The sequence below is a fragment of the Staurois parvus genome, unplaced genomic scaffold (genome assembly GCF_062004578.1).
Source record: "Staurois parvus isolate SC_StPar_1 unplaced genomic scaffold, SC_StPar_1.0 ptg000153l, whole genome shotgun sequence".
Lineage (NCBI taxonomy): Eukaryota > Metazoa > Chordata > Amphibia > Anura > Ranidae > Staurois > Staurois parvus.
Window position 1 is genome coordinate 1,848,093 of NW_028317949.1, and position 144,179 is coordinate 1,992,271.

Below are 144,179 nucleotides of genomic sequence, written 5' to 3' on the forward strand. Positions count from 1 at the left end.
TGATGGGCATTGGTCATCAGTGCCCTGATGATCAGTGCCGATCACTTCTCTGACAATTGCTGGTTATCGGCAGTACTTTCCTCACGCTGTGACAGTCATTGAAAACAGCAGATCACGGTCCTGGGGGGTCATTGTGGGAGAAGCACAGGGGCACCCTGTTAGTCATTACAGGGGGTGTAGTTCTGTTTTTGTTTATGTTCTTTTTGTTTTTGTGTTTGTGTTTGTTTTTGGTGTTGTATGTGTGGGGGGCAGCTGGGTTTTCCATCAGGGAAGTATAGGTGTTATTAGCACCCAGGGAACACTAAGTCAACAGTGTCTGTCGCGGGGGGGGGGGGGGGTGTCCTTGCGATTGGGTATGTACACCAGGTCTCTGATGCAATGTTTTTATTGTACTTGTGCTTCATGAATAAATATGTCGTTAAGGTTAGCCTTTAAGGTGTGCAGTCTATTTTCTTTTTTCTTGGTTTTTGCTGTAGAAAATGCATGTTGCCTGGCTGTGCAGGACTATAGGTGGCAACAAAACTCAGCAACTCCTAAGGGGGTAGTGCTGAATAGCATACACAATTATAGAAAAGAAGAAAGTATTTCACTGGGACTTCCTTCTTTTCTTCTTTTTTTTTGTATTCGGACTGGTGTATTTTTATGGATACTTATGGGGGTAGATTTACTAAAACTGGAGCACTCAGAATCTGGTGCAACTGTGCATGGTAGCCAATCAGCTTATAAATTCAGCTTGTTCAATTAAGGTTTGACAATAAAACTTGGAAGCTGATTGGTTTCCATGCAGAGCTGCACCAGATTTGCACCATGCAATTTTAGTAAATAACCCCGTGTTATTACTGTTTTTGTGAAGTTTGATTTTATTTATGCAGGTTTTATAATGAGAGAGGGCTGGTGAAATAAATAATAAGGGGGTGGTTTGCTGGAATTCCCCTATTTATTATACAATTATGTACTATTTGTAAGTTCCTATAATTAATTAGTAAATATGTAAGCTTTGACAATATTGAATATGCTGCAATATTATATAATAACAAACACAATGCTCAAAGAAGCAAGGTCTTATTTATTTTACAAAGAAAGTAAAACACTAACAGAGAAATCTAAACTAATATTACAGAGAATATAGGAATAACAGTAAAGATGATACGTTATGTAAGTTAGTCCTCAAAGCTGAGTATTTTTTAGCTGGATTCCAGGTAGGAAATAAATGGTAAAAGAAACAGAGCCTGGCCAAAACTGTGTTTAAACATCCTCTCAAGCACCACCCACACACACACACCCTTGACCCGTCTGGTGTAGTCCTTCGTCCAATGAGCAAACATCCATAACTCATAAGCGGCTGTCCTCCCTATTCATTAGGAAGTGTAGAATTACCCCAGCCATCCTCCTGGAAGTATGTCGTCTCCACCAGGAGGCACTGTTATATATTGCCAACAATGCTCGGACCCAGGTCAATCACATCTGGCTTCTTTCTTCTGGCTAGAAACCATGTAATCTATTCTTTTAATATTTGTGGCACCAGGGATTCTGGGCTGAGGCTCTCTTATCTCCATGCCCCACCACTAGCGGGTATGTGTGAACTCCCAGGACAAGGATTTTGGTATGCAGCATTTTGTTACACACATCCTGTTGTAAATACTTGCTTTTCCTGACACTACAGGATAACATTCAATAGGCCAAATAGTTCTTTGACAACCAGGCAATAAGAATCCATAAATGTCTGTAAAAAAAAACATGTTGCCTTCCAACAGCTGGGCCCCAAATGTTGATAGACCATTCTTGCTCCCTCCAGCCTGCCTTTTTGATGACCTCTTTATCTTCAAAAAATGAAGGCAATATACAAGGTTTTTGTGTCTGTTTCATTAATTTTTTGTGAGCCTAATCCTGTGCAATGGCCCTAACAAAGGTGGAAAGGGGACAGATCAACTTGCCCCTCCTGGTACTCTTTGCTCATCTGCAACCTCATAGCACATTGAAGCAGCTGAGAGTTAAGTTCATTTTCCTCCTGCACATCATGATTAGCAGCGGAAGCTAGCTCCAGCTCACTACTGTCTCTATGATCTTCCCAAAACCACTCAGACTGGGAAAAATCAGCCTCACTCCACCTCCCAGTCTATTCCTCATCCAGTATACTGTATTGATCATATTTAGGTGACACAGGATTTGTATCCTCTATACTACTCTACTTTTACCAGTCTGGGTGTCTTGTGAGTCATCTTTCGGTTTGTATGGGGTATCAGCAACGGGTGGGTGTATTGGGGGCTTCTTCTGGTTCAGTGCTTTCAGGCTTGTTATCTACAACTGGGCCCCCAGCCATAGAGAAAGTTGTGCCACTCTCACTGGCATGTGGACTAATGCTCACTTCCTTCCACAGCTCCAGTCTTTTCTGTGCTTTCCCGTAGCCTATGGACTTTGGCTTGGGTACCTGAATAGCAGGTAAAGCAGGCAGCTGGTGATATTTTTGGGGCAGAGAAGATCTCCTGCCTTCAGGTGTCGCTGTCTCTCAGCATCTTTGTGTAAAGTCCAGTGTTCCAGTCAACTTCCTACATAGATGTGGGCAGATTGTGGGGCAGCAACTCAAACAATAGTCCCCACAGCTGCTCCATGCCTGCATCACTGCAGTCAGCCTCTGGAAACTCCCACACACAACAATAAGTGCTCTATTCAGACACAGGCTCTGCTCGCGCCTGTGTTGGTGAGGAGCTCCATCTTTCTGGACATCCTGTCCACATGCCTCACAGGCACAACACTGTCCATTACTGCCTGGTATCAGAAAGAGGGGACATATGCCATGTTGGTGCTCTCTTCACCCCATGTAGGGTGTACTCGGCTCCTAGAAAGTTCTCCTGGGCAAACCTTCCTCCTTGCAGTAAGCACATACTGCAGTAGTCCTCTCAACAATTCTTGATCGTAGGTTTTCTGAGAGCTCTTTTCTGCGAGGCATGGTTCACATCAGACAGTGCTTCTTGAAACCAGTAAACCCAAAACAGTTGTTTGTTTTTTAAGGGCAGGACAGCTGTTAGCAACACATCCAATATCATCACACTGATTGGAGTCAAGGTTGGCTCACTCCTGGCTCCAATTAGCTCTGGAAGAAGTCATTAAGCTAGGGCCTCACATACTTTTTCCTCCCTGCACTGTGAATGTTTACATGTTATGTGCAATTAAACCATGGCAACATCTAATGTTTGTGTCGTATTATGTTCAGCAGACTGTGTTCTTCTATGTTCTGACTTAGATGACGTTCAGAGCACATTTTATGCCCAATTCTTGCAAAACTCCACATAATCCCAAGGGGTTCACAAACTTTTTCTTGCAACTGTAGACACACTCCTAAACCTTATGGACAGCCTTCCCAGAAGAGCTGAAGCTCTTAGAGCTGCGAAGGGTGGGCCAACTCAATATTGAACCCTATGGACTAAGACTGGCATGCCAATAATGTTCATGTGCATGTAAAGGCAGGCATTCCAATACTTTTGGCAATATAGTGTAAATATATATATATACTGTATATATATATATATATATATATATATATACTGTATATATATATATATATATATATATATATATATAAAATATGTTAGATGGTTCAACCTTCCAGCTTCTACCAAAAACTAAATTTTTATGATGAATAACGTTACATCGTATAGACCAATTAAAATGAGTTTTCTCTGCTCTTATTGCACCCAATAATCATATTTGTGGTAATAGCACTTCACAAGGCTCCTTTTTAAATCTGTAAATTAGCATGTCAGTAATAGATTATCGTGATCTTCCTGGCACATCTTTATAACTTCTTACTGGAACATTTCTTAAAGGTCAGGAAAAGTGCTAAGATTTTTTACATGTATGCAAGATATTCATTATTTTATTTCAGTTGAAATGCAGCAAGCCATAAACAAGAATGTGTCAAGAAGTGTTAAAATTAGACCCACTTTGCTTCAAGCTGTAGTGATTGTTCTTTAGACATATTTGGAAAACACTAACATATCCTTCTAATGTACAATCCCCAAATTACCACAGTGTCAGGAGAGTTGTTTCAGTCTGCATAAATAACAAACATGGTTTCAGGAATCTCACAATGTCAAAACACTATGATATTTGTGAAAATGTAGCTAATGTATTATGCTCAGCCATAGTAGTTTGTCATTGGCCATCTTCTTAAATTCAGCACATACTGATTGTTGAAAAAATTTGGTGTATTCATTAGACATCTGGGTACATAAACTTGGAACTTTGGCTGATTGCAAGATGTCGCTGAAAGAACAGTCAAGAAATGATAAAATACATTACTTTCACATATAATGCCCAAATTCAAATTGAAAGGTTTAGCCTGTAGCCTTTTCAGGGTACAAATGCACGTTGAGCCCCAGCTGTACTTATAGTTTCATTGACTGATGCTTATAGCAGTTTCCTGTGAATTTTACAACCAACAAGAAAGACACTTAAGTAGGTCAGTTTTGCTTTTATTATAGAATACAGTTAGCAATATCACATCCACAAGGCCATCTAGACAGTGAAAGTCCAAGAGCAAATAAGGGCAAAAGACTTTGGAAAGTATGTCTTTATTTGGTAGATATTCAAGTCATCTCATGGCTCTGTTTCTTGATATGAAGTGACATTGTTTTATGTTTTAGTAGACAGGAGTTGAAACTTTACAGAAATTAAGTGAAACAAACTTAAAAATAAAAACATAGTCATATCAATAGTGTTTTTAATCCAAGAGTAAACCAGTCCCTACCCAAAACTGAAATGCTAGTGTGAAACAACAACAATGTATATGTAGCACCTTCCTAGTTCAGCTAGGGGGATCTAGAACCCATGATTAGTCAGGAGCTGGTTAACAGCTCGGGTGTAATAGCCAGAGGGGTCAAATTGTGGTCAGGGCTGAGAGACTCTGCAGGCCAGCCCCTCTGGAATTTCCTCCTGCTCTGAGGCTTTCGGAGGAAGGCCTTGGAGGCAGTAGCTGGATGCACTCTTGAAGGACCACAGCCAATCCCCAGCAGAAGGCTTGGCAAGGGGCTGGGCCTCCATTAAAAGTGTAGGAGTCTGCTCAGTAGCAGGGGGGTGGGTGGTGGAAGAGGTGTAGAGAGTTGGAAGAACATGTGAGGCTGGAGTAAGAAAGGCTGCCAGGAGGTCTAGTCGGATGGGGCCTGCCTGCAAACCTGGAGTTAGAAAACTTGGAACTCACTGGCTCCCTGAGCAAGGACCACCTGTATGGCAGGGAAGGAGCAGCCCAGCTGATAGGACTGGTAGCAGCAGCCAACTCGCAAGCGGTACAGGAGAGGATCTGAGTGAGTACACCTGCACCCCCTGGGTGGATAGGGGAAGGAGCACTTTGGTGGGAAACCAGATTAGCCCCCTACTAGTGACTGTTCATCTCCATTAAATGGACAGGAGCCAGATCCCCTGCTTAAGGAAAGTCTCCAGATTGCTAGGTGAAGAGGAGTTCATCTAGGGTCTGGGGTGGTACAACTAGGAGATGCTGGCTAGCACTCCAACAGAGACTGTGTTGCAGAAGAAGTTTGTGAATAGTTCCAGGAAGTTTTGTCCTCAGTTATCAGTTCCTTGGGCATCCTATACTCCCTTACCCTATCCCAGTTAAATCCCCTCAATAAAATACAAAACAAAAGCTCTAGGACTGATTTCTGACTTGGAACACAAGTTTGTGTGGATAATGCACATTGCCTGGCTTTGCAGGTCTATAGGGGGACCCCTAAGGGAGTAGTGCTACAAATATAACAGCATCCACAAATATGAGTATGAGTTACCCCCCTGGGTTTGATGAAATGCAGGTATGTTGGATGATATTCATCCATTACAATGGTTGTTAGACTGATGGGGAGAGAAGCTGTAGTTGTGCAGATGTTTTGTATTGATTGTCCTCAACTACTAAGTATGCACTATTTCTATCAGGGGATGATTTTCATGGAAAAATCAGGACAAATACTGCATGTTGAGTTTCCAATCACATTACTTTTTCGACCCAAAGACAAAGATAGACAATTTCCAGGAAAAGTACACAGAAGGTGATTTATTAAAACTGTATAGGCTGTTCACTTTACAAGGGAATTTTCCCCATAGCTCCACTGATGAACAACTAGCTGAAAGGTTGTTATGGTACCTCAGGCTGGCTCTGTTGTTGGGGCTGACAATCTAATCATTTAAATACAATGTGTTTGGGTGGTATCTTTTGGCGTCCCTTGTGACACACATATAGATCCGGGATCCATAAATACTTCTCTCTGCCCTGTGGCAAAATTGGTTCATCAGAATGTTGTAGGAGATAACGCTACATGTTACTGTTTTTAAACAATTCATTTCTACTGATGGTGTTCACATATGTTCCTGAAGAAGAAAGTGTGCATTTGAAACATGTTGAGTTTCTTATATGAACCAGTTATGCAACAGCAAGAAACATGCATATGATTATCGGATTTATGTTTTATTGTAACACATGAATATGGTCACTGTTGTGTCCTTTTTACTCTCTTTATAATAAACATTGGTTTTATGGTATTTAAACTGTATATCTAATTTTTTGTTGTTATCATTTTCCCAATATATACCCTCATAAAGTCCCTTTTGCTACAAAATAATTCCCTTGCATAAATAAATTAGGATGTTGGGTAGGAAGCATGGTACTTTCCTTTGATATATTTCATTGTTACAACTTATTGAGTGGAATTGATCAAATCCTTTAGTAAATCAACCCCAACATCTTACATTGAGCATACATCTTTTCTTCTATGATGTTAACAACAAGCACAGCCATTTTAAAGCACTGCAAAGCAGAAAGCTGATGCATGTGGCTGGAGCAAATATGATTTCCACTATGTACATATAGATCCTATATATAGAAAAATATATTTTTAATTTACATACATATTAATATGATTATCAGTGGTCTCCAAATTGCAGTCTGAGGGCCAGTTACCTTTATCTGGCCCTTAGGGCACCATTCCTCCTACTGATAAAAGGCACTATTCCTCCCAATGACACCAATAATGAAGCACCAATCCTTCCACTGATACCAACGATGAGGCACTATTCCTTCCATTGACACCAGGGATGGGGCACTATTCCTTCCATTAACACCATGGATGGGGCACTATTCCATCCATTGACACTAGAGATGGGGCACTATTCCTCCCACTTACACCAATGATGGGACACTATTCCTCCCAGTGATATCAACAATTGGCACTGTTCCTCCCACCAGTATCAATGATGGGGCAATATTCCTTGTTCTACTGACCACTATGTAATTTTCTTACTTCCAGTGACATCCAAGCCTGAGGCATTTTTAATTTCAATGATACTGGGACATTTTCTACTTCCAGGGACCCCTGATCTACATCAAGCTGATCTATTTGACCTGTGTATTCATAAAACATTGAAGATTATACAGTGTTTTTAAAAGGACTTTAGTCTATTCCTACCTAAACCTTTCCATTAGTTAAGTTGCCCTGCTCTATACAGGTGTTTCTGTTTAAATTTAGTTCTACCAGGCTGAAGCCAGCCGGAGATGAACTGATAGTTCTGTTATCTGTTTGTTTACCCTCTAAGCCCTGGTTTTTGCTTGTTTCTGCCCAATGCTGAGGAGTGTCTTTGGCAATAGTGTAACCGGGTTATGAACATTCTTTCTGCTCTGGCTAACCACTAGGAGGGTAATTGCCAGTGGTGCATTTTGGAGGAGGATAAATTATATATTTAAGGTGAACTTCTGGAAACTCTCTTTTTTCCCAGGCTCTACCTGGGAAGAATGTGTGCTGCTGTCCCTGACCTCCTAGGTTTGTTGCCTGGAGAGATCATATGTACTATGCAAGAAGGGGACAAGACCTGTGCCTGGAGGGGGGGCTTGTGCTGCCTTGTGGGAAGTACAGTAGCTTTTCCAGAAGGAGCAGAGCTGTTCTTAGGAATTACCACCTGTGACGGAAGCGTAGGTGGGACAGAACACACACGGAGGATGATAAACACACAAAGTTTTATTGAAATAGGTAAGGCACTCAATCAGGGTAACAAGGGTAGAGTCCAGGTACCCAAACAGGGGGAGGAGAGGGAGGAGTCCAAAAAGGGATAATCCGGCCCACGGTAGGGCGGTTCAGGTAGCGATAATCAGTGGGGCAGTCCAGATAGCTACAATAATCCGGGCACACAATAGGGGCAGTTCAGGCAAGTAATGATCCGGGTACACAATAGGGGAAGTTCAAGCAAACAATAACCCGGGTATTCAATGAGGCAGTCTAGGCAATAATAATCTGGGTACACAACATGGGCAGTTCAAGCAAGCAATAGTCTGGGTATTCAATGGGGGCAGCCCAAGCATGGGACATAGGGGTGCTCAACAGGACAGTCCAGAGAAGAATAATATGGGCATTCAATGGGGCAGTCCAGGCAAGGGTGATATGGGCACATACTAAGGCAGTCTGGGCAAGGACAAGGGGCACACAATAGGGACAGTTCCACACTCCGCCGCATGCAGCTTGTAGGGGCACTCATGCCAGGTAGTTTCCAGGGGCAACCAGCAGACAATGTGCAGGAACACTCATGGTTTCAGGGGCGGCACCAGTCAATAGACAGGGTCCCTCACAGCGGTCAGCTTTCTAGGGACAGCAGTGGTCAGCAGACAGGGACCCTCGCAGCAGTCAGCTTTCCAGGGACAGCAGCGATCAGCAGACAGAGACCCTCACAGCAGTCAACTTTCCAGGGGCAACCAGCAGGCCTACAGGGGTCCTGGCTGTGGGGTCTGGCCTCAGCTCAGACCCCACACAGCGCTTCTCTCAAGAGTAGGGGACCAACAGGGAAGCCGGGTCCTCAGAGGGCTGTGTGTCTTGGTCGCAGCTTCAAGACTACACAGGCAATATAGGACCACAGGTCCCAGCAGTGCACACAGCAAAGCACAGTTCAATGCATCTCCTAGTTAGGGCTCAGCTAGGCGTGACTCTGAGATCCTGACCCAAGCTTTCCCATTCATAAGCAAAAAAACATGGCCCTTTCAATTGATCAAGCCCCAAACTCCTGGTCAGAACTGGTCTGGTCTGGCCTTTCAAGGCCACCAAAGACCATGCTGTCTGCGCTCCCTGCTGAGATCAATCCTATTCCCAACCCCTTGCAGGGCACAGGAACTCCAAATTGTAGACAAAGCAGACAAGCTGACTGTTTGGCCACAAACAAAACAACACAAAAATAAAAGAATATTTCTGCTGTCCGTCACACCACCACTGAGGAATTTTGCTGCAGGAGGCTCTGGTGATGCTGAGATTTGGCTTGGACTTTGCATGGAGTTTGGTGTTGTGCCCGGGAAGTCTATTGTTGCATCTATATTACCATCAAAGATTCAACTTGGAGGTAAAATGATAGCCCACCCAGCCTCCTGGGTGTTCCTAACCACCTTAAGGGAGTAAGGGGGTGCTACACTTGAAAGGAATATCTTTCTGCCTGAGATTACAGTTGGGGTTATGTGAAGCTTGCCACGTGGTTTGTAACATGTTGCATTGCAAAGCAAGCATATGATTTACTTGAGGAAGTGATGCCTTAGAGTTGTTATCTTAAAGTTATTATTTATTTCCTTTTGATTTAAAACTCTTTTACTTCTGTAATTAAAAAAAGTACATTTGTTTTCTCTAATACACTAGAGGACCCAGCTGTTTTAAATGGATATGCAGAACTCCATCTGGACTTGTTCACTCTGTCACTTGTTAGCTAAGTAGCTTGAAATATTTGTCTTAAGAAACAACAGGTATTAGAGTGTATGTAAACCCCAAATCTTATTTTTAGTATACTTGGCATCATGTCTTACTGTATACAGTTTTCTTAAGCACATTATTTTTGTGAATCCATGGTACAGTTTCTTACCTAGAGATCCTGCCAGTAATAGTACTTCCTGTTGCAGTCTGTTGGTAAGCCCACTGCATCACAATTAAAAGCAGTGCTACAATTTGGCCTGTCTACCTGATGACCTGATGGCCAACTGAAGGAGAGCACATGGCAGGCTGATTACAACACTTCTACTTAGTGTAAGGCAATTGCTTAGAGTTGTCAGTTTACAACAGAAAGTGGTGTAAAGCTGGCCATAGATGGGTAGAATTTCCAATGAAAATTGAATGTTCTAAGAAAGTTTAGTTTTTCTAATCATTAGTGGGTCAAGTCGATGTTAATTTTCTACTGCAGTGAGGAATAAATTCAAATGAGCAGGATGGAAATTTTTTTCTTGAACAAACAAATTTCTAACAGTATATGTGGATTTTATTCAGTAAAGTCAATTCATTCCAAAATCAAAACATTAAAAGCAAACAAATTCTTTCAAACAACATTTGAATGTTTTGAGATATTTCGTACTAATTTTCCTAAGACTTTTTCTAAGATTTTTCATTTGAAACCTATCCATCTATGGCCAGCTTTAGTAGCAGGATCTCCAGGTAAGAAACTTTGACACAAATTCACTATTTGCTTAAGAAAACTGTATGCAGTGAGGCATGGTATGAAACATTCTGAAAATGATTCTGCATTTACAGGTACATACATTTTATAATTAATAAAAACATTGATACATGGCATCTGCGTGACTGGTATGAGATTATGACACGGGGAATTATGAAACAGTAGATCTCTTACTTTGTATGATATCTCTGCCCTAATAATTATTGCATTATTAGTACTTCCCAAATAGGGCTGCAAATCACAAGGCGACTTGGAATTCTACCACATATTACCTTGTGCCTTCTGCCAGTAACTATAATGTGGTTCTTCCCTACGGTCCACTTACTGCTCCCTGTAAATTGTGGCCCGAATTTGAACTAGTATGGGAGGGGTCTGAAATATCGTCTTCATCAGCTTATAAAACAGTGGAGTTTACCTTGGGTTGTGAATATGTGCTTGTGCTAGTTTAGCTTTCCAATATGATGTCAAGTGTGGAGAATAAATACGATTCTCTTCTATCCAGACACTTGCAAATCAACTGGATCTGGTACAGATCTAAGCTTGCCAAAATTGTTCGCATAGTTAGTATTCGGGTTGCTGTCATAACTTAATTTATATGGCTGGATGATAGTTAAGCAGTCTTTACACAGCAGTGCCAAATACTCTGAAGAAGTGCAGACAGCTGAACTTCTTTGGGACTTTCCTATTTGCAATGGCCTGCACAGTATTCTTGCTTGACATGGTTTTAGAGTAAACTAAGGTATAATCAATATCCAGAGTGGTATGAGAACATAGAAACATTTCAAAGAGGAACTGTATTATTGCCATCAGTGTTTGAATATATCACAGTGTAATCTAGTAAAATAAGTGTAGCACCCTCATAGATATGTGCTAGGTTCAGGAACGGACTGACCACTTGGAAACTCGGGCATGCCCGAGGGCCTGGGGTCAGTAGGGGGCCCCATGAGATGCCCCTGGTATCTTTTTCATAGGCTTTCTTGAGTTTGAGCAAGGACACAGGGGCCCCATGATCCCATATTGCCCGGGGGCCCCATGAATTGTCAGTCCACCCCTGGCTAGGTTAGCTAAATTTAGTTCTTTAGCTCTCTTGTAACCAGTGGAGCTGCTTGTGATTACTCTGGTCTGCTCTGAGTTTAACAGGCTATCGGTTTGGCTGCTCCCCTCTGCCTTCAGGATGAATCTGGAAAATAGTAGTCAAATCTACAGCATGAATATTTGTGGTCTCAGCCAATCCCTGGGAGAGGGTGCCAGTTGGTGGTTGGGAGGGAGCATAAATAGTTTGATGCCTGGAGCAGAGGGGAGTTCTTTTCCTAGGAGGAGAGTTTCCCAGCCAGAAGGTTTGCTGCCCTTCTAGGCAGCTTAGCGGAATATTTTACTTGCAATCAATGAGGTCCCAGCTGTGCACAGCTGGAGGGCCGATCCTGCTACAAACTCTTTGAAGCTAAAAGGGGGGTTTAATTGGTGATCTGGTCTGGAAGATTCACTGAGGAGATTGTCTGCTAGTGGCTGGAGGGAGGCATCCAAGTACATAGGGACACTGTGAGTACAGACCTAAGTAAGGGATCCTAGTGACTGTTGCTGCTGTTAACCCCTTATGCACTAACAATAAGGCTTACATGGCCTGGAGCATTTCTTATGGTGTCCCAGTGCTGTCCACTCTTTGTCCTATTGCTGAAGGGACTGTTCTAGGAAGTAGCTGCAAAGAGCAGAGTGTTCCCTCAATGCTGTTCACTGTTTGGAGGATCCCACAGCTTCCCTAAGCCCCAACAAGGTTAATCTGCAATAAAAGTTAAGGATGGCAACCTCTAGACTGTTTACTGATCCAGAAGAGTGAATGTTGCTGTTTCCCTAGCCACCGCTACACTTGACGTGTTAATCCAAAGCAATATAAGAATTAGTTCTATCTTGTTACCTAGCATTAAAATGGCCATAGTCATTTCATAATATTTGCCCACAATACAAGTATTAAGTAACACAACAAGAAATATGTAGGCATAATAATAGTGTACAGGGACCTAAAGCTGATCTAAACTGATGAACAACAATGCCATATGTTACAGCTTACCAGTACTTAGATGTGGTGGCTCCTTTCTTCTTTTTTTTTGAGGATTGTATACCTTTTTTTCACCTAGTGGTCCTGCCAGTTACAGAGTGACAACACACACTGTACTGCATTGTCACCATAGCTCAGGACTACAAAACACTGCATCCTCAAATCCATAACTGGGAGAAATTGTTATAGTCCACATAGATAGCTGAGAGCAATGTGACTGACAATAGTGTAGCACAGTCATCCTGCAAATCTGAACATTAACACCCTCATCCTGCTACTGTATATGACCTGTACATTATTATTATTATTATTATTATTATATAGTATTTATATAGCGCTAAAAGGTTTGCTCAGCGCTGTACATTATAGTGGGGGACACAACATGAGATAATACAGTAACAAAACACGAGGGGGTCAAGGGCCCTGCTCTTTCGAGCTTACAATTTAGGATCTGCTTAACTTCCTGCATCATCTGTGTATGTCTGCTTTCCAAAAAGAGATAATCTGGGGGGTTTTCATACAGTCCTAGAATTTTTATTTGATATGTTATATGACGGAAAGTAAGGAAAACAGTTTTTTTCAATGCATTTCATTTTTTTCCTTTTTAGGGCTAGTTCACACCACAATCACTATGTTCAATGTGCATTTCCACATAGATTAAATGCATTTTTAATTCCTCTGTATTGCATTTGTAATGTGTTCCAGTGCATTTTTTTTGTTTATGTGCATTCCAGTGTATTTACACACATCTACATGCATTTATACATGTTCCAGTGCATTTACATGCATTTGCATACTTTCAGTGCAAAAAAATGCATTCTGTACTTTAAAAAAAAAAAAAACTTGAATTGATCACAGTGGTATGAACAAGGGTGATTGGAGGCTATCTATTGTTTTGTGCATGTATGCAGGATTTAAAAACACACACCTGAGCCACATTTGTTCATGACACGTAACATGCAACAGTCTAATGTCAAATTATGTACATTAATTTTTTGTCTTCAAAACAATAAAAATTATTGAAAAAGAAAAAACACACCTGAAAGCATCAACAAGTCCTTATAATAACAAAAGAAAGCTTTATCTGTCTCAAAATATGAAATAAATTTGATTTGATGAAAATGTTGCTTGAGCTAGTAATTGTCTTTCAAACTATTACAGTGCTCACTCGATTGGGGTCAGCTATGGCACGGATCCATTCACCAAACAGCAGTAGTTTTTTCCCCACACACCTGCTTGCTTTAAGAAAGCCCTCTGCTTTTTCCTCAGCAGCCTGCAGATCACCTTTCCTTGCTTTGGTTCATCAGCCAATCAAAGTCCTCTAAGAACAAATCAGACCAGGCCAAAATGGTTGCCACCTGCACTAGAGGCACTCAATAAATTAGCATTGCAAAGTGGTCCCCTGAAAGATGGCTGCTGGACCACTGTATTAATGCATTATTCAGTTTAACCTTGTCCACACTGCAGAAGGATAATACAGCAGCAACAAAAGAAGTTCTGGAGCAGTTATCAGCTAAAGTTCAGGCTACATCAGTATAAATGTGGGTAGGAATGAAAGATACTTTTGTTGTATAGGGGTCTTTAACCACTTACCGTCCACCCTATAGTAGAAATACTGCTACAGGGCAGCACGGGTGTGTGTGTATATACATGATTTTGCATTTCAGGGTAGGGGGCGCGTGCGAGCCACGAGCACGCCCTACCTGCACTGCCGATCACGGCCCCGGGTGTCACTCACTGGGTCCCAGCCATTGATTACCCACCGGCGCACGGTGATTGCCGAGGATCACCGACAGGGAGGAGGCTGCTTTGTTTACCAACAGTCCTCCTCCCTGTCAGCTTGGGCACACTGCACTGGATGGCTGAGCAGAGCCATCCAGAGCAATGTGCTTTACAGTGAAGCACACCCACCCCCCAGTAAAATACTCCCAGCACACAGTTAACCCTTTGATCACCCCTCATTGTTAACCCCTTCCTGCCCAGTGCCATTAGCACAGTGTCAGTGCTTTTTTTCTTTTTTTTTCTTGACACTGTATTGGTGTCACTGGGGATGTCAGTGACACCAAGTCAGTTCCCCCCAGTGTCAGAATGTCCCCCGCAGTCCTGGTATAAGTCGCTGATCGCAGCCATTATTAGAAAAAAAAATTCCAGTACCTATACCGCCATTTGTAAATGCTGTAACCTTCATGTAAACCAATTCATTTACACGTATTGGGATTTTTTTTAGCAAAGACATGTCGCAGAATACATTTTGACCTAAATTTATGATGAAATTTGATTTTTAACATTTTTTTTACTGGATATGTTTAACTGCTTCTGCGCTGCCCTATAGTAGAAATACTGCAACAGGGCGGCACGGGTGCCCAAAATCAAGTATATATACGTGATTCATGCTCCCACGGTTTTTGCACCTCTCCCAGATAGCATCAGATTGCCCGTCAGTACACCAGTCATCACATAACCCCTTGATTGCCAGGAACACGCTCACATACACAATAAACCTCCATTGCTACTATAGTATCTGAACAGATCAATATCTTTGATCAGATCAGCACTATGCCATCGTTCACATTAGTATAGTGTCCCCAAAAATGCAGCGTTAGCGGGATCATGCCTGGCACCTGCCAGCACCTGCATTTAGCCCCTATGCTAACCTATCCCCCTTCTCTCCCAACAAGTGCAGTGTCAGTACGTCACTGTCACTAGATACATTGCACACAAAACTGCAGTGTTCGCAGAATCAGGCCTGATCTCTGTTAGCACTTGCCGGTAAATTTTTTTGTAGCGGTTCAAGCAGTCCCTGACAGCCAGGTGCTTTGTTGCAAGTCCCATAAGTGCAGTACAAGCTGGTGCAGTGGCGAGCACAAGTAGTGTCCGGCAGCCACCAAGAATTTGCAAACAGGCCTGTACAGCCCCTAGTAATGTGTTTTATGCATTTCAATGACAATACACTCTGTCGTCCTCGGGGTGACCCTGAATTTGACTGGCTCCACAAAATTTGGCCCCTCGTAAATCACCTTAACCAAAAAAATTTGCAGATGTCTATACTCCCCAGCAAAACATCTGCGTTGATGAGTCCCTCATTAATTTTTATGGCCGCCTTCTTTTCAAACAATTTCTCCCCAGCAAGCGTGCCAGATATGGGGTCAAGATGTAGAAGTCCTGTGAGAAGGCAATAGGCTATACATATAAGTATCAGATTTACGAGGGAAAAGATAGTCACATGGAGCCCCCCTGGATGCCCAGACTGGGGAGCAGTGGCAAGATAGTTTGGGACTTGGTGTCATCCTTTTTCCATATGGGGTACCACTTATACATGGACAATTTTTATTCAAGAGTGCCAGTATTTAGACATTTGTACAATCTTGGAATTGGCGCTTGTGGCACCGTGTGACCTAATCGCCGGGGTTTCCCCCAACAGATTGTAAATACCCATCTTAGAAAGGGGGAAAAAGCCTGCTTGAGAAATGAGGATGCCATTCAGCTGGAGCACTGACTTGTTTATTCTGACAGTAACAGGGTCTTGCTCTCAGAATATACATAGGTCAGTGTAGCCCTCGAACCCCTCGTGTATCGCATTGTATTGTTACTGTACTGTCTCATGTACTGTCTCCCATTATAATGTACAGTGCTGAGCAAACTTTTGGCACTATATAAATACTGTATAATAATAATAATAATAGGCAGCGCTGTTGATTTTCCATCCACAGTTAAAAAAAGAGCATATATGTCGAAGCATGGGGGCCTGGGGTAACCAGTAGGTGGATGGCCCCTATGCTTCCGCATGTATACTTTAGAATATTTTTTGGCACAGTAGAAGTGGGTGGATGCAGGGCGGTATATTTTAACAGTGGGCATACCACACACTTTTTCTGGCAGAGATTTTTTCTCTGTTTTCCATTCAGCCCACTTAAAAAAAAAGAACATAGCATATACACCCAACAAGGACCAGCAACATACTAGTACATCACTGGACAGGCACCAAAAGAAGTGGGTGGATGCAGGGTGGTATATTCTAACGGTGGGCATACCGCACACTTTTTCTGGCAGAGATTTCTTCCCTTTTTTTCATTCAGCCCACATAAAAAAAGGAACATAGCATATACACCCAACAAGGACCAGCGACATACTGGTACATCACTGGACTTTTAATGGTTATACCAGGATGATGCCTACAGCTGCAGGCATCATCCTGGTATCGCTTTTTTCAGCCGGTGATTGGCTTTCATGTGAAAACAGTCCTAGTAGCTAATTAGCTGCAGGATTGCTTTTACAAGCAGTGGGAGATGATGCTCCTGCTGCCTTCCACGGCCTTCTCGGGCAGTCCCGTGCCATCTGGGGAACGTGAAAATGCAGCCGGTGTTTCTGCCAGCTGACCATAAAACTGATTGTAGACCGGAATGGTGCCAATCATCTCTATAATCTAAGAAATCATAAGCTACGAGCATTTCATCACTTCAGTTTTGCAGGGGAGGTCAGGGTGGGTCTGAACCCTCCCCAGAGGAGAGTTGCCAACCATCCTTGCAGGCTGCAGCCATCGAAATTTGGTCTAGGCAGTGAGAAGAACACAGCAGTGGAAACACATTGTTGGGAACACAGCGACAGTGGGAAGAGGGGGGGCAGAAAGAAAACCATTATGTGCAGCGGGGGAGGCGGTGAGCAGTGCTGGGGCTAGGGGTGAGTGGAAGGGGCAGTGGTGGTTGTGGTGACAAGCAGTGATCTCCTGTATGGCTTTCAATAAAGCAGCTGAAAGCCGCAGGAGGGAGAGCAGGAGACTCGGTTCCAGCTGCTTCATTGGAAGCCATACAGTAGATTGCTGCTTGTCACCACAACCACCGATGCCCCTCCAACACACCCCAGCCACAGAGCTGCTCGCCGCCTCCACCGCTGCACAGAACGGTTTTCTTTCTGTCCCCCCTCCCTACCACCGCCCCTGTGTTCCCATCGCTGTGTTCCCACAGCTGTGTTGTTCTCACTGCCCAGCAGCCCAGCCCCTCTCTCCATCCTCCGCACCAATAGGAGAAGAGGGGAGAGAGGCTGGATCTGCTCTGTCTCCCCCCCTGTGCCCTCCTACACCTCCTCTGAAGCTGCACTGACTAGAGTGTGGGCGGAAACTGAAAACAGCAGCCGACAGCCACAGCTCTGATGCTTCTGAAGGAGTCATGGTGAGTTTGACCTAACCTTCCTTCCATTCTTCCACCCCCCCTCCCTTCCATCCTTCCACCTCCCCCCTCCCTTCCTTCCACCCCCCCTTGCTTCCATCCTCCCACCCCCCTCACTTCCTTCCACCCCCCTTCCTTCCATACTTCCACCCCCCCTCCCTTCTTTCCATCCTTCCACCCCCCTTCCTCCTACAAACCTTTTTTTCTTCCACCTACCCACCCCTACCTTCCTTCCACCCTTCCTTCTACCCACCCATCCCTCCATTCCTTCCACCCCTCACTTCCTTCCTTCCACCCACCCCTTCCTTATTCCCTTCCTTCCACCCACCCCTTCCTTATTCCCTTCCTTCCACCTCCTCCCTTCCTTCCATCCTTCCACCCCCCCTTCCTCCCACCCACCCACCCCTCCCTTCCTTCCACCCACCCTTCCTCCCACCCCTTCGTTCCTCCCTTCCTTTCACCCACCCACCCCTCCCTTCCTTCCATTCATCCAACTCGATCCTTCCACCCACCCCTCCCTTCCTTCCTTCCACACACCCCTCCCTTCCATCCAACTCTTCTTTCCTTCCTTCCATCCACCCCTTCCTTCCTTCCACCCTTCCTTCCTTTCACCCACCCCTCCCTTCCATCCAACTCTTCTTTCCTTCCTTCCATCCACCCCTTTCTTCCTTCCACCCACCCTTCCTTTCACCCACCCACCCCTTCCTTCTTTCCTTCCTTCCTTCCACCCCTTTTGAGTACTATGTACTATGTGGCATAAAAAATTGCAGCACCCACCATTTTATTCACTAGGCTGTCTGCTTTAAAAAATATATAATGTTTGGGGTTTCAAAGTAATTTCCTAGCAACAAATATAGATTTTTTTAATGTGAACAAAAAGTGTCAGAAAAGGCTTGGTCTTCAGGTGGTTAGAAGAGTGAGCGGTGTGGCATAAACTACTAATGCTGGGCATAAAATGCCCCCACCCCCACAACAACCCCTTTTTGGAAAGTAGACATGCCAAACTATTTGCTGAGAGGCATGTTGAGTCAATAGAAGAATTTATTTTTTTACAAGTTTTTGGAAAATTACTAACATTTTTACACAAAATTGTCATTTAAATGATTTATTGCTCACACATGCCATCGGTATATGTGGAATTACTCCCCAAAATACATCCTGCTACTTCTTCTGAGTATGGGGATACCACATGTGAGAGACTTTTTGGCAGTCCAGCCAAGTACAGGACCCCAAAATCCAATAAGCACTTTCAGGCTTCTAAAGGGCTTTATTTCCTCATTACACTTCCTGACTACCTATCACAGTTTCAGAGGCCCTGAAATGCCAGGATAGCACTAAACCCACCCAAATTACCCCTTTTTGGAAAGGAATTTGATAAGAAGCATGGTGAGTATTTTGCAGATCTCGTTTGTTGCCACAGATTTTTGGAAAATGAAGAAAGAAAACAAAAACATATTTTTTCTTTACTTTTTTTATATTTCAAAACCTTGTGAGAAAAAATGAGATCTGTAAAATACTCACCATGCCTCTTTTTAAATTCCTTGGGGTGTCTACTTTCCAAAAAGGGCTCATTTGGAGGGGTTTGGTGCTATCCTGGCATTTCAGGGCCTCCGAAACTGTGAGAGGTAGTGAGGAAGTGAAATGAGCTAGTTACCTTCAGGCTTTCAAAGTGGTCATTGGATTTCAGGCTCCTGTATGTGGCTAGGCTTCCAAAGTCTCACACATGTGGTATCCCCATACTTGGTAGAAGTAGCAGAATGTATTTTGGGGTGTGATTCCACATATACCCATGGCTTGTGTGAGCAATATATCATTTAAATGATAACTTTATGTAAAAAAAAAAGTTTTTGTCATTTTCCAAAAACTTGTGGAAAAAAAAATAAATCTTCCATGGACTCAATATGCCTCTCAGCAGATAGCTTAGGGTGTCTACTTTCCAAAACGGGGTCATTTGGGGGTGTTTGTCCTGCCCTGGTATTTTAGCACCTAAAGAAATGTGATAGGTAGTCAGAAAGTAAAAGCTGTGTAAATTCCCTCATCTATACCATAGTTTGTAGATGCTATAACTTTCACACAAAGCAAACAATATACACTTATTTGGATTTTTTTTACCAATAACATGTAGCAGAATACATTTTGGCCTAAATGTATGACTAACTTTGAGTTTACTATATATGTTTATAGCTGAAAAGTTTGTTTTTTTTTTCAAAATGTTGTCTTTTTTTGTTTATAGCGCAAATAATAAAAAGTGCACAGGTGATAAAATACCACCAAAAGAAAGCTCTATTTGTGTGCAGCATTGCATGACCACGCAATTACCAGCTGAAATAGTGTAGCGCTGAATAGAAAAAAGAGGCCTGGTCAGGAAGGGGGGTAAATCTTCAGGATGGCAAATTGTTAAAGGAGTAATGATAAGAGAACTGCAAAGGGGCCTCCAGGCTGAGTATGTGTGTAAGAATAATGACAGTTTGGCAGTAATGCTCTACAATGAAGAACAAGAAGGAATAATGCTGGACCGTTATGAAGTGCTGGAGCCTTGCTTGTCATAATGGCCTGGGATTCAGCTATTACAGGGGCTGCTGCGGGTATTTACAGTCCTCAAAGTTCTCTCACTTTATATCTTTAGCAATTTAGTTTTTCCCACATTACCATGTTCCTAATTTAAAATATAGCGGAAAGAAAAAAAAAAGAAGCACATTTTACAAGGCATATCCTTTTAAAGACCCTGTAAGTACAGGAAAATAGCTGTTGATCTGCAAGAAATGCACTCAGCTTCTCTTTTTCTGTTGTGGGCTGACAACCCCCCCCCCCAAACCAATAACTTCCTGTTTACTTATCCTAGTGGATTTGGATGATTCTTCGTCAAAGAGAAGATATTTGTTAAATATGCATGGTTTTTGGACTCTCCAACTGTAATCAAACAAAGTGAAAGTCACCTCAGTCTCATAAAAAGCCCTAAAACCTCAACTGGAATCTGAAAATAATTGGAAAATATTCTACAAGTGAATTTTGGGTCCAATCTGCTTTAATCGGAGGCAAAACACATTTTATTTTCACTCATTTCTACCCAACAGTATTTCAGATTATACATTTCGCCATCTTTCAGTGGTCCCCAGTCATCTGTTGATATATTCCTCTAAACTCTTTAAAACAATATATAGTGTGACATAATAGTCTCACATCTGGCTACATTTCAACTCTTCTTGGCAATTGTGGATATAAAATTCTTCTCTGTTTTCTTGGCATTTCTGCTGAATACAGAAACCTGTCATTCAAATCACTTTTGAAACCGTTCAACTATTGGAACACCATGTAAATAAACACTCTATAATGAACAAATGCTCATACTGAACATCAATCATGCCACAGCTTAAAATTGCATTAAAGAACTTTATCTCATTAAATATGCTAACTGATGTACAAAGATGAAATTAGATATTGACAACTTGTATTTCATCCAATGTACTACATCTTTATTTATTTGTGTGATCATTGATATGATTTTTGTCTAATGCCCCTAATGTCTAAGCAATTGCTAGGCTGTAGAAGTTTTCAGAAATTAATTTTAGTTTTTACCATATATGAAACAGTGTTAAAAAAAGGCCATACCTTTGGGAGCTATGCAAGGTTTTGTCAATGGTGTCTGATTTTTGGTTTTAATTATCTTTCCTTTTTCTGGATGTGAAATAAGTTTAGTATATTTTCCTGTAAGCTCTGTATTTTGTCACATTGACTGAACTCAACATATCTGTAGCCATATTTTGGATTATGACTATATGGAGAAGGAGGCATATCTCTTTATATACTTTTCCTCCTCTTCTGTGTTGTTGGAATCCTGGGAGTGATAGTTGGAGGCTGTAACCAAGCATTGACTTAGCTGGCTTTCTTAACTTCAGGTCCCACCTGTCCCAGTGCGACCGGAAGGAGCCATGGAAAGTTTTTATTGAGGTAAGCCCGCTTTGGCACCACAGGAGTCCTTGCAGAAAGATCTGTCTGTGCCAGTGGGGAAAACGAAGTAGCCTAAAGAAGCCTGGCAGTGGAGATGAGATCAATGGGGACCAGAAAATCTGTCAGTCCAGTCCATTTTGCAAGGTTGCTGCTGAGAGATCAGAGTGTTTGCCAGACTTTCTGCTCCTGCCATTCAAGCTACAGGCACACTGGAAACTACCTGAAAAGGGCCCCTTCCATCTCAAAAGCCTATGTTCACATTGGGGAGTTAGTGAGAGGGCTGCTAGCCAATCTTGTATTGTTAGTAGTGGAAAAGTCACTGAGAGCAAGACAATCATAGCACCGAGCTCCCATCCATCCATCTGTTTTTTATCACCTACCACGCCATTACCAACTCAAGGTTGCGGTCATATAACATAATTATTTCTTGCCTTTGGCTCATTCCTATTCAACCTTGTGCTGAACTGAGCTGCACCTATTGTTATCTTACTGCACGCAGGGTTGGATTACTATCTTAAATATACCAATGCTCAGACAACAGAGGGCCCCAATGTAAGCCAGCAGAAGATTAACTTTAAGGTCTGCCCCTAATATTCTTACAGGTTTCCCTTATATCCCTTAATTTTATTGATATTGCTTAAAAATAATAATGCTCACCCAATTGGTTTAGGCCAAGATCCACCATCATTAGTGCACAGCGGCAGTATGGCCCCTATATTGGTAGATCAAGTCTCATTACTGCCCATCGTCCCATTTTGGATGACATTGCTACTGTTTGTGCTGGTCTGCATGCCCCTTATATGTAGCCCTCATGGTTAGCCATCCCTTTTGCTAAACTGTGTCACAATAGTTATCAACGTATGTGTATTTGCTTGGGTTTCAATGTCAGTGGGTAATAATACATTAAGACTACCATTGCTAACTGTTTTTTTGTTTTTTGAATAGCACTATAATTAGAGCATAAGGATTATTTGCTGTGTTTCACTGTGTTTTCTTGCCTTTACACTCAACCTGGGGCATTAGACCCCTAAAGCCAGTTCACTGGGGAAGGGGTGAACACTTATATAAGTAAAAAAATAGCAATAAACACTAAAAAAAAATCACAGGTTCAGCATAATTCACAAGCAAAAAATTTCCAAAGGTATTGGGACGCCTGCCTTTACATGCACATGAACTTTAATAGCATCCCAGTCTTAGTCCGTAGGGTTCAATATTGAGTTGGCCCACCCTTCGCAGCTATAACAGCTTCAACTCTTCTGGGAAGGCTGTCCACAAGGTCTAGGAGTGTGTCTATGGGAATGTTTGACCATTCTTTCACAAGCGCATTTGTGAGGTCAGGCACTGATGTCGGATGAGAAGGCCTGGCTCACTACTCTAATTCATCCCAAAGGTGTTCTATTGGGTTGAGGTCAGGACTCTGTGTAGGCCAGTCAAGTTCCTCCACCCCATACTCATCCATGTCTTTATGGACCTTGCTTTGTGCACTGGTGCACAGTCATGTTGGAACAGAAAGGGGCCATCCCCAAACTGTTCCCACAAAGTTGGGAGCATGAAATTACCCAAAATGTCTTGGTGTGCTGCCATCTTAAGAGTTCCCTTCACTGGAACTAAGTGGCCAAGCTCAACCCCTGAAAAACAACCCCAACACCATAATGCCCCCTCCACCAAACTTTACACTAGGCATAATGCAGTCAGGCAAATACCGTTCTCCTGACAACTGCCAAACCCAATCCATTGGATTGCCAGACAGAGAAGCATGATTCGTCACTCCAGAGAACACATCTCCACTGCTCTAGAGTCTAGTGGCAGCGTGCTATACACCATTGCATCCAACTCTTTGCATGGCACTTGATGATGTAAGGCTTGCATGCAGCTGCTCAGCCATGGAAACCCATACTAAAGGCCACATGAAATTTGGAGGTTTTTAGCTATTGACTCTTCAGACAGTTGGCGACTTCTGTGCACTGTGTTCTCAGCATGTGCTCTGTCATTTTGCATGGCCATGGCTGAGTTGCTGTTGTTCCCAGTTTCTTCCCCTTTGTTTTAATACCACTAACAGTTGACCGTGAAATATTTAGTAGCAAGGAAATTTCATGGATGGACTTATTGTACAGGTGGCAACCTATCACGGAACCACGCTTTAATTAACTGAGCTCCTGAGACTGACCCATTCTTTCACAAATGTTTGTAGAAGCAGTCTGCATGCCTAGGTTCTTGATTTTATACACCTGTGGCCATGGAGGTGATTGGAACACCTAAATCCAATGATTTGGAGGGGTGTCCCAATACTTTTGGCAATATAATGTAGATATTTTACAGACATTTTATATGACTAGCACACTTTCCTGTCTCCTTTTGTGCCTGGGGAGCCACACATGCTATGCACACCCTACCATAGAAGTGAACAGATTTATGCAGAGTTACTCTTGTTAATACCAATGCTTCTTTGCTTCATTTGTTACCTGGGCATGCATGTCTGATGTATTTTCCAAATGGGAAACCTCTGTGGTCAGAAAGGATGTCAGACATGCATGCGAGGATAAACACTGATGCAAAGAGGCATCAACATTTACAAGAGTATAGCTGTACATGGCACATGTGGCTTCCTGGCATGGGAAAGCACTGAGAAATTATGCTAGTCACATAAAAAACCTATAAAAAATCCACCTACCTTGTTCTCTTGCATGTATACTGGGCTGCATATGCCCAGCTCAGGTTACCATGCTGATCAGATCCCTGGGTGCCAAGATGACCGGCTCCTGTGCATATGCAGGAGTGACATCATCCTGCACCAGCCAAAGGCCAACAAGCAGAAGAAAAGGCTGGAGCTAAGGAGGAACAGGGACAGTTAGAAGAAAGGTATGTTTTCTCCATTTAGTTTCACTTTAATATTGCTCACCAGTTAGTTGATGGGTGTAGGTCCTAAAAATCAGTTCCCCTTTATGTGATTTTTATTAGAACAAACCACCATAAATTTTAATTTGGTTGTGCACATAAATATAGGTGGATTTAGTTAAAGTTGACCCCCAGAATAGGCAAATATTCTCTAAATACAAAAACCATGTTTATTCTTACTTGAATTTTGTTGTGCTTTGTATATTTCTTTAAGCTCTGTGCAGTAATCCAGTGTGAAACATTGCCTTTGTGGAGAAGCTTACCGTCAAGATTGGACCCTGCTGCTCTCTCTCTCTCCTTGTGCAAGGCAACTGGTCTTGTCACCGCCCCCTCCTGTAGTTTTCTGTATGCAGTGTCAAGCAGGTGGTCTTTCTAAGTCTCTCCCACAGCTCTTCTCTCTGCACAGGCTATGCACAGCAGCTGACAGTGCTGATGTCACTGTTACTTTTACAAGTTAATATTTTTTTTTTAAGATATTTTGTACACATTAGGTGGATTTATATCCTTTGTGGCCATTGAGGAATATATTTAAATGATAGCTTTTGTGCCTGGAGTTAAGCTTTAAAGTAATCTGGATTATTTTTTTGCTGTTTTGTTTTTAGTCAGTTAACAGCATCAACAAATTAGGCCTGGCCAATGAAAAATATGAGCTCTTTTGTTCATTACTGGTTGTGGCAGGTAATCGACAGAGTATTATGACCTTTTAAATGTGGAAGATGCACAATTTGTACTGGTTTAAGAGCAGGACAATGACTTTAATGGAAACAATTTTCTGTCATGCTGCAGCAAGGCACAAAAAAATTATATTTGTTTTTTAGAAGCTTTGGAAAAGGACCCAGGAATTTGAAAATAGAGAAGGAATGTTGTAAAGACTGCAAGAAAAAGAGGTAGGAGCCTTTTAATCACAGAAGTATTTTATTATTTTGTCATGGGGCATGCATCAATCCAAAAAAATGCATTACTCACAGAGGAACCACAGTAGATTTGTTTACAGAATTTTGAAAAATATACTATATGTTCTATTAGCTAAAAGGGATGCTATTCTACAATTGGCTAAACATTTAAAAAAAATACACTTTACACATTCTGTAAGTAATTCTGAATAGATGTTCAGAAAACAGAACTAATAGATTTTCCATTGTTAAATTTTTAGCAAAAAGAGATCAACAATCCAGATAATGGTCTTGTTATATAGGTCAGAGTAGGTCACAAGATGTATTTTGTTAGGAAAATACGAACAAAAGTAAAAAGTCATGTTGTAAAAATGAACACATTGGTAAACTCGAGATACAATGCAATCATGCTGTCCCATGGGCCACATATAAATTCCAAAATTCCAAGCAGGATTGCTGCATATAAAATGTATTAACTAAATAAAAAAAATTACAAAAAGCTTTCTATCAAGAAGCAAAAAAGTATTACATCAAAAGCATTCCATTTCAACAGTTTCTAGCATGATAACTGCCTTCCTCAGGTAAGGACACATCCGAACAAACAAATAGCAAGCATTTTTATATAAATAACAAATCTGGAACCACTTCCATAATTAGCTCACAATTAAAGCAACATACAGTATTTATAGTACATCCTTTATCCAAAACACAGAGCAGATCAACAAATTGAGCTAACTCCCCAACATTGGGAAGCAACTATTATTAGAAATACAAAACAATTATTAAAATAGCATAAAAGAATTATTTGGATCAAAATACCATTTATAACTATTCAAAACCTACTTAGTGAAAAGTATACCTTACGGCGCTATGGATGGAAGGAAAAGGATCACCCCACTGGAAAGTGAGAAGAGGGGAGCACGAGTCCGAGCAATTCCAGTGTCAGCCAATACAAGTGAAAGGATGGACGCTGCTCAACCAGTCCCAGAAGTCCAATGTTGAGGAATGGCCTCAGCCGCCGTACTTTCCATGCCCTCTGATGCATATCGCCCCGCCCACTGGGTCTTGAGGTAGTGAGGATGTGAGAAGCCAGGAAATATATATGCATCATTGGCATAAAAAACCTACTCACACAGTAAAATTAGAATTTCATAAAAACAAATGTAAATCAAAATCTGAATGAAGTCCTCTAGGGTGCAGTGTATCCAAATGATGAGTTCACTGCACCTCCCACTTTCTCAAAGCCAGCTCCTGATCCTGAAGGTGCCAATAATTTTGTCCAATCCATTTTTGAGTTTTGCATGGAACGTGTGCTTTGACTTTTTGTTTTGGTCTCTTGTACATCACCTTTCAGATTAGAAATTTGCAGATGTATATATGCCCCAACAAAACATCATCATAGATGAGTTCTTATTCATTTTTCTAGCCGCCTTGCATTCATATAGTTTCTCCCAATCAAGAGTACCAGATCTGTGGTCAAAATGTATAAGCTCTGTGAGAGGGCATCAGGCTATACATGTAATTTTCAGATTTGTGAGGGAAAAGATAGTCATGCAGAGCCCCTCCTTTGCCCAAACTACATGGGAAGCAGTGGGAAGATAATTTGGGACTTGATGTCACCCTTTTTCCTTATGGGATACCACTTATTTGTGGACAATTCTTACACAAGCGTGCCACTTTTTAGACATCTTTTCAATCTTGGAATTGGCTCATGTGGCATCAAGCGACCAAATTCCCCAACAGCGTGTAAATATCCGACTTAGAACGGGGGAGAAAGGTAGTTTGAGAAATAATAAATTGCTCACAGTGAAGTGGAAGGAAAAATGGGATGCTTCTATTCACGCAGACATGACAGCCAAATTTAAGAAGCCCCTCTATGTCCATGACTATAACATTATGGGAGGGGTGGACTTCAATGACCAGATGATGAAGCCATGCTTAGTTTCCCATAAAGCAAGATGCTGGTACAAAAAAGTGTATGTATATTTATTTCAATTGGCTCTGTACAATGCTTTTGTGCTCTACAAAGCAACTGGATGAAGTGGATCCTTCCTAAAATTTCAGGAAGAGATCATCACGGCTCTTTTGTATCCAGAAGGTGCTGTAGCCCAAACCCCCAACCCAGATGCAGAGAGAAGCATTTTTCTGATGCCATTCCTGGTACCCCAACCTAAAAGTCACCCCAAAAAAGATGTTGTGTCTGTAGCAGACACAAAATTATACATGACACCCATTGTTTTGCCTTTCTATCATCTAGAACCAGTCTGCCCGTTCTCCTCTGATCTCTGACATCTACAAGGCATTTTTGTTCACAAAACTGCTGCTCACTGCATATTTTCTCCTTCTCAGCCAATTCTCTGTAAACCCTAGAGATCACTGTGCATGAAAATCGCAGTAGATCAGCAGTTTTTGAAATACTCAGACCAGCCCATCTGGCACCAACAGCCATGTTGTGTTCAAAGTCACTTAAATCCCCTTTCTTTCCCATTCTGATGCTTGGATGCTTCAGCAAGTCATCTTCACCTTGTCTAAATGCCTAAATGCATTTTGTGTTACCAACCAATTGAACAGATGTACCTAATAAAGTGGCTGGTGACTGTATATGCCCAAGCATGAGGGCCTGGGGTGGTCAGTGGGCGGATTGCTCCTATGCTTCTGCATATATAGTTTTCATATTTTTTGGCACAGATTTCGATAAAAAAGTTGTTTTTTTGAGTTAATGTTCTGTTGTTACTGTGTTTTATTGTTAACCGTTGTTTGCTTTGCAGGAACTACTGCTTGGGCATATACAGTCACCAGCCACTTTATTAGGTACATCTGTTCAATTGCTTGGTAACACAGAATGCATTTAGGCATTTAGACAAGGTGAAGATGACTTGCTGAAGCATCCAAGCGGTACATTCTAATGGTGGACATACCACACACTTTTTTTCTGACAGAAATTTTCTTCTCTATTTCATTCAACCCACATGCTGCATAAACAAAATAACATAACGTAACGTATATGCCCAACAAGGACCAGCGACGTACTGGTACATCACTGGACTTTGAGCAGTTATACCAGGATGATGCCTGCAACTGCAGGCATCATCTTGGTATCGTTTTATTTTGAGCCAGCGGTCTGTTTTTATGTAAAAGTAATCCTAGCAGCTAATTAGCCACTGGATTGCTTTTACAAACTTCGGGAAGGGACTCCCCACTTTCCCCGCTACCTCCAACGGCTTTCTTGGGTTGTCCCGTCCCATTGAGGAACACGTGAATGAAGCTGGCGTTCCCGTTGGCTGACCAAAGAGCTGGTCAGAGACCGGAATGGCTCCAATCATCTCTATAGTCTAAGAGACTGGAAGCTTCATAGCTTCCATCACTTCGGTTTCAACAGATACGAACAGTACAATTTTTAAATTGAGAAAGCATCTGATCTTGGGATCTTGGTGTGATCAGATGCTTTAAGGGCAGAGGGGACATTGAGGGGTTTATTTACTAAAGCTGGAGAGTGCAAAATCAGACTCACTTCTGCATAGAAACCAATCAGCTTCCAGGTTTCATTGCCAAAGCTTCATTGAACAAGCTGAGGTTAGAAGCTGATTGGTTTCTATGCAGAAGGGAGTCTGATTTTGGACTCTCCAGCTTTAGTAAATAAACCCCTTAGAGTCTAACAGACCCCAGAAAAGAGTACCTGTCACTGCCTATTGCTATCACAGGGGATATTTACATTCCCTGAGATAACCATAAAAGTGATTAAAAAAAAAAAAAGAGACAGTGTAAAAAATAAATAAATAATTAAAAAAAAATATAAGCCCCCCCGTACTCGCGCGCCAAGGCGAATCCAAGTTGGTATGCAAACAGCGATTGCACCATGCATGTGAGGTATCACCACGAACGTCAGATCGAGAGCAGTAATTCTAGCACTAGAACTCCTGTGAAAAACTTAAGTGGTAACCTGTAAAGACTTTTAAAATATCACCTATAGATATTGAAAATGTATGTAGTTTGTCGCTGTTGCACGGGGTGTGCGCGGTTTTAAAACATGTCATGTTTGGTATCTATTTACTCGGCATAACATCTTCTTTTATATTTTACCAAACAATTGGCCAATATATTGTGCTTTTTTGCATTAAGATTAAAAGAAGTGCATTTTTGTCAAAAAAATCTGCGTCTGAAAAATCACTGCGCAGATACTGCATGACATAAAAAAATTGCAATACCCACCATTTTATTCTATAAGGCCTCTGCTTTAAAAAAATCTATAATGTTTGGGGGTTCAAAGTAATTTTCTAGCAAAAATTACAAAAAATGTCAGGAAAGCCTTGGTCTTCAAGTGGTTAGAAGTGTGGGTGCTGTGTGGCATAAGATTCTTATGTTGGGCATAAAATGCCAGGATAGTACAAATCCCCCCCCTCCAAATGACCCTTTTTGGAAAATAGACACCCCAAACTATTTGCTGAGAGGCATGTTGAGTCAATGGAAGATTTGATTTTTTTTTACCACAAATTCTTGGAAACGTCTCCTAAACATGGGGATACCACATGTGAGAGATTTTTTGGCAGTCTAGCCATGTACAGGACTCCAAAAGCCAATAAGTACCTTCAGGCTTTTAAAGGGCTTTATTTCCTCATTACACTTCCTGACTATCTATCACAGTTTTGGAGGACCTGAAATGCCAGAATAGTACAACCCCCCCTTCCCATGACTCCTTTATGGAAAGTAGACACTCCAAGGTGTTTGCTAAGAGACATGTTGAGTCCATGGAAGATTTCATTTTTTACATTAGTTCATTGCTATATAGACTCTAGAGTGAAAGCCATTTCACATAACCTTCTTCAGAAGAAGGCTATACTTGTAACATGAAAAGAAGGTTAAAAAACATAATTGCAGTGAAATAATCTATATTATGTGTAGCGCTCACCCCCGAAGGAGCCGCTGGAATTAACAGGCACTTCTGACCTTACTTCAGTAATGAACCATATACAGTATATATATTGGATCCAGAGCACACCAGTACATCTTGTGGGAAGTTTTATAACCGGTTTAATTAGGCAGGTAAAACTCTGCAAATAGACTGCAAATTAACTTGGAAAATAGCAGTTAAATGCATTGAATACACAAACCTTTTAGGACTGGCACAATAACATCAATAAACACAATATTCATGTATAAATGTATATACCGGCATAGCTATAGATCAGAATTATAGCAGCAATATGTCCCCAGCTAAACTGACATCTCTTTAGGCTCAGTCCCAAATTCACTTGTATATTGTGGGATTGTAACACTGTGTGAGTCTATGTGTTGCACAGGCCTGTGTTAGTGAATCGGTGGAGCGCTCTTAAGGACTGACATGTCACTGGTTAGCAGTTGCTCACCACATCCACGCAGAACAGTCTCCAGGGGTTAAATCCTTGAAGGGATGATGAATGGGGCTCTGTCTCTCTGCTAGTTTTTTTCTGTTGTCAATAGTCGGTGCTGCACAATCTCTGAGGTGCCTCGCCTGGGATGGTCAACGCCTCCTCTGCGATTTCCAACACTCTGACCTCTCTCTGTGGTGGGAGATGTCGTTGCTGTTGGTAATTGCCGTCGCGGGTGACTGGTACCAATCATCACAGTTGCTGCTGACTTCAGCTGCTGTAGATAACCGTTGTCCTTAGCAACCACTGCCGATCTGGAATCAGTGTATTTCAACAGTAGGGGCTGCAGACTAGCTCCCTCTGCAAAGGCACACGTGGCTCCTCCACCCCCTTCCTCCTTGTAAAGCCTCCTGTTCCCTGTAGTCCTGTGCAGTATAAAGTTACATTGTCTGCCTCTGTAATGAAACTGCAACTCCTACAAACACTCCAGTACTGCTGAGAGCTGAGCCAATCAAACCCTTTCTGACAACATGCAGTCTTAAAAGGGAAACAGTTCTTTAAAAGGGAAACAGCGATGGCCCCGCGACATATGCATTAGAATTTTATATGACAATGTAAACCTTTCAAAGACATTATGTAACGTTCCAATGATGCCATACACCAAATATGTACAAGTAGCAGTAAACTTCTTCAAATAATGCTGTAGATCTGAGGCAAGGACCTCTGATATTGTAGAATGTGTATTTACATACCTAGATAAGCAGCTATTTGATGTTGATTCAAATGATGGACATTGCTGATTTTTTTATACACAATCTGGAAGAGTGGCTGTCCTAGTACCCTGAACTGTCACTCATTTCAGTTAAGAACATAATGGCAAAAACCTAACAGTTCCAACATTAATTCAGTGACATGGCTATTAGAAGTCTAACCTATAATTTAACCGTGACTTATTATAAAATGAACCTTGACTAATTTTAGGCTTTTTAAAATAAACAACTTGTGTAAGAGCAGCCACCACTAGGTGTCTACTATTACCTTTTTTTTAAGTCAGAACAGTCTTTTCTGTGCCTCTCTCTGATTTAATTTCACATTGTTACTGAAGTGTGATTTTCCGTGACATGATGACTTTACTCCACCAACTGCCATCCCTCTGTCCAGTGAGAGTGCCTTTACTTTCCACTAAGGTAGTCATTGTGTGGCGTTTGATCTTATGAAGCATTTTTACTTTAAAGGATAAGTTCTCCTTTGGGAACATGTTAAATGTTCCACCCATTTTTAGGGTGGACATATCCTTTAAAACTTTGAACTGGAACACAGGTCCCTAGGGTTTAGGCTAGCTAAATGTCTGCTAACAAGAATATATGCATTGCAGCAAGAAAATGCACTGGAAAAATGAGGTGCACATTTTCCAGAAATACTGAATATGAAGGTATACCAACTTATATACAGCTGTCCTCATAATCAAACACATTTTACTGATCGGGACTATAAGAACACAGTGCCTTTATTATGAGTATGTACAGTATATGGCAGCATGTGCACCATGGCAATGGTGTATTTTGATTTTGTGCTGCCCTAGGCAAGACTAAAATCGGCCACCCACCCACATCTAAATTTATCCCACCCCTTCCTGTTTAAGATCCACCCCTTAATCTGTAAACCCCAGCCCTGCCTATTTAGGCTCCACCTCTTCTTATTAGAGCTCCGCCCACTGACAACGATGGGTGCTATTCCTCCCACTGACATCAATAATGGGGCACTATTCCTCCCACTGACACCAATGATGGGGTACTATTACTTCCACACTGACTCCAGTGATGGGGCACTATTCCTCCCACACTGACACCTATGATGGGGCACTATTCCTCCCACTGACACCAATGATGGGGTACTATTACTTCCACACTGATACCAGTGATGGGGCACTATTCCTCCCACACTGACACCAATGATGGGGCACTATTCCTCCCACACTGACACCAATGATGGGGCACTATTCCTCCCACTGACACCAGTGATGAGGCACTATTCCTCCCACACTGACACCAATGATGAGGCACTATTTCTCCCACACTGACACCAATGATGGGGCACTATTCCTCCCACACTGGCACTAATGATGGGGCACTTCCTCTCACTGACACCAATGATGGGGCACTATTCCTCCCACTGACACCAATCAGAGAGAGAGAGGAGGGAGGGAGAGAGAGGGAGAGGGGAGAGAGAGGGGGGAGAGGGGGGGAGAGAGAGAGAAGAGGGAGAGGGGAGAGAGAGAGGGGAGAGAGAGAGCGGAGGAGAGAAGAGAGGAGGGAGAGAGAGAGAGAGGGAGAGAGAGAGGGGGGGGGAGAGAAGGGGGAGAGAGAAGAGAGGTAAGAGAGAGGGGAGATAGAAGAGAGAGAGAGGAGATAGAAGAGAGAGGAGAAGAGAGAGGGAGGGAGAGAGGAGAGAGAGGGGAGAGAAGAGAGGGAGAGAGAAAGAGAGAGGGAAGGGGAGAGAGGGGAGAGAGAGAGGGGGAGAGAAGGAGGGAGAGAGCGGGAGAAGAGAGAGGGAGGGGGAAGAGAGAGGGGGGAGAGAGGGGAGAGAGAGGGGGGAGAGGGAGAAGGAGAGAGGGGGGGGGAAGAGACAGAGAAGGGGGGGATATGGAGGGAGAGAGAGAGAGAAGGAGAGAGAGAGAGGAGGGAAGAAAGGGAGGGGAAAGGGAGAGAGGGGGGGAGAGAGAGAAGGAGAGGGGGGAAGAGAGAGAGGGGGTGAGAGGGGGGAAGAGAGAGAGAGGGGGGAGAGAGGGAGAGGGAGAGAAAGAGAGAGGGGGGGTGGGGGGAGAGAGAGCGAGAGAGGAGAGAGAGGGGGAGAGAGGAGAGAGAGAGGAGAGGGAGAGAGGAGAGAGAGGGATAGATGGGAGAAATAGGGGAGGGGGAGAGAGAGAGAGGAGAGAGAGAGGGAGAGAGAGGGGAGAGGGGGGAGAGGAGAGAGAGAGGAGAGGGGGGCGAGGAGAGGGGGAGAGAGAGGGGGAGGAGAGAGAGAGAGGGGGGGAGAAGGAGAGAGAGAGAGGAGAGGGAGGAAGAGAGAGAGGAGAGAGAGGAGAGGGGGGTGAGAGAGAGGAGAGAGAGAGAGGAAGAGGAAGAGAGAGAGAAAGAGAGGGAGAGAGAGAGAGAGGGAGAGAGGGAGAGAGGAGAGGGGGAGAGAGGAGATAGAGAGAGGAGAGAGAGAGGGGGGGAGAGAGAGAGAGGGGGGGGAAGAATACACAAGGCTGGCTGGAAGTGTGGGCGGGGCAGACACAGGAGGAGAGGAAGGGAGGAGCAGGGGCAGCTTTCTCTCTCCTCTCCCATCTGTGTGAGGGGGGGGGGAACTGTCAGCACTGGGGACTGCATATGCTGACAGATCCCCTGCAGTGCTGGAGGGGGGGGGGCGCTGTGGGGGAGCATACAGGAGCTGACCGTATGCAGGATATGGATAGGGGAGGTGACTGGCGGCACATAGAGCATAGAGAGAAATGCACGGTCCTCTATGTGCCGCCCGGCCCCCTCTCCAGCCGGCTCCATAGCTGACAGGTTCTCTGTCTCCTCACTGCTGAGCACACACACAAACCCACCCGAGCACGCCCCCCTGGCCAAGCACAGCCCTTTGCAGCGACAGCACTGGTCGCTTCTGCCTGGGGGCGGTTCCGCCCCCCTGAAAAGTGCCGCCCAAGGCAGATGCCTTGTTTGCCTCGCAGCAGATACGCCCCTGCACCATTGTACTCTGAGCATACAACATGCACCTGATACACACAGAGCATAAATTTCACCCACATCCTCTGCCACATTTCCCTCTCCACTCCATTGTTCTGGCAGCATCTATAGATGAATTTTGTTCTGACCAGGGAAATGTGGTACATTTTAGCTCCCAAACCACCGCCACTTTGCATAACTACAGGAAAGAAAGGAAACCTATGCTAGTAATTTAAAGCTTAACTCTAAGCAGATATAAAAGGCACAAATTAGCACAGCTCTGTAATCATAATACATAATTAAATGTATAAATTTAAATGCATGCAGTGTAAGTACCTGAATTTGGCTTGTTATGTGCTTTTTATAGTCTACTGTACAGTCTGTACAAATCTCAGATAGGTGATAGGAGAAGCAGTGAAAGTGGAACTAGGTGCAGTGCAAAGACCATGGCCATGCTGATAGGAGCAGTGATGGAGAGTTGAGCTAATCTGTGCGCAGCTTCTCCTTTCACTGTCCAATCACAGGAAGGGTGGGAGAAGACATGTAAGTGAAAGTGCAGCAGGGAAAGATCAGGTCCTCTTACCTGTTGGACAAGGCAGTACTGTCGGACAGAGCTGCATAATGGATCATTCACACATGTGCATTGCGGAGATATGCATGCATCAACACAACACATGATAATGTAGATGCACTGGTCCATCACAGTGCACACCACAATGCGGGACATGCATTGCAATGCAATGTTGCTCAAAGCGCTAGGATGTGTGTGTTGTGATGCAATGCATTGTGGTTTGAATCAGCCCTGAGTCTCAGAAAAAGATTGATTGATTAATTGATTGATTGATTGATTATCTGATTGGAGTTCAGCTTTAAAGTTCACTTAAAAAAAATAATAAATGACCATTTTTTGCAGGTAACAAAATGTGTATTTGATATTTATTTTTGGAACCTGGAAAGCATTGCACCAGCAATCAGCAGATCCCTGGTGCCATGTAGGACTCTTGCAAACTGTCAATGTATCTGTGTGCCTGTACATCCCTCATGGACAAGTAGATACAGTATGACAGGAAGACTTAATAAACTACCACAGCGCTTAACAGCACCATGGTAGTTCATTGTGAACTACATGCCGACAGCCGCAAAGACTGACAGGACTTGTAGTGCATTCATTCACAGAAGCCTGCACAGCCGCACTGTTTTCAAAAAGTTGCAGCTAGTACAGGTAACTTCTGTCATAGGGGGGGGGGGGGGTCGGGCAGTGGCTGCAGCAGTGGGAACATTTTACATGTTCCACTCAAAAATGGGTGGAACATGTTCTCAAATATACATGCTATCACTGATTTTGATTTTACATTGCAATATTTACATGATCACTAAGGAGTATATATAATCTAACCGCTGCATGTCTAAGTGCTATGTTTCTGATGATAGATTGCTGTATACCAATTGAACTCATTGTAGACGTGTCATGAGAGAACTGATATTAGCCTGGCTAGACTAGTGTTTGCACAAAATCTTTGCCCTTTTCTGCTCTTGTTCTGTAGAATGTCAAGTCAATGAATTGGAAGGGAGTTTTTTCATGCAGACCAGCTTAAGAGATCATCAAAAAAGGTACCAGAAATCTAGTTAAATAGGAATTTATTAAATTGGTTTGACTAGGAAAAGGCAGTTTTTGCCCTGGTTCACACTATGTGGGCTGGTTGTGGGAATCTAATCTGTTCCCACACCCACAACCAGGGGCGGACTGACAACTCATGGGGCCCCCGGGCAATAGGGGATCATGGGGCCCCTGTGTCCTTGCCCAAACTCAAAAAATCCTATAAAAAAGGTACCAGGGGCATCTCATGGGGCCCCCTACTGACTCCGGGCCCTCGGGCGGTGCCCGAGTTTCCAAATGGTCAGTCCGCCCCTGCCCACAACCACCCGCAGCAGAATCGTGCTGCTCTTATGAGAAGCACAGGGATGCCATTCACTCACACAGTGCGATTCAGCCCGTAGCGTGATTGTGGGTGTGGGAACTACAGGGAAACCGCATGGTCTAAAAGACCATGCAGTTTCCCTGTGGCCGCGTTTTTAAAAGGTGCACACATCTTTTTTTTGTGCGGAAAATGAGGTCAAAGAAGCCCATTCAAATGTCAAAGGGCTTAATAGCCCTCTGACACACCTGGTTGAGGGAAAGTCACTGCAAGTACTTATAAGAACATGAGTATATATACCTTTATCTTGTTTGTGATTTAGTACTAGGAAAAAGGCACAAGACTGGTGGTAAATGAACTCAGTATATTGGTATGGGTTAGAATAAATGAACTCACTGCTGCATCCACCTAGATGAGTACAAATGTTCATTTTTTTGAAAACCCATACGTGTCTTTTAACAGCTTCTCCCAAGCATGTGATTGAAAGGGGTAGAGTTCTTCCATGTCACCTTCGAAGTTTTACATTAGAAGCTACATGGTGTTTTAGCTGCTTCCCGACCGCCCTATAGCAGATATACTGCTATAGTGTGGCATAGGTGTACAAAATCACGTATATATACGTGAATGTGCATTTCCGGGTAGGGGGCGTGCACACGCCCTACCCACACCGCCATTCGCTGCTGCGGCGGCTGTCAGTCACTGGGTCCCGACCGGTGATTACTTGCCGGCGCCCGGTGATTGTCAAGCATCTCCAACAGGGAGGAGAACTGTTTGTAAACTAAACAATTCTCCTTCCTGCCAGCTCGTGCACACTGCTTTGGATAGCCGTTCACAGCACAGCCATCCAAAGCAGTGTGCTTACAGTGAAGCACACAGACACAGCACCAAGTAAAACAGCACGCTGTTAACCCTTTGATCGCCCCTCATGTTAACCCCTTTCTGCCCAGTGCCATTAGTACAGTGTCAGTGCTTTTTTTAGGGGATGTCAGTGACATCAAGTTAGTTCCCCCCAGTGTCAGAATGCCGCCTAAGTCCCGCTATAAGTCGCTGATTGCCGCCATTACTAGTAAAAATAAAAATAAAAAAACCCAGTATATCTACCGCCATTTGTAAACGCTATAACTGTCACATAAACCAATTAATTTACACGTATTGGGATTTTTTTTAGCAAGGACATGTAGCAGCTGTAAATTTATGACAAATTTTGATTTTTAAAATTTTTTTACTGGAGTTGTTTCATAGCAAAAAGTCAAAACTATTGTTTTTTCTCAAAATTGTCAGTCTTTTTTTTTTATAGCGCAAAAAGTAAAAAACGCTCAGGTGATCAAACACCACCAAAAGAAAGCTCAATTCTTCGGAAAAAAGGACATACATTTGATTTGGGTGCAGCATTGCATGACCGCGCAATTTTCAGTTAAAGTAACGCAGCGCCATAACACAAAAAATGGTCTGGTCAGGAAGGGGGGTAAATCCTCAGGAGGGCAAGTGGTTAAAATACTGCTGTATTGTATTTTAAAATATTTTTTGCTTTTTTTGTTTGTTTCTGTCCTCCATGGCAGTGCCTAGCTCCCCATGCCTTTTTCAAAATAGCTTGCCTATTAGTCCTGAAAACAGCCAGACTATAGTATGAGCCCATTTTTTGCCCCCATAGACTTTAGTGGAGTTAGATGCTAAGTTGGGGTTTCATGGTCTTCAAGCAGGATTTAATGAACCAGAGTTAATCAAACTGGACAGATTAATCCCTAGTGGAGATCTGTTTCCTATATGCTCATATACAGTAAAATAAAGTATAACTAATGGCAAACGTTTTTTAGTTTTGCATAGGATGGAGATGGATTAGAACACCTGTTAGGTTTTTATTGCTTCCTCTGCCCTCGTTAGGGAAATTCCCCAGAACAGTAGTAGTACTTATTCTGGTGACCTGTGGGGCCTCAATTGAATCCCTTAATTTTCAGGGATTTCTTCTCACTTCTTGCTTTGGTTATGGGACAGAAAGTGAAGGGAAATCTCCCCAATGGGACACAGAAGGCAAAAAAAACTGACAGGGGTTATAATCCTCTCTTACTCTATCCAAAATGAACAAATAGTTGTGCCTATAGTTCTACTTTGTCACCAGCATATTTCAGGGCATCTTTCAACTGAAAAAAAAATTAACACAAGCTATTGTTAAGATGTGTTTGTAAAATATTTAAAAGAAATAAAAACACAAAGGGGGAGATTTAGTAAAACTGGAGAGTACAAAATCTGATGTAGCTGTGCATAGGAACCAATCAACTTCCAGGATTTATTAACAAAGTTTAACTGAACAAGCAGAAGTTAAAAGCTGATTGGCTACCATGCACAGTTGCACCTGATTCAGGGTGCTTCAGTTTTAGTAAATCTCCCCCATTGCGCCTGAGCAGAGAAAGAACTTTTAGTCAGAACTTGTACAAAGTGACAGAGTTGTGTTTACTGAATTCAGTTTTGTCTTTGTTATTTAGTCTTTAAAATATTGTTTGGGTTTTTAAGTATTATTTAAACTGTACAGAAGTGTGACCATTTTTTTAAATAATGGATGTCTGAAGAGGCAATTTTGGAGCCCAGGGCTATGATTTTCTTTAGTTGCCTAGCAACCTGTGCAAATATAGAACTGCAGATGCAAAATCCAGTGACCTTTCTTTTCTGTAGCTTCCATGTAAATTATTGCTTTATCTTTCCAATACTATGGTTTGGGAAGCACCCAGCATATGCTTACATTATATGTCACCATTTTGTGGGCTATAATCCAAAAAATGTGAAGAACTAGCTTTGAATACAGACATATAGGTACTTCGTTCTGTTGTTGTCTGTCTTTTGATAGATATGAACATAAAAGATAGATATGTTTGATAGATACATTAGCTCAGGGACATAGTTCTTCTTTCCAGCCTTATACAAAATCCAACGTAGATGACTAACGCATCTTGTTAACATTATTGGCACTATAATCATTTTTAACATTTAGCTTTAGTTCGTTTTTCCCTTCTGTTGCACTAAGTACAGAGGGAAAGGCTAATTTGAAAATTTCCAGCTGGGGTTGCTTTCTTTGTCTGTCCTAGTTATCCTTCACGTCTGGACATTATTGGAGCAGCACTAGTGTAACACTACCCCCTCAGGAGTTTTTGGGACCCCTTATAGTTCTGCACAGCCAGGCCACATGCATTTTCTTCCACACTTACACATTGGAGACAGTAAACAATCCTCAAGCATGTGTTTTTTTAGTTTTATTAAGGGGTGTTGAACTTGGATATTGTTGAGCGGTGTATGGGATGCCCAAGGAAACTGCAAACATGAGGACAAACTCCTTAGCAACTATGTACAAGTCCATAGACAAATAGGTTTCTTCTCAGAAGAGCTCTCCAGCCCTCCTGGTGTATCACCTCAGACCCCAGATGAATTTTCCTCTTCACCCAGCTGCCTGAGGAAATCCATGGGCAAAGTAGACCCAGAAACTGCCACTTTAGCAAAGCAGCTCCAGCTGAGGAGCTAGTTGGGTTTGCCATCTGACTGCCCTCTCCTCTTATCTGGCCCCGGGGGGTGTAGGATTACTCACTCAGTTCTTTTGGCTTGATGGGTTGGTGGCTGCCTTCTGGCTTTACGCTAGACTGGCTCCTTCCCGGCACAGGTTGTCCTCTCTCAGGGGACAGTGAAACTGAAGGATCCTCCTTTCCAGATCCTGCCTGCAGGTAAGCCCCTCTCCCAGGCCCCCAGCTTGACTGGTGCAATCCACATCCAGGAAAGACACTGAACCCATGTGCTTTCAGATTATAAATACCACTCCCAGCATTCAATGGGAAAACCCTCCCCTGCAGTTGGCCAGGGCTGTACATTCATGCTGTGCTTTTGCCTAGCTACTACCCATGTTCTGGAAGGCTCTCATAGCTTCCTGAAGGCGGGCAAACTCCAAAAGCACCAGAGCAGCATGAGCAGACCTAACTAATCAATCACATCACTCTGTTAAGTAGAATACCACACTGAATTTACCTGACAGCCTCTCTGGTGAGCAGAGAAACACAGCTATGCTTAATCTAACTATACACATCCCAGCACCTAACTAGGAGGATGCTACAAGTACATGACATGCTCATTTCAATTTTAGAGGATACACACGCCCAATACCACAAGGTTTGGAGCCCTTGGATAGATTATAATGCTCAGGGATTATCAACTGCGCTTTGCTTTCCATGTAACCTGCCTCAGTGAAGGTTGCTAAGGCCTAATGGTAGGACCATTTGGGTCCTACCACCTCCTCTTCCCCTTCTTTCTCTCTCTTTTTGCAGGCAAGTGTCTTTACTTAACATCCCCCCTCCCCTGTTTTTTCTTTCCCCTAGTGTTGCCAATGAGAAGCAAAACATCCTGATAACTGAGGTAACATTTTGAGTGTTTTGTAACCCCTGCATTTGCTATTCTGATGACCTTTTTCTAAAGTTGGTAATTGCTGATGCTTTTATTGTTCCATGTACAGAGTTGTTTTTTTGTAAAACCTTTAATAAATCCTTTGTAAAAGAGATGTAAAGGTGCCAAGAAAAACTTTATCCCCTCAATACCAATCGAAAAATGCATTCAAAGTATATGCCAAATGATCCAAATGAAAGTGCACATTTACACCATGTTGCTAAGGTATCCCAGAAAATAATACTATAATCAGCCAGTTATCTTGCATGGACGAGTATTTCCCCTGAGATTGGTTGGGTAGAGGAACCTGTTGAATTCTTTTGGTGTTCATCTTCTGGCCTTCACTCACTATCTTCTAGAAACATCTGCAAGCTACCAGAGGCCTGACCTGTAGAGCCCTCCAGCCTAACCTAAAGTAAACATTGACTCACACCCAGGCTTCTAACAAGCCTATAACTACACTACAAACTATGTACACCAGAGGGCACTTAAGTATTATATAACACCATAACTGCCATTTTATGTAACAAAAACTAGTTTTCATCTTGTTTTAACCCTTTTTTATGTCCCAGTGGTGCTGCTCCCCTGCAGGCTTTTCAGTCTACATATACTTGCTCCAGCTAAGCATGCATACCATTTCCCAGGGCAGATTTCTGATGGCGACAGCAGTGAACCATGTCTCTATAATGTGTGTTTAAATGGACAGCTGTAGTTTCCATCCGAAGCCTGTGTGATAGACTGGAAGCATATTTGGGAGACAGGGACAGAGCTTTGTCCCCTCATAACAGTATGTGCAAGGACAAGGACCTTAAAGGACAAATTTACCTTTGGGAACATGTTACATGTTCCACTCAACTTGTTCTAACTCCTGCAGCCTCTCGCTGATCCCCCATGCACCCACTGTCACAATTTCAAAGAGTGCAGCCAGCCACTTTATTAGGTACACCTATTCAATTGCTTGGTAACACAAACTGATAATCAGCCAATCACATGGTAGCAACTCAATGCATTTAGGCATGTAGACGTGGTGAAGACGACTTGCTGAACTTCAAACCAAGCATCAGAATGGGGAAGAAAGGGGATTTAAGTGACTTTGAACATGGCATGGTTGTTGGTGCCAGATGGGCTGGTATGAGTATTTAAAAAACTGCTGATCTACTGGGATTTTCATGCACAACGATCTCTAGGGTTTACAGAGAATGGGCTGAGAAGGAGAAAATACACAGTGAGCGTCAGTTTTGTGAACAAAAATGCCTTGTTGATGTCAGAGGTCAGAGACAGGTTAGTATTTTTAAAAGCTGATCTACTTGGATGTTCATGCACAATTATCTCTAGGGCTTACAGATATTGGTCCTAAGTAAGAGAAAATATCCAGTGAGCAGCAGTTGTGTGGTTGAAAATGCCTTGTTAATGTCAGAGGTCAGAGGAGAATGGGCAGACTGGTTGGAGATGATAGAAAGGCAATAGTAACTCAAATAACCACTCGCTACAACCAAGGCATGCAGAATACCAACCCTAAATGCACAACACGCCGAACCTTGAATCAGATGGGCTACAGTAGCAGAAGATTACTCCGGGTGTCACTCCTGTCAGCTAAGAACACGAAACAGAAGCTACAATTCGCACAAGCTCACCAAAATTGGACAACTGAAAAAAAAACCTGGAAAAATGTTGCCTGGTCCGATGTGACATTCAGATGGTAGGGTCAGAATTTGGTGTAAACAATATGAAAGCATGGATCCATCCTGCCTTGTATCAACAGTTCAGGCTGGTAGTGGTGGTGTAATGGTGTGGGTGATATTTTATTGGCACACTTTGGGCCCCTTAGTACCAAATGAGTATTGTTAAACGTCTGAGATACTGAAATGTGGGTTTTCACTAGCTGTCAGCCATAATCATCAAAATTAAAAGAAAGAAATGCTTGAAATATATCACTCTGTATGTAATGAATCTATATAACATATGAGTTTCACTTTTTGAATTGAATTACTGAAATAAATTAACTTTTTGATGATATTCTAATTTGTTGAGGAGCACCTGTACATAGGCCCTAGATAGCCCTAGGCAAGTCATTTGCTGTAATGTTGATATCTTTCTCAGGCTTCACATAAGTTATTTGATTCATATGTAGCATAGTATATTCATCTATGAAAAATGTACATATTTCAAGCAGACATTACTATATGATAACTATACTTAATCTATCTATGTTTTGAAATAGTCATAGGTGCCTAGCAATTCACCCATTTAAAGCGGAACTAAGCCCTCCTATCCTTTTAAGCCAAGGAAGCTGCCATCTTAGCCACTGTTTACTACCATGGTGCTTCACCTGTGATGAGTTATGACTAGAGATGAGCGAAGTATTCAAAAATTCGATTCGACTGATTCGGCGAATTCGTAGAAAAATTTCGATTCGAGTCGAATATATTCGCTGTGAATTTAACTTAAAAAAGGGTGTTTCTAGGCTTCAGAGAGACTTAATATTAGTGCTGAACACTGTACCTTTAATTTAAATGCCCTTGGAGTCTGCTGGGGAAGAGAAATAATACTGTCAGGCAGTATGACATGCAGATGAGTGCCGTCGATCTTAGAATCACCGCACACTTCACTCATTTGGCCAGTCACGGGGCCAAAACCAGAGTGTGGAGCCACAGTGTGGCGGTGGAGGCAGCAGCAATGGGAGGCCATACAGCACCCTATGACAAAAATGGAAACCACCAGCAGTGTGAGGAGACCTGAAAGTGGCACATGGCAGAGTGTGGCGATAGAGACAGCAGCAATGGGAGGCCGTACAGGGACCCATGACACACTCTGGACCTGGCAGCAGCATGAGGAGGCGGTACAGGGGCCCATGGCAGATTACGGGCCTGGCAGCAGCATGAGGAGTCGGTACGGGGGCCCATGGCAGATTACAGGCCTGGCAGCAGCAATGGGAGGCCGTACAGGGACCCATGACACAATCTGGACGTGGCAGCAGCATGGGGAGGCGGTACAGGGGCCCATGACAGATTACGGGCCTGGCAGCAGCATTTGGAGTCGGTACGGGGGCCCATGACACACTCTGGACCTGGCAGCAGCATGAGGAGGCGGTACAGGGGCGCATGACAGATTACGAGCCTGGCAGCAGCAACTTGGACAGGAGGACGTTCAGTTTCTGCACCGTCTGGTGCGTGCTCGCAAACTGTTGTCTCTTGGAAACGGATTCCAAGAAAGACTGCTGACGGAATCCGTGAAGAGGAGTAGCAGGAGAAGGAGCATCTGAACGAGCGGAATATGCCAACAAGCGACAACAGGGGCCCATGGCAGATTAGGGGCCTGGCAGCAGCTATGGGAGGCCCGTAATCTGCCAGCACCCTATGACAAAAAATGGAACCCACCAGCAGTGTGAGGAGACCTGAAAGTGGCACATGGCAGAGTGTGGCGATGGAGACAGCAGCAATGGGAGGCCGTACAGGGACCCATGACACACTCTGGACCTGGCAGCAGCATGAGGAGGCGGTATATAGGGGCCTATGGCAGATTAGGGGCCTGGCAGCAGCTATGGGAGGCCCGTAATCTGCCAGCACCCTATGTCAAAAAATTCTACACACCAGCAGTGTGTGAGACCTGAAAGTGGCACATGGCAGAGTGTGGCGATGGAGACAGCAGCAATGGGAGGCCGTACAGGGACCCATGAGAGACTCTGGACTTGGCAGCAGCATGAGGAGGCGGTATAGGGGCCCATGGCAGATTAGGGGCCTGGCAGCAGCTATGGGAGGCCCGTAATCTGCCAGCACCCTATGACAAAAAATGGAACACACCAGCAGTGTGAGGAGACCTGAAAGTGGCACATGTTTGGGGCATGATTCATGGCGGATTTAGTCAGTTGTGTCAGGAACTGGTGGTTTGAAATCCAGACTAATCCACGCCTGATTCATTTTCACAAACGTCAGTCTCTCCACACTTTGGGTGGACAGTCGTGTCCTCCGCGGAGTTGCAATACCTCCTGCCGCACTAAACACGCGCTCCGATGCCACGCTACTGGCCGGGCATGACAGCCTTTCAAGGGCAAATTCAGCTAGTTGGGGCCAAAGGTCAAGTTTCGTTGCCCAGTAGTCAAGGGGATTGTCTACCTCGGTTGGCAGGGTGCTGTCCAAGTAGGCCTAAGCCTGTTGTTTGAGGTCCTGCTCCAGGTCCACCTGATGCTGCTGCTGCTGCTGCGGCTGGTTAGTAGTTTCCTCACTGCGCTGGTGAAGAAAGCTACTCATCATCGACTGCAGACTGAGGCAGCCGCTGCTGGTGGAGCTGCCACTGCTCCTACCACCCCACCCCTCCCCTGCTGCCATGGCAGCGGAACGCGAGCGCACAGGGCCCACAGTGTCTGAGGATGGACGTTGGTGCAGACAGGCAGAGACCAGCTGACTACATAGGTGGTTTTTATAGTACGTTATTTTGGCCTCCCTCTCAGCAGGTGTGAAAAAGGCCACCATTTTGGAACGGTAGCGAGGGTCCAACAAGGTGGACAGCCAAAAGTCATCCCTCTGTCTGATGGTTATTATTCGGCTGTCGCTACGCAAGCAACCGAGCATGCTATGGGCCATTTGTGCCAAGGAATGCGAGGGACTCCCTGCCTCCATCTCCACAGCATACTGCCACGGTGCGTCTGGGTCCTCTGTCTCCTCCTCCTCCTCCTCTACCAGATGCTCCTGCTCCTCCACTCCTGTCCGCTGAGTGGAAAAACCACCCATTTCACTCAATAATTCCTGAGCACCAATGTCCTCCTCTACCTCCTCCTCTTCTTCCTGTCCTGCCCCCACAGGGGTCATGTGGCGTTGAGATCTGTGCGCCACGTCTACCGCACCCTGACCAGCCATTGTTAACAGCATTTGTTCCAGGACGTGCAACAGAGGAATGACGTCGTTCATCCCATAGTCCTGCCGACTCACGAATAGCGTGGCCTCCTCAAAGGGCCTGAGCAAGCGCAGGTGTCACGCATGAGCTGCCAATGGCTGACATCTAAGTTACACAGGGAGTACCTTTATCCGCTTTTAACATCAGGAAATCGGTGATGGCCTTTCGCTGTTCGTAAAGGCGGTCTAACATATGTAGGGTTGAATTCCACCTTGTTGCAACGTCACAGCATGAGGAGTCGGTACGGGGGCCCATGGCAGATTACGTGCCTGGCAGCAGCAATGGGAGGCCCGTAATCTGCCAGCACCCTATGTCAAAAAATTCAACACACCAGCAGTGTGAGGAGACCTGAAAGTGGCACATGGCATGAGACACTGTGGACCTGGCAGCAGCATGAGGAGGCGGTATATAGGGGCCCATGGCAGATTAGGGGCCTGGCAGCAGCTATGGGAGGCCCATAATCTGACAGCACCCTATGTCAAAAAATTCTACACACCAGCAGTGTGTGAGGAGACCTGAAAGTGGCACATGGCAGAGTGTGGCGATGGAGACAGCAGCAATGGGAGGCCGTACAGGGACCCATGACAGACTCTGGACCTGGCAGCAGCATGAGGAAGCGGTATATAGGGGCCTATGGCAGATTAGGGGCCTGGCAGCAGCTATAGGAGGCCCATAATCTGCCAGCACCCTATGTCAAAAAATTCAACACACCAGCAGTGTGAGGAGACCTGAAAGTGGCACATGGCATGAGACACTGTGGACCTGGCAGCAGCATGAGGAGGCGGTATATAGGGGCCCATGGCAGATTAGGGGCCTGGCAGCAGCTATGGGAGGCCCATAATCTGCCAGCACCCTATGTCAAAAAATTCTACACACCAGCAGTGTGTGAGGAGACCTGAAAGTGGCACATGGCAGAGTGTGGCGATGGAGACAGCAGCAATGGGAGGCCGTACAGGGACCCATGACAGACTCTGGACCTGGCAGCAGCATGAGGAAGCGGTATATAGGGGCCTATGGCAGATTAGGGGCCTGGCAGCAGCAATGGGAGGCCCGTAATCTGCCAACACCCTATGTCAAAAAATTCTACACACCAGCAGTGTGTGAGGAGACCTGAAAGTGGTACATGGCAGAGTGTGGCGATGGAGACAGCAGCAATGGGAGGCCGTACAGGGACCCATGAGAGACTCTGGACCTGGCAGCAGCATGAGGAAGCGGTATATAGGGGCCTATGGCAGATTAGGGGCCTGGCAGCAGCTATAGGAGGCCCATAATCTGCCAGCACCCTATGTCAAAAAATTCAACACACCAGCAGTGTGAGGAGACCTGAAAGTGGCACATGGCATGAGACACTGTGGACCTGGCAGCAGCATGAGGAGGCGGTATATAGGGGCCCATGGCAGATTAGGGGCCTGGCAGCAGCTATGGGAGGCCCATAATCTGCCAGCACCCTATGTCAAAAAATTCTACACACCAGCAGTGTGTGAGGAGACCTGAAAGTGGCACATGGCAGAGTGTGGCGATGGAGACAGCAGCAATGGGAGGCCGTACAGGGACCCATGACAGACTCTGGACCTGGCAGCAGCATGAGGAAGCGGTATATAGGGGCCTATGGCAGATTAGGGGCCTGGCAGCAGCAATGGGAGGCCCGTAATCTGCCAACACCCTATGTCAAAAAATTCTACACACCAGCAGTGTGTGAGGAGACCTGAAAGTGGTACATGGCAGAGTGTGGCGATGGAGACAGCAGCAATGGGAGGCCATACAGGGACCCATGAGAGACTCTGGACCTGGCAGCAGCATGAGGAAGCGGTATATAGGGGCCTATGGCAGATTAGGGGCCTGGCAGCAGCAATGGGAGGCCCGTAATCTGCCAACACCCTATGTCAAAAAATTCTACACACCAGCAGTGTGTGAGGAGACCTGAAAGTGGTACATGGCAGAGTGTGGCGATGGAGACAGCAGCAATGGGAGGCCATACAGGGACCCATGAGAGACTCTGGACCTGGCAGCAGCATGAGGAAGCGGTATATAGGGGCCTATGGCAGATTAGGGGCCTGGCAGCAGCTATAGGAGGCCCATAATCTGCCAGCACCCTATGTCAAAAAATTCAACACACCAGCAGTGTGAGGAGACCTGAAAGTGGCACATGGCATGAGACACTGTGGACCTGGCAGCAGCATGAGGAGGCGGTATATAGGGGCCCATGGCAGATTAGGGGCCTGGCAGCAGCTATGGGAGGCCCATAATCTGCCAGCACCCTATGTCAAAAAATTCTACACACCAGCAGTGTGTGAGGAGACCTGAAAGTGGCACATGGCAGAGTGTGGCGATGGAGACAGCAGCAATGGGAGGCCGTACAGGGACCCATGACAGACTCTGGACCTGGCAGCAGCATGAGGAGGCGGTATATAGGGGCCCATGGCAGATTAGGGGCCTGGCAGCAGCTATGGGAGGCCCATAATCTGCCAGCACCCTATGTCAAAAAATTCTACACACCAGCAGTGTGTGAGGAGACCTGAAAGTGGCACATGGCAGAGTGTGGCGATGGAGACAGCAGCAATGGGAGGCCGTACAGGGACCCATGACAGACTCTGGACCTGGCAGCAGCATGAGGAAGCGGTATATAGGGGCCTATGGCAGATTAGGGGCCTGGCAGCAGCAATGGGAGGCCCGTAATCTGCCAACACCCTATGTCAAAAAATTCTACACACCAGCAGTGTGTGAGGAGACCTGAAAGTGGTACATGGCAGAGTGTGGCGATGGAGACAGCAGCAATGGGAGGCCGTACAGGGACCCATGAGAGACTCTGGACCTGGCAGCAGCATGAGGAAGCGGTATATAGGGGCCTATGGCAGATTAGGGGCCTGGCAGCAGCTATAGGAGGCCCATAATCTGCCAGCACCCTATGTCAAAAAATTCAACACACCAGCAGTGTGAGGAGACCTGAAAGTGGCACATGGCATGAGACACTGTGGACCTGGCAGCAGCATGAGGAGGCGGTATATAGGGGCCCATGGCAGATTAGGGGCCTGGCAGCAGCTATGGGAGGCCCATAATCTGACAGCACCCTATGTCAAAAAATTCTACACACCAGCAGTGTGTGAGGAGACCTGAAAGTGGCACATGGCAGAGTGTGGCGATGGAGACAGCAGCAATGGGAGGCCGTACAGGGACCCATGACAGACTCTGGACCTGGCAGCAGCATGAGGAAGCGGTATATAGGGGCCTATGGCAGATTAGGGGCCTGGCAGCAGCTATAGGAGGCCCATAATCTGCCAGCACCCTATGTCAAAAAATTCAACACACCAGCAGTGTGAGGAGACCTGAAAGTGGCACATGGCATGAGACACTGTGGACCTGGCAGCAGCATGAGGAGGCGGTATATAGGGGCCCATGGCAGATTAGGGGCCTGGCAGCAGCTATGGGAGGCCCATAATCTGCCAGCACCCTATGTCAAAAAATTCTACACACCAGCAGTGTGTGAGGAGACCTGAAAGTGGCACATGGCAGAGTGTGGCGATGGAGACAGCAGCAATGGGAGGCCGTACAGGGACCCATGACAGACTCTGGACCTGGCAGCAGCATGAGGAAGCGGTATATAGGGGCCTATGGCAGATTAGGGGCCTGGCAGCAGCAATGGGAGGCCCGTAATCTGCCAACACCCTATGTCAAAAAATTCTACACACCAGCAGTGTGTGAGGAGACCTGAAAGTGGTACATGGCAGAGTGTGGCGATGGAGACAGCAGCAATGGGAGGCCGTACAGGGACCCATGAGAGACTCTGGACCTGGCAGCAGCATGAGGAAGCGGTATATAGGGGCCTATGGCAGATTAGGGGCCTGGCAGCAGCTATAGGAGGCCCATAATCTGCCAGCACCCTATGTCAAAAAATTCAACACACCAGCAGTGTGAGGAGACCTGAAAGTGGCACATGGCATGAGACACTGTGGACCTGGCAGCAGCATGAGGAGGCGGTATATAGGGGCCCATGGCAGATTAGGGGCCTGGCAGCAGCTATGGGAGGCCCATAATCTGCCAGCACCCTATGTCAAAAAATTCTACACACCAGCAGTGTGTGAGGAGACCTGAAAGTGGCACATGGCAGAGTGTGGCGATGGAGACAGCAGCAATGGGAGGCCGTACAGGGACCCATGACAGACTCTGGACCTGGCAGCAGCATGAGGAAGCGGTATATAGGGGCCTATGGCAGATTAGGGGCCTGGCAGCAGCAATGGGAGGCCCGTAATCTGCCAACACCCTATGTCAAAAAATTCTACACACCAGCAGTGTGTGAGGAGACCTGAAAGTGGTACATGGCAGAGTGTGGCGATGGAGACAGCAGCAATGGGAGGCCATACAGGGACCCATGAGAGACTCTGGACCTGGCAGCAGCATGAGGAAGCGGTATATAGGGGCCTATGGCAGATTAGGGGCCTGGCAGCAGCAATGGGAGGCCCGTAATCTGCCAACACCCTATGTCAAAAAATTCTACACACCAGCAGTGTGTGAGGAGACCTGAAAGTGGTACATGGCAGAGTGTGGCGATGGAGACAGCAGCAATGGGAGGCCATACAGGGACCCATGAGAGACTCTGGACCTGGCAGCAGCATGAGGAAGCGGTATATAGGGGCCTATGGCAGATTAGGGGCCTGGCAGCAGCTATAGGAGGCCCATAATCTGCCAGCACCCTATGTCAAAAAATTCAACACACCAGCAGTGTGAGGAGACCTGAAAGTGGCACATGGCATGAGACACTGTGGACCTGGCAGCAGCATGAGGAGGCGGTATATAGGGGCCCATGGCAGATTAGGGGCCTGGCAGCAGCTATGGGAGGCCCATAATCTGCCAGCACCCTATGTCAAAAAATTCTACACACCAGCAGTGTGTGAGGAGACCTGAAAGTGGCACATGGCAGAGTGTGGCGATGGAGACAGCAGCAATGGGAGGCCGTACAGGGACCCATGACAGACTCTGGACCTGGCAGCAGCATGAGGAGGCGGTATATAGGGGCCCATGGCAGATTAGGGGCCTGGCAGCAGCTATGGGAGGCCCATAATCTGCCAGCACCCTATGTCAAAAAATTCTACACACCAGCAGTGTGTGAGGAGACCTGAAAGTGGCACATGGCAGAGTGTGGCGATGGAGACAGCAGCAATGGGAGGCCGTACAGGGACCCATGACAGACTCTGGACCTGGCAGCAGCATGAGGAAGCGGTATATAGGGGCCTATGGCAGATTAGGGGCCTGGCAGCAGCAATGGGAGGCCCGTAATCTGCCAACACCCTATGTCAAAAAATTCTACACACCAGCAGTGTGTGAGGAGACCTGAAAGTGGTACATGGCAGAGTGTGGCGATGGAGACAGCAGCAATGGGAGGCCGTACAGGGACCCATGAGAGACTCTGGACCTGGCAGCAGCATGAGGAAGCGGTATATAGGGGCCTATGGCAGATTAGGGGCCTGGCAGCAGCTATAGGAGGCCCATAATCTGCCAGCACCCTATGTCAAAAAATTCAACACACCAGCAGTGTGAGGAGACCTGAAAGTGGCACATGGCATGAGACACTGTGGACCTGGCAGCAGCATGAGGAGGCGGTATATAGGGGCCCATGGCAGATTAGGGGCCTGGCAGCAGCTATGGGAGGCCCATAATCTGCCAGCACCCTATGTCAAAAAATTCTACACACCAGCAGTGTGTGAGGAGACCTGAAAGTGGCACATGGCAGAGTGTGGCGATGGAGACAGCAGCAATGGGAGGCCGTACAGGGACCCATGACAGACTCTGGACCTGGCAGCAGCATGAGGAGGCGGTATATAGGGGCCCATGGCAGATTAGGGGCCTGGCAGCAGCTATGGGAGGCCCATAATCTGCCAGCACCCTATGTCAAAAAATTCTACACACCAGCAGTGTGTGAGGAGACCTGAAAGTGGCACATGGCAGAGTGTGGCGATGGAGACAGCAGCAATGGGAGGCCGTACAGGGACCCATGAGAGACTCTGGACCTGGCAGCAGCATGAGGAAGCGGTATATAGGGGCCTATGGCAGATTAGGGGCCTGGCAGCAGCTATGGGAGGCCCATAATCTGCCAGCACCCTATGTCAAAAAATTCTACACACCAGCAGTGTGTGAGGAGACCTGAAAGTGGCACATGGCAGAGTGTGGCGATGGAGACAGCAGCAATGGGAGGCCGTACAGGGACCCATGAGAGACTCTGGACCTGGCAGCAGCATGAGGAAGCGGTATATAGGGGCCTATGGCAGATTAGGGGCCTGGCAGCAGCAATGGGAGGCCCGTAATCTGCCAACACCCTATGTCAAAAAATTCTACACACCAGCAGTGTGTGAGGAGACCTGAAAGTGGCACATGGCAGAGTGTGGCGATGGAGACAGCAGCAATGGGAGGCCGTACAGGGACCCATGAGAGACTCTGGACCTGGCAGCAGCATGAGGAAGCGGTATATAGGGGCCTATGGCAGATTAGGGGCCTGGCAGCAGCTATGGGAGGCCCATAATCTGCCAGCACCCTATGTCAAAAAATTCTACACACCAGCAGTGTGTGAGGAGACCTGAAAGTGGCACATGGCAGAGTGTGGCGATGGAGACAGCAGCAATGGGAGGCCGTACAGGGACCCATGACAGACTCTGGACCTGGCAGCAGCATGAGGAAGCGGTATATAGGGGCCTATGGCAGATTAGGGGCCTGGCAGCAGCAATGGGAGGCCCGTAATCTGCCAACACCCTATGTCAAAAAATTCTACACACCAGCAGTGTGTGAGGAGACCTGAAAGTGGCACATGGCAGAGTGTGGCGATGGAGACAGCAGCAATGGGAGGCCGTACAGGGACCCATGAGAGACTCTGGACCTGGCAGCAGCATGAGGAAGCGGTATATAGGGGCCTATGGCAGATTAGGGGCCTGGCAGCAGCTATGGGAGGCCCATAATCTGCCAGCACCCTATGTCAAAAAATTCTACACACCAGCAATTCTACACACCAGCAGCAATGGGAGGCCGTACAGGGACCCATGAGAGACTCTGGACCTGGCAGCAGCATGAGGAAGCGGTATATAGGGGCCTATGGCAGATTAGGGGCCTGGCAGCAGCTATAGGAGGCCCATAATCTGCCAGCACCCTATGTCAAAAAATTCAACACACCAGCAGTGTGAGGAGACCTGAAAGTGGCACATGGCAGAGTGTGGCGATGGAGACAGCAGCAATGGGAGGCCGTACAGGGACCCATGACAGACTCTGGACCTGGCAGCAGCATGAGGAGGCGGTATATAGGGGCCCATGGCAGATTAGGGGCCTGGCAGCAGCTATGGGAGGCCCATAATCTGCCAGCACCCTATGTCAAAAAATTCTACACACCAGCAGTGTGTGAGGAGACCTGAAAGTGGCACATGGCAGAGTGTGGCGATGGAGACAGCAGCAATGGGAGGCCGTACAGGGACCCATGAGAGACTCTGGACCTGGCAGCAGCATGAGGAAGCGGTATATAGGGGCCTATGGCAGATTAGGGGCCTGGCAGCAGCTATGGGAGGCCCATAATCTGACAGCACCCTATGTCAAAAAATTCTACACACCAGCAGTGTGTGAGGAGACCTGAAAGTGGCACATGGCAGAGTGTGGCGATGGAGACAGCAGCAATGGGAGGCCGTACAGGGACCCATGACAGACTCTGGACCTGGCAGCAGCATGAGGAAGCGGTATATAGGGGCCTATGGCAGATTAGGGGCCTGGCAGCAGCAATGGGAGGCCCGTAATCTGCCAACACCCTATGTCAAAAAATTCTACACACCAGCAGTGTGTGAGGAGACCTGAAAGTGGCACATGGCAGAGTGTGGCGATGGAGACAGCAGCAATGGGAGGCCGTACAGGGACCCATGAGAGACTCTGGACCTGGCAGCAGCATGAGGAAGCGGTATATAGGGGCCTATGGCAGATTAGGGGCCTGGCAGCAGCTATAGGAGGCCCATAATCTGCCAGCACCCTATGTCAAAAAATTCAACACACCAGCAGTGTGTGAGGAGACCTCAAAGTGGCACATGTTTGAGGCATGATTCATGGCGGATTTAGTCAGTTGTGTCAGGAACTGGTGGTTTGAAATCCAGACTAATCCACGCCTGATTCATTTTCACAAACGTGAGTCTCTCCACACTTTGGGTGGACAGTCGTGTCCTCCGCGGAGTTACAATACCTCCTGCCGCACTAAACACGCGCTCCGATGCCACGCTACTGGCCGGGCATGACAGCCTTTCAAGGGCAAATTCAGCTAGTTGGGGCCAAAGGTCAAGTTTCGTTGCCCAGTAGTCAAGGGGATTGTCTACCTCGGTTGGCAGGGTGCTGTCCAAGTAGGCCCAAGCCTGTTGTTTGAGGTCCTGCTCCAGGTCCACCTGATGCTGCTGCTGCTGCTGCGGCTGGTTAGTAGTTTCCTCACTGCGCTGGTGAAGAAAGCTACTCATCATCGACTGCAGACTGAGGCAGCCGCTGCTGGTGGAGCTGCCACTGCTCCTACCACCCCACCCCTCCCCTGCTGCCATGGCAGCGGAACGCGAGCGCACAGGGCCCACATTGTCTGAGGATGGACGTTGGCGCACAAAGGCAGAGACCAACTGACTACATAGGTGGTTTTTATAGTACGTTATTTTGGCCTCCCTCTCAGCAGGTGTGAAAAAGGCCACCATTTTGGAACGGTAGCGAGGGTCCAACAAGGTGGACAGCCAAAAGTCATCCCTCTGTCTGATGGTTATTATTCGGCTGTCGCTACGCAAGCAACCGAGCATGCTATGGGCCATTTGTGCCAAGGAATGCGAGGGACTCCCTGCCTCCATCTCCACAGCATACTGCCACGGTGCGTCTGGGTCCTCTGTCTCCTCCTCCTCCTCCTCTACCAGATGCTCCTGCTCCTCCACTCCTGTCCGCTGAGTGGAAAAACCACCCATTTCACTCAATAATTCCTGAGCACAAATGTCCTCCTCTACCTCCTCCTCTTCTTCCTGTCCTGCCCCCACAGGGGTCATGTGGCGTTGAGATCTGTGCGCCACGTCTACCGCACCCTGACCAGCCATTGTTAACAGCATTTGTTCAAGGACGTGCAACAGAGGAATGACGTCGTTCATCCCATAGTCCTGCCGACTCACGAATAGCGTGGCCTCCTCAAAGGGCCTGAGCAAGCGGCAGGTGTCACGCATGAGCTGCCAATGGCTGACATCGAAGTTACACAGGGGAGTACCTTTATCCGCTTGTAACATCAGGAAATCGGTGATGGCCTTTCGCTGTTCGTAAAGGCGGTCTAACATGTGTAGGGTTGAATTCCACCTTGTTGCAACGTCGCAGATCAGGCGATGCTGTGGAATTCCGTTCTGCCGCTGCAGCTCAAGGAGGGTGTGCTTTGCGGTGTAGGAATGGCTGAAATGCATGCAAAGTTTACGTGACATTTTAAGGATGTCTTGCAGTGGGATGGTGGATTTTAAGAACCGCTTGACAACCAGATTGAACACGTGAGCCATGCATGGCGCATGGCACAACCTTCCTTGACGCAGAGCAGACACCATGTTCTTTCCGTTGTCGGTCAACATGGTTCCGATTTTCAGTTTGCGCGGAGACAGCCATCTGTCGATTTCTCTGTTCATTACACTCAGAAGTTCCTCCCCTGTGTGACTACGTTCGCCAAGGCATACCAGGTGCAGAACAGCGTGACACCGTTGCGCCCTGCACATGTGATATGCCGGTCGGGTAATGGGACTTGGCACGGGGGTGGCGGCTGAGGACACGGCGGAAGAAGAGGTGGTAGAGGCGGACATCTTTGCCGGACCAAGGACGTGCAAACGTGGAGGCAAAAGCGGCGTGACCTGTCCAAGTTGCTGGTGCGGCTGTGACGGCACCACGTTCACCCAGTGGGCCGTAAATGACATGTACTGTCCCTGACCATAGTTACAGCTCCACACGTCGGCGCTGCCGTGCACTTTGGCAGAGACCGACATGCTCAAAGACTGGCCCACCATGTCTTCTACATGTGAATGCAGGGCTGGCACTGCCTTTTTGGCGAAGAAATGACGGCTTGGCACTCTCCACCGCGGCGCGGCACAAGCCATCATTTCTCTGAAAGATGCTGAGTCCACCACTTGGAAAGGGAGGGACTGCAGCACCAGCAACTTGGACAGGAGGACGTTCAGCTTTTGCACCGTCGGGTGCGTGCTCGCAAACTGTTGTCTCTTGGAAACGGATTCCAAGAAAGACTGCTGACGGAATCCGTGAAGAGGAGTAGCAGGAGAAGGAGCATCTGAACGAGCGGAAGATGCCAACGAGCGACAACTCCCCTCAGCAGAGGTGTTGGAGCCTTGACTGGCTGATGGAGGGCGATTGACGTCGGGTGACGGAGCAAGTAACGGAGCGGGTGATGGAGCGGGGGCTGGGGCGGGCAGAACCGCCGTATCTTTATCACGGTTTTCCCAGGCCACCAAATGGCGACGCTGCATATGCTGCCGCAACGCTGTAGTCCCAACATGGGCCCCCTGGCCACGCTTGACTTTCTGGCCACATAGTCGACATACGGCTACGTTTACTTCCTCGGGCGGCTTGACGAAAAATTGCCACACCGCCGAGTAGGAAACTTTGCCCCCGATACTCCTCACTGGCTGACTGCTGCTTCCTCCGTGCACACCGGCACCACTACTGGCCGTGGTGGTAGGCTGCAGTGGAGCTGGTGCTCTACTCCGTGGACGTTTGGCTCCACTGACACTGCTGCGACCCTGCTGCTGTCTCCTGGGCAACCCACCGACTGTTTTGCTCGCTGCCAAGCTGCCACCCTCTTCTCCTGATGATGCGGAAGAAATTGCCTGATGACGACGAGGCTGCCAAGTGCGATCAACCTCCTCATCATCAAGTAGGGTCTCCGCCTCACTACTAGCCCCCTCGGCTGCGTCTGGGTCAGGAGACAGACCTGTCTCTAGACCGGCTACCGAGCCACTCTCCTCGCCACTACTTCTTCGCCTGGCTGCTGAAAAGGCGGATGTCTCCCCCCGTTCCTGACCGCCCTCTGTTAGCTCTTCCTCACTGTACAGTGGGGCTGAGCCCACAGCATGCGATACTTCGCTTGGTGAGGGAACACCAAAGGACAGGGGCAGGTAGAGGACACGTGATTTCAGTGGGCTTGGTCCCGGGCCATGCCAACTAACGGTTGTGTCTGACGTACCCACCGACCGTTGGCTGTAGGTGTCAGAGGTGACCTGGGAAGAGGAAGACGACCGAGCCAACCAATCGACGACAGCAGGGTTGTCGGTGGAGACACGACCGCTGGATGACACCGGGAGCACTGGCCTCTGGCTGCGAATAGTGCTGCCTCGACCCCTTCCTCTGCTGCCACGTCTGCTTGCTCCTAAAACATTGCCTCCTCTGCCACTCCTCTGCATGTTGTCTGACATACTCTTTAATTAAACGATTATGTGTCCCTGAGTAACAATTCTGTGTCCCTGAGTAACAATTCTGTGTCTGTGCGAGTAACAATTCTGTGGCCCTAAGTAACAGTTCTGTGGCCCTCAGTAACAATTCTGTGTCCCTGATTAACGTTTCTGTGGCCCCAAGTAACAGTTCTGTGGCCCTCAGTAACAATTCTGTGTCTGTGCGAGTAACAATTCTGTGTCTGTGCGAGTAACAATTCTGTGGCCCTAAGTAAAGTTTCTGTGGCCCTAAGTAACAATTCTCTGGCACTCAGTAACAATTCTGTCTGTCCCTGAGTAACAATTCTCTGGCACTCAGTAACAATTCTGTCTGTCCCTGAGTAAAAATTCTGTGGCCCTAAGTAAAGTTTCTGGGGCCCTGAGTAACAATTATCTGGCACTCAGTAACAATTCTGTCTGTCCCTGAGTAACAATTCTCTGGCACTCAGTAACAATTCTGTCTGTCCCTGAGTAAAAATTCTCTGGCCCTAAGTAAAGTTTCTGTGGCCCTGAGTAACAATTCTCTGGCACTCCGTAACAATTCTGTCTGTCCCTGAGTAACAATTCTCTGGCACTCAGTAACAATTCTGTCTGTCCCTGAGTAAAAATTCTGTGGCCCTAATTAAAGTTTCTGTGGCCCTAAGTAACAATTCTCTGGCACTCAGTAACAATTCTGTCTGTCCCTGAGTAACAATTCTCTGGCACTCGGTAACAATTCTGTCTGTCCCTGAGTAACAATTCTCTGGCACTCAGTAACAATTCTGTCTGTCCCTGAGTAAAAATTCTGTGGCCCTAATTAAAGTTTCTGTGGCCCTAAGTAACAATTCTCTGGCACTCAGTAACAATTCTGTCTGTCCCTGAGTAACAATTCTCTGGCACTCCGTAACAATTCTGTCTGTCCCTGAGTAACAATTCTCTGGCACTCAGTAACAATTCTGTCTGTCCCTGAGTAAAAATTCTGTGGCCCTAAGTAAAGTTTCTGTGGCCCTGAGTAACAATTCTCTGGCACTCCGTAACAATTCTGTCTGTCCCTGAGTATGAATTCCGTGGCCCTAACTAGCGTTTCTTTGTCCCTAAGTAAAGTTTCTGTGGCCCTCAGTAACAGTTCTGTGTCTGTGCGAGTAACAATTCTGTGTCTGTGCGAGTAACAATTCTGTGGCCCTAAGTAAAGTTTCTGTGGCCCTAAGTAACAATTCTCTGGCACTCCGTAACAATTCTGTCTGTCCCTGAGTAACAATTCTCTGGCACTCAGTAACAATTCTGTCTGTCCCTGAGTAAAAATTCTGTGGCCCTAAGTAAAGTTTCTGTGGCCCTGAGTAACAATTCTCTGGCACTCCGTAACAATTCTGTCTGTCCCTGAGTAACAATTCTCTGGCACTCAGTAACAATTCTGTCTGTCCCTGAGTAAAAATTCTGTGACCCTAAGTAAAGTTTCTGTGGCCCAGAGTAACAATTCTCTGGCACTCCGTAACAATTCTGTCTGTCCCTGAGTATGAATTCTGTGGCCCTAACTAGCGTTTCTTTGTCCCTAAGTAACAGTTCTGTGGCCCTGAGTAACAATTCTGTGTCTGTGCGAGTAACAATTCTGTGGCCCTAAGTAACAGTTCTGTGGCCCTCAGTAACAGTTCTGTGTCTGTGCGGGTAACAATTCTGTGTCTGTGCGAGTAACAATTCTGTGGCCCTAAGTAACAGTTCTGTGGCCTTCAGTAACAATTCTGTGTCTGTGCGAGTAACAATTCTGTGTCTGTGCGAGTAACAATTCTGTGGCCCTAAGTAAAGTTTCTGTGGCCCTAAGTAACAATTCTCTGGCACTCAGTAACAATTCTGTCTGTCCCTGAGTAACAATTCTCTGGCACTCAGTAACAATTCTGTCTGTCCCTGAGTAAAAATTCTGTGGCCCTAAGTAAAGTTTCTGGGGCCCTGAGTAACAATTCTCTGGCACTCAGTAACAATTCTGTCTGTCCCTGAGTAACAATTCTCTGGCACTGAGTAACAATTCTGTCTGTCCCTGAGTAAAAATTCTGTGGCCCTAAGTAAAGTTTCTGTGGCCCTAAGTAACAATTCTCTGGCACTCAGTAACAATTCTGTCTGTCCCTGAGTAACAATTCTCTGGCACTCAGTAACAATTCTGTCTGTCCCTGAGTAAAAATTCTGTGGCCCTAATTAAAGTTTCTGTGGCCCTAAGTAACAATTCTCTGGCACTCAGTAACAATTCTGTCTGTCCCTGAGTAACAATTCTCTGACACTCCGTAACAATTCTGTCTGTCCCTGAGTAACAATTCTCTGGCACTCAGTAACAATTCTGTCTGTCCCTGAGTAAAAATTCTGTGGCCCTAAGTAAAGTTTCTGTGGCCCTGAGTAACAATTCTCTGGCACTCCGTAACAATTCTGTCTGTCCCTGAGTATGAATTCCGTGGCCCTAACTAGCGTTTCTTTGTCCCTAAGTAAAGTTTCTGTGGCCCTCAGTAACAGTTCTGTGTCTGTGCGAGTAACAATTCTGTGTCTGTGCGAGTAACAATTCTGTGGCCCTAAGTAAAGTTTCTGTGGCCCTAAGTAACAATTCTCTGGCACTCCGTAACAATTCTGTCTGTCCCTGAGTAACAATTCTCTGGCACTCAGTAACAATTCTGTCTGTCCCTGAGTAAAAATTCTGTGGCCCTAAGTAAAGTTTCTGTGGCCCTGAGTAACAATTCTCTGGCACTCCGTAACAATTCTGTCTGTCCCTGAGTAACAATTCTCTGGCACTCAGTAACAATTCTGTCTGTCCCTGAGTAAAAATTCTGTGGCCCTAAGTAAAGTTTCTGTGGCCCAGAGTAACAATTCTCTGGCACTCCGTAACAATTCTGTCTGTCCCTGAGTATGAATTCTGTGGCCCTAACTAGCGTTTCTTTGTCCCTAAGTAACAGTTCTGTGGCCCTGAGTAACAATTCTGTGTCTGTGCGAGTAACAATTCTGTGGCCCTAAGTAACAGTTCTGTGGCCCTCAGTAACAGTTCTGTGTCTGTGCGAGTAACAATTCTGTGTCTGTGCGAGTAACAATTCTGTGGCCCTAAGTAACAGTTCTGTGGCCTTCAGTAACAATTCTGTGTCTGTGCGAGTAACAATTCTGTGTCTGTGCGAGTAACAATTCTGTGGCCCTAAGTAAAGTTTCTGTGGCCCTAAGTAACAATTCTCTGGCACTCAGTAACAATTCTGTCTGTCCCTGAGTAACAATTCTCTGGCACTCAGTAACAATTCTGTCTGTCCCTGAGTAAAAATTCTGTGGCCCTAAGTAAAGTTTCTGTGGCCCTAAGTAACAATTCTCTGGCACTCAGTAACAATTCTGTCTGTCCCTGAGTAACAATTCTCTGGCACTGAGTAACAATTCTGTCTGTCCCTGAGTAAAAATTCTGTGGCCCTAATTAAAGTTTCTGTGGCCCTAAGTAACAATTCTCTGGCACTCAGTAACAATTCTGTCTGTCCCTGAGTAACAATTCTCTGACACTCCGTAACAATTCTGTCTGTCCCTGAGTAACAATTCTCTGGCACTCAGTAACAATTCTGTCTGTCCCTGAGTAAAAATTCTGTGGCCCTAAGTAAAGTTTCTGTGGCCCTGAGTAACAATTCTCTGGCACTCCGTAACAATTCTGTCTGTCCCTGAGTATGAATTCCGTGGCCCTAACTAGCGTTTCTTTGTCCCTAAGTAAAGTTTCTGTGGCCCTCAGTAACAGTTCTGTGTCTGTGCGAGTAACAATTCTGTGTCTGTGCGAGTAACAATTCTGTGGCCCTAAGTAAAGTTTCTGTGGCCCTAAGTAACAATTCTCTGGCACTCCGTAACAATTCTGTCTGTCCCTGAGTAACAATTCTCTGGCACTCAGTAACAATTCTGTCTGTCCCTGAGTAAAAATTCTGTGGCCCTAAGTAAAGTTTCTGTGGCCCTGAGTAACAATTCTCTGGCACTCCGTAACAATTCTGTCTGTCCCTGAGTAACAATTCTCTGGCACTCAGTAACAATTCTGTCTGTCCCTGAGTAAAAATTCTGTGACCCTAAGTAAAGTTTCTGTGGCCCAGAGTAACAATTCTCTGGCACTCCGTAACAATTCTGTCTGTCCCTGAGTATGAATTCTGTGGCCCTAACTAGCGTTTCTTTGTCCCTAAGTAACAGTTCTGTGGCCCTGAGTAACAATTCTGTGTCTGTGCGAGTAACAATTCTGTGGCCCTAAGTAACAGTTCTGTGGCCCTCAGTAACAGTTCTGTGTCTGTGCGAGTAACAATTCTGTGTCTGTGCGAGTAACAATTCTGTGGCCCTAAGTAACAGTTCTGTGGCCTTCAGTAACAATTCTGTGTCTGTGCGAGTAACAATTCTGTGTCTGTGCGAGTAACAATTCTGTGGCCCTAAGTAAAGTTTCTGTGGCCCTAAGTAACAATTCTCTGGCACTCAGTAACAATTCTGTCTGTCCCTGAGTAACAATTCTCTGGCACTCAGTAACAATTCTGTCTGTCCCTGAGTAAAAATTCTGTGGCCCTAAGTAAAGTTTCTGTGGCCCTAAGTAACAATTCTCTGGCACTCAGTAACAATTCTGTCTGTCCCTGAGTAACAATTCTCTGGCACTGAGTAACAATTCTGTCTGTCCCTGAGTAAAAATTCTGTGGCCCTAATTAAAGTTTCTGTGGCCCTAAGTAACAATTCTCTGGCACTCAGTAACAATTCTCTCTGTCCCTGAGTAACAATTCTCTGGCACTCAGTAACAATTCTGTCTGTCCCTGAGTAACAATTCTGTGGCCCTAATAACGTTTCTGTGGCCCTAAGTAACAATTCTCTGGCACTGAGTAACAATTCTGTCTGTCCCTGATTATGAATTCTGTGGCCCTAACTAGCGTTTCTTTGTCCCTAAATAACGATTCTGTGGCCCTCATTAACAAGTCTGTGTCCCTGAGTAATGGTTCTCTGTCCCTAAGTAACTTTTCTCTGTCCCCAATTATCGTTTCTGTGGCCCTAACTCTGTCCCTGTCCCTAGTACAGAGCGGTCTGCCTCTGTTCAATAACTGCAGGCAAATGAAGAATTCCAAAATGGCCGCTATTTATAGCTCGACCATTACACAGTGCTGGCTGGCTGGCTGCTGATAGGCTGATGCGATCACATGTAGTTGAGGAATGCATTATGGGTCAGCGAGCCTTGTCTGCGCGCCTTCCCAGACATCCCCGCTCCGTCGCCGCACATGTCAGCCGCCATTTTCTGAAAAATTTCGATTCGCGCGTCCGAATTAGGCTATTTTTCGGATTCGGCACGAATCGAAATTTTTCCGATATTCGACTCGAATTCCACTTCGGATACTTCGATTCGCTCATCTCTAGTTATGACACCAGCCATTTGAGGGCTTGTTTACACCATACATGCATGAAAATTGATGGGAAAACATGGTCCTGATGAAGTCACGAGTCACGTGACGCAACGCGTCGACGGCAATAGCGTGGTGACGCACTTCCGGCGTGACGCCATCTTGGTGCACCTTTTTGATCCTGCTGTACACCCAGCATTGTATTGCTATCTCCATACAAGCCGTTTGCCATGTAAGTGGATTACCTTCTTTCCTTGTTTGGATATCTGCTGCCTATGTACAAATAAAGTGGCAATACACTATGAGGATTGTGTTTATCTCCTCATTTATGAGCATATGAGCGGTTGTGACATCGGAGGAGAGTGTCTTCCATTTACCTACTGGCCTGGAGGAATTCTGTCCCTGTTCATGTGATGCCAATCTATCAAAAGAGTCCCTGAATTGGAGGATTCCGTAGTGATCTACATTACGCTTTGTGGCCCTGTAGGGTCATAGAGTGGAGGTGAGAGGCCATTGCAGCAAGACTGCCCGGGGTCACGTTTTTTAAAGTGTGCTGTGATTCACCTGCACCCCTCTAGATATATGAACTATGGACACTTTATCCTGCACTTAACCACTGGTATCAGCCTATTAAGGGCCACTGTTTTCTGCTCATCCCTAGGTGGATTTGGGTTATGTCAATACCTATATTTACTATCTGGTATCTACTGTATTTAGGTTTTAGTTCTTTGTTCTTTTAGCGCTGCATCAATTTTATATTCTGTTCCGCACCATTAGTGTCTTGGAATGTCGGGAACATAACTGTTTTTTTGAAATTGTAATGTCAATGGGTTTAGACCCACTTGAAATTTTTGTATGCATTTCAACTGTGCACGCACAAGTTCTCACTTCCAGGCAGGGGCGGACTGACCATTTGGAAACTCTGGCACTGCCCGAGGGCCCGGGGTCAGCAGGGGGCCCCATGAGATGCCCCTGGTACCTTTTTCATAGGCTTTTTTGAGTTTGGGCAAGGACACAGGGGCCCCATGATCCCCTATTGCCCGGGGGCCCCATGATTTGTCAGTCTGCCCCTGCTTCCAGGATTACCTATTTCAGTAAAAAGTGACAACACATTTTCTTGTTGTGATGTGAAACACATAGTGAAGTGCCTTCCTGTTTAGCTGTTTAGTGCTTTGTGCTGGAACACACTTGTGACACACTATTTGGACCTCTTACACTTTGTGTGTCTGTGGCGGTTCATCCATTCTCTACTTCTCTGTGCCGCTCTCATGCCCTCAGATTCTTTGTGTTCCAGGTCTTCCCCATGGTTCCTGGGGCAGACATCCTAGATGTCATTCCAACTGAAGTTTTTCTGTGTTATTTTCAAGCTGACTTACTATCTAGTAAGTAGCACCCATTCCAGAAGAACTGAAGTCATATTCATGAAATGCGTTGAAATATGGGATGCATTCTCTTTATTGGTCTGATTGTAAGGATACATCTGTGAGAACAGTTTGATGGAATGGGTATGCCAATATAGTGTATACCTAACACACTGTATATACATACTGGAATAAACACTTGTAGCATATCAGCTTTCTATTTTTAGTTTGTGTTGATATTTTTATGCATAGATTAAAAGACTGGTATTTTATGTCCAAATCATTTGTATGTTGGTGATGCGCTTTATTTCAAGACTCATAGGCAAAAAAACAATATTGTGTTCAGTGGAAAGTGTTGTGAATAAAGTTGGGCAAAGTGCAGTAATGATAAGTCCATATTTTTATAGTTTTAATAAACAGTGACAGTATCTACAACATATGCATTTCAAGTGGAACTTTACCAACAACAGTCTGATAACTATTAATTTTCTTTAAAAAAAAAAGAATATATTTTCCACATGAATAATTATACTACCAAAGTTTGTGTGTGCTGTAAATTGCTTCCAGCATTTCTCCTGTTTCTTCTTGGTGGAGTCTGACATTTTGTTGAAGCCCAGAACACTTTCTTTTTGGAATCTCTCCCCTTTTTGGTTTGAAAAACTATGAGGGTGAGTCAAAAATTATCCCCGATCCGGTGCGGGCTGTGTCCTCCGGAAAAAAAAAATCTTCATCACCCCCCACAAGTAGTACAGTGTCACCATGGTGACACTGTACTGCTAGGGTGACAGTATGTAAAAACCCAAAAAAAATATAAATAATAATATAAAAAATAAAATAAAAATGTAAAACTTTTTTTTTAAATTATGAATTTTGGTTATAAACTAATTTGGGTTATTTTTTTTAACTAAAAAGATAACTGAATACAGTTTGGCCACGATTATGATGAAATATTATTTATTTGCAAAATTTTATAAGAAAAACACTTTTTTAAAAACATTTTTGGACTTTTTCATTTATATAGCAAGAACAATAAAAATCCCAGTGGTGAATAAATACCACCAAAATAAAGCTGTATCTGTCTCAAAACAATGCTAAAAATTCATATGGGTACAGTGTTGCATGACCGCACAATTGTCATTCAAAGTGTGATAGAGCTGAAAGCTGAAAATTGGCCTGGACAGGAAAGGGATGAAAGTGTCCGGATTTGAACTGGGTAAAACTTCTGTTGTCTGCACTGTCTTATCAGTGCTTTCCATTAAAGACTACTGTCTCCCCATTCACTGCTGTGCAGGTGTGAACATGTTACATCAGTTCATTTGTAACTGCGGTGTGAGCTAAAATGGATGCCCCACTTGTGATTTGCACGAAAAAAGAGCTGTGTGCAATGGTTCATTTTTGTTGTTGTCTGAGGGCGTACCTGGTGCTATTATTGAAGATTTTGTGCGCAGTATGGAGAAAGTGTGTATGAATGGATAGAGAAGTTTAAGGAAGGTCACACAACTGTGAGCCATCAAGAAGGAGCCGGATTCCCATCTATGTCCATAGCCAATGACAGCATCCTCCCTATAGTCCTGATCTTGCTTCATCAGACTTTCATCCGTTTGTTCTCCTGAAAGCAGCAGATTCTCTTCTGATGAAGAAGTGAGGACAGCGGTGCATTAGTGGCTTGCAGCTCAGCCTAAAAAAATTTTTTAAAGAGGGAATACGAAAGCTTGTTGACTTATGGACAGAGTGTATTGAAAATCAAGGAGATTATGTTGAAAAATAATGTATTTTTCTTTTCTACAGTCAGAGTGTGGATAAATTTTGACTCACCCTCATATACATCACTTTATGTAATTAAAATATGTACATTTCCAACCCTGATTGTATGTCTTGGCTTAGCTGTAGAAAAAGGCTGACATAAGCTTTACAATGCTGAAGTCCACTGGGCGCTGATGAGGGAGAAAGAGAGAGAATAGAGTGATAAGACAGTATCCTTGTTTAACCCTTTGTGTCCTCGTGGCAGCAGAGTTTGTCCTGTCACCTCCTGCTTTTCATTCTCTCTCCGTAATCTGTGTTCTCACAGCACAGTCTGTATCATTCCTGTTACTTTCTTCCCCCTTCAGCAATTATAAAGCTGCTAGATGATCAGCCTCCAGTGGCTCTGATTTTAGACACAGTGCCATTTTAAAGACACCAATGGCAAAAAGTGTTGTATTCTGATCATGCTTCTCTGATTAGGGTTATGTTATTTGTGAAGTCCAGAATAGCTGAAAGAAGCTAAAGCTATACAATGGTGGATGGAGGAATCCCCTCAATCTTGCTCTTCCCTAGTTATGAACGTCCTTATAGTGTTATCCTTGTTAATAACTATATACAGTACATACTCAATGTATTTTATTTAAAGAGTTAACCACATACAGCCTACATATAAAAGTCTTTTACAAAAACTAATGTATTAGTTGAGATCTTGTTATACCTAAAGTCTCCCTAGATATTTGTTTAAGAGGTAATGTCCAGATGATTTACCAAGATTGACAACCCCATGGTTCAACGTTGTTTAAATGTCAAAGGACACATAAACCTAACACACTGTGTAATAATCTCTGAGTAGTTAGCTGATCATAAATATACTGTTGAGGAGATAAAAGTTAATGGACAAAAATATATCTCTCTGCTGCCATTTTCTGCTCATTATGTCCATTGTAATCATTGTAAGTCATGTGTAAATATAGGCATACAGTGGTTTACGGAGCCGAACATTTGTAAAAATTTTGACAGTACAGAAATATGTCTTGTGCCATGCATAATGTATTTCTACAGGGTATTGTGTTAAAAATGCTCTATCGCTGTTAAAATATTTTTCAACAGATTTTGATAAAAATTGTGTACTTTCTCATTCTTGTAAGGACACTGTAGGAATATTTTTAGTTCTGTTTGTATCCACTCTGTTTTCACCTCTAGACTGGAGGCAAAATGATTATAAGATCTCACATAGAGATGATTGATCTCTATACATTTACAGATCATCAGGCCGCAAGCCTAGAAATAAATGGCTCAAAAATAGCAAGCTGTGTTCCACGTATAGGGTATCCCTTGCGACTATTAGGATGTTTTTGGTCTCCTAGAGGATGATAATGATTTTGTCTGCAGTGCATTGTTGGAATATGTACCTTCAACTAAAGCCTGATCCCTTCCCTCAGCTTTGGAGCCATTCCTTATGTGACATCACTGCCCTAATAAGGAAAAAATACACTTCTCTTCTGAGATGTCACCTAATAAAAAGCATGACACTTCCCTGTTAGACCAGTCACATCACTGGTGGCAGATATTCTCACTTTATAACCTTTGGGGTCTAAAGTGCCATCCCTATTGGATGCCCATCAGATGACTGTGTTTTTATTAAGAAAATGCTGTCACCTTGCCAGTTCAGTGACAGCATCTCTCCATAGGGCTTCCGCCTCCTACATGCATCTTACATCCATCTCTTCTCATTTTTCCTCCACAGCCAGCACTAAAACAACTGGTGTGTGGGGCATGTGACAGTGTTTGAGCCTAGAAATTGGCTGCTAAACCCAAGCACTGTCACATGGGAGGAGGATACATTCTACTCTGTACCCAGAAGTGCTGGATGTTGTAGTCAGCTGCAAAAAAGGAAGGAGTAATGAAGGAGCGCTAGTAAGATGAGCACACGGGATGGGGGTAATAGCCTTTGCTAGGACACAGTTTCTTTGCCCTACATGGACAAGATGACATTGTCTGTATGCAAACGCCTCACCTGTGAAGTGATCCACTGCACGGGTGTTTAGGATGATTATTACCAATTCATTAATATGTCAGGCAATTGACATATTGTTCCAGAAGGATGAGCAATTCTACTATACCACAGCATCAGAACAATTCGTTTTATATTACAGACTTATCCCTAGAACTAAGAACCAGTAAAAAAGTTTTCAGATCTCCTAACAATATTTAAAAAAAAAATTAAGTATATCCTACTACAGAACTGCAAAACGTCCCCTTTGAATTTAGCTTTACTTTGCAAGCTTTATCTGCATGATATGTAAAGTTGGCTTTCAATTGACATCTGGCAGCATTCTTAGCATTTGCTGGACTGAATTTGAGGAAGCATACTACCTCGTTTATGAAATATGAAACAATGAAATAATTGTCTGTGAATGTTGTTTAGCTGTACAAGTGAAGAAGAAGATAATTTGTGTAATATGTTCAAAACGCATTGGATCCCTGGCTGAACAAACCAACCATCAAAGATAGATGGCTGTGGGATGAAATTCAGATATGGGGGATACCACTGGACCTATCTTATGCTGTATTGTAACATTCTAAATTTGACAGCCTCCCAGTACTGTTTGGAATGTAAATGATGTTTTATACATTTGGTACACTTTTTAATTTGTGTAAATAAATGTTGATATTTTAAAGAAACAGTTATTTTTAGTAGGTTGCCTTTAAAACCCCATCATGAGTGTAATTTTGTGATGTTTATGATATAGAAATGGTGGCAACCACACCCGGAGGCACACTAATCTACTTATATAGCTGTACAAGCACCTGCTGTTTTTTTGCATTAGAAGGCTGGTAGACTGCCATGTCCCTGCTATCATAGAAAATAAGGACAAAGGAACTGTGATTTCAATGCTTCTGTTGTGAAAATTGAAGATTAATTTCTCCATAATATCTGTAGCTATAGAGGACAGATTATGTGTTTTTACTGCTTGTTCAGAATACGTAGTTACTTGAATGTACATATTTTTGGCAAATGTTCACTTCAGGCATCATTATAAAAGTACAGATAAAGTTAAATTCTCTAGGTCACTATTTTTCTTTTACTCCCCCCTTTAAATGTGCATAGAAACCAATGTTTCTCCACAATCTATAAAATTATTTCACTTCAATTAAATTTACATTGTTTCCTTATGGGCCATCAAGTGCATCTATAGGACAATCATCACACGGCATTTAGACTGGATCTGCTTGTATCTTTAGTTTGCAGCACTTCTCAAGCCACAGACTCATACCCACACACACAGCAGATTTCACTTTTCCCTAGCCACAAGTAAAGCAAGAAGTGGCTGTATAATGTACTGAATGTAAAGATATTGAATGCAGTACAGAGGTCAAGACTATGTAAAATGCAGGCTGTGTACAGAATGCAGTGGTCAGTAATACTGTGCCCCTTACTGCTGGACAGTGAGAGAAAATATGCCTCAAAGTTGGTTTGAGAAAGGCTCCCCCTCCCCACTTTCTTGCTAAATAGCTAGCCCCTTGATGCGTTCCCCTACAGAGGACCCACAGTGCCCAAATGTGTGTGTTAGTGCACAGTGTTTCACTTCTTCCTCCCCAGAACCAGACCAGGACCTGAATTTGCCCCATTTTACTTGCATCCTCTCAGATACTTTGTGGTAAGCAAGAAACTGTTCCCTCTATTATAGTAATGTAGTATATTTACCAAATAAGAATGATGCGTATACACACTACTTACAACTGTAGGAAAATAATCCAAGAGATAAAAATGTCACAAACACACACACACACTAACTAGCCCTTCCTAACAAATATTCATTGCTGATAGTATGTATGCGGTAAGAGTTCATTAAAAATCACAGATAGTCTACAATTCCATCTTTTCAAATAGGACTACAGGCATTAAGCTTTCAAAGGAAAGTGGTCTGTTGAGCTGTTTCTTTTGTAGTGCGGATTTAGTGTCATCCTCAGGTGAAGATCCCTTTCTAGTTTGTGCTGCCTTCTTTTTACTTAGAACGTTTGGGTAGCTGTTCCCACATGGGTGTACCTCTTTCTACCTCTTCATTTCTACATCAGTTTCTATGAGAGAAGCATTTTCTAACCTAAAACTTTAAGTGCAACTATAGTATCATACATGCCAAGGGTCAAATTTGTCAAAAGCTCAAGATATTGTCATTTCTTGTTGACATAGTTTTGGGTTCAATGTTTGGCAAAAGTGCCTCTAAAACAATGACAATATCTAAATATGTGTACATTGCTCAAATGTGTAACAATAATTGTACTGTCCCACTAATGGTTAGCCGACAGCTAGCTAACAAAACTGACAGAAGCAGCGTTGTGTTTCATTCCAAAACTGAATTTACTTCTGTGAATAGTTCTGTAAAAATGCAATACAATTACATAAACTGAAGTTACAATATGCTTGTGAACATGTCTCTCACAAATGAATACAATAAGCACATTCTTGCAAAAAGCTACCTACAAATCACATTAAATACATTTAAATGCATTCTGGATATATATATGACTTTACCAAACACAACAAATGAACTTACAACCATATATGTATCAAAAGGAGAATAGAGGAGACCTTCACTGGTGTTCTTCAGAAAGCTAAAATGGCTTTGCAGTGGCAGATGGGAAATCTTTATTGACAAGACACTCCCTATTCTTGTTAAAAGGAATAATAAAAAACAGGTGCAGTTGCAGTGAACACCCAGTAGATGGCTTCCTACTCAACACAATGATGATATACAGAACAATAGTAGCCATTTTTCCCATTGTATTAGAGGACAGTAAAACTAGAATAGTGCAAACGCTTTTCCTGAAAGAACAATGAATCGTTTCCATCAAAAAACTGATGTTGTTTACTCCTAAAAAAACAGCAGATGTATTTTATGATGGTTTAAAAATATGAAATCCCACCCGACAAGGTTTATACAGTACACAAGCTTGTACAACAGAAAAAATACATTTTTCAATAAGCCATTTCAAACTTATTAAAGCACAATATTTTACACTGTGAATAATGCCATTTAGATCACATACAGTATATTTTGCAAAGACTGCCTTAGAAAAAGAGGGAGGATAATGTTTAGGACTTTAGCGACCGGTCTTGGCTCTGTAGTGAAGACTAAAGCCCAGTCTTTAGTTGTACCTACTTACTCACTCATGTTTGTCCTCTGGACTATGTTTTGAGATCTTTTTGCCAGTGTCAGGTGTTGCTAAGCAACCTTTACGCCCGGTGTTCTGTAATTTAAGTCTTCATACTATTTTGTGTTGGTTTTTTTATTAATTTCAAACTTAATAAAAAGAATAGAAAAAGAGAGAGGGAAAAGTAGAAAGGTACAGGAAATAGATATAACAAAAATGGAAAGTAAAATAACAAATAGAAAACAAAAAAATTAAAATAATAAAGAAAACGCCAAAGTTTTACATTCACCAACATTTATTTTCATCAAAACCCCTGTTAATGGATAGAGCATAAAGCATGCAGGTAAAATAAGTGATAAAGAAGTTCCTCTAGCCAAAAGGTCTATCTCTGTACACTCCACTGGATTCAGGTTGAACAATATTAACACAGTAAAAAGCAGGTAATATTGAAATATACCTTAGGTAAGTGCGTTGACAGTGATATCATATCAACTTCATGGGATGGGATAAAGAAGTCATCTTAACAGCCTATCTGGTATCAATGCCACTATCAGGACCTGAATCACCTGTTGGTGGCACTGTGGTTCCTGGAGCTGAAGGGCGCAGTTCCAGAGGTCACCAGTGGGTGGCTCTCAGAAGGCATCAGATCCCAGTAATTAGGCTCCACCTAAAGCTAACTGCTGGGAAGGTATATAATCCCTCCCTTGAACTGCATCAGTAGCAGCATGTCTGCCTTTTATTACAGCTCACTGCAGCACAGTTCTGAGCTGTGATGCAGTGTGAATAGGGCACAGAGAAAGTGATTGTTTTCTGTGTGCTCAAGCCATGACTGGCAATCTTCCAGTGCAGAAAAATGCCAGTCACCACACTGGTGTGAATAGGCACTAAATCAGCAGGCGTTGTGCTGGACCTCTGCACTGCTTCTACACAGAGATGGTTTCCAACTGCTGTGGTTTTTTGCAGGCTGACTGTAATGGCAGGAACTGCTGGGTCTCACTCACAGGTCTGTTCTCTGCACAGGCTATGTACAGTACAGTGCAGTGGTGTATTTTGTTCTTGTGCTACCCTAGGCAACATTAAAATTGGGTGCAGTCTCACCAGGTCCCCATCCTTGATACGTTTTGTTTGTCCCTTCTTCTGGGGGGCAGGGGTGCCCCCCTGAATATTACTGCTCTAGGCAAATGCCTTGTTTTCTTCTGATAAATACCCGCTGGCACAGTGATAATATCACCACGGCATTAACAATTGAGTACTGTCCGTGATACTTTTTTTATTTGCACTAACATAGAATTTTGAGGACAAGCTTTCGGGGTATGTCCCCTTCTTCAATATAGAAGTAATAGTACTGCTCGGACCTTGAAGAAGGAGACATACCCTGAGAGCTTGTCCTCAAAATTGTATGTTAGTGCAAATAAAAAAAGTATCACAGACAGTACTCAATTGTTTCTGTCGCAAGTGCACTAATACGGCTACAATCACCTCAAGCACCACTGCATTAACAAAGTAATATCTGGGTTTGCATAGGCATTACTGCACACAAAGTAGATGAATATATGTGTGCCTGGAATTTAGCTTTAAAATACAATACCCTTCCTACCTAGGGAAACATGATCTAGACATATAAAATGGGATATATTTCTGGTGACACAAATATGGACTGTTCCAGAGTGGCATTTCTAGAATAACTGCAAAAAAAGTTTAGAGGTTCAGAACAGTCTGCGTCATTGAGACAGTAATGTCATAGAGTAGCAGTACTAGTCTAGTAATGTACTGTACCAATCCAGTTCTGGCGTTTGCAGGTTAGTCTATGACATTTAAAACTAGGGACTAGAAGAATGAGCTGTCCTGCAACTTAATGCATAAGAGCCTAGTGAAGCCATTCCTGCTTCATCTTTATATAGTTTAAAATATAGACTGCTTGAGTTTGGGCCAGGAGTTCTCAAATAAAAAGGGGAAAGAAGAGCATTTAACTACTTAAAAATTTGATTATTGTTGTAAAAAAAGGAATGTTTCATAATGTAAAATTAGCCCTTTGTTAAAAAAAAAAAGCTAAGTTATGTAATATATAAATCATCGGAGGATGATTACAAGTGTAGGCAGCTCCTGTGGATAGTTGAGATCACATCACTCTACGGTGTCCATGTAGGCCACACATATAGCATTTTTAAACATATTTGCAAAAAGAAGTCTGACAAGTACCAGCCATCACATTCCAACCTTGTCAACACACCATCATTTCCATTAAATACCCAGTATTCTACCCAACTCTCCTTAGGCACTCTGGATTCCCCCTTTGCCCTCCACATTTTCCAAGTCTGTTCTTTCCCTTCACAACTTATTAATGTACGGGATATAGTTCTGATATCCAAGGAGGTGTAGTTTGGACCCTTCCCTGGTAATTTATTGAGTCAGTTGTACAGGAAACTTTCTGTCTGTCATTGATATGCTACAGATATCACTGTTTGTTTTAGTCAATTATGTGGTTGGTACAGGTTACAATAGAGAGGAAATATACTTGCCTAAGGCCTCAAAAATGTTTTAATTGTACATCACAAAGACTTTTATTGTTTTCTTCCAGTATAGAGCTGGGTTGAGCGTGCTTCTCCTTTTGTCTTTTAGCAGTTGACATTGCTCACAGAAATGATCAGCTAGGTTGTAGCTGTGCAAAGCTTTCTTCTGTCCACCAGAAGTCAAGTTTTACTGTGATGGAAGGTCTTCACCCCAATTAATTACAGCACCAGTGGTTTATCTTTAATATTTTGAATGATGTCTGTTTTAAAGAACGAATAGAAAAGGAATGAAATGCAGCTATATCTCCACTCTTAAATCAAAGACAGCAGCTTCTAACAGGCACTCATTTACATACCTGGCATAACTTTGCCTCTGTAAGAGTAATTAAATTCATTATGAGTGTCTGTAGGGGACCAAAAGTACTTTTTCTCTGAAAAAGTAAAAAAAGCAGTTGTGTTAGATTTCTAATTTTTATGACTAGCACATACCAAGCACTGACTGCATTATCTTCACAGTAAAATGCATCCAACTCTGTAATGTGGGGCTGAATTACTAAATTAAGGTGAACTACAGTGATGTAAAGCTGGCGATACAAATTAATGTTTTTTTCATTCAGCCTGCAGGATGAATACATTTTCTTTTGCAGCCATTGTATTCTGACAGCCGACACTAAAATACCTGGACAGCACCTGCATCAGATCTTCTATCCGGCTCTCACTTTTTCAAAGAATATCAGATGGGAGGTTGGAGACAGGGTCACACACATAGTGAATTCTGTCTTCAAACATCAGGAACTTGCTGAAATTAACATGTGCATGACCAGCATAAAATCTGAGTTCAATTCAAACAATAAATGTTATGCATGCAGGGTGCTTTGAATTCCCCTGCTTATGACTTATTGTTTGAAGTGGACCTAATGTTGCCTCCTTGACTGCTGGGAACCATAGACTTCCATTCAACTATTCTCTAACCAACTTACATATGACCATAATACTCTAACCAATCATTAGAGCCCCTTCCAAAACAACACATTTTGTGTTAGAAGGGTAAGGCCATAGCTTTGTTGTGTTCAAATGGTATATTTCACTGCATCCTGCCCAGCTACTGTACATAAACAGCCAGGCAGGAGCTTCTTGGGTATGGGAGGGCATACTAAAATATTTATTATGTTTTATAATTTATTACAGGTACTTATATAGCGCCGTCAATTTACGCAACACTTTACCTATATATTGTACATTCACATCAGTGCATAACAATTAAGGAGTGTACAATCTAAGGTCCCTAACTTACTTTCATGCATACACATACTAGGGCCAATTTAGACAGGAGCCAATTAACCTACCAGCATGTCTTTGGAGTGTGAGAGGAACCAGAGTACCTGGAGGAAACCCACACAGGCACAGGGATAACATGCAAACTCCATGCAGGTGGTGCCGTGGTTGGGATTCGAACCAACGACTCTAGTAAAGCCAGGCGGAAGTGCCATTTAGCCACTGTGCTGTACTCCTGCTCCTACTGTGCACCCTGTGATTGAAATTAAATTGACCAATGAAATTGATGAATCACAGCAATCATACTTCTCAGAGTGATTTGCTTTGAGAGGAAACTGGGTTCCTACTACAGTCACCGGGACTATACTACACTGGCTTACCATTCATGAGACAAAGGAAAAAAGATGTATCTATTAACTTCTCAATCAACAAAGTCCAATAGGGGTAAAGCTGACTACTTACTACAGAGGGCAAAGAAGAAAAAAAATTGTCCATCCATCCACCTAAGCCACAGGCACTATGCCACTCAGAAAACTTGATCCCAGAAAATCAAAATTTTCCGCTAGGAGCCCCCAGAAAGCCATTATCTCTAATACCCCCTTTTTATATCTGCCCCAGGATGCCAAATGCTGCTGCCATCAGGAGTGGCTGATGGCTGCCACTACTGAGTATGCCCAAAATGGCCCCTGCTCAGGTGCCTGTTTACAAGAGGACCTAGGCCATTCCCACAAGAGAGCAACCCAAGGGATCCAGACCCAGGAAAAAGGAAGAGGAGGGCGGACTAAGAAAACTGAGACCGCCCCACCTCCGCAAACACACAGATCCAATAAATCGGCTTTCAGCAGCAGCCAAGTGTCCGCGTACATAGGAGAACAACCCACACCCAGGGGCGGACTGACCATTCAAGCACTTGGGCACTGCCTGAGGGCCCGGACTCATTAGGGGGCCTTCAGATTTATTATTATTATTATTATTATTATATACTGCACCATAGTTTGTGAACTCTATAGCTTTCCTACAGACTAAATAATAAATACTGGCTTAGTTTCACCAAAGAAATGTTGCAGAATACATCTTGTCTTAAATTTATGATGAGCATGTATTTATTTGCAACATTTTATAACAGAAACAAAGAAAAACGTGTTTTTTTTTCCAAACTTTCAGACTTTTTTCATTAATTTAGCAAAGAATAAAAACCCCAGTGGTGATTAAATACCACCAAACGTAAGCTCTAGTTGTGTGAACAAAATGTTACAATTTAGCTTGGGTACAGTGTTGCATGACCGCACAATTGCCATTTAAAGTTTGAGAGTGCTGAAGATGAAAATTGGCCTGGGCAGGAAGGCGGTAAAAGTGCCGGTAATGAAATGGTTAAAAAACTTAGTGGGTGGTCATATAAATTTGGTGAGTTCTTTGTGTTGGTGGTGGAGAACCATTGGAGGATTTTTCTAATTATTAGAAAAATAGATATTAAAAAAATCAGAAAATAATAGTTAAAGCGGATTTAAACTTACCTTTCCATCAACAGGTCCTTCGGTCTTTGGGCCTCTTCATTGGCCGACTCAGGATGATTGTAACTCTAGCTCAGTGTACATGCCAGAGAACGTGTCTCTTCCACAATAAAAAGCCTGCCTGCTTGCAGTTTGTGACAGTGGAAATTGTGCTCCCCTTTAAGGGAATAAGGGGAAAAAGGAGTTAAGAGTGAAGAGGACAGCAAAATGCACTTTCAATTGTGTAGACAAAAATCCTTGCACTGGCCCTGTCTTGCAGTACATCCAGCTATACAGAACATCCCCACATGCTCTGCTTGTTTCAAGATTATCACAGCTTTATTGGGGTTTCTTTTTTAAGGTGCAAGCTTTCAGGATTTAGGCTCTCTGTGAGTGTTGGATAGTCAAATGAATGTCTAGAACTAATGGTGAAGGCAGGTGTTTAGCCAATGTTAGGGTTTTATAACAATATTGGGTGCCCACAATCTATCCTTTAAATGGCAAGGAGTTACAGTTAGAGATGAGCGAATTATTCAAAAATTCAATTCGGCTGATTCGCCGAATTTCAGGAAGAAATTCGATTCGATGCGAATTAATTCGCTACGAAGTTAACTTATAAAAAGGGTTTCTAGGCTTCAGAGAGCCTTTAAATTAGTGCAGAACACTGTACCTTTAATTTAAATGCCCTTGGAGATGAGGAAGGAGAAGGAGAAGGATGAGAAGAAGGAGAAGAAGAAGGATGAGAAGAAGGAGAAGGATGAGAAGAAGGAGAAGGATGAGAAGAAGGAGAAGGATGAGAAGAAGGAGAAGGAGAAGGAGAAGGAGAAGGAGAAGGATGAGAAGAAGGAGAAGGAGAAGGATGAGAAGATGGAGAAGGAGAAGGATGAGAAGAAGGAGAAGGAGAAGGATGAGAAGAAGGAGAAGGATGAGAAGAAGGAGAAGGATGAGAAGAAGGAGAAGGAGAAGGATGAGAAGAAGGAGAAGGATGAGAAGAAGGAGAAGGATGAGAAGAAGGAGAAGGATGAGAAGAAGGAGAAGGAGAAGGATGAGAAGAAGGAGAAGGATGAGAAGAAGGAGAAGGATGAGAAGAAGGAGAAGGAGAAGGAGAAGGAGAAGGATGAGAAGAAGGATGAGAAGAAGGAGAAGGATGAGAAGAAGAAGGATGAGAAGAAGGAGAAGGATGAGAAGAAGGAGAAGGATGAGAAGAAGGAGAAGGATGAGAAGAAGGAGAAGGATGAGAAGAAGGATGAGAAGAAGGAGAAGGATGAGAAGAAGGACAGTTCTGTGACAGTTTCTGTCTATTTGAAAATAAGAATAATTCCAAGCCGGCAAAAAGTGTATCTGCAGAGCTCCTCTAAGTGTATCTGCAGAGCTCCGCTATTTCTGACAGTTCTGTGACATTCACTCCATACAGCGGTTGAAACATTGTATCTATTTGTTTCCATAAATGGATCCATTTATGGAAACAAATAGATACAATGTTTCAACCGCTGTATGGAGTGAGTGTCCCAGAACTGTCAGAAATAGGCTATTTCTGACAGTTCTGTGACATTCACTCCATACAGCGGTTTCAACCGCTGTATGGAGTGAATGTCACAGAACTGTCAGAAATAGCGGAGCTCTGCAGATACACTTAGAGGAGCTCTGCAGATACACTTTTTGCCGGCTTGGAATTATTCTTATTTTCATCCTACTTCTTCTTCTTCATCCTCATCCTCTTCTTCTTCTTCTGAGGATGAGGATGAGGATGAAGAAGAAGAAGAAGAAGAAGAAGAAGTAGGATGAAAATAAGATTAATTCCAAGCCGACAAAAAGTGTATCTGCAGAGCTCCTCTAAGTGTATCTGCAGAGCTCCTCTAAGTGTATCTGCAGAATAGAGGAGCTCTGCAGATACACTTTTTGCCGGCTTGGAATTATTCTTATTTTCATCCTACTTTTTCTTCTTCATCCTCATCCTCTTCTTCTTCTTCTGAGGATGAGGATGAAGAAGAAGAAGAAGAAGTAGGATGAAAATAAGATTAATTCCAAGCCGGCAAAAAGTGTATCTGCAGAGCTCCTCTAAGTGTATCTGCAGAATAGAGGAGCTCTGCAGATACACTTTTTGCCGGCTTGGAATTATTCTTATTTTCATCCTACTTCTTCTTCTTCTTCTTCATCCTCATCCTCTTCTTCTTCTTCTGAGGATGAGGATGAGGATGAAGAAGAAGAAGTAGGATGAAAATAAGATTAATTCCAAGCCGGCAAAAAGTGTATCTGCAGAGCTCCTCTAAGTGTATCTGCAGAGCTCCTCTAAGTGTATCTGCAGAATAGAGGAGCTCTGCAGATACACTTTTTGCCGGCTTGGAATTATTCTTATTTTCATCCTACTTCTTCTTCTTCTTCTTCTTCTTCATCCTCATCCTCATCCTCTTCTTCTTCTTCTGAGGATGAGGATGAAGAAGAAGAAGAAGAAGTAGGATGAAAATAAGATTAATTCCAAGCCGGCAAAAAGTGTATCTGCAGAGCTCCTCTAAGTGTATCTGCAGAGCTCCTCTAAGTGTATCTGCAGAATAGAGGAGCTCTGCAGATACACTTTTTGCCGGCTTGGAATTCTTCTTATTTTCATCCTACTTCTTCTTCTTCTTCTTCTTCTTCTTCATCCTCATCCTCTTCTTCTTCTTCTGAGGATGAGGATGAAGAAGAAGAAGAAGAAGAAGTAGGATGAAAATAAGAATTCCAAACCGGCAAAAAGTGTATGTGCAGAGCTCCTCTATTTCTGACAGTTCTCTGACAGCTTCTTCACATGTACAGCGGTTGAAACATCTGTATCCTAAATGGAAACTAATAGATACAATGTTTCAACCGCTGTACATGTGAAGGAACTGTCAGAGAAATGTCAGAAATAGCGGAGCTCTCTGCAGGGACACTTTTGCCGGCTGATCGGGAAAAATCCGATTCGCGCACCCGAAGTAGGCAAATATTCGGATTCGACGCGAATCGAATTTTTCCTGAAATTCGTATCGAATTCCGGTTCGCCTGGTTCGATTCGCTCATCTCCAGTTACAGTATATTAGTTATGTTGATTTTTTACAGATATTGCTTTTTAACCACTTCCTTCCTGCCCAGGCCATTTTTTCAGATTCCGGTGCTGTCACACTTTGAATATTTACTCTGTCTTGCAACACTGTGCCAACATCAATTTTATATAATTTTTTAAAACAGAGCATTTTTTTATACCTAAGCACCACTGGGTTTTTTTTTTGCTATATATAAAAAAATTTTAAAAAGGTGTTTCTTGGATTCTGTTATAAAACTTTGTTAATAAATAATATTCAAAAATTTAGGCCAAATGTATTCTGTTATATTACTTTGGTTAAAAAAGAAGCAAATCAGTGTATATTATTCAGTCTGTGTGAAAATTATTGATTCTACAAATTATAGTGTATATATTTGATATTGTATCAGTCCTCATGGACTGACTGCCTAATTTTGTAAGGCTCCGAAATACCCTCAAAATGGGAGGTGTGTGCCTGGGGGACCTTTTGGAGTAGTTTTACTTTGGATTCAAGTCCATGTCTCCCCAAAACACACAGACTCTGAGAAATTGAGGACTGAGATACAGATTTCGGGCTTCTGTGCTCAAACCAGCATTGACTGCTTTAACCCCCTCCTGGATGTTAATATAATCAGCTCAAGACAGCCTGATGCTGTAGTCTCCCGCTGTAATCTGTTTATTAAGGTGTTATATGTTATATGAAGAGAAAAGTTTGCCGACAACAGCTGCAGTGCCTGAGCGCTGATGTCACCCATATACTTACTATAGGGCATCCATTGTTGGCTGTCCCTCCTCTACACTGCTAACAGCTGATCATGTGACCAGCTGGGTTTCAGGATAGGTACGTATAGCGCTACCCCCACAGGGCCACTTGATGACGCTTGTTGATAGTGTTTGCACTGACCTTGCAAGCCTCCCTACACCTCTGACCCTCACACATATTTCAACAGTATAGAATAATAATCCAAGAGACACAATTCTTTAGTAACACCTGAATATTAGGTTTGTTCAAAAGAGTAGACCATAAGAATAAATAGTTTAGGATATACAAGCCCAGTTAATGCATAAAAGAACACTAGTAAAAAAGGAATAATCAATTAGCGACGTTTAACAAATTATATAGTCATGAGTAGTAAGCTTGAACTATTAAACTGCAACATCAGCACTACGAGGGGGAAGAAAAAGCTTGTTTACTTATCAGGCCACCAGCGCCGCAATGGTGGATGCAGAGAGTTATACAAATATATACTTCAACATAAATAGATATAAGTATCCTAATTTGAATACCAATGGCCTTAGAAGAGAAGAGGTCCCTTTAACTAGAGATTGCAACTTGAGTCTTGTGATGTTTAACGTTCCTGATATGGTGGTGTCCATTGTCTTTTGCTAGCAATGGTGGGGCCCATAAACAGTACTGATAATTCAATGAAATTAAACAGATATGTTAGTGGTAAGCAAAGGTCTCTTGATATCGAGGTGTAAAGGTGTTTACATGCAGTGTATCTGGAATGATGGCAGAAAGACAAATGGGCATCCACCCGCTCACTAATCCCATGGATAGTACTGCATCCTAGGAGCAAGGGTTCTTACACAGGCTCTTGGCTGTATGCAGGGATGTGCAGAATTGCAACCTGACGGCCTGTCAGCACAGCAAGCAGGATGTCTATGTGAAGACTGGATAGTGAAAGTCCCGATGCAGAGAAGCTGATGTGATCCTGGTGTGGTTATTGGCGTCACCACTGTGCTGAACTGCTGTGCAGAATCCTGCCACAGCAGACCAACAATCTGTCTCAGGAGAAGAACAGCAGTCCTCCTGTGTTCAGCTCTGAAACCAATGTCAAGAGAGGGAGCCAGTCCCTTGCTGTAGAATATATCTGATCTCCCAACATCATTCTAGTTCCTCAGCTCTCTGGTAGTTGCAGTTCAATCAGTACTCAGGAATACAGGATGTATTGGCTATAGGACTACAGGTCCCAAGATCCTTTGCTGTCAGGAGAACTGGATCCACTCTGCTAACAGGAAGTGATGTAGCAGTCCCAGTACTGGGGACCAGAGTGAAAAGGATTAATCATAGATAAATGTCCCTAAAAGGCATATTGATATAGCTGGCACCTGGCTACATCAGTATACACATCTCCCTTTCACAAGGTACTATAGATAGAACAGGGTTTAGAAGGAGAGGTAGGAGCAGATTTAAGCTTAGTTAAGAATAGGCTGGACTTCCAAAATAACAACCAAAATGTAGATATTGCAAGTGTGGCCACTGAACATTTCTGGCCCTTACACACTACTGTTATTCAGTAACGCATTATTCATTTTGAACTGCACCCTAATGCATTAAGGCAGTACACCTGCATTGCAGTGCGCCACCACACACCTGTGCTGTAGCACCCCATAACACACCTATGTTTCCACATGCTGTTCTCTTCTATTAATTAAGAGGAGGACTGATGACCATTGTATATTTATAAATGTATTTTTCCCACAGCAACTAGTCGAACAGTTCTTTTCCAGAGAGATGCATTTATTCAGATAAAGATATTTGTAACAGATGACAAAAATCCAATCTATAATACTTGTAAATGTTACAATGAACAACAGCCCTCAGAGTTTAAGATACTTCATATCAAACATAGAGATACTACACTGTCCAGCATATGTCCAATCTATAATATGCACCTAGCTTCCATGCGTGCAATAATGTGAGTTATGATCTATACATGTGCTTCCATATAACTGAAAGGAAAAAGCTCCTCTTCCAGCCAAAATAACTTACCTTGAAATACAGTTTACTGGAGGGGTTCCTGATTGGCTGATAAAACACTTTTGATCTTACATGAAAAGACTTCACTTGTCACTATAAGACTTCACTATTACTATAGTTAACAATTAAGGTCACTATAGTGTTTACCAGGTAATCAAGTCATCCTTTCACCATATAATACACCCTGGAGTCTAATTACCATCAATAAATACTTCTTGTATGGTCAAATCACATTCTGTATCATCCTTAAACATGTAAACAATGTACCCTTTGGAATTAGTTAAACAGGCTATTCCCCAAATACCAAGGTGACACCTTGCATAAAATTAACACAGTAAAGAGTTCTTTGATGTGTAAAGTGGTCTTGTCACTGGCCTGTCCAAGAATGAACAGTATGTGTTTCAATATATTCAATATCTACACACATATATATATATATTTATTTTTTTTAACACACAATATACTATACATGCCACACTGCCTGGAAGTAAATGTAAATGCCATGAAACAAATACTAAAGATTTAAAAATGAAAAGAAGAGGTAGGTGGAGAGAGTACTGGGCATTGATTTCAGATTCTGACCAGGTTTCCTGGTAACTTCCTGTAATATATTTTTCAGCTATAGCAACATATTATGTATGCCAATTACAGGCAGCTGCAGAATATCCATTTAATATTGTTTCAATGTAGAAGTGTAACCACAGACATTATCTGATGGACAACAAAGGCTGTTTTGCTCACAGAATATACTATCACTCACATTAGGTCCCTGTGTGAACCATTTTGTAAATGACCACTGGCATAGTTACCACTGCAATTTTATTATGATAAAGTAATAAAGCATTCTTACAGTGGAAGCTCTGCATTGCAGTAAACAACTTATTTCACCTCAGGGATCAAATTAGCTAAAGCTGCACTGCTATATTTTGCATTCTAAATTTAGGTCTGGACCAAATAATCAGCTAGCACAAAGCTTTCAAATGCCTCAGTGCTGGTGAGATATGTAGAATACTGTGATTTAAAACAAACATATTGGTATACCATCTAAATGTGTTAATGTGAAAACCAAAGAGTGTTGTTTCCCTTTAAAATTGCAAAGGAACAGAATGTGTTTTATCCCATCAAGTATGGAGTGACTTGCCCGATAAAGTGAGGGTGGTGCACGGAGTTTTTACGCTCATTAATAATATTATTATGCAGGATTTATATAGCGCCAACAGTTTGCGCAGCGCTTTACAATATAAGGGAGAAAGTACAATTAGATTCTATATATCTTTTATGTTTATATTTTCTATAATAAACAAAATAGCATTCAAAATAAGAAGCCAACACATGTATCACAAACTCCTGTTTATTTAAGTGCACCATTATTAGGATTTTACTATAAACTACAATACATACATTTTAATAGCCAAGCAATGCAATTTAAATACCAAACAAGGGTTAAAATGCTTTGTTTTTTTTTGTGTTTGTGTTCTTCAATAGAAGTGTGTGTGTTTGGGGGGGGGGGTTAGAAAAAAATTGCAGCCACTTAATCATATGTCCTAGAATCAACTGCTCCTGTAGCTGGTTCCTCTGTTTCAGCCCCAGTGCTCCAGAATAGAAAAAACAAACTGATGCAAGTGATTACAGTTAAGAAATACACATTATTGCACAAGGTATTCTATATATCTTTTATGTTTATATTTTCTATAATAAACAAAATAGCATTCAAAATAAGAAGCCAACACATGTCTCACAAACTCCTGTTTATTTAAGTGCCCCATTATTAGGATTTTACTATAAACTCATTAGCTGTGTCACTTAAATGATATACCTCTTTATTCACTTGAGAGCCAAGGCTTTATCTGCAACCCCCTGGCTTTCTAATACCTTAGGAAAAAGCTGTATCTAATGCTGAAACGTGGCAGCTCACATTTAATTGCACACATCACCTTGCTTACGGTACAAGCAGAATAGGTAGAAAGTATTCAAAATTAGACTTGGATGTCTTTCAGTAGTTGTCATAGCAACTGACACATACCCTGTGTTTGTTCTGAAATTACCTATCAAAGCACAGCTGTAAGTGTTGAACTTTCCATGTATTTCTTCTGCACTGCGCAGTACAAAAGTGTTGTATCACTCTACTGTGATGGAACTCATAAATAATGTATTGCTTCAACTCTTGTTACTACCATTCAAAAACTAAAATCATTTCTGATCAGAAAAATGATTTGATATGGCAGACATCACACATAATTGCGGCCTTGTATGTGTATGAAGTACCAATTTGGTGGCTACAGATTAGTAACATTTATTACAGGTACTTATATAGTGCCGTCAATTTATGCAACGGATTACATATGTATTTTACATTCACATCAGTCCCTAACCCTCAAGGGGTGTACAATCTAAGGTCCCTAACTTTCATACATACACATACTAGGGCCAATTTAGGCAGGATCCAATTAACCTACCAGCATGTCTTTGAAGCGTAAACCGGAGTACCTGGAGGAAACCCACCCAGGCACAGGGAGAATGTGCAAACTCCAGGCAGGTGGTGCCGTGGTTGGGATTTGAACCAACGACCCTAGTACTGCCAGGCGGAAGTGCTAACCATTTAGCCACTGTGCCAGCCATTTAGAAAAAAACTGCCAGGAATTTAACTGGTTAGCTTCTTTAGCTTCTGATAATTGATAGGTAATCACACCAAAAATGTTTGTCTCTACAGGCTTTTATATATCTAATCTACAGGATACACAGCAAGGAGGTTTAAAACTGGCCATAGTCAGTTTTATTGCATGGCTATTGTACAGCTTGTCCACGTTAAAGTATTAAAAACATAAAACTAAAAAAAATCTAGCCTGTGTGACTTTAGATACACATTAAAGGTTAAGTTGACCTTTGACAAAAAAAAATAATTGCCCATATTTTTGCAAAGAAAAACATGCCTTTTACTCCTCTGATCCTGACACCTTCAAAGTGATGAATTTATAAAGCTAGTCTGAGAGTTCAGAAAAGAGGGCAGAGAGCTAAAATTACACACCACAGAGCTTAGTGAGGAGAGCTCTGAGAATTGATTGGAGGGAAGGGACACACCTGCCTCCACACAGCTCAGAGGAATAAAGCTGAGGCTGTCAATCTGCTGGAGGTCCCTCCCCTGTCACTATTTTTGTCTTGGTGTTGGGAAAACTTGTCAGCAGTGATTCATGCTGATAGCAGAGGAACTAAGCAGCAGACATAAAAGACACTAAGGCCCTGATTCACTATTGGGCGTGGGCGCATATTTATGGGCTTAAGCCCAATTTTCATGGGCGTCCGTCCATTTTTGACCCTGCAACCTAATTCACTATTGAGCAGAGCCCATAAGCAGACGCCCAATCTAATTCACAAAAAGACACACGCCCGGAATCAGACTCACAAAAGCAGACTTGCTAAGAAGCACGTCTAACACCATGAAAAATCACTGTAGAGACATGTTCACTTAGAAATTTGCTTTGCCAAATATCAGGACTTCACTTTAAACAATATCTGCTATTTCCAAAAAAATTAAGAATGTGTTAAAAAACGTTTTTCTCAAGGAAATCGACACAGTAAAAATCTAGATGCCCGTGCAGTGTCTTTGGCAGATAGAACTGAGCATGTGCAGAACACATTTTAGTCCTCTGCCATGGGCGTTTGCTTTTTAGCCACTGACTAATAGTGAATCTGATTGTGGATTCCTCTGACAGCCGGCACTCGGTCGCGACTACTGTGTTTAATAAACAGCATTAAGCATATCTTCATGTAATCTAATTAGATTTCCTTCGTTTTAGTGATTATATTTTTGTTTCTTATCCTTTATAATTATTTCTGTTATGATTTTATTTATTTTGAAGGTCTAGATAAAATTTATTTTGAAAGCTGAATGTAAAAATAAAGGTCCGCAATAAAAAAAAATAAAATAAAAATAACAGCGTGGGTCCCCCCTCTCATCCATACCAAGCCCTTCGGGTCTGGTATGGATATCAAGGGGGAACTCCATGCTGAAATTTAAAAAAAAAACAGCGTGGGTCCCCCTCAATATCCATACCAGACCTTTATCCGAGCATGCAGCCCGGCAGGTCAGGAAAGGGGGGGGGGGACGAGCGAGCGCCCCCCCCCTCCTGAACCATACCAGGCCACATGCCCTCAACATGGGGGGGGTGCTTTGGGGCAGGGGGGCTCCCCCCCCAAAGCACCTTGTCCCCATGTTGATGAGGACAAGGGCCTCTTCCCCACAACCCTGGCCGGTGGTTGTGGGGGTCTGCGGGCGGGGGGCTTATCAGAATCTGGAAGCCCCCTTTAACAAGGGGGCCCCCAGATCCCGCCCCCCCCCCTACGTGAATGATTCTGCGGTACACGGTCCGCAGACTCATTCACAAAAAAACTAAGTGTGGTGTAAAAAAAACACAGTACAGGGTCTTTGACAAGTCCTTTATTAAAACAATGTCCCCCGAAGTAGATCCAACGTCAATCACGGCGGCGGCGGCGGCGGCGGCGGCAGGGACCCGAAAAAAGAAAAAAAAAAAAAGGTTCCGCTCCAGTCCGAGGCTTCCAGCCTAGTGAAGAAGAGGCTAGCTGACAGTTCTTATATAGGTATGGGGCGGGGCCAGCCGGGCACATCATCCCCACCCCTTACCTATTTGAGAAATGTCACCCTGTCTCTCCACTGAGGCTAACTAGCTGAATGCAGGAGACAGTCTGACATTTCTTATATAGGTATGTGGCGGGGCCAGCCGGGAACAGCAAGCATGTGACATGGGGCGGGTCACTCAGATGATGTCCCCGGCTGGCCCCGCCCCATACCTATATAAGAACTGTCAGCTAGCCTCTTCTTCACTAGGCTGGAAGCCTCCGACGGGAGCGGAACTTTTATTTTTTTTTTCGGGTCCCTGCCGCCGCCGCGATTGACGTTGGATCTACTTCGGGGGACATTGTTTTAATAAAGGACTTGTCAAAGACCCTGTACTGTGTTTTTTTTACACCACACTTAGTTTTTTTGTGAATGAGTCTGCGGACCGTGTACCGCAGAATCATTCACGTAGGGGGGGGGGGCGGGATCTGGGGGCCCCCTTGTTAAAGGGGGCTTCCAGATTCTGATAAGCCCCCCGCCCACAGACCCCCACAACCACCGGCCAGGGTTGTGGGGAAGAGGCCCTTGTCCTCATCAACATGGGGACAAGGTGCTTTGGGGGGGGAGCCCCCCCTGCCCCAAAGCACCCCCCCATGTTGAGGGCATGTGGCCTGGTATGGTTCAGGAGGGGGGGTGCTCGCTCATCCCCCCCCCCCTTCCCTGACCTGCCGGGCTGCATGCTTGGATAAGGGTCTGGTATGGATATTGAGGGGACCCACGCTGTTTTTTTTTTTACATTTCGACGTGGAGTTCCCCCTTAATATCCATACTAGATCCGAAGGGCTTGGTACAGATGGGAGGGGGGACCCACGCTTTTTTTCTATTATTTATGCAATAAAGGGAATTATTTTACATTCAGCTGTCAGTGGGGAACCCCGCTGACAGATGAAACATTAACTCATGGCTGTCGCTCCTACAATCCCACATGAGTTATGTTATCAACTCATGCGGCGTTTTAGTAGTGAAAACCAATGCAGCGCTCATGTTTCAGCTGTCGGCGGATTTCCCCACTGACAGTTGAATGTCAAAGTATTGCAGGGATTTAGAAACAGTTCTTTAAATAACTGGCGTGGGGTCCCCCCTCCCATCCATACTAAGCCCTTCGGGTCTCGTATGGATGTTAAGGGGTACCTCCACGCTGAAATTAAATAAAAAACAGCATGGGGTACCCCCCAAAATCCATAACACATACTTATCCGAGCATGCAGCCCGGCAGGTCAGGAAAGGGGGGGGGGACGAGCGAGCGCCTCCCCCCCTCCTGAACCATACCAGGCCACATGCCCATACCAAATTATTCAAACATTTGTAAACAGACCAATTAACTGAAATGGTTTGGCATTTGTACCCCAAATATGACGTTCCCTGAGGCGTTGGTAAACCGAGGTACGCCTGTATTAGTATTGCAATCCTTTGTATTGGGATACATAGAACCATCATACATGTGAATTGGCAACATAGCACAACATTTGTGTCACATTGGAGATATCTGGCTAGTTAAACTGACCATGCCCAGGGACCTAAGATTGATTCACAGCACAGAAATACAGGCTGGGTTAGCAATGTAGCTCCGTGGGTTAGTGGTTAGCACTGCTACCTCACAACTCTAGGGTTGTCGGTTCGAATCCCAACCCCGGTGAGGTAGTAGCATGATCTCCGTGTGTGGCTGTCTTCACATACATGTTCTGGCAACATCTTTGCATTCTGTCTAAACGATCCCTAAAATGTGAATTAGAATGAGGCCTTGTCTGTTGAAACACCTTCAAAGCTGCACCTTATGTGAATGTCATACAATGGTATAAGATAAGGGCCTGAATCACTAATAGATTTGATAATGATGGTTTACACTCCACCCACTTTTGTGAAGGATTTGGCAAGCAAAGAGCTGACAGAGAGAGAGAAGAGTGAGACGAAGAAGAGTGAGCAAGAGATACATATGAAGAGTGATAAAGAGAGACATTCAGAAGAGTGAGCGAGAGAGAAGAGCGAGCCAGTGAGACGAAGAAGAGTGAGCGAGAGAGAAGAGCGAGCCAGTGAGATGAAGAAGAGTGAGCGAGAGATACATACTGAGGAGTGATAAAGAGAGACATTCAGAAGAGTGAGCGAGAGAGAAAAGACTCGGTTGGTGAATCCACACATCAAACTTGTCACAAATCCTGGCGTGCATTTTTCCCCCAAATGCATAGCAGACCCTTATCCCAGCAGGCAGGTACCGCACGCCTTCAAAGATTTATTTCCTTTGTTGATTTTCCTGCTTCGCTCACACTATATGCAATTGAAAATTACTCTTTAAGTTGCCAATTTTACTGTGTTTTCTAGAGAATTACTAACTAGTTGTGTTTTCAATTGTGTGTAGCATTGCGATTTCTATTTGAGTCTAGATGTTAAATTGCTAATAAATGGCCACAATTCTCAAATACCTTTGAACTCTCGCTGCAACAAATGGTGTATGTTAATACACTCACATTCATTATATCCAATATCAGGTACGATGTCAATGCACAAATCGCACCTGAAATTGCACACCCTGGATGTGACTTGTCATGTGATTGGCATGGCCAGCAGCTTGCTCTTTGCATGGCAAATTGCACCCAATGTTACTGGGGGCCAACACCACTGTCACATCTAATCCGATGCGGCAATTGTCCAACTTACAGTGAAGTTGCACGAGTTCACAATCCAATTGGATGTGAACAGAGCCTACAGTGGCCAATAGGGTGCGACTTGGTCTACGATTTGCAAGTCGCCTGTCATGCCAATTGCATGGCAATCGCAAACAATGTTACTGGGGGCTACCCGGTCACATTAAAGCAGATTTCTAAGTGGTGTTATTGACACCACAGTCACATCATGTGACTTGCATAGAAGTTGCATGATTTCAAAGTCGGGGTACATGGTGATTTCAAGTGCAATTTGCAAGACATTCGACATCGATCTCTCAGCAAATTGCATGAAAAGTAGTGTATTCATTATTCTATTATTACTTGCGGCTCCTACCAAGTTTAAACCACAACAATATGAACGCTCCAATAGCGTGCTCATTGAGTGGGACTTGGCATGTGATTTGCACAACATGCAAGCTGTAAATCATCTGCAAAGTCGCACCCTATTGTCTGCTATTAGAGTGACCACATGGGTGCGTTTCAAACACTGATTTCTATAGTAGTACATGTACTACTTTAGTGGCAATTTGCATAGAGATCTGTGTCAGATGTCTTGAAAATTGCATTGAAATGGTCAACTTTACTGTAAGTTGCATGATTTGTAAATCAGCTTTGCCCAGAGTGTAATGTTTGGTGATGTTTGATTTCTGGAGTGTTTTACCAATTGATGGGAAATTCACCATACTAGTCAAATCGATTTGTCATTTTCAGTATTGCATACAAGATGTGGTCATGTGACTGTCTTAACTCATGCGAGAATCTGGAGGGAATTGTGACCATAGTAGCAATAAAGGTTCCAATTGGGGTTCCCTTTCACATCCCTGCTCAATGTTCTGTTGTATGCTGCACACGTACATTTCACTGTATATATCTTTCTGATTTGTGGGGCCTGTATACCAAGGGTTAATGCAGGTAGGAAGCGGATTCATCAGGTGAAAACACTTTCACTGACCAAACTAAGGTCAGTGGTGGGTGTGGCTTCATTGGGTGTGGGGCCTTGTTTGGCACGCTCCAAATACAACCTAGCTTATATAAAGATGTGCAGTAGGGAGTGATTTGGCCTGTTACTAGGCCGGGTGGTTTGTGACTAAGTCCTTGCTTGTAGTGGTTTGGGGGAGGAAGAGATTTTGTGCTGAATTGCCCCAGACACCACTCAGGCTGTGTTTGGAAGTGGGCTGGAAATGTTTGCATAATTTTGGCCTTGTAAAGTGTTTGTGTGTTATTGCACAATGATTGTGTTTTTTTCTCTTTGCATTGAAAGCCTCACACATGTCAATCGTTTTGTTTAAAATTTGCTCTTGTTTTAATTTTGCTTGCTTATTTAGACTCAAATGCTTTTTTCTTACAAACCTGCTGACAAATGTATGTGTAGGGTGTTTGTAGAGGTGGGAGGGGTTTTTCACATATGTCTTGTTTTCTTGATATTTTGATGTGTAGACTTTTTTTGTGAATGGATCTTTATACTAAATGATTGTGTAAGTAAACCTTATGTGCACGAAAATGTTACTTGATTCATCTTCCCCTTTGTTTCCTGCTATAACCTGAGCACACACAGTTCATTAGAAGTATCTTTAGATTGTAAGCTCTTATGAGCAGGAGTGTTTTATTTTTGCCACATCAATCCTATTTTTGTGACTCGCCAAGATATTGACTGTACCTACTTGTTCCTGCTGACCAAATAAATGAAGATATATTTGATCAATAAATGTTTCACCGATGTTTTTGTGTTTATTTTATGTTCAATATATGAACAACCTTAATAGTTACTTTGTATACTTATATAATCTGCTCAAATGTAGCTTGTAAGAGCGTGAATATGCAAGTGGGTGCAAACTGGCTTTTTCAAAACCAAACAAAAAAATAAAAAACCTGCTTGCACCACAATATTGTTATGTACTAATGAATATGTCACATTCACTGTGCAGCCAGCTACAGGTTTTCTACAATTTGATTTACAGTAATAAAATAGTCCCCACTGTATGTTGATTTTTGGCCTTTGGCAACAAAGATATATTAGCCAAGGTTTAAAAAGAAAAAAATCACTAAAACACACATTCTCGAAAGCTATCATAGCCGTGCATAGAAATGAGCGATCGTGCATAGATATGCGCGATCGTGCACAAATAAACGCCAAACAGGTGTCCCCCATGGCGCACGAGCAGCTATCCTCCTGGAAGTCCGTCAGCTGGTGCGCGCGCACCCGGAAGTGGTTGTTGGGAGTGTAAGTGGATGAGAAGTGGTTGGAGGTTTTGTGTTGGTTGAAAATTTTGATAACTTTATTGGCATTTGGACATGGCGAGAGCACAGTTCTCAACTGAGGAGATGATCCTTATATGTAAAGTAACTGTGGCCATTGCAAATATGTTTATAACATGTGAGGGACAAGTAATTGTAATTTTGTGGGTGGGGCCTAGCAGAATCTCACTTGGTGCACATGCTACTTATCTGTACATTAGCTCCTGGGTATTGATGGGTCAATTATATTAACCACTTGCCTACTGGGTACTCATACCCCCTTCCTGTCCTGGCCAATTTTCATCTTTCTGCACTGTTACCCTTTGAATGACAATTGTGCGGTCATGCCACATTGTACCCATCTTAAATTTGTATCAGTTTTTTCAGACAAATAGAGCTTTCTTTGGGTGGTATTGACTTGCTGCTGTGAGTTTCACTTTTTGCTCGATAAACCACAAAATAGCTCATAATGAATAAAAGTCTGTTTATATTATAACATTTGGTAAACTGGTAATTTAGCAACACTGATGTGCGTTGATGAGGCGGCACTGCTGGCCACAGGTGGGCGGAACTGTTGGGTGGCACTGGTGGGCACTGATCATCGGGGCCGACCCCTGCTTTGATAACTGCTGGTTCTCGGCAGTACTTTCCACACATTCTGACAGCGTGATGAAAGTGCAGCCAAGACCCGGCAAATGCATTTCCCGGTGATCAGCGTGTCATTGGACATGGCTGATCACATGGTAAAAAGCCGCTGTGATTGGTCTTTACCACATCACGTGATCAGCTGTGTCCTTAGGACACAGCAATCATGGAGAGCGCGTTCTGCCAGGATGTCATATGACGCCCTCCCAGAGCTGCCTGGATGCAGTGTAGCGTTATTCGGCTATCTGCGGTCGCCAAATAGGTAACCAGCTAGGCCTTCATGGCTAATCTTTGAATATCTGGACATGTATACTGCGTATAATGCATTACATTCTACAATGTGTTGGTGTACATGGTATAACAGTGTGCAATGCGTTGCTGGATTCTGCATGACAGTGGACAGCGTATCACAGTGTGCAATGCGTAGCTCCAGCCTGCATGACAGTGTACAGTGCATTACAGTCTACAATGTGTGGGTGTACACGGTATCACAGTGTGCAATGCGTTGCTCCATCCTGCATGACAGAGTACAGTGCATTACAGTCTACAATGTGTGGGTGTACACGGTATTACTTTGTACAGAGTATTACAGTGTGCAATGCGTTGTACACTGCAGTGTGCACTAAAGCATTTTACACTCATGCACTGTACACACTAACGCATTTGACATTTCTAGTGTGCAATGCGTTCTTGTGCAATGCCTTGGACAGTACAATGCATTTGCAGTATTGGTGTATGTTTATTAAGCACAGATAATTCATCTGATTTTAGTTATCAAGGAGAAGTCTTCTCTGTCCCCCTGTTTATGAGGTGGAGGACAATTGTTTTCCGAAGAGGAGAGGAGACTTTTTTTCAAGGAGATCTGTATAGATTTCCAGAGATATGTGTAGATGGTTGAGGGGCTGCATGTGATCTCCGGAGATAATTGTGATTAATGATCACCTGAGTTAAACCAGTGAATGAAAAGTGTAAAAAAACATGGATTGAAAATAATCTGCACTGACCACTGTGCTTTGTCAAGCCACATATTGGCACATTCTGGTGTCACACAGATGCGATGTGAAATTTGCAGTGTTTTCTGTGCAAGCGCTGCACCGCATCACAACCGCAACCACTTCATGCCACCTGCTGCGGCTTTCTAGGTGAAGTTACCAACACACCAATATTGGTACACAAAGCGTATTGCGATTTGCCAAATTGGATGGCATGCCTATTCACACCCATGTGCATACCCTGAAAAAGGGTCCTGCACATTTTTGGCCCGGATGCGGTGCAATTTGAGGTGTGCAAAATGTTTGTCTCTAATTGCAACGCACACAAATTGCATGTGATTTGCCCAGGAGTGCGGTGTTAGACCACAATGCATGTATGTGAAGCCAGAATAAAAGGATGTGGATTTTGTCTATTTTTACTTGCGCATGTTAACATTATGGAAGTGCGTTATTCTTCTGTTTAACATGCTATAGAAATGCAACATGCATTTGGATGTAGTGTTTTTGTATGTGCATTTTGGAAGTATTCTAAACACACATTGACCCTAGGGCCACACCATATCTTATGCAGGCCATAGATGGGTCGAAAATCGGCCGATTTTTCGGCCGAAAATAAAATCGGCCGATTTTCGGATCGTTAGTGGGCTATTTGTTCGGCCGTTTTTCGGTATTTTGGCAGATTTTTTTTTTTGGTAAAGTTGGAAAAAAACGGCCGAATTTGCCGATCGGCCGATTTTCGCGGCAATGATGGGCAAATCGGCCGATTTTTTTACTGATAAAAAATCTGCACATGAGCAGTGACCTGCAAGAGGAAGACAAAAAGAAGAAAAAGAAGAAGAGGATGATGATGATGAAGATGATGAAGAAGAGGATGATGATGATGAAGAAGAAGATGATGAAGAGGAAGAAGAGGATGATGATGAAGAAGAAGAGGAAGAAGAAGGATGAAAAATGAGAGGAATTCCAGTATGGCAAAAAGTGTCCCTGCAGAGAGCTCCGCTATTTCTTTGACAGTTCCTTGACATTTACAGCGGTTGCAACATTGTATCTATTTGTTTCCGAATAAAAACATCTGTATCCGAAATGGATACAAATACATTGTTGCAACTGCTATAAATGTCAAAGAACTGTCAAAGAAATAGCGGAGCTCTCTGCAGGGACACTTTTTGCCGGCTGTAGACGGGATGAAAATCGGCCGATTTTTTTTTTACCATTGCTGGTAACGTCGGCCGCTTGAACAACCGATTTTTCATTTTTTAAAAGAAAAATCGGCTGTTTTTCTCCCCGTCTATGGCCTGCATAAGCATTAGTGTGCCTGGGGGAGGGGGGGGGGGCCTTTGGCCTTTCCAAACACAGTAGATGCTCCAAGAATGTTTCCTTGAACTCTTGAAATGGTTAAAAAGGAAAGACACTCTAGATAGCCTGCACTGAGAATTGACTGTCATGATGACGTGTCAATGATTATTTGCTCTCATTTTTCAGGAGTGGTACTGCTTGCGGTTGAAGCTGGTAGAAATCCACCTTCACGTCCTCCACTCACCTTCACTTGTGGCCAGTGGATATTTTGTGGCCGCAGGCAAGAACTGGCATCGAGGACCTGCATAATGACCCTGGCATGCCAGAGGTGGTTTGGAAGCAGCACAGCAATTTGACCATCCCTTTCCTCTATGTTGGTTTTAGGGTGCAGAATTGCTTCTCGTTCGTGAACGGACTGTCGCCGGATATCAGAGTCCCCATATTTTCAAGATATGTTTTAGCCATGTTGGCTTATTTTTATGTTATTTTCCAAGTGTGTCGCACCTAACCGCACAATAGTGTGGTGCCATGCGTATTTGTGGCTGTGAATGGGGCTGTTTTTAATAGACGTGTGTAGGTGCAACAACGTTTTCATCATGGTACCTGCGCACATCTACATAGGGCATTGCATTTCTTTGCTGTGCTGGAAAATGTGTGTTCTTGCATGCGTTTCTGCACCACCAATGGTGTGAACAAGTCCTAAGGGCTGGTTCACACTATAGAAACAGTCTAGATGTGTTCCTGATGGGGTTTTTTCATGCCCTTTTGGCATGCATGTTTAGTGTGTTCCAGTACATTTTGGATGCGTTTTGGACATGTTTACATTGCATTTTTGTATCCCTTCCACTTATTTTTTTCTATTTTCTTTGTATTCAATGTAGTTAGGGACATGTGCGTTTTAGTACATTCAAGGACGTTTCAATGTGTTCCAGTACAGTTCTGTGCAGAAACAATGCAGCGCTGATGTGAACTATGACATTGACAACCATATAACCTTCTTTCTGTGCGTTTGTGATGCTGAAAAAGCAACTGAAACACATGTAGTGTGAACTGGCCCTAAAGGTTATTAGAGGTCAGGGAACAGGACTGACCAGGAATTGTGAATTCAATCAGACTAGTGGTGAGATACAATCAGCAATTGTATAATAATGTGAGATCTGAGCTGTAGCTGATAGAAAATGAGACACATTCACTTGATCAGTAAATAGATAGTTAAAGAGTGGGGCGGTGATCCATAGATTTGCATATGGGACAGGTGATGATGGGGTGGGGGAGGGGGTCAAGTTGTATAAGGAGACAGATTTAAAAGAGAAAAAAGTTACAATGAAATATACACGGCATGAAACTTGCACATGACCTAATTGGCAGAAGAACAGTACGCAAGTAACATTCATCCACTTTCTAGTCACTAGGCAAAATCATAATTGATTGATCAATATTCCTGCCACAACCCAGAAAATTGATCTCCATTTTTTTGGGATGTTGCTAAGACTGGGATTAGAACCCATGACCCAAGTGCTGTAAGTTCTGAGCTCTAACCACTAAACCACTGTGGGAAACACAGTTTGAGCTATAATGTAGAATAGTTACATTGTTTAAAAATGATAAAGCGAGCGCTGGTCAAATGATATAGACTAGTAAAATGGTATTACACAAGATAAATATAACCACGAACAGTAGTGCATGAACTCGTGAAAGGTCATCCACCCCTGTGACAGTGTACTACACTATTGAGCACCTTTCTGGCTCCTGTGGCTGAGCTAATTCCTCCCCAGGACCATTTGGGCACCCACCCTGATGGATGGATGGATGGATGGAGCTGGATGACTAACCCATAGCTGCCAGCATACCGCTGCACCCCCAGATGTGCGATGTGTATAACCCATGCACATTAATACTTTTTTTCTGGTGAGTGTAGACCAGTCCCAAGGGTGGTTTACCTTTCACGAGTTCATGCACTACTGTCCGTCACGGAGAGACCACACGTGCCATTCATAGGCACTCTCTGAGTTGGTACTCTCACACGAAGGACATTCCATTATTCAGGAATGATTCTATGAACTTATTTTAGCACGATTTACCAGTTTACATCATTATTGCAATTCTTTGCACTTTTTGGTTTTTACATGCGTTCATTATTGATCACATGCATTTATAGCGCTGCACTTGTCTTTAACATAGAATAGTTATGTGATTAAAGAGAATGAAGATATATAACTATATTGGGAAATTAGAAGTATATAAATTATTTGAGATATAAGTGTGAAAATGTGTGAAAGTGTGAAAATGAACATTTGAATATAGAATGTATGACATTCATTAGTAAATGCAATACTTTCCTGATCATTTTGGAGAAACAGCAAAAAAAAAAAAATAGCAAAAGAGAATTTTCAGAATGTAATAGTACAGCTGTATTAGAATTTTCTATCAGGAAAACGCCAATGTTAATAAAGCCCGCGCTTATGCGCCATCTAGCGAATATATCCGGTATTGCAACTAAAGATGTGCCAGACGGGATACCTCATTCACTAATGGCAAAGTAGTCAGTAGACGCTCGTTAATGAGCTTGCTAGACGCTGGTCAGACGACTGATTGATTGACCGGAGTCTGCCTGAATGGTCAGACTCTGCTGATAGACTCACATCTTAGTGAATCAGGGCCTTAGTGTTCCGGATTAAGATAAGTACACACTATAGGTAGATATACTTTGTTTATATTTAATAGCTGAGGTTTACAACCACTTTAATCTAGACGCCTGAACTTTTACTTAATCTTGACCCCTCCACTCTATTCTTTACACTCTCTTGGCCCATAGCAGCTGAGGCTCATGTTTTTAAACTATACACTTTTAGGCTTTTAAGCCCTGCCCATTAGTAACACACTGTGGCCACACCCACAATTCACTATGGCACATTATACATGTTGCATCATCCCCCTTATCATGCTGCCCGAGGTATTTTGTATTTATATCTCCAAAGCCTGCCTCTTGTTCCAAAAGTCTGGGACCAATTGCTTCAGGGTGTGTTAAAGCATAGGGGTGTGCAGTTGTAGGTGTGGTTACTGTCACGATCGCAGCGTCAGACCCCAGACCGTCTCACCAAACTCGTGACCGAAGGACTGGCCGATCCAAACCGTGATGTGATGTGCGTAACAATACCACGCCCAGCCGCACCCTGCACAAAGATTTTCCAGATAATGGACTACAATCTATATACCTGCGACCGGCGCGATTGTTACTGGGTCAGGTTAATTACGCAATTAACTATTTTTACACTGCCACCACCTCCTTTTTGTACAGAGAAAGAGGAAACTCGCGTTATCAGTTATAACACTATAATGATTGAAATAATCGTCTGTATAAAAAGGCCGGTTATACAGAGGTTTAAACCAACAGTAGCGTCTCTTCAAAAGGCAGGAATTTGTAAATTGCAATTAAGGGCTATAGAAACAGTTCAACACTTTCAGAAAGGAAGATTTATTACTAAAAGGGTCAAACAGGTGCAATAAAATATTTACAGAGAAGATGTAACTAAGATATATATATATATATATATATATATATATATATATATATATAGAAAACAGCACAGCACAGCAAAGAGATAACAGGGAGAAATTAAAGGGTTAAGTTACTTGCCATTTAAGCCTTTGATGTAAGCAGATCCAAGTTTTTTAGAGCAGAATGGTGCTTTGGTCTCCCGCTGTTACGATGGAAAAATGGGAGATGTCTTCAATTCACCTCTCTTAGGCCTGACAGCCGGTTTTAAAGTTTCCCGGCAGGGGGTGGTTCTGAAGTAACAAACCAATCCCTTGTGCAGGGAGGGATCGCCGGGCGGAACCCTAAACTGGAGCCCACATCTTTCATAATTCATATTCTGGTTCATAACTTCCCAGGCTGGGTGTATGTAAATTTATTGTATGTTCTCAGCATTTGTGGTTGTGTTTATTTGCCACATCTAAGTAACATTCTGTTGTAGCAAAAGCTGATGTTGGGGTTGCTTTCCTCGTTCGTGACTTCACTGTATCCTGGGGAGCCCACCCTGGTACACGGCTTACAGAAGCATATTTTATGGCATTATCTTCCAATGGTGGTATGGGGATTTGTCTTGAAACTTTATAGATGAATGGTGATCGGATTAAAAGAACATTCCCTTAACCCCATTTAACTCCCTGATCAGTATACTATAATTAGCTTTCATTAAAAACTTCTCCTCTTGTTGAAACATACTTTTTGTGCCGTTTATGAACTCATTGCGGACTCCTAGCTGTGCTGACAGTCCATTCACACCAGCACAAGCTTTGTTTTCAGAGCTGCAAGCCGGGGAAGATTGATGTACAACCAATGGGTGTAAGAGGCAGGCCGTTATTGTTTGTTATATCCTTGGAGCCTGTCCTGGAGAGGGTAAGGAAGAGTGCGGATATAACAGGAATAAAGATTGGACAAGTGGAGCATAAAGTGGCAGCATATACAGACGATATGTTGTTTTATATATTGAACCCTAGAATAACATTGCCTAACTTAATTAAATTATTAAAACAATATGGGGAGATATCAAACCTGAAAATAAATCCGGCAAAGTCAGAGATTTTAAATAATAATATGCCAAAAGCTGAGAGCTAAAATTTACAAAAAGAATTCTCATTTACATGGAGGGAAAAAGAAATAGGCTATTTAGGAATAAAACTGACCCCTTCAATAAAAGCCATTTATCAGGCAAACTATATTCCATTAGTAAACAAAATAAAAAGAGAACTGGGGAGGTTGTCAAAAGGCAACACTTCCTGGATAGGTCGTATAAACCTGGTAAAGATGGTGATAGAACCAAAAATCTTGTATGGGTACCACATGCTTCCAATATATATACCAGGATCCTTTTTTGGGATAATACAGAAGATATGTAGGTTTATCTGGGCAAATAGAAAAATCGAGAATTAGGCACGAGACACTCTGTAGGTCAAAAGGTAATTGGGGTTTGGGGTTGCCAAATGTTAAGAGTTATTACCAAGTGGTGATACTTTCACGAATAATAGATTGGGTGTTTAATTCATAAAGGAAAGTTTGGGTGAATATGGAAGAGACGTTGAGTAAGGCACAGTTAGGAAAGATGGTTTGGGTCCCACACAAGTTTCGCACATTAGATGGGAACACCAGTTCACTAACAAAGAAAGTTTTTAGTGTTTGGGACAGATTGCATAAACAAAAAGGATGGAAATATAACTCGGGTATGATCCCCTTGGTGGGAACTGAGTATTTCCCACCAGGGAAGGATAATATCTCTGGGAAATGGATTAAAAATCAGAATACATGCTTAAAAGATATATTGAGTAAGGGGAATATGCACACTTTTTTGATTCAAAGGAAAAGATTTATTTTTCACTTTAGATGAATGGCTGTATGGACAACTTGCTCACTTTGTTTAAACACTCCCACAACCACTTAGGATGTTGGGGGATCAGTACCCATTTGAGAAATTGCTAACTATAGCCCCAGAACAGGGCACCTCTAAGATATATAAGATACTTATGGATATAGAAGATACTGATCCCCCCAGTTCTTGGTAAAATGGGAGCGGGAGTTGGGATCAAAGTTGAATGAACAACAGAGGAATAATTTATTTAAATTAGCACATGAGGTAACAAACATGAGCACGGTGGAAATTAACTATAAATGCATGGCTAGATGGTATATCACACCGAGTAAAGCATATAAACAACAAGCAGAGGGTTCACCTTTATGTTGGAGAGGTTGTGGGGGAAAGGACATGATGGCACATATATGGTGGAAATGCCCAAAGATACAAGAATATTGGAAGGAAGTATTACAATATATTCAGGAAATATGTGGGATTACTATACAGAGAGATCCGTGGATTTGTTTATTTTATAAATTATAATCTTTGACAAAACTACACAAGAACATGGTACCTTACCATCTAGTTAGTGCTGCTAAGGTCCTGATTCCCAAATTTTGGCATGCCCCTGACCCACCAAGTATGAATGACTGGGTAAATAGAGTAGATAACATTTATAGGATGGAGGAGTTGCGTCATATTGAAGAGGATAAAATGGAAAAATTTAGGAAAACATGGAGTAAGTGGTCGGTCTTCAAAACAACTAAAATATATTTGGAACGGCTTGGAATATAAGTAAATGAGTACTGGGGGGAGCTTCTAAGGATGGCCCACAGAGAAAAGGCGACAGGAGGAAGGGAAAACAGATATAGACTGATAATGATGAAAAAGGTTAGAAATTAGGAAAGTGGTGTGGTTTTAGGAAATTTGGGGGGGAGAGGGGGGTAGGGAAAAAATATGATATGAGGTAATTGGGATGCATGGGAGAAGCTTGTTATTATTTGTGCTTTCTTCTTCCCAGATTTGTGTGCATTGTATGCTTCTTTTGTATAAAAAAAAACCTAATAAAAGATATAATAAAAAAAAAAGAGGCAGGCCGTCGTCCGGAGCTCAGTGTCAGAGAGAGCTGATTTGTAATTGTATGTCGCACAGCATGGAAGATGGATGGGTCTAAGGGTGGGCCCTGCACTTTCTTTGCCATCTAGGGGTAATAAAAGAGTCCACAGTCACATAAGAATACAAAGCAGCAGGACAGGAGGGGTGTGTGAATCAGGGGCGGACTGACAACTCATGGGGCCCCCGGGCAATAGGAAATCATGGGGCCCCTGTGTCCTCACCCACACTCAAACCACACCCAAAAAAGCCTATGAAAGGTACCAGGGGCATCTCATGGGGCCCCCTACTGACCCCGGGCCCTTGGGCAGTGCCCGAGTGGCTAAATGGTCAGTCCGCCCCTGGTGTGAATGCATGTCTTAAAGATATGATAAGGCTGGAGTTCAGCTTTAAAGTCGTATATTTAGCTTGCATCTTCTGGTGTAAAGATTTTCTCTCTGTCATTAGGTATTTGATTGCATTTGATAAGTGTAGGAAGATGAATTCCTTCCCTTTTATGTCTGAAATAATACATTTCCCAGCAGGGAAAAATTCTTCTTGTGGTTTCTACTGCGCCAGCACATGTGTGCAGAGTGTAGGACAGTATTTCTTCCCTAACATTAAACATGTCAAAGAACTCTGAAGTGGCATACGAATGACTGCCTTTGGTTGTGTGAAACAGCATACATCCTGACAGCTTTCACCAGATACATTTTATCACTGGTTATCTCTGAAAATCCTTCATGACACAGCTCACTATATTTAGATATGATCACTGGAGGTGACTGTTCATGACTCTCCTTGCTATGTTCTGGCATGGGTGTAAGATCTTCGGTGGTTGTAGTCTCATTTAAAGGAACATAGGTGTAAGGCTGATATGGGCATTCTGTGCACTTAACTGCATTGCTTTATTTAGATTATTATTATTATTATTATACAATATTTATATAGCGCTAAAAGGTTTGCTCAGCGCTGTACATTATAGTGGGGGACAGTACATGAGACAATACAGAACAATACAATACACAAGGGGATCAAGGGCCCTGCTCTTTCGAGCTTACAATCTAGGAACATAAATATAATACTGCATGAATTTAGAGACTGGATACATAAAGAGGATAAGGTAGAGGACAATTGCTCTGATTTTTATAGATAAAATCTTTTACCTGGAGGCTGAATGTAATCTTGGTGTGGGACTTGGAGTGTGCTCAGCGGGGTGAATTCCCTCCACTAGCAACCAATTTAAGTTGGGCAGCAGGAGTGGTACACTGGACAGTATTTTAATTTTGGCACTTTTGCTTTTAAGTTGTGGCAAGTCAAACTCCTCACTCATGTTCCCTCTTCACTGTTAAATGGCTCATGAACTGGTCAACACATTTTGATATGTTTACCAACAGGATAGCCAACTCTATTTTTTACAATAGAAACACAATTTATGCTGACTTCACTGCTGATTAAATCCAGGTACATGACTGTTTGAGTTTAATTAACTACAAACCTTGTAAGGGTTACATGTGTCAGCGTCTAATGGGATAAGTTAGTAACCCTGTCTCACAAATGAACATGTTAAATCTAGTAAATATAAAAATAGTATATTATTTTGCCTATGGTTGTACGGATGCCTTGTACTTTGTCTACATCACTCGCCATTTGCAGCACATACGTTGCATGGACTGGATGTTTACGTCATTTATTATTTTTCTGTTCACTTAATAAACTCAACAAAATTAATGAACAGGAAAAAATAGTATAAAAGTAGCTAGGGCATTTTAAAGTGAACATGTGCCTTTCCCAAACAGGACAATGTAAAAGATTTGTACCACTGCAGCTTTTCACAGATGAACATATTCACCTACGCTTCACTCCCCTGCCTCTTACCTTCAAGGTATGGAGACCCCGTGACTCACTGCCCTTCCTCTCATGTGACAAAACTGTGCTTAGTAACTGGTCACTGGGACGTTCTCAGCAGCCCAAAAGAGCAGTCCAGAACAGAAGGTTTATATTTGCATCTGGGGAGGGTGTTGGTTATGTTCCTGTTTTACAGTTAAAAGTGCAAAAGGAACAGTATGTTCACCATTCATCCTTATTTCTGGGGACAATCCCCCTTTTTTATGATCTGTCCCCGAGAAAAAAGCACCTCTGATAGCCAATGAAAGTGATTCCCCTGTTCCAAGCTTGCTTCGTTACGGATAGAACAAAGACTGTGATTAGCTATGGTGCTGTGGCTTCTGCAGGATTTCCCATCCCTGGCACTGTATCTCTTTTCTCAACCCCTGCAAACTTGTCCTGCAAGCAGGAGGTGCTGGTGCTGGTTCCAAGGGTTGCTTGTTGTACTGGTGCATGAAAGTCAATAAGTAAAGACTATGATGCATGATTTCTATCCTCAGAATACTCAAATGGGGGATTCGTTTTGTGGGTGTGTGTATAACCCTCCTAGTCAGATTCTGGGATTTGTATAGTTAGAATAGTATAGCTGTGTTACTCTGCTTACCAGAGAGGCTGTCAGTAAAATTCAGTGTGGTATTCTGCTTAACAGAGTGCTGTGGTTGTTTAGTCAGGTCTGCTTATGATGCTCTGGTGCTGTTCAGTTTGTCTGAGTTCTGCTTGCCTTCTGGAAGCTTTAAGATCCTTCAAGAACATGGGTAGGGGAACAGCATGAATATGGATACAACCCTGGCCAATTGCAGGGGAGAGTGGCCCCATTGCATGCTGGGGGTGGTATTTATGTTTTGTGAGCACATGGGTTCAGTGTCTTTCCCTGGAGTGGATTGCATCAAGCCAGGCTGGAGACAGGCTTCCTCACCTAGCACTTGCACCATATGGCCTCAGGTAGATTGACCTGAGGACCTGAAGTTAGAGAGAGCGACCATGGTCCTACAGTACGCTGACTGAGGGGAGCTGTCTGCCAAAGATCTGTCTGGTATCATTGGAGAGAGAGTCTCTTGAAAGTTTAGAAGGAGGCAACCATTCTGTCCTTGGGTTTGTGAGTACAGATGCTAAGAGATCTTGGGGACTCTGTGTGCTCACTACCACTCTAGTGCTTAGTGGCCAGCGTGGGTCTGAGAAAAGGGAACACTGGCTAGTGTTCTGAAGAGCTTGTCCAATTGTTGCTACTGCAAAGGGACAAAGGGCTCAGCTATGTTACCTTTTGGTTGTCGCAGTCTGTCGTAACTGGCTTGTATCTGAGGAGCTCAGCCATGTAACTACTACTACTGCAAAAAAGGGGACTTTGCTCACTCTTAAACTACTTGTTGCTACACTTTAAAGAAAAGTCTGCTATCTGTTTTTTGTCAGGACTTCAATAGTGCTCAACTAAGAGATCATCTTGATGTCCGCAGTGTGAATAGTTCTAAATTTTTAGTCTCCTACTAAATCCCCTAGCCCTATCCCCAGTTGTGCAATAAATCTCCAAAAACAAACATCCCCTAGACTGGTCATTGAAGTTGAAGACAACAAGCAGAAGTGTGTGTGTACATTCGGCTGAAGAATTACACTGTGCCTGGCACAAAGTAAAGGGAAACTGGGGCAAAAATACAAGTGGCCTTTGCAAGGGTAGCACTACACGTAGTTAAAAGCGGTCATGGTCAGTAGGATGTCCCCATATTTCATTTTAAAAGGGACCACACTTTGCAGAGGTGGCTTGTTCTGGCAAAGTCACTGTACATAGAGCTGTAAGGGTACATTCAAACTTGCGGATGCATCCCGCCTGCAATTAAATGCGAAAACCCTAGTGGGGGTTCCCACCATTAATCGCAAGAAGCAGCCCCCAAAAAAGCAATAGAAGGCTGCCGATTCTCAAGCTAATTGTGTCCATACTCATGTGATCATTGCGTGAGCAATTACATGTGAATGGGCACAATTAGCTGCTAGAACTGGAAGCCTCCTATTGCTTTCAATGGGGCTGCCTCTTGCAGTTAATTGCAGGAACCCCCGTATAATTGCAAACAGGGTGCATTTGCAAGTGTGGAAGCACCCTAAATGTTTAAACAAATCTTCTTTATTCATTTAAATATTAAAACCAGTTTATAATATTTTTTTTTATTCTGACTAGATTGTTTAACCATCAAATTCAAAATATGAAATTCTGGTGCATCATTATTATACCACAAACAACCAAAACTGTTGTCATAAGATGGTTAACTGCCTCCCGCCCGCCATATAGGTAAATGACAGATGGGCGGGAGCTCTCTCGTTATAGGAGGATGTCATATGACGTCCTTCCACTATAGCCGCACATGCTTGCCCCTTGAACACAGCACATCATCGATCGAGGTAAAGAGCCAATGGCAGCTGCTCTTTACCACATTATTGGCTGTGTCCAATCACAAATGTAAACACAGACTGGTAACTCGCTGTTACCAGCTTCCTCTCCTCACACACAGATCTTGTGTGAGGAGAGAAATCTTCAAACAGTGAGATACCGCTCTGTACACTGCACAGTGCACAATCACACAGCCACAGTTCCCCTGTCACAGTGCCCTTCATCAGTGTTCCTGTCTCTCATCAGTGTACCTGTCACCCCTCATTGCACCTGTCACCCATCAGTGTACCTGTCACCAAAAAGTGCACTTTTCTCACCTTTCTGATTCCGATTCAGTGTATGAACCCATTGAAAGTAGTAGATCAGCGACCGAATCGGAGGAGGAAAGGGTTCCTGCTAAAGGATACAGCGCTCTGAAAACTAGGCAGCCAACAGCAGTGCCATACACCCCAATGGTCAATCGACAAATGCCCATGGATGAAAGGTCCAGTACCAGCATTGGAATATCCCATCAGAACTCAAGAATCAGTGCCCAAATATACCCCCCAGACGCTCTTGCCAACCCATTTTGGCTGCCCTCCTACTTGGGATCAGCAAGTATTCCTCCTTTCAACACACAGCCAGGTGTGCAGGCCAACAATGAAAATTATTCAGAAATTGATTTTTTAAATTTATTTTTGCCCAACAGTTTGCTTTATTTTATTCTGGACCAGACAAACCTTTTTGCCCAAAAAATATATTGCTAACAACCCCAGTTTATCCTATGCCCATCCATTTGATTAGAGAGCTCTTACATTGGAGGAATGAAGTTATTTTTTGGGCCTCACTTTTAACATGGGACTTACAAAAAAAATGAAGGCCATGCTTACTGATCTACACGCTCCATCCACCACATGGCCATTTATTCTGCTGTAATGCCCAGGTCATGCTATGAGATGATCATGTGCTTCCTTCATTTCAGTGACAATACTCAGTGCCCTCCCCCGAGATCATTCCAACTATGACAAATTATACAAAATTCACCCACCTAATTTTTTTTCCTAAAGATTTGCTGAACTTTATGTCCCTGACCAAAATGTATGTGTGGACGAATCCCTTGTCCAACTTCACTGACCGGCTGGGAATCAAGCAATACATTCCAAGCAACAGGGTCAGATATGAAGTAAAGCTCTACAAGCTTTGTGAAAGAGCCACTAGATATTTGTTTGTGTCCCGTGTGTATTAAGGAAAAGATTCCCAACCAGCCCCCTTTTCCACTTTTCTAAAAAGATTATCACATCTACCTAGACAATTTCTATACCAGTCTGCTCCTTTTGCCACACCTGTAGAATTTAGGGCTGGCAAAGAGACTAAATGAAAAGACTTCTATACTTATTTAAAACAATGTTTATCCTACCTAGTATCCAGGAGAGGGATGTAAATCAAATCATTTTCATAATATTAACTACAGTAAGAGAATTGCTTAAAATATAGGTTGATGGAAAGCCAAAACAAATAAGTAATATCATACCCCAGACTTTTAGATTCTCAATAGAGGAGTTTTGTTGGTCCTCGGGCAGTAAGGTCCTGAACTGATGAAGGTCAATGAGCCAAATACAATATATATGTAAATTGCCACCGTTTCATTTATTTACATAGAGAATTGTAACTGCCTTAGTTTTTTATGAAACTTTTTTGTATAAGTCTGTGGGTGGGGCTTGAGGTGCCCTAGTGGGCACACTGTGGAACTACATTCGCTAATGCCTAAACACTAGGTAGGAGTTTGCAGTCATGTGAAATCAAACATTAAGATACAACTTCAGGCTTAGAAGTGAGCATTCAATTACACGGTTAACTTTCTTGTAACCCGTGGCCAAACTTATTATACTGCTAACTCTAAGCACTCTGGACACAGCTACTGTTAGAGAACACTACTCCACTCCAGGTGAACAGCATTTATGGACTGATACAACAGAGCTTGTACCAGTCTCCACCAAAACAGCAGTCCCTATCACCTCACTCCTAGTGACATGTCTGACTGTTACTACTGGATACAGGAAAAAAACACCCACTATAACTACATGTTTGTTCTCTTCCCCAGGCCTTGCTATATCTCTCTCTCCTGTGACTCCCTGCAAGGTTGGTCCCAATATGTGGGGAGCAGGTTGATAGTAAAGTGGCCAAGCACACCACCTCTTCACTAAAAGAGTGGATGTCACCCTTGCCTATCACCTGTTCCCTGGCTGGTTGGCAGCTTTTAGATAACGATACAAATATGGTTGTCACTAGCAAGGGCAACATAGCTTACAGTAGACAGCATCCTACCTGCTGGACTCTATGTACTGTATCTTCTGTAACTCTCTAGTCCCCTGATATACAACCCTGTCCAAAGTCACATGGTAGGGTTGGGATTAAGTTCTAGGGTTAAATGTTAGGGTTAGGCTTAAGGGTAGCCCTTAACCCTAACATTTAACTTTAACCCTAACCCTAACATGCGACTTTGGACACATAAAGGTTGCTGCACTACTTTGATGTGACTTTGATGCTACTTGAGTGCAAAAGAGTGTAAAGTCACATCAAAGTTGCACTACATGAACAGAACTGTCATATTTTGCTATTAGCAAAAAAAATTCACAATGCACGAAAAACGCAACACTTGAATTTTTGGAGCAGGTCCATTGAAGTTTATTACACACAAAATGCAGTCTGCTGTGGGAAATAAAGTCCTTGACTGTTTCCAACGCACCAGCTCAAAACGCACACATGTGAACTAGATCTATAGGAAACCTTGTTAAATGGACTGTAAAGTGTTTCTGCAAAATGGAAAATGCCCAAAAAAGCATAGGTGTGAACCAAGGGAAAAACTTTGAATCCTTTCTGTAGATCTATGGTGTGCTGGTGACATTCTCTTGCTTTGAGTAGATGGCAAGTTAATAACAGCAATCATTTTAAGGCAAGAGTCCATTTAGGCAGTAAATCCACAAAAGGCAGCAAGTAATCCTTTACAGTTCATGATATGGTGATAATCCATAAAACGCAGCAAGGAAGAGTTGCCACCTCATCCCTTTAAAACCAAACACATATTAATTACACAGGATCTGTGGCTGATTAAGGTGGTAATTAAACTCATATAGTGCATTATATGCATTAAATTAGCCTCAGAATTTGTGTACTTAATAAGTATTCAGTTTTAAAGGGATGAGTTGGCTACCCTACAGTAAGTTCATGATTAGCAGCTATGAGCCCATATAAGTCCTAAGGTTCCAGACCCCATAGAGAACCCCAACTGGGATCCCCAATATGGGATCTGACAGAGTAATGGCTACAACTTGAATGACAGACAGCTCCATTATCTTGGGGCACTAAGTGAGCAGCTTTTATATGATATGACCTGCAGGAGAAAAAGTGGGAAAACCCGACCAGTAGCGTAAACCCTGCCTTCTCAGAAGCACTAACCTAACAGGTCCACCAAATGTTGCAAAAAGATACATTGTAACATTATTGCAGACCATAGACCATTCGTTTATCTGCTGATTTTTCGTCTGAAAAACGAAACATCGTTCGTTTTGTTGCCACCAATGATTGTGAAAATCGACCATTTTTCAAAAATTTTCTAGCATGACTGATAAAAGAAATGAGAAGGAACCATGAAAATTGGCCGATACCATTGCCCCACTAACAGTGCGAAAATTGGCCGATTATTCTTTCAGACAAAAAAAATCGGCCGATAAACGCATAAGTCTCCACACATAACACAGTTGAACTGAATAACCCCAGAGCATAAAAATAGCAACAGAAAAAAAAAACTTTGAATCCCTTGGAAGCACCTGCTTGCATGCCATTGTACAGATCTGATCTAAATAAAGATACAAAGAAAGAATAATCAGGATTGTTTGTTAAACTGTGATACGTTTATGACCACAGCACTACAATGATTTTTTTTTTATTTGTACAGAGCTATAAACATTTGCTTTAAAAAAAATGGAAACTTTTATTATAGTAATAAAAGGGCATAAATATTTTGTGTATGTGCCTGTTTAATTTTGTTCTCGCCAGCTTAAAGAGAGAAAGATTTTTTAGATTGTTCTCAGCACTATTGATTTTGTGAGTTAAGATCAGCAAAACTTTAATCTGTCCTACTTAAGAAAGTGATCGTTTTCTTGACAGCTGGTCTGCCTCTGTCAGCTGGAGTTTGGGTTAATGAGCTGTTAGCACTTATAACTGACCTGCCTTGCTTTTCTCTTTTTTCTCCAATAAAGCAAAAAGGGACTACGTAATGCTTTTAAAATCACAAATGTAGTCTGCAAGAGCAAAGTGGGTTTGTTTTTTATTTAAACAAATTGTACTTACAGCCTAAGGCTGGCCATACATTATACAATTATCTGCAGATTTTTGGTTTAGATTTACCAAAAACCATATAATAGGAGGACAAACCTAAACAACACTTTCAGTTGTATCCAATTAGGCAGGCCCTTGCACTACATAGTTGAAGGTAAATCTAAAGGAAATTGGGCAGAAAATCTGCAGATAATTGTATAATGTATGGCCAGCCTAACTCCAGGATGAATGTAACCTCCTTTCCAAACTAGTGAAAAACAGTCAGAAAAGATGAGTAGGGAAAAAAATGTTAGTGGCCTCCACCAATGTGCTTCTGGAATAATGGTCAAATATTCCCATAGACACACTCCTAAACCTTGTGGACAGCCATCCCAGAAGATTTGAAGCTGGTATAGCTGCAAAGGGTGGGCCAACTCAATATTGAACCTTACCTTGAATGATTTGAGCACCACTATGTAATAGTATCACATTCTATCAAGGAGCAGGTACATAGAAGTTACTCTTTTCTCTTGGACATCATTTCATTCTTCTTGTGATAGTCCCCAATCAGTATAACATATAAAAGACAGAGAATAATCCAAAACTATGTATATCAGTCACGTATAAGTGCAATCTCGAACAAATTCAATTGCCAAATGACATTCACTAGGGGGTAATCCCAGTTTATAAAAATTCATAAAAGACTATGTCACCAATATTCATTAAAATAGTAGTGGAGAGTTCTGTGTGTATTAAGATAAAAGCATTTTCTGTCTATTAGCCATTTCAAGTGGAAGCAGGTCATAAATCCTCTCTTTGATTACCATGGTGGTAAGGGCTGATTGTTTATATTTCTGCATTATATCATATTATGCTTTTAATAAACACCTTTGACATTTTTGTTTAGAAATAGTTTTATGTGAAATTAGAGCTATAGAATACACTGTATGTCTGAGGATTGACACCATTATGACAAATACGTATTTATCATGGAAACTGTAACGGACCGCCTGACAGTACCTCTATCAGTCCCCTGATAGAGCCTCCCCAGAGTGCGGAGCCTAAGTACCGGAGCACTTGTTCACCAGGGCCCCTGATGGTGGGGATGGACTTGGAGCTCTCCGGGACCAGGTCGCAGCTGCTAGGTATCTCTACCAGAGGTAGAGGAGTCTGCCAAGGGCTCCAGCGGGTTAAGAGTCTGATGTGTGGGAGCCCAGGGATCCCTGAGGGATGGATGGACGGATGAGCAAAGTCAGAGTCAAACAAGCTGGGTCGGTAACTAGCGGGTCGGTGAGGTACAAGACGATAGGCAAAGGATAGTCGGGTCACACGCAGGGTCAATAACAAAAGATCAGATCTATAAGGGAACATCCAGGAGCAGAGTCAGGCAAGCCAAGGGGTCAGGACAGGAGGAGGCCACAAGGTCAGACAATCCAGATCAGAGTACTCACTACACAGGCAACAGGATACAAAAGACCATTCGGCAACAAGCGTCTGAGCAGGGCTGGCTTAAGTAGCCCGCCCTGCACCTGACAGTCACCGCCTAGGTCTCAGTGCCTGCCTAGTACTGTCAAGACGATGGGTGCGCCTGGGTCCTAGTGCCCTGCTACCTGTGTGTCTTGACAGACGCCTACGCATGTGTAGGCCCATGCATCGCGATGGTCCCTGACAGAAACACTATGGAGGGGATTTAATAAAATTAGTGCACACAGAATCTGGTGCATAGTAAGCAATCAGCGTCTAGGTTGTACTGTCAAAGCTCACTTGAACAAGCGAAAGTTAGAATTTGATTGATTACTATGCAACAGATTCTGTATGCACCACTTTTAGTAAATCTCCCCCTAAGTTGGCCCTTTCCAAAGGCAGATAGCTGTGATGCCCTCTCTCAGATAATTTTGTGTCTCTAACAGCTGTAGAAGATTAAATTTGAATTACGATGTTGGCAGCACAGTGGCTGGAGAACATGCACCACCTGCCTGTAGTTTGCATGTTCTTCCTGTGCCTGCTTGGTTTTCTTCTGGGTACTCCGGTTTTCACCCACACTCTAGTATGTGTATGTATGAATCAGGGGCGGACTGACAACTCATGGGGCCCCCGGGCAATAGGGGATCATGGGGCCCCTGTATCCTTGCCCAAACTCAAAAAAGCCTATGAAAAAGGTACCAGGGGCATTTCATGGGGCCCCCTACTGACCCTGGGCCCTCGGGCAGTGCCCGAGTTTCCAAATGGTCAGTCCGCCCCTGGTATGAATGTAAGTAAGGGACCTTTAGATTATACGCCCCTTGAGGGTTAGGGACAGATGTAAATGTAAAATATATATGTAAAGTGCTGTGTAAATTGATGGCACTATATAAGTACCTGTAATAAATAAATACTGAACTAATTTTCAGTGAGTTTTCATACATTGAAAAATTATTGAAAAATTATTGCCATTTGTGGAGATAGGGGCTCAATTATGGATAACTGTGATTAGGTAAGAGGTTTTCAACTTATTTTTGTATTTATAATAATGTCTTCAATTCATATCTACTAATATTTCTTAAATTTTGTTTGTCTGTATTCACGCATACTAATTTTATCGGGACCCCAAAAGGTATGGTTATTGTTTTTAAAGTGCTACTCAAGCCAAAAATGTAGATGTCTATTTTCATGTCCTAGTAACACAATCATGGGCGCACAGACAGCAAAAACATGTTTGACTTGAGTTTGACTCTAAATATTTAATATACTTATTATATGTGGCATTAGTAAGAAGCCCCTGGCTGAATTTATATTTTTTGTACTATATTATATAGATATTTTACTTAAATGCCTTCTACTATTTTTTTCTGAACAGTCTAATCAGTTTTGTAGTAGATGCCAGCAGTGTATCTATTGCTATTATATGATGTCCTCAATGTTTTTCTGCTGCTTATATTACGTTGTCATGATAAGACTCCACATTACATGTACAACTACAGCAGGATGACATTATGGGGTTGATTTACTAAAACTGGAAACTGAAAAAACTGGTGCATGATATCCAATCAGCTTCTAACTTCAGCTTGCTCAAATAAAGTGGATGTAAAGGCTCAAGGTTTTTTACCATCAAGTATTCTACACCTGAAGGTAAAAAACCTTCTGTGTGCAGCATCCCCCCTAGCCCACCATAATGCTTACCTGTGATCTAGTGTTGTGCACAAGATTCTCTCCAGGTACTTTCCCCGTCAATCGCAACCAGTGAGCCAGTGAGGAGAGAGAGGAGATGGGGCTAAGCCGAGTGAATGGACACGTAGAACAATGGCTTGGGAGCAAGCCTGCTTGGGTGGAGGGAGGAGTCAGGAGCGCTGGCGGGGGACCCGAAAAGGGGAAGATTGGAGCTGCTGTGTGCAAAACCATTGCACAGAGCAGGTAAGTATGTTTGTTATTTTTTTAATGCTTTTAATATCACTTTAAGCTTTGACAATAAATCTGGAAGCTGGTTTCTATACAGTGCTGCACCAAATTTTGCACTCTCCATTTTTGGTAACTCAACACCTAAGTTACTTTACAAACCAGTACATGTAAAGTGTACTTTGAAAGCCTTGGTTGCAGAACTCCTCAAAACTGCTAAGATGATCCTGGCAAATGCAGTTAAACAAAAAACAATCTATAGATGACTATTCCTAAAAGAAGAGTAGAGTTATTGTGGCTTCCCAGGGCAGCTATCAAAGTCTGTGGGTTCAAGAGACACAGAAGTGGCTCTAATGTTAAAAAAAAAATCCCCCAGAGATCTTTTTTTGCCTTGAAATGGAATCTTGTTTGCCTATTGAGATGTATTTTCTTGGCCTTTATCAACTCTGTTAATGAAATGAACTGTTAAGTTCTTCTTCATTAATGTAAATTCCTTTTATCCCTTAATTCTGTGATCCCTGCCCAAGGGGACCTGAAAACTCCATAGAAACTAGGAGAGATTTGGCAAGCATACCTAATGGTGACTTTGCGTAAACGCATACAGTCTTTTGCTTATTAAGGCTGACTAAATAAAGGAGAAATTACTGACAAGATGCAACATAGATGAAGTGAAGTGAGGACTGCATCAACAATCAAATCATGTGCAGCAGGACTCCTCATACATTTAAATATATTCCCATGTTTGTGATTGCTGTTTGATGCAATCTCCACTTTACGTCTTTCTCTTGACTCACTTTTCCTTAAGAAAACGACTCTCAGTCTGATAACAGCCAGCTAGGAAGTCTGTGAAAAGTACCTACAACCCCAAAGGTACAATGCAATAGTATTTATAGCTGGCAAAGCAGCACAGGACTCTGTGACGTGATTTATTTCTTTATTTGAAAATCATTAGCTCAGTTTTTTTCAATGCTGCATTTCAGCAAAACAGCCATGTATAGCAGTGGCATTATTTTCATATGGGTGATTTGACATTATTGCTGTCCCTCTATGAACGGAAACAGATTAACACAGAATGGGGCCCTAGGCAAGGTAGCAGTTTGACCCTACATCCCTTCAATAGATAGTTATAAGAACTGCAATAGAAAATCTACCCCATGTCCATTATTTGTATTGGCATAACCCAACCAATTACCTCATTTGCTTCAATTTCAGGTAGCGTTTTATGTATTGATCAATCAATGCTATCAGATAATCTGTTTTACCTTATGGGGGCTATTAATAATATTGCTAATATATATAAAGTTGGCCTGAATGCCTTTTGAGTTATCCACTGAATTATTATATCTTTTGAAAAGTTCTGGCATCTTTTTGGATCTTTGTGGGACCTATTTAATTTGTCCATTTCAGTTCTCTTGTTAGTTATAGTTAATATATTGTTTGATCAATACCGGGGGTTCATTATAGTCATCTTTTGCCCTGTAGGTAACCATGTTATATAATGGTATGAAGCTCTCCGTGGAGTCTCAGCAGTCCAACTGAATGCAGTCCACCATCTGTTGATAATTTTTCCAAATTGTAGGTATTTATTCATATATCTGCACTGATCATATTATGATCTCTATGTGCCATTTATAGTTAGTAGTATGTATGATTTTTCCTCACTAGTTTCCACCTGCCAAGGGATCACTAAGAGGTCATTTTGCTTCAGCAACACTGGAGAAGTCCTGCACAAAGATTGCTTTTAACTGACAAGTGCTTATGTAAGGTAATCTGAATATATGATAAGGATTGTTCATTATGTAAAGATCAGCTTGTCTATATAATATTTTACCCCCCCGAAGAAGATTCAAATTGTGACTTGAAATGCATTGGGGCTATATCAATTTTGGAGATATTTCTCCTGAGTGCAGATTGAGCAGTTTGAACTTTGAATCTGAAAGAGATATTTGATCACTCACTAAAATGCTAAATGGAGTTAGTACTACAGTTCTCAAATGTTGGCTGCTACATCTTCCTTTTACCTTGCATTTCCCTAAAGAGAGCCAGCCATGTGACTGGAGCGCACTTGTTTAGGGAATAAACTGACCCAAAAGATATCATGAGAGAGTCTTATCTTGCATGCATATTCTTATATTTGGTATTAGTGATGTGGTTTTGGTTTGGCTCAATGCAAGATTTAACCTGAACTTTGCATGTTTGACATGTGTGCACCAGCCAAATTAGTGGGTGTAGGCCAACCCAAACATTCTACTTCTTCTGCAATAGGAAGGCATTCATTTAGTGGCAGTATTTCTGCCAATAAATAAATATTTCACACTGTGCAGGCCACACAGCATCACTGGCTGCTATGATGCTGACGGCCGTCGGCATCTTAGATACCACTAGTGTGTTCCCTGTTTGTAATACTGTTGTTTTTTTTCCTTTTGCAGATGATTGGGTAATCATTGCAAAATGTATTTTTTACCACATTCACTAAATTAAAGGAAAATCCCTTTGCAAAATGAACAGCTTATTTGTCCTTAGTAAGTCAACCCCATAGTGTTTGTTGTAACATGTACACCTTGTTCAGTAAAACCACTGTTGCCAAAGCAGCACAATAAAAAGATGTACTAGTGCTATTTATCAAAACTTTGTTACTAGAAAATATTGCAGACACTTTCACAGTCTATGAAATGATGACATAGCAAATAAATCAACAGTGCTCCCTCCAAAATCATTTGTTGCTTTGACATTGAAATGGTCATCCTAGGAAACAAACAGTATTTGTAATTGAATAGTGGAGACATTAATTGGCTGTCCCTAATTTTAATGTTCACAGCCTCCAGGTGTATATTCTTAACACTGCATTTTGCTTAAAGCGTTACTAAACCCACAACAGTAAAATCAGTCTGTATATGCAGTAAAGCATGCTTGTTATACTCACTGTGGAACCTAAGGGGTTAATTATCTGCATTGTGTAAAAATACTGTTATTATGCCATTATTTTCAATGGTACCTAAAGCATGATGCAGTTTTGCCGTGACTGTCATGCAGCAAATCACAGCGTGTGAAGCTTGTCACCCAAAATTTGCCTTGCCCCAGGCAGTGAGCAGCGGGACACTCTGCAGATAATGGTCCCCCATCGAAAATCCTTGAAATTTACCAGTTAATGCATGAGGTTATAGGGCATTTTGGGGTGGACGACACCGTAGCCCAAGTCAGGAGGTACTTTTATTGTCACTACAACTAAACTTTTCTGTAACTGTGTGATACAACCTTATGGATGCCATAAATGAGTTCTGTTGGATCAAGGCCCTAACTTGGAGTCTCAAAAGTCCGACACTACCCAATACCACCCACAGGGTAATGGGGTCTGCCATTGAACATAAGGACTTTGGAACGGTGCATCGGAAACACTGGTACCTACATGTGGGTGATGTTGTATGGTTTTTCAATCACGTTGCACTGCACAACCAGTTACACCTCTTTTTTTCAAGTTTGGGTGTAGTGGATGGTTGCCAGTGGACTTATTTCTAGACGCAAAAGAGTCCATTCCCCACTGCCCTCCTAACAAATGGGTGCAGGAACAGTGGGACTGGCTAAAGAGGTCCATACAGGTGGTCTTAAAATGGCACAAAGATTTAGCTGAAGATGCTGCCCTTGAGATGCTGCCACTATGACTGGGGGACCGTGTGTTAGCTAATAGAAAGTTTGAGAGAGGTAGCAAATTGGAACCCCAATAGGAAGCTACCCTGTATCGAGTTGAGGCTATTACCACTGTAACCTGTGTATGAGGTGGTGACTGAAGGTCCTGATTCTGTCTAGAAATGTCTTCAGTGGAACCTACTCAGGCCTTGTGTGCTGAGCGGGGATTGTTCTGCCACACCTTCTACCAGGTGAGGCAGAGGGGTCTAGTATCATAGACATTACACCCATACTGGAAGTCCCTATGGAGTGCTATCTGCCTTCTATTGAGTCCAGGCCCTTAGATCCTGACTGTCCTGAAAAAGAAAATCTGACTGATATACTAGCAGAGATTGCTGTGGACCCATGCAAGGATGTTGAGTTTGCTGTGGAGCTTATACAACCTTCTGTGGACGCGGTTGTCAGCCATTGAAAGTTCTGACATTAAACTCAAAGTGAGGCCCGTCACCCTATACGGTCTAACTGAGAGTAGTTTCCAGCTAAGTTTTCTGATTATGCTGTCTAGTGATCAACCAAACACCCCCCTGTTCGGTTCGTGGTCGAACATTTGAACACAATGAAAGTTTGACCGCGACTTCAAACAGAGGGGACAATTCACTAAAGGGTATCTTACCGCATCTGAGTATCCGGTAAGATACCGCACAGCTACTAAAAACATTCTTTATTGTTTCAGCTGTCAGCAGGGTGTCCCACTGACAGTTGAATGTAAAACGAATTGCTGGCAATGTCTGGCAATTAAAAAAAATAAATGGGTGGGATTTTGAGGGAAACCTCCACGTCAAAATGTTTAAAAAATTTGTGTGTGGGTCCCCCCCAAAATTCACACCAGACCCTTATCCAAGCATGCAGCCCAGTAGATCAGGAAAGGGGGAGAAGAGCGAGCGCCCCCCTCCTGAACCATACCAAGCCACATGCCCTCAACATGGGGGGATGCTTTGGGGAAGGGGGAAGGACCTTTTTACCCACAACCTTGGCAGGTGGTTGTGGGGTTCTGCAGGCTTGGGGCTTTTCAGAATCTGGAAGCCCCCTTTAACAATGGGGGCCCCAGATCCTGCCCCTCCATGTGAATGAGTATGGGGTACTTGGTACCGCATCCCATTCACAAAAATAAGTGTAGTGGAAAATGACAGGAGACTGTGTTTGACAAGTCCTTTATTAAAAACAAAAATTAAAAAACAATCCCCCAAAGCAGATCCACGTCTTTGAAAAAAGAAAAAAAAAACGCTCTGCTCTCGATGCTGGCTCCCGCCATCTGAAAGCTGCGCCAGATTCCTTCTCCCGAGGAGGGTTCAAGAGCTGCAAGGTAACCACATGCCAAAGAAACTTGCCTCATAGTTTTCAACTGTGAGGCTTTAGACTGCTCAGAAACATGTCTGATAAAGTTACCTCATGGTCTTCAGCTGTGAAGTTTTAGCCTGTTCAGGGGTGTTCCTGCCTCTAATCCATCTTACAGGGTCACTAGATCCATTTTTATTTTCTGAGCACAGGCTGATAATGCTATAGGGTGAGTCTTACATCACTACCCCATGCAATCCTGGGTAGGGGGTCCCTGCTGTGCTGTTGGGTCATGGATGTCCTTGCAGGTTGGGCTCAGAATGGGAGAGGTGGTGCCGGGCATTATCTGCTGGAACAGGATCTGGATGAGGAAACAGATGCTGGACAGGGTCTTCTCCTCCCAGCCCAACCTCTGCTGCTCTGGGGCTGACTTCTTACCCTACATTGCCCCCTGTAGCAGCCCTGACAACATTGCTGGTTTAGTTTTATTGTTTTTGAAAAATGTTGAAGTTTTATTTTTTTGGGGAGCCAGAGGAGAAAAATAGTGACCATTTTAACAAAACAACATGTAATGTAAGTGTAGACCACCTCTTCTGGAGTAAATAATAATATAAATTTTTAACTTTGCATCTTACCCACCCCTTTTAATATCTTACATCCAGTAATCATATGTGCACGCACTCAACCCTGTGGCTTATGTGTAGACTATGGACAAAGCAATGAAATTAACTAACATTGTTATTTGTCTACTATAGTCCTTCTGATCCCATGATTTGTTGTTCATATTCCATTTATATGCCTAACCACTACAGAAAGCAATTTTATCCCTCAGATACTTCTTCTGGTTTTTATTATCAAAGCCTTATTGTGCCTTTTAAGATGCTCTTTAGCTCTTTCTTGCTAGTTAAAAAATGACCTTATCAGATTGTACTTTGCAGCATAGGAACACAGTAGGGAATACCTATAAAACTTGTGTATGATTAAACTGGTCAATTTCTTTTTCTTTGTAAAGCACAGGAAAGTTTTCAGCCGCCATGAGTAAGACAGCAATGGGAGGTCTTGAAAGAATCTAGTCGTTCACAGCTCAGAGTCATTAAGGCACTGCTGTTTTGCAAATTAAGGATACTGTCAGTTAATTTTATAAGGAAATTATGTGTAAGACCCAAAGAAGTGTACTGTCTACAAATACATGTATTGAATGATCTACAGTATTCAAATTTCCAAAGCACGTGAACCCTCTGCTCACCATGCAAATGCAAAACTAAACAAACTACAATGTGTACATGCTACATAGATTGCCTAATCTAAGAGCTAAGATTCCTAACTTGAAATACTTTCACTTATGAAGTTGCCATATGCCATGATGATAATGACCCAATAAAGCTGGTTTCAGGACCATCGTAATTAAAGTAGACCTTTCACCCCCCCCCCCCCCCCCAAGAGTAAAAATCAGTGATGCATTCCAAATCACCTTAGTGTGTTGTATAAAAAAGCATTTGGCTGGTGTTTACTTTTCACTAGATTGCACTTCCTTGTCTCTATAGGGACTGGTGGTGATGTAGCCCTAGTCTCAGAGCTGCCCCTTGGAAAAGCTGAATCGCCACTGCCTGCCAGGGAGATGTTATTTTGCAAAATCTTGCAAGAGCTCAATTCATTTTTTTCCCCTAAGATGACACCTCGGTATTGTTTTTACACTGCCATGGCTTTAAAAAATGTGAGTGTTGGGTATCCTAGTACCAATTACTTCGCCATGGAACCATATAAATAGCAACAACAGCACCAGATCTCATACTGCACATGTGTAAGATCAGATGCAGACGTCATTGATGGGCTTACACAGGGAACAAAGAAAAAGAAGCCAGCTGCCATTGACATTTTGAAGAATGGTGGCATGGGAGTGGGGCACTGGCAGAACATATTCTATGTGAATCCGGCAAGAGATGACAAGTAAAGACACAATGATATGTGTAAATGAAAAGGTTTAACTGTAAACCTTTACATTGCGCTGGCATTTTACAAAGAGGAGGGGGGAGGCCTGCCTTAAGTCAGATCTCTCCACGGAGTCTTTAATCACCAGATTTAGATTTTCACCTTTTTCTTCATGAAGAACACAAAGTACAGGACTTGACAGCATTCACAAAAGATATGAAGTGCTTTGGATGCAAAAGGGAGCCCTAACCCATATTAGTTTCTTTTTTAATAATATATGTTATATATAATTATTTTATTATATCAACTAAATAAATTAGGCAAGGAAACATGGGCATTTAAGAGCTTGTTTCTGATCATTTTTTACTCTTCTTTATTTTACAAAAAAAAATGTAATACAGGGTGCACTATGGCACTAATTTTGTATTGCTTTATGTGTTTTCTGAAACGTTATATGTTTAGTTTCATACTGTCTCCCTCTAATTGAAGGTCTGTAGAAGTTCATTTTAAATGCTTTGGTCACTAGTCAAGTTTATATGAGAAGAGACTGTAGACAGCAGTGTGGATGTGTGTGCTCATTTACGTAAATGCACTGAACACATTGCCAGAGGTTTTTTTTTTACAGTCTGAGTTAGCCAATGACCACCAATGCTAGGTGGTGGTTATATTGTAGCCATAGTCTGCCACAGATTAAAGATGTTGGGGGGGGGGCTATTACAGCCTGAGTCTGCCAATAATTGCCAACGATTGCCAATGCTGAGGGGTTTATTACAGAATGAGCCAGGCCACTGACCACCCATACGGGAGACAAATGTTTATTACAGCCTGAGCCTGCCATTAACAACTGATGTTGGTAGGGATTTTTCATTACACCCTGAGCCTGCCATTCACCACCAAGGCTGGCAGAGAATGTTATCACAACCTGCTACTGATAACCAATGCAGGGGGGTTTACCATAACTACCACTGACCACAAAGAAGGAGGATTATTGCAGAAACTTACACCAATGCTGGTGCTGCTCTGTCTTCTACTAGGCAATTCTATTCTCACCCCCAGTGTGAATGACATGTAATTTAATGACTATGGCTGAATATAATTTTGATATATGGGGGGGGGGGAGCGCGTAGAAAAATGATCTGCCCTAGGTGCCAGATGTTCTAGGGATGCCACTTTTTGGCCTACCGAGGCTGTTTGTGTCATGCCCCATGGCAATGTCATGTCAACAGAGTGCCTGAGAACATTGCACATCTGTCTAAATCTCACCTCTGCTTACACTCCCCATCCCTTCCTCTGAGCATACCACTACCTCCCTATATAACTGATTTGCAATGGAGGAGAAGGAGGCAGGTTTGTGCTGTTAAGTACCCTATTGGACACTAAAGTACACAATTACTTGTGCATTATTGGGCAAAATTTCCTGCAGAAGTCGGCACACTCTTCAGTATTCACAGGGTGCTGCAGACGTAAGTCACCTTTTTTTCCACTCTTTAGGGTAGGGTGTGGGTCCCAGGTGAGAACCACTGGACTTTGTACACAGGGACAGCTGGGGTACCTCTCAGACTCTGTGCTTGCAGCAGCCCTCTACCATTTTTGGGGGGGCACTAGGCATGGGGGGAAGGGGCACTTAAAGTTCATGGGGAGACACGTGGGGGGGGGGCTTGTTAGGTCATCTGTACAATCATCTCAGTGTATCTCTTTCATAATTCCTTTTAAAAGTTTGACTGTGCATTATACTCAAAAAGAGATGTGTGGCAAGATCAAGGTTATTCAAAGTTTAATCTTAAATAATGCAATATTTCTGATTTATTCAGGGCACAGGCTGCATTTTTCTAAACAATTTGTCTAGCTTTAGCAGGAAAAGATGTCAGTTTGGTCAAAAAAAGTCTCCGTGACTGGCTTTTTTAGAAAAAGTGCACAGTTTTTTTAATAAGTCATTGGAGCTATAAATATTTGTAACAACACAAATGTCATCCATGCAATTAATAAAAATTAGAAAGAGTTTTGGTCTGTTGTGGTCATTTTGTCATAGTAGTCTTTTAACATTTAGGTTTGTAGCTTTAGTTGCATTGACTCCACCCAAAAGCTAAAAGAATGAACAAACTATATTAAGTCAACGTTGAAATAACTGATTGCACTTTTGAGCTATGCTCCTGACCCATTTTCCATCCCCTATGCACAGCGTTGCTATATATAACATACATATCTTTGTGGCTGCTTGGTTCAGTACATCTTTAGAAATAAATACATACATTCTACATGCAAGTTAAAACAAGGCACACCACGGTTTTATCCCCAAACGTGCACACAAGAAAATACTGCAATATGATAACAAAAAGTGGGACAGTCCTGTTTCCTTAGACCAGGGGTAGGCAACCTGCGGCTCTCTAGCTGTTGCAGGTCTACAAGTTCCATCATGCCTCTGCAAGTCATAGCTGTAACTGTCAGTTTTGTAATGTTGCAATGCCTCATGGGAAATGTAGTTCCACAACGGCTAGAGAGCCGCAGGTTGCCTATCCCTGCCTTAGACCATTCCAAGTTTCTAAGCTTAGGGCAATTGGAGCCAACATACAAAAACTCAACTCACATTACTATTTTAGACTGGGACTCTAAGACTTTCACATATCTCACAAATATGGCTCACTTGTCAAGTCACTGCTACTACAATTAAGTTAGTGTATTGTGAGAATTAGCATTGTATAGGTAACATAAGGAGTAGCAGGAGCTTTGACGTGGAAGTGTAAAAGTTTAAGGGCTCCTTGTCCATTTTACATGTCTGCTTTTCAGCAGAGGAACAGTCGTTTGTAAAAGACCAAAGAAACAATGGTGACATGCTGAAAACTATAGTCAAATTGTAAAAAATGACCACAGAATCAATGATATTACATTTTAATGGAATTTTCATATTTCTATCTTTTTTAAAAATAGCTGGTGATACTGCTTGTGCATGGTTTTTTCTTCAACAAACAATCATTTTCTGCAGTGATATAATTTCAGACTGGTCACCCTTCAATATGCAGGCAAAATAGAAGGGCTCCCAGTATTGTCACCACTGAGAACCATCCTTCTTAAAGTGGAACTTCATCCTGTGGCTGATGGTGGTTTTTACAGCATAAATATAGAATTAAAACCATGGGTTGTTTTTGAAGCTAGGTCTCTCCTATTCGTATGCTAATTAACCTGTTGGACTGCTCTGTGAATCTACTTACAGGATATAATGTAGCAGGAGATAGGGGGAGGGGAAAAAAGGACTTTGTACAACCACGTGATGAGAGACAAAGGATCAGTGGTTCTGGAGACTTGTTCTGAAGCCAAAGGAGCAACAGTTGTGCTGGAAGACTTCTTAGGAAATAGATATTTTGTGCTGGACTCTGAAGGAAGACACATTGAAGAAGATTCCATCAATGGAAAACCCAAGTTAAGGAGCTTTTTAGTATACTTACATGGTCCATTCTTATTTGTTGGAAAGGATAGATAGTTTGGCCATGTGTATATTGTAAGCATGTTTTTCCTACAGTTGGATGTGCAGTCTTTTCTGTTTAGCAAAGCAAATATTAACACACTATAAAGATCTAAGCTTCCTTGGCTTATACCACAAAAGAACCTTACTAGACCAAGCAAAACACACCCATAACAAATTGATAAAAAATATTGTTCTTTAGAAAGGAACATACGTTACACAATAATATTATGCTACCAAAATTAATGTGTGCTGTCAATTGCCTCTAGCATTGCTCCTGTTTCTTCTTGCTAGAGTCTCCCATTTTGCTGTAGTCCTAAGCCCCTGAGCAGCAGTAAATCTTTAGGCTGTCAGCAGATCAGCCTCTACGTTTTCAGCACAGTGACCAATAAATAGAGAGCAACTGAGAATGTGCAGAGCAGGGTGAGACACTGTATTACTGTATTTTAAACAGTATAGACACTTATTTTTAATCATTTACACAGATATACCTGCAAAGGGGCCAGCCTGAAGTGATCCAGCAGGACTTAATTTTCTGACTAATGTTTCATTTTCATCCACTTCACTGCTAGCCATTCCTATCACATTCCCAAACATTTATGGCATAGAATTGTCCACATATCCTTTTGAAAAAGATGCAGGGCAAAAAAAACAAACTCTACCAACATTAAAAAGGTGCAAAGGGAGCTAATATTTGCAAAAAAAAATTACTATAGATAGACATTATGGAAAGGAGCACTGTGAAATAGCCTGAATAATACATTTTTCAATTAAGATATTTAAAGTGGTTCTAAAGCCTTAAGGTTTTTCTTACCTTAATGCATTCTATGCATTAAGGTGAAAAACCTTCTGTGCTGCACAATCCCCCCAGCCCCCGAGCCCACCTGATCCAGCGATGTGCATGAGAGCAGCAGCTTTCACCACTGTCTCCCTCATCCCTGGGCAGATTGATATAGCTCCCGCTGCTGTCAATTAAATGCTGTGCCGAGGGAACAGGGGGTGGGACCGAGCCATTCACTCTGTGTCAGAGGCAGGGCAATGGACATAGGCAGGGCAGATTGGGAATAAGCCCGCACGGGTGCCTGCATGGAAAGACTTTCCATGGGGGCACCTGCTGAAGTGGAGGGAGCACCGGCAGGGAAACCCAGAAGAGGATCGGGGCTGTTCTGTGCAAAACCATTGCACAGAGCAGGTAAGTACGTTTATTATTTTAATTTAAAAAACAAACAAACAAAAAACAAAGCTTTAATGCCACTTTAATGAAATAAAACTGTGGATAATTGAAAATAAGCACATTGACTGACAGTGAAGACTAAACGTGAGTATAAGACATTTTATTTACAATTAAATATTAATGCACAGAACCATAATATAGTTTAAGGATTTTTTTCAATAACCAGTTGTGAGTTTATATTACTTTGCTGCCCTATAAATCAACATTCTCAAGTGCTTATAGTACTTATGTAAGACACTGCTTACTTATTTTAATATTTATAGAGCTAAGTGGGGTTTTAATAACACATTTAGGGTTGATGCATTAAAATGAGATATCACATACTGAGCACACTATTATTAGTGTATTATTAGTGTATTATTAGTATATTATTAGTACATGCTACATTTCGTGATAATGCCACATGAATCTTAAAGCTTTTTTTACTGGGTGAAAATACAAATGTTAGGAAATAACATCTCCTTAGCTTTTTGTATGGTTTAACCAGGTAATATGCTAGTATTACCCTGGTCTTGCACTGCTCCTCTTTTGTTACAAAGATCATTGTTGGACTTTAACATTTATTTTAAACTTTTTTTCTCTTAAGAAACAAAAATTGCCTGGTCACCCTAGTAAGAAATGTCAACTTGGCACCAGAGATATGGGCTTGTATTACCATTGTTTTTTTTGAAAGGGTAAAAAGCACTAACACCTGTTGTTGCTTATATTTTGTACTCTAATAACTCCTTTCAGAGTTATATTTGGAGGATTATACATTTTAATGTTTTCCTCTTTATTTTTTAACCACTTGTTATCCTGAGGGTTTACCCCCCTTCATGACCAGGCCTTTTTTTTTTTTGCTATTCGGCGTTGCACTATTTCAACTGGAAATTGCACGGTCATGCAATGCTGTACCCAAACAAAATTTATGTCCCTTTTTTTCACACAAATGGAGCTTTCTTTTGGTGGTATTTGAAGACCTGTGTGCTTTTTATTTTACGCGCTATAAACAAAAAAATACCTAAAATTTTGAAAAAAAAAAACCAATATTTTTTACTTTCGACTATAAAAAATATATATTAAGTTCAAAGTTAGTCATAAGCTTAGGCCAAAATGTATTCTGCTACATGTTTTTGGTAAAAAAAATCCCAATAAGTGTATATTGATTTCTTTGTGTGAAAGTTATAGTGTCTACAAACTATGGTATAGATACTGCAATTTACACCATTTTTTGCTATACAGCGCTACATTAGTTTAACTGACGATTGCGCTGTCATGCAATGATGTACATAAATTAAATTAATGTATTTTATTTCACACAAATAGAGCTTTCTTTTGGTGGTATTTGATCACCTGTGCGTTTTTTATTTTTTGCGCTATAAAAAAAAGACCGAAAATTAAAAAAAGATATTTTCTCATTTTGGTCATTAAAAATATCCACAAAACTCAAATTTTGTCATACATTTAGGCCAAAATGTATTCTGCTACATGTTTTTGTTAAAAAAATCCCAATAAGTGTATATTGATTGCCTTGTGTGAAAGTTATAGCATCTACAAACTATGGTATAGATAATGGAATTTACACAGCTTTTACTTTCTGACTGCCTGTCACATTTCTTGAGGTGCTAAAATACCAGGACAGTACAAACATCCCCAAATTACCTCTTTTCGGAAAGTAGACACCCTAAGCTATCTGCTGAGAGACATATTGGCCCTGATTCACTAAGATGTGAGTGTAATAGCAGAGACTGACCATTCAGGCAGACTCCGGTCAATCAATCAGTCGTCTGACCAGCGTCTAGCAAGCTCATTGACGAGCGTCTATTGACTACTTTGCTATCACTGGCACATTTTTAGGTGCAATACCGGATATGTTCGCTAGATGGCGCACAAGCGCGGGCTTTATTAACATTGGCGTTTTCATGAAGGCAAAAGAATTCGTAGAATGTAATAAATACACCTGTATTAGAATTTTCTATTTTCTTCTATTTATTTTCTTGCTGTGTCTCCAAAATGATCAGGAAACTAATGCATTTACTAATGAATGTCATACATTCTGTACTCAAATATTAAACATTTACACACTTATATCTCAAATAATTTATATACTTCTAATTTCCTAATATAATTATATATCTTCATTCTCTTTAATCACGTAACTATTCCATGGTAAAGACAAGTGCAGCGCTATAAATGCATGTGATCAATAATGAACGCATGTAAAAACCAAAAAGTGCAAAGAATTGCAACAATGATGTAATATTGTAAATGGTGCTAAAATAAGTTCATAGAATCATTCCTGAATAATGGAATGTCCTTCGTGTGAGAGTACCAACTCAGAGAGTGCCTATGAATGGCACGTGTGGTCTCTCCGTGACGGACAGTAGTGCATGAACTTGTGAAAGGTAAACCACCCTTGGGACTGGTCTACACTCACCAGAACAAAAGTATTAATGTGCATGGGTTATACACATCACACATCTGGGGGTGCAGCGGTATGCTGGCAGTTATGGGTTAGTCATCCAGCTCCATCCATCCATCCATCCATCAGGATGGGTGCCCAAATGGTCCTGGGGAGGAATTAGCTCAGCCACAGGAGCCAGAAAGGTGCTCAATAGTGTAGTACACTGTCACAGGGGTGGATGACCTTTCACGAGTTCATGCACTACTGTTCGTGGTTATATTTATCTTGTGTAATACCATTTTACTAGTCTATATAATTTGACCAGCGCTCGCTCTATCATTTTCAAACAATGGAACTATTCTACATTATAACTCAAACTGTGTCTCCCACAGTGGTTTAGTGGTTAGAGCTCAGAACTTACAGCACTTGGCTCATGGGTTCTAATCCCAGTCATGGCTACATCCTAAAAAATGGAGATCAATTTTCTGGGTTGTGTCAGTGCCAGGAATATTGATCAAACAATTATGATTTTGCCTAATGACTAGAAAGTGGATGAATGTACTCTTCTGCCAATTAGGAAATGTGCAAGTTTCATGTCGTGTATATTTCATTGTAACATTTTTCTCTTTTAAATCTGTCTCCTTATACAACTTGACCCCCTCCCCCACCCCGTCATCACCTGTCCCATATGCAAATCTATGGATCACCGCCCCACTCTTTAACTATCTATTTACTGATCAAGTGAATGTGTCTCATTTTCTATCAGCTACAGCTCAGATCTCACATTATTATACAATTGCTGATTGTATCTCACCACTAGTCTGATTGAATTCACAATTCCTGGTCAGTCCCGTTCCCTGACCTCTAATAAACTTTAGGGCCAGTTCACACTACATGTGTTTCAGTTGCTTTTTTCGGCATCACAAACGCACAGAAAGAAGGTTATGTGGTTGTCAATGTCATAGTTCACATCAGCGCTTGCATTTTCAGTGCATTGCAGGTGCTGTAAACAAAGTTGACCACGCTGCATTGTTTCTGCACAGAACTGTACTGGAACACATTGAAACGTCCTTGAATGTACTAAAACGCACATGTCCCTAACTACATTGAATACAAAGAAAATAGAAAAAAATAAGTGGAAGGGATATAAAAATGCAATGTAAACATGTCCAAAACGCATTCAAAATGTACTGGAACACACTAAACATGCATGCCAAAAGGGCATGAAAAAAACCCATCAGGAACACATCTAGACTGTTTCTATAGTGTGAACCGGCCCTTAGGACTTGTTCACACCATTGGTGGTGCAGAAACGCATGCAAGAACACACATTTTCCAGCACAGCAAAGAAATGCAATGCCCTATGTAGATGTGCGCAGGTACCATGATGAAAACGTTGTTGCACCTACACACGTCTATTAAAAACAGCCCCATTCACAGCCACAAATACGCATGGCACCACACTACTGTGCGGTTAGGTGCGACACACTTGGAAAATAACATAAAAATAAGCCAACATGGCTAAAACATATCTTGAAAATATGGGGACTCTGATATCCGGCGACAGTCCGTTCACGAACGAGAAGCAATTCTGCACCCCTAAAACCAACATAGAGGAAAAGGATGGTCAAACTGCTGTGCTGCTTCCAAACCACCTCTGGCATGCCAGGGTCATTATGCAGGTCCTCGATGCCAGTTCTTGCCTGGGGCCACAAAATATCCACTGGCCACGAGTAAAGGTGAGTGGAGGACGTGAAGGTGGATTTCTACCAGCTTCAACCGCAAGCAGTACCACTCCTGAAAAATGAGAGCAAATAATCATTGACACGTCATCATGACAGTCAATTCTCAGTGCAGGCTATCTAGAGTGTCTTTCATTTTTAACCATTTCAAGAGTTCAAGGAAACATTCTTGGAGCATCTACTGTGTTTGGAAAGGCCAAAGGTCCCCCCCTCCCCCAGGCACACTAATGCTTATGCAGGCCATAGACGGGGAGAAAAACGGCCGATTTTTCTTTTAAAAAATGAAAAATTGGTTGTTCAAGCGGCCGACGTTACCAGCAATGGTAAAAAAAAAAAAAAAAATCGGCCGATTTTCATCCCGCCTACAGCCGGCAAAAAGTGTCTCTGCAGAGAGCTCCGCTATTTCTTTGACAGTTCCTTGACATTTACAGCGGTTGCAACAATGTATCTATTTGTATCCATTTAGGATACAGATGTTTTTATTCGGAAACAAATAGATACAATGTTGCAACCGCTGTAAATGTCAAGGAACTGTCAAAGAAATAGCGGAGCTCTCTGCAGGGACACTTTTTGCCATACTGGAATTCCTCTCATTTTTCATCCTTCTTCTTCTTCTTCATCATCATCCTCTTCTTCTTCTTCATCATCATCCTCTTCTTCTTCTTCATCATCATCCTCTTCTTCTTTTTCATCATCATCCTCTTTTTCATCATCATCCTATTCTTCTTCATCCTCTTCTTCTTCATCATCTTCATCCTCTTCTTCTTCATCCTCTTCTTCTTCATCATCTTGATCATCATCATCCTCTTCTTCTTCTTCTTCATCATCATCCTCTTATTCTTCTTCATCATCATCCTCTTCTTCTTCATCATCATCTTCTTCTTCTTCTTCTTCATCATCCTCTTCATCATCCTCTTCATCATCATCCTCTTCTTCATCATCTTCTTATTCTTCATCATCATCATCCTCTTCATCATCATCCTCTTCTTCTTCTTCTTCATCATCATCCTCTTCTTATTTTTCATCATCATCCTCTTCTTATTTTTCATCATCATCCTCTTCTTCTTCATCCTCTTCTTCATCATCTTCATCCTCTTCTTCTTCATCCTCTTCTTCTTCATCTTGATCATCATCATCCTCTTCTTCTTCTTCTTCATCATCATCCTCTTCTTCTTCTTCATCATCATCCTCTTCTTCTTCTTCTTCATCATCATCTTCTTCTTCTTCATCTTCTTCTTCTTCTTCATCATCATCCTCTTCATCATCCTCTTCATCATCATCATCCTCTTCATCATCATCATCCTCTTCTTCATCATCTTCTTATTCTTCATCATCATCCTCCTCTTCATCATCATCCTCTTCTTCTTCATCATCATCCTCTTCATCATCATCATCATCCTCTTCATCATCATCATCATCCTCTTCTTCTTCTTCTTCTTCTTCTTCTTCATCATCCTCTTCTTCTTCTTCTTCATCATCATCATCCTCTTCTTCTTCTTCTTCATCATCATCATCCTCTTCTTCTTCATCATCATCGTCATCTTCTTCATCATCCTCTTCATCATCATCCTCTTCTTCTTCATCATCATCATCCTCTTCTTCTTCATCATCATCATCATCATCATCATCATCATCATCATCCTCTTCTTCTTCATCATCATCATCCTCTTCTTCTTCTTCTTCATCATCATCATCCTCTTCTTCTTCATCCTCTTATGCATCATCTTCATCCTCTTCATCATCATCATCCTCTTCTTCATCATCATCATCCTCTTCTTCATCATCATCCTCTTCTTCATCCTCTTCTTCTTTTTCTTCTTTTTGTCTTCCTCTTGCAGGTCACTGCTCATGTGCAGATTTTTTATCAGTAAAAAATCGGCCAATTTGCCCATCATTGCCGCGAAAATCGGCCGATCGGCAAATTCGGCCGTTTTTTTTTCCAACTTTACCGAAAAAAAAATCTGCCAAAATACCGAAAAACGGCCGAACAAATAGCCCACTAACGATCCGAAAATCGGCCGATTTTATTTTCGGCCGAAAAATCGGCCAATTTTCGACCCATCTATGGCCTGCATAAGATATGGTGTGGCCCTAGGGTCAATGTGTGTTTAGAATACTTCCAAAATGCACATACAAAAACACTCCATCCAAATGCATGTTGCATTTCTATAGCATGTTAAACAGAAAAAAAATGCACTTACATAATGTTAACATGCGCAAGTAAAAGTAGACAAAATCCACATCCTTTTATTCTGGCTTCACATACATGCATTGTGGTCTAACACCGCACTCCTGGGCAAATCACATGCAATTTGTGTGCGTTGCAATTAGAGACAAACATTTTGCACACCTCAAATTGCACCGCATCCGGGCCAAAAATGTGCAGGACCCTTTTTCAGGGTATGCACATGTATTGTACTGTCCAAGGCATTGCACACTAATGCATTGCACACTAAAAATGTCAAATACGTTAGTGTGTACAGTGCATGAGTGTAAAATGCTTTAGTGTGTACAGTGCATGAGTGTAAAATGCTTTAGTGCACACTGCAGTGTACAACGCATTGCACACTGTAATACACTGTAATACCGTGTACACCCACACATTGTAGACTGTAATGCACTGTACACTGTCATGCAGGATGGAGCAACGCATTGCACACTGTAATACCGTGTACACCCACACATTGTAGACTGTAATACACTGTACAATGTAATACCGTGTACACCCACACATTGTAGACTGTAATGCACTGTACACTGTCATGCAGGCTGGAGCTACGCATTGCACACTGTGATACGCTGTCCACTGTCATGCAGAATCCAGCAACGCATTGCACACTGTAATACCGTGTACACCAACACATTGTAGAATGTAATGCATTATACGCAGTATACATGTCCAGATATCAAAGATTAGCCATGAAGGCCTAGCTGGTTACCTATTGGGCGACCGCAGATAGCCGAATAACGCTACACTGCATCCAGGCAGCTCTGGGAGGGTGTCATATGACATCCTGGCAGAACGCGCTCTCCGTGATTGCTGTGTCTTAAGGACACAGCTGATCACGTGATGTGGTAAAGGCCAATCACAGCGGCTTTTTACCATGTGATCAGCCATGTCCAATGACACGCTGATCACCGGGAAATGCATTTGCCGGGTCTTGGCTGCACTTTCATCACGCTATCAGAATGTGTGGAAAGTACTGCCGAGAACCAGCAGTTATCAAAGCAGGGGTCGGCCCCGATGATCAGTGCCCACCAGTGCCACCCAACAGTTCCGCCCACCTGTGGCCAGCAGTGCCACCCACCAGTGCTGCCTCATCAACGCACATCAGTGTTGCTAAATTACCAGTTTACCAAATGTTATAATATAAACAGACTTTTATTCATTATGAGCTATTTTGTGGTTTATCGAGCAAAAAGTAAAACTCACAGCAGCAAGTCAATACCACCCAAAGAAAGCTCTATTTGTCTGAAAAAAACTGATATAAATTTAAGATGGGTACAATGTGGCATGACCGCACAATTGTCATTCAAAGGGTAACAGTGCAGAAAGATGAAAATTGGCCAGGACAGGAAGGGGGTAGGAGTACCCAGTAGGCAAGTGGTTAATATCATTGACCCATCAATACCCAGGAGCTAATGTACAGATAAGTAGCATGTGCACCAAGTGAGATTCTGCTAGGCCCCACCCACAAAATTGCAATTACCTGTCCCTCACATGTTATAAACATGTTTGCAATGGCCACACTTACTGTACATATAAGGATCATCTCCTCAGTTGATAACTGTGCTCTCGCCATGTCCAAATGCCAATAAAGTTATCAAAATTTTCAACCAACACAAAACCTCCAACCACTTGTCATCCACTTACACTCCCCACAACCACTTCCGGGTGCGCGCGCACGTGATGACGGACTTCCAGGATAGCCGTTCATGCGCCATGCGGACACCTGTTTGGTGCTTATTTGTTTGCAATCGCGCATTTTTCTGTGCGGCTATGATAGCTTTCGCAAATGTGTGTTTCTTATTGATTTGTTTTTTTTTAACCTTGGCTAATATTTGTTGCCAAAGGCCAAAAATCAACAAAGTGTGGACTATTTTATTACTGTAAATCGAATTGTAGAAAACCTGTAGCTGGCTGCACAGTGAATGTGACATATTCATTAGTACATAACAATATTGTGGTGCAAGTGGGTTTTTTTTTTTGGTTTTGAAAAAGCCAGTTTGCACCCACTTGCATATTCACGCTCTTACAAGATACATTTGAGCAGATTATATAAGTATACAAAGTAACTATTAAGGTTGTTCATATATTGAACATAAAATAAACACAAAAACATTGGTCAAATATTTATTGATCAAATATATCGTCATTTATTTGGTCAGCAGGAACAAGTAGGTACAGTCAATATCTTGGTGAGTCACAAAAATAGGATTGATGTGGCAAAAATAAAACACTCCTGCTCATAAGAGCTTACAATCTAAAGATACTTCTAGTGAACTGTGTGTGCTCAGGTTATAGCAGGAAACAAAGGGGAAGATGAATCAAGTAACATTTTCATGCACATAGGATTTACTTACACAATCACTTAGTATGAAGATCCATTCACAAAAAAAAGTCTTCAGATCAAAATATCAAGAAAACAAAGCATGTGAAAAAAAACCCTCCCACCTCTACAAATCCCCTCCCACCTCTACAAATCCCCTACACATACATTTGTCAGCAGGTTTGTCAGAAAAATGCATTGGAGTCTAAATAAGCAAGCAAAATTAAAACAAGGGCAGATTTTAAACAAAACGATTGACATGTGTGAGGCTTTCAATGCAAAGAGAAAAAACACAATCATTGTGCAATAACACACAAACACTTTACAAGGCCAAAATTATGCAAACATTTCCAGCCCACTTCCAAACACAGCCTGAGTGGTGTCTGGGGCAATTCAGCACAAAATCTCTTCTTCCCCCAAACCACTACAAGCAAGGACTTAGTCACAAACCACCCGGCCTAGTAACAGGCCAAATCACTCCCTACTGCACATCTTTATATAAGCTAGGGTGCATTTGGAGCACGCCAAACAAGGCCCCACACCCACCACTGACCTTAATTTGGTCAGTGAAAGTGTTTTCACCTGATGAATCCGCTTCCTACCTGCATTAACCCTTGGTATACAGGCCCCACAAATCAGAAAGATATATACAGTGAAATGTACGTGTGCAGCATACAACAGAACATTGAGCAGGGATGTGAAAGGGAACCCCAATTGGAACCGTTATTGCTACTATGGTCACAATTCCCTCCAGATTCTCGCATGAGTTAAGACAGTCACATGACCACATCTTGTATGCAATACTGAAAATGACAAATCGATTTGACTAGTATGGTGAATTTCCCATCAATTGGCAAAACACTCCAGAAATCAAACATCACCAAACATTACACTCTGGGCAAAGCTGATTTACAAATCCTGCGACTTACAGTAAAGTTGACCATTTTAATGCAATTTTCAAGACATCTGACACAGATCTCTATGCAAATTGCCACTAAAGTAGTACATGTACTACTATAGAAATCAGTGTTTGAAACGCACCCATGTGGTCACTCTAATAGCAGACAATAGGGTGCGACTTTGCAGACGATTTACAACTTGCATGTTGTGCAAATCACATGCCAAGTCCCACTCAATGTGCACACTATTGGAGCGTTCATATTGTTGTGGTTCAAACTTGGTTGGAGCCGCAAGTAATAATAGAGTAATGAATACACTACTTTTCATGCAATTTGCTGAGAGATCGGTGTTGATTGTCTTGCAAATTGCAGTTGAAATCACCATGTACCCTAACTTTGAAATCATGCAACTTCTATGCAAGTCACATGATGTGACTGTGGTGTCAATAACACCACTTAAAAATCTGCTTTAATGTGACCGCGTAGCCCCCAGTAACATTGTTTGCGATTGCCATGCAATTGGCATTACAGGCGACTTGCAAATCGTAGACCAAGTCGCACCCTATTGGCCACTGTAGGCTCTGTTCACATCCAATTGGATTGTGAACTCGTGCAACTTCACTGTAAGTTGGGCAATTGCCGCATCGGATTAGATGTGACAGTGGTGTTAGCCCCCAGTAACATTGTGTGCAATTTGCCATGCAAAGGGCAAGTTGCTGGCCATGCCAATCGCATGACAAGTCGCATCCAGGGTGTGCAATTTCAGGTGCGATTTGTGAATTGACATGGTACCTGATATTGGATATAATGAATGTGAATGTGAGTGTATTAACGTACGCCATTTGTTGCAGTGAGAGTTCAAAGGTATTTGAAGATTTTGGCCATTTATTAGCAATTTAACATCTAGACTCAAATAGAAATCGCAATGCTACACACAATTGAAAACACAACTAGTTAGTAATTCTCTAGAAAACACAGTAAAATTGGCAACTTAAACAGTAATTTTCAATTGCATATAGTGTGAACGAAGCAGGAAAATTAACAAAGGAAATAAATCTTTGAAGGCGTGCGGCCTGCTTTGCATTTGGTGGAAAAATCCATACCAGTATTTGTGACAAGTTTGATGTGTGGATTCACCAACCAAGTCTTTTCTCTCTCGCTCACTCTTCTTTGTCTCACTGGCTCGCTCTTCTGTATGTCTCTCTTTATCACTCTTCAGTATGTTTTTCTCGCTCACTCTTCTTCATCTCACTGGCTCGCTCTTCTCTCTCTCTGTCAGCTCTTTGCTTGCCAAATCCTTCACAAAAGTGGGTTGAGTGTAAACCATCATTATCAAATCTATTAGTGCTCCAGGCTCTTATCTTACCCCATTGTATGACATTCACATAAGGTGCAGCTTTGAAGGTGTTTCAACAGACAAGGCCTCATTCTAATTCACATTTTAGGGATCACTTAGACAGAAAGCAAAGATGTTGCCAGAACATCTATTTGAAGACAGCCACACACGGAGATCATACTACTTCCTTGCCGTGGTTGGGATTCAAACCGACAACCCTAGAGTTGTGAGGCAGCAGTGCTAACCACTAATCCACGGAGCTACATTGCTAACCCAGCCTGTATTTCTGTGCTGTGAATCAATCTTAGGTCCCTGGGCAAGTTCAGTATAACTAGCCAGATATCTCCAATGTGACACAAATGTTGTGCTATGTTGCCAATTCAGATGTATGATGGTTCTATGTATCCCAATACAAAGGATTGCAATACTAATACAGGCGTACCTTGGTTTACCAATGCCTCAGGGAACGTCATATTTGGGGTACAAATGCCAAACCATTTCAGTTAATTGGTCTGTTTACAAATGTTTGAATAATTTGGTATGGGCATGTGGCCTGGTATGGTTCAGGAGGGGGGGAGGCGCTCGCTTGTCCCCCCCCCCTTTCCTGACCTGCTGGGCTGCATGCTCGGATAAGTATGTGTTATGGATTTTGGGGGGTACCCCATGCTGTTTTTTATTTAATTTCAGCGTGGAGTTACCCCTTAACATCCATACGAGACCCAAAGGGCTTAGTATGGATGGGAGGGGGGACCCCACGCCGGGTTTTTTACAAATTGTTTATAATTCCCTGCAATACTTTTACATCAACTGTCAGCGGGGAACTCCGCCGACAGCTGAAACATGAGCGCTGCATTGGTTTTCGCTACTAAAATGCTGCATGAGTTGATAACATAACTCATGCGGGATTGTAGGAGCGACAGCCATGTGTTAATGTTTCAACTGTCAGCGGGGTTCCCCACTGACAGCTGAATGTAAAAAAAAAAAAAAAAAGCGTGGGGTCCCCCCTCCCATCCATACCAAGCCCTTCGGATCTGGTATGGATATTAAGGTGGAACTCCACGCTGAAATAAAAAAAAACAGCTTGGGGATCCCCCCAAAATCCATACCAGACCCTTATCCGAGCATGCAGCCCGGCAGGTCAGGAAAGGGGGGGGGACGAGCGAGCGCCCCCCCTCCTGAACTATACCAGGCCACCTGCCCTCAACATGGGGGGGTGCTTTGGGGAAGGGGGGCTCCCCCCCAAAGCACCTTGTCCCCATGTTAATGGGGACAAGGGCCTCTTCCGTTATTGGGATAATTGGTCAGCCATTTTTTGGGATTTTAGCATATTTTGTTTACCAGTAAAGTTGAAAATTTTTTGTTCCAAATTTACTGATAAAAAAAATGTGCCAAAATCCCGAAAAACAGCTGACCAATTAACCCACTAACAGCCCGAAAATCGTTCGATTTTCTTTTCGGCAGAAAAATCGGCCGATTTTAGACCCATCTATGGCCTGCTTTACATGGGTCTAAAATCGTCCGCAAAAAAAATTGGCTGATTTTCAGCCCGTTAGTGGGTTAATTGGTCAGCCATTTTTGGGAATTTTGCAACTTTTTTTAATTGGTAAATTTGGATAAAAATTGGCCGATTTTGCAGATCGGCCGATTTTAGCTGCAATGATCGGCAAATTGGCTTATCTTTTAACAGATAAATAATCTGCACATGAGCCATGACCTGCAAGAAAAAGAATAAAAAAAAAGAATAAGAAAAAGAAAAATGCAGGCCTTAGATGGGGCGAAAACTGTCCGTTTTAAAAAAAAAAAATCGGTTGTTCAATGGGCTGACGTTACCACCAATGGTAAAAAAATTGTTCGATTTTCGCCCCATCTACGGCCTGCAAATATAATAGCGAAGTAATTACTTCTGTCCCTGCAGAGAGCTGCGCTATTATATTTGACATTAAAAAGTATAAAGGTTGCAACATCGTATCTATTTGTATCCGAATAAAAACATCTATATCCGGAATGGATACAAATGGATACAATGTTGCAGTCTCTATACTTTTTAATGTCAAATATAATAGCGGAGCTCTCTGCAGGGACAGAAGGAATGTTTCAGCTGTCATCGGGGTTTCCCACTGACAGCTGAATTTTAAATTATTTCCGTGAATTAAATAAATAATAAAAAAAACAGCGTGGGTCCCCCCTCTCATCCATACCAAGCCCTTCAGGTCTGGTATGGGTATTAAGGGGGAACTCCACGCTGAAATTTAAAAAAAAAACAGCGTGGGTCCCCCTCAATATCCATACCAGACCCTTATCCGAGCATGCAGCCCGGCAGGTCAGGAAAGGGGGGGGACGAGCGAGCGCCCCCCCCCCCTCCTGAACCATACCAGGCCACATGCCCTCAACATGGGGGGGTGCTTTGAGGCAGGGGGGGCTCCCCCCCCCCCAAAGCACCTTGTCCCCATGTTGATGAGGACAAGGGCCTCTTCCCCACAACCCTGGCCGGTGGTTGTGGGGGTCTGCGGGCGGGGGGCTTATCAGAATCTGGAAGCCCCCTTTAACAAGGGGGCCCCCAGATCCCGGCCCCCCCCCTACGTGAACGAGTCTGCGGTACATGGTCCCGCAGACTCCTTCACAAAAAAACTAAGTGTGGTGTAAAAAAAACACAGTACAGGGTCTTTGACAAGTCCTTTATTAAAACAATGTCCCCCCAAGTAGATCCAACGTCAATCACGGCGGCGGCGGCAGGGACCCGAAAAAAGAAAAAAAAAAAAAGGTTCCGCTCCCGTCGGAGGCTCCCAGCCTTGTGAAGAAGAGGCTAGCTGACAGTTCTTATATAGGTATGGGGCGGGTCCAGCCGGGCACATCATCCCCGCCCCTTACCTATTTGAGAAATGTCACCCTGTCTCTCCACTGAGGCTAACTAGCTGAATGCAGGAGACAGTCTGACATTTCTTATATAGCTATGGGGCGGGGCCAGCCGGGAACAGCAAGCATGTGACATGGGGCGGGTCACTCGGATGATGTCCCCGGCTGGCCCCGCCCCATAGCTATTTAAGAAATGTCAGACTGTCTCCTGCATTCAGCTAGTTAGCCTCAGCGGAGAGACAGGGTGACATTTCTCAAATAGGTAAGGGGCGGGGATGATGTGCCCGGCTGGCCCCGCCCCATACCTATATAAGAACTGTCAGCTAGCCTCTTCACAAGGCTGGAAGCCTCCGACGGGAGCGGAACCTTTTTTTTTTTTTCTTTTTTCGGGTCCCTGCCGCCGCCGCCGTGATTGACGTTGGATCTACTTCGGGGGACATTGTTTTAATAAAGGACTTGTCAAAGACCCTGTACTGTGTTTTTTTTACACCACACTTTTTTTTTTGTGAAGGAGTCTGCGGGAGCATCTACCGCAGACTCGTTCACGTAGGGGGGGGGGCCGGGATCTGGGGGCCCCCTTGTTAAAGGGGGCTTCCAGATTCTGATAAGCCCCCCGCCCGCAGACCCCCACAACCACCGGCCAGGGTTGTGGGGAAGAGGCCCTTGTCCTCATCAACATGGGGACAAGGTGCTTTGGGGGGGGGGAGCCCCCCCTGCCTCAAAGCACCCCCCCATGTTGAGGGCATGTGGCCTGGTATGGTTCAGGAGGGGGGGGGGGGCGCTCGCTCGTCCCCCCCCTTTCCTGACCTGCCGGGCTGCATGCTCGGATAAGGGTCTGGTATGGATATTGAGGGGGACCCACGCTGTTTTTTTTTTTAAATTTCAGCGTGGAGTTCCCCCTTAATACCCATACCAGACCTGAAGGGCTTGGTATGGATGAGAGGGGGGACCCACGCTGTTTTTTTTTTTTTTTTTTTTTATTGTGGACCTTTATTTTTACATTCAGCTGTCAAAATAAATATTATCTAGACCTTTGAAATAAGTAAAATCATTACAGAAATAATTATAAAGGATAAGAAACAAAAATAGAATCACTAGAACTAAGGAAATCTAGTTAGATTACATGAAGATATGCCGAGTGCTGTTTATTAAACACAATAGACGCGAGCGAGTACCGGCTCTCAGAGGATTCCACAATCAGATTCACTATTAGTCAGTGGCTAAAAAGCAAACGCCCATGGCAGAAGTCTAAAATGTGTTCTGCACATGCTCAGTTGTATCTGCCAAAGACACTGCACGGGCTTCTAGATTTTTACTGTGTCGATTTCCTTGAAAAAAACGATTTTTAACACATTTTTAATTTTTTTGGAAATAGCAGATATTGTTTAAAGTGAAGTCCTGATATTTGGCAAAGCAAATTTCTAAGTGAACATGTCTCTGCAGTGATTTTTCATGGTTTTAGACTTGCTTCTTAGCAAGTCTGTTTTGTGAGTCTGATTTCGGGCGTGTGTCCTTTTGTGAATTAGATTGGGCGTCTGCTTATGGGCATCTGCTTATGGGCTCTGCTCAATAGTGAATTAGGTTGCAGGGTAAAAAATGACGGACGCCCATGAAAATTGGGCTTAAGCCCATAAATATGCGCCCACGCCCAATAGTGAATCAGGGCCATTGAGTCCATAGAAGATTTATTTTTTTCCCACAAATTTTTGGAAAATAAAAAAAAAAACATTTGTACTCAAAGTTGTCACTTAAGTTATACAGTATATTGCTCACACAAGCCATGGGTATATGTGGAATTACATCCCAAAATACATTCTGCTACCTCTACCAAGTATGGGGATACCACATGTGTGAGACTTTTTGGGAGCCTAGCCACATACAGGAGGCGGAAATCCAATAACCACTTTGAAAGCCTGAAGGTGCGTAACCTTCTCATTTCACTTCCTCACTACCTATTACAGTTTTGGAGGCCCTGAAATGCCAGGATAGCACAAAACCCCCCAAAATGAGCCCTTTTTTGAAAGTAGACACCCCAAGTAATTTAAAAAGAAGCATGTTAAGTATTTATTCTCACAAGGTTTTGAAATATAAAAAAAGAAAAGTTTTTGCTTTCTTTCTTCATTTTCCAAAAACTTGTGGCAACAAACGAGATCTTCAAAATTGTCACGGTGTGATGTCAGGTTCAGAGACCAGTAGCTATAGCAGCAGACCACCCAACAGGATAGGTAAACAAGCCGGTCACCCTGGGAAATGGCGCAGGCTCACCTGAGGTGCGGGGTCTAAGCACTAACCTGTATTCACCAGACGATTGGAGACGGATTTTGCTGTGTGTTAGTACCAGGTCGCAGTTCTCAGGATCACCCCACCAGGAAGTGAGCAAGCCTGAATCCAGTAACTAATATGGCAGGTAGGGATCTAGCAGAAGCGTAGTCAGCAAACAAGCCAAGGGTTGGTAACAAGTGGTAGCAGGTTGGGATGAGGCAGTATCATAGTCAAGGAACAAGCCAAAGGTCGGTAGCGAAGGTATGGACGGCAGCAGGCGAGACAAAGCGAGATACTGGCTGGAGAAGGCACAATAATCTGGCAACCAGGAAGTGCAGAGACATGGCTTAAATCAGGAAGTTCATGGGAGGAGCAAGGAGTTCAAGGTTCATCAGAAAACAAGTCACAAGGCAGGATTGTCCAATAGATCAGGCAGAGCATTGTCCAGCAGCCCAGGTAGCTCAGTGAGAAGAGTTACTGGCTGACACAGTAGAGTTCCCAGGTTCAAGTCAGGCCCTGCCAAAAATACTCACAATGCTTCTTATCAAATTCCTTGGGGGGTGGGGGCATTTTATGCCCAGCGTTAGAAGTTTATGCCACACATCACTCACTCTTCTAACCACCTGAAGATCAAGCCTGACACTTTTTGTTCTCATTAAAAAAATCTGTATTTTTTGCTAGTAAATTACTTTGAACCCCCAAACATTATATATTTTGTTTAAAGCAGACACCCTAGTGAATAAAATGGTGGGTGCTGCAAATTTTTATATCATATAGTACTCGCGCAGTAATTTTTCAAACGCAATTCTTTTTTTTTTTAAATACACTTTTAAATTTTAATGCACAAAAACACAATATATTGGCCAATTATTTGGTAACTTATAAAAGATGATGCTATGCTGAGTAAATAGATACCAAACATGACATGTTTCAAAACTGTGCACGCCCTGTGCAATGGCGACAAACTGCATACATTTTTAATATCCATAGGCAACGTTTTAAAAGCCTTTACAAGCTAACATTTTATATTTACAGAGGAGGTCTAGTACTAGAATTACTGCCTTTGGTCTGATGTTCGTGGCGATACCTCACATGCATGGTGCAACCGCTGTTTACATACTGGCACGGGTCAACTCTCGCACACGCAGGTGCACGTGGGGGGGGGGTAAGGTACTTTGATTGGTTATTTTGATTTTTTTAATTATTTTTACACTGTCACTTTCATTTTTTATGACTTTTAATGCTATCACAGGCAATACAAATATACAGTATATAATTCTATAACCTCATTGGGCATTGTCATATATTCTTTTTTGAGAAATTTGGGGTCTATCAGACTCTAGATATCTCCTCTGCCCTTACATTATCTAATATCACCAAGATCAGTGTGATCAGATGCATTCCCAATTTTGTCAGCAAAGCCGGCTGCATTCTCAGGTTCCCCTGATGGCACGGGACTGCCCGAGAAGGCCATGGGAGGCAGCGGGGGAGGGGGGGCATCTTCTCCCGCTGCTTCTAAAAGCAATCCTGCAGGTAATTAACCACTAGCATTGTTTTTACATGCAGCTGCAGGCATCATCCTGGTATAACCACTGAAAGTCCAATGATGTACCAGTACGTCGCTGGTCCTTGTTAGGTGTATATGCTATGTTTTTTTTCTTTATGCAGCCTGTGGGCTGAATGAAAAAAAGAGAAGAAACCTCTGCTAGAAAAAGTGTGTGGTATGCCCACCATTAGAATATACCTCCCTGCATCCACCCACTTCTAATGGTGGGCACACATGAAATGTGTCAACAAATATTATAAAATATATATGCCGAAGCATAGGGACCATCCACCCACTGGTGACACCAAAACTCCATGCTTCGGCATATATGCTCTTTTTTTAACTGCGGATGGAAAATGTCATCCAACAACATTGCACACACCTATTTATTTATATTCTGAGAGCAAGACCCTGTTGCTGTCAGAATAAACAAGTCGGTGCTGCAGTTGAATGACATTCCTGCAAAGAAAACAGCAATGGTTAATAATAAAACCGTAACTCAATAAAACAAATTTTTTATTGAAATATCTCTGCCAGAAAAAGTGTGTGGTATGCCCACCATTAGAATATACCTCCCTGCATCCACCCACTTCTAATGGTGGGCACACATGAAATGTGCCAACAAATATTATAAAATATATATACCAAATATATATCCACCCACTGGCCACCCCAGGCCCCCATGCTTTGGCATATATGCTCTTTTTTTAACTGCGAATGAAAAATCTCATCCAACAGCACTGCCCACACTGACTTATGTATATTCTGAAAGCAAGTTCCTGTTGCTGTCAGAATAAACAGGTCGGTGCTGCAGCTGAAAGCATTCCTGCAAAGAAAATAGCAATGGTTAACAATAAAACAGTAACAATAAAAGTGTAACAGTAGAACAGTAACAACAATGACAACAACAAAAAAACTATAACTATTTTTGGTTTTTAAAATTTTTTATTTTTGGGGGGATTTGTACTTTTTATTTTTATTTTTTTTACTTTTTTTTAAAACTTTAACTTTTTAAAACAGATTGTAGGGTCTCTCCAGATGCAATAGCCAGTTTCCTGACTACCTAACATCTTTCGTGACCCTGTGTAATTATATACCCCGAACTGTACCGTGCTGTACCCTATACTAATACTCCACTAGTGTGTGGTAGCGATGGAAGCAGTCCTTGAGGCAGAAACCAGGTTGGCCAGGACAGGAGGAACAAAAAAAGTGGGTGTCATGTCTAATTCCATGTCTGCTACAGACTTGACATCTTTTTTGGGGTGCTTTTTGTGTTAGGGTACCAGGAATGGCATCGGGAAAATGCCTCTCATGCAGCCGGCTAACTGCTTCTGGGTTGGAGGTTTGGGGCATAGCACCTTCTGGATACAAAAGGGCCATGATAATCTCTTCCTGGAATTTTAGGAAGGATCCACTTTGTCCAGTTGCTTTGTGAAGCACACAAGCGTTATATAAAGCCAAATTGAAATAAATAAAGAGACACTTTTTTGTACCAGCCTCTGGCTTTTCGGGAAACTGAGTACCGCTTCATCATCTGGTCATTGAAGTTCACCCTCCCATGTTAAGGTTATAGTCATGGATACAGAGGGGCTTCTCAACAACATCAGCTGCCATGGTAATTTGGATGGTTGGATGTTTGTATCAGCGTGAATGGAAGACATGACAAAAACATCCCGTTTGTCCTTCCACTTCACTTCCACTTCACTGCAAGCAATTCCTCATTTTTATAAGCAGGTTTTTTTCCCCCTTTCTAAGACGGGTATTTACAAGCCGTTGGGGGAAGCCCCAGCGATTAGGTCGTACGGTGCCACATGCGCCAATTTCAAGATTGTACAGATGTCTAAATAGTGGCATGCTTGAATAAAAATTGTCCACGTATAAGTGGTACCCCATATGGAAAAAGGATGACACCAAGTCCCAAACTATCTTGCCACTGCTCCCCGTGTAGGCTGGGCATCCGGGGGGCTCCATGTGACTATCCTTTTCCTTGTAAATCCAAAACTTATATGTATAGTCTGTTGCCCTCTCTAATACATCTTGACCCCATATCTGGCATGCTTGCTGGGGAGAAATTGTTTGAATGCAAGGCGGCCAGAAAAATTAATGAGAGGCTCATCAACGCAGATGTTTTGCTGGGGAGTATAGACATCTGCAAATTTTTGGTTAAGGTGAATTATGAGGGGTCGAATTTTGTAGAGCCAGTCAAATTCAGAGTCACCCTGAGGACGACAGAGTATATTGTCATTAAAATGCTTAAAATGCATTATATTCTCATATCTATTCCTGGCGATGGCAGCAGAAACATGGGCATATGATGAATTGGGTCTGTGGACCAATACAACTGCAATTAATTTTTTTTAGTAATACCCATGTTGAGGGTTAGGCCCCAAAAAAATGTAAATTCAGAAACCGTAATGGGATTCCATGTGAATGAT